General features: G+C 43.1%; 3 protein-coding genes, 1 long non-coding RNA gene and 4 other non-coding genes across 11 annotated transcripts in view; 6 read left to right on the top strand and 2 right to left on the bottom strand.

Moving 5' to 3' along the window:
• CEBPB (CCAAT enhancer binding protein beta) overlaps positions 1-2930 on the bottom strand; it is a 4135-nt gene extending 1205 nt beyond the window's left edge. The window contains exon 1 of the mRNA XM_063459692.1: positions 1-2930. This exon is cut by the window's left edge and continues 1205 nt beyond it. Coding sequence (XP_063315762.1) covers positions 1941-2801 — 861 coding nt within the window. The 5' untranslated portion in view covers positions 2802-2930 and the 3' untranslated portion in view covers positions 1-1940.
• A 66650-nt stretch (positions 2931-69580) lies between these two features.
• On the top strand, positions 69581-106453 carry STAU1 (staufen double-stranded RNA binding protein 1). 4 transcript variants are annotated; one of them, XM_063459688.1, is made up of 16 exons: positions 69581-69686; positions 80697-80972; positions 81783-81907; positions 85344-85412; positions 87566-87722; positions 89072-89210; positions 89997-90162; positions 90413-90511; positions 91055-91267; positions 96992-97135; positions 97487-97630; positions 100524-100596; positions 101021-101334; positions 102941-103063; positions 104388-104473; positions 105222-106453. In XM_063459688.1, the coding sequence occupies exons 2-16, from the start codon at positions 80771-80773 to the stop codon at positions 105307-105309; spliced, it is 2142 nt and encodes a 713-aa protein (XP_063315758.1). In that variant the 5' UTR covers positions 69581-69686; positions 80697-80770; the 3' UTR covers positions 105310-106453. The 4 variants fall into 4 exon arrangements, with proteins under 4 accessions (XP_063315758.1, XP_063315760.1, XP_063315759.1 ...); XM_063459689.1 differs by having other exon boundaries at positions 69582-69686; positions 87566-87704; XM_063459690.1 differs by lacking the exon at positions 85344-85412.
• A 696-nt stretch (positions 106454-107149) lies between these two features.
• Positions 107150-136064, bottom strand: LOC134566218 (retinol dehydrogenase 10-like). Its single transcript, XM_063425926.1, has 8 exons — positions 135849-136064; positions 134393-134890; positions 119118-119216; positions 109371-109516; positions 109044-109175; positions 108534-108585; positions 107628-107744; positions 107150-107501 (listed from the first exon to the last, which is right to left on the bottom strand). The coding sequence occupies exons 1-8, from the start codon at positions 136062-136064 to the stop codon at positions 107451-107453; spliced, it is 1311 nt and encodes a 436-aa protein (XP_063281996.1). The 3' UTR covers positions 107150-107450.
• A 3502-nt stretch (positions 136065-139566) lies between these two features.
• On the top strand, positions 139567-139659 carry LOC134566230 (small nucleolar SNORD12/SNORD106). The gene has a single exon (XR_010083989.1). It is a non-coding gene; the product is annotated as a small nucleolar SNORD12/SNORD106 (small nucleolar RNA).
• Positions 139660-139706: 47 nt separating this feature from the next.
• Positions 139707-140934, top strand: LOC134565973 (uncharacterized). The gene is made up of 3 exons (XR_010083980.1): positions 139707-139781; positions 140288-140368; positions 140647-140934. It is a non-coding gene; the product is annotated as an uncharacterized LOC134565973 (long non-coding RNA).
• On the top strand, positions 140117-140208 carry LOC134566231 (small nucleolar SNORD12/SNORD106). The gene has a single exon (XR_010083990.1). It is a non-coding gene; the product is annotated as a small nucleolar SNORD12/SNORD106 (small nucleolar RNA).
• Positions 140491-140579, top strand: LOC134566232 (small nucleolar SNORD12/SNORD106). The gene has a single exon (XR_010083991.1). It is a non-coding gene; the product is annotated as a small nucleolar SNORD12/SNORD106 (small nucleolar RNA).
• Positions 140935-141123: 189 nt separating the features above from the next.
• On the top strand, positions 141124-141214 carry LOC134566233 (small nucleolar SNORD12/SNORD106). Its single transcript, XR_010083992.1, has one exon. It is a non-coding gene; the product is annotated as a small nucleolar SNORD12/SNORD106 (small nucleolar RNA).
• The last annotated feature ends 2965 nt before the right edge of the window (positions 141215-144179 follow it).

The raw sequence follows: 144179 nt of genomic DNA, 5'->3' as shown, positions 1-144179 counted from the left end.
AGCATGATAACCCACACAGTACAGTTCATTGCATTGCCATCAGATATGATGTCACTACACACAAGGAGGGCTGTATGAGATTTCTCCTTCTCTTACAGAATTGCATCAGATTTGAGAAAACAAGGGAAATTCACCTTGGCTGGTATGGGAATAGCTTGTCATTAACAGAGCTATTTTTGCACACTTTAGTCTTTCAGCACGTGTTTCCATTTAACTTTGCGTGGTCTATTCGCTAAACAGCAAACTGGCATGCTCAATTTAGGCAAAAAAAAAAATTTAAGTTAAAAGTCAGATTTCACCAACTTCACAATTTTGGCTTTAATATGCCCAGTGGTTTCAAACTTGCTGCTTCTAGTCATTTAGTAAATAGACCTCTTTGGGGTGATAAGTCATTCGTGCCAAAGCGCAGTTAAGACAGTCCAAGGGGTTTAAAGCATTGTGTACACAGAAAGCAGATAGATTAACGGTCTCACACCAGAAAGCTTTACTACAAGTGTTCAAAACAGATGGCTATTCACTAAAAATTGCAGTAAACTGAAAACAGAATAGCAGATCTGGAAGAATTCCCCAAATCTGGTGGTTTTAACCCAAATCTTACAATTCGCTTTTCAATTCACTACAAGTTGTAGTTTATTTAATAAACCCTACAGACTTCCTCAAACCCCAATGGGTGTCCACAGACCAAGGGAGACAAAACCCAAGATAACATTGTTAAAGTCTCTGCTCTGGGTGCAATACAAACCCTATAAAATATCTGCGGTCCTGAACCTTGATGGATGGGTCGCTGCATACTATATACACAGTGCATGTTTTGCTGTTCAGCATTAAATAAAAAAAATCCACATATAGGACATACATAGCAGCTAGAAGTGATCCATGTTCACTTTCCCCACTCAATACAAATTCTGATTGCTACCTAAACGCCCAATGCACAGTTAGTGGGTGCAACACTGGATTGAAAGAGGGGTACTGACAATGACATTCCCAGAGACTCTGAAGATTAATCCCTTTTTAATATTAAGGAGCGGGACACTGTGCTTGACAAACTCTAAGTCTAAGAGGGGCTTATATTCCTGAGACCCCCTCCTAAGAGCCATATCATCTGCCCAACAGTACATAATTATACTATTACACAAGCCGTCAGCATCATTGTTACCAAAGGGGTTTATGCACCAACGATGGTGGTGAACTTAAATGCAATTCTGTTTACAATTCGCCTTTTAGTGAATACGCCCCTTGTAACAAAGTCTCAAAGTAAAATAAGGATTGCAAGTACAGCTGTACAGATCTGCCGGGCGTCACCATCATACTGAAATGGGCTTATTCCTTGAACAGCCAATTGTTCAGATATAGAAGTTCTCTCAGTAACTGCTGCGCAGGTGTTTGTTTTGCGTAGCTCATTCACCACAATTCGCAGTTTAGAGAATAAGCCCCTCTAGTTCAGAAATCTGGGTCACTGTAGAAACCTGCTTTGCCACTCACAGAGGGCTATTAGACCAACACCAACCCAAACCCTGCCAAGACACGGCAACCTACAGCAAAGAGGTTCTGCAGCAGCTTCCAGATGAGTGAACTTCAGCTGCTATTACACATACAGGCAGGTGACCCCCATTCAGTATTAACGCCTGTCCTCCCCTTACAATATTGTGCGCATTAACCTTTTCAGTACCAAATCCCACCAACAACCCCCCCAATATCAGGTCTTTTTCCCTCCAGCATAAGGAACATCACAAAATACAATAAAAAGCCACAATTTCCCCAATATCCAGCACCCCCCCATACTGTATATAAGACTACAGTACATGATGGTGGGGGGCATTACATCCTCTGCAGAGTGGGGCTCCCCATTAATAGAGGGGGCATTGCTGCTGATCCATGTGATACAGTCTGGTATAAGAAGCACAGTGGGCGTGTCCCTGATCGCCCCGCCCCCGCGGAGTCTAGCAGCGCCCGCTGGCGACCAGCAGGGGCTCCGGCAGCTGTTTGAAGAGGTTCCGTAACGTTGTCAGCTCTCGGGTGAGCTGTTCCACCTTCCTCTGAAGGCGCTCGTTCTCGGCACTGAGCTCCAGGACCTTGTGCTGGGTCTCCATGGTGCGGATTTTGGCTTTGTCCCGGCTCTTCCTGACGGCGATGTTGTTCCGCTCCCTGCGGATCTTGTACTCGTCGCTGTGCTTGTCCAGCACCTTCTTGCCTTTGTAGCCGCCGGACTTGCCCTCCTTGCGGTCGGCCGGGTTGGGGGTCCCGGGGGGGCTCCCCGAGGAGCTGCTCCCCCCGCTGGGCACAGACTGGTACCCCAAAAACGACCTGATGGTGAAGGGGGACCCCGCGCTCTGCATGGTCGGCTCCTCCTTGGGGGGCCCCCGGGGGCCCTTGTAACAGTCCAGGCTCTCCAGGAGAGCGGGGGGCTCTGCCTTGCTGTCCCCGGAGCCCCCCAATAATCCAGTGTGGGGGTGCTGCTTGGCCAGGCCGGAGTAGAGCAGCGCCCCCTTGCGGAGCCCCTTGTAATCGTCCGCGGAGAGCAGGTCTATGAGGAAGTCCCCGCAGGGCTGCTCGTACCCCCCGGATACCACCGCCGCCGGGCTGCCGCTCCCCGCCCCGGGCTCCAGGTAGGGGCTGAAGTCGATGGCTCGCTCGTGCTCCCCGATGCTGGGCTCCGGGCCCCCCCGCCGGTGAGGCTTGCCCCCCAGGCACTCCGCGATGCTGTGTGCTGGCTCGCAGTAGTAGTGTCCCGCTTCCATGGATCTAGCTGCCGGCGGGGGTGGTAGACATGCTGCCGGGTCCCAGTGCAGCAGGCGGTGCATGAAGGAGGAGGGGGGGGGAGGGGGCTGTGTGATCGGGGGGCTCCCCTGCACCTCCCGGGGACTAGGGGGGAGATCGTGCTGGCTGTGACCGGCTCTGAGTGCAGCTCGCTCCGTGCAGTCACCTCACCGTCTGACTGCCTGACTGACAGCCCGAGCCGGGGACACGCCTTTTATAGAGTCTGAGCGTGACGTCACGGCGCCATGGCAACGCGGCCTGCCGCTAAGACTCCGCCCTCACTCCCAGCCTGTTACAACAACAACAATAATACTATAATATAATATTAATATAATAAAAATAATATAATAAAGATATAGTCATGAAAAAAATATAATAATAATAATATAATAATAATAATAATATAATAATAATATAATAATAATAATATAATAATAAAGATAATATACTAATAATAATAATATAATAATAATAAAGATATAGTCCTGAAAAAATATAATAATAATATAATAAAGATGTAATAATAATATAATAGAGAAATGAAAAAAATATTAATAATAATATAATTATGACAAAAATATTAATATTACAAATAGATTAACAATAACATAGTATAATAATATGTTAATAATAATAAAATAACTCCTTACATTCAGATCTCATAATACAATCCGAATTACATTTGTTCCTTTTCGTTTAATCAACATTATTTTCGTTTTTTGTGTTTTTCACAGAGCAAACTCACCGGTGTTAATTGGCTTACCGGGTTTAGTCACTATTAATGAATTGTAATGAATTCAAACTGAAAACTTAAAATGAAATATATGATTTGGTCAGTAATAATCACCATCAGCAACTTCAGCCTAAATTATACCATTCGGATTTCATTTTGGCGCAGTTTGGAGTTTAATTAATAAATTCTCTAAGTGAATTTCAGAAATAGTCAAATGGATATAAAAAAACATATTATGTGTTTGCTTTACATACAGGAGTAAAACGCTCCATGGAGTTTATAATCTAAGAGATGATATAATTGTGCACCTGCCCCTTCCACTGTGAAGTACAAATGGGACGAGAAATATCAGCGACGGACGATGAAAGTGGCGAAAATCTGTCTCACAAATGCCACAGTGACAGCTCACGCACTCATATCAACCAATCCCATACACTCATATTAGCAGAACACTCTCATGCCCAGCAGCCCCCAGGTAAGACGTCAAACTGTCAGCACATTTGAATAGTTACAGCGGGTTATGTCGTGGTTATGGTACTTGAAGTGTTACATTAATTATACGGCCTGTGTTTCAGCTGTCCGGCAGCATTCGTACAGCCAGAAAAAAGTCTGGTTCATTAAAAACCGGAATTGCAAAACCTGGTCGTTAAAAAGCCATTTTAATTTTAGTCGTATTTTAGTCATCTGAATTGTTTTAGTTGTAGTCTAGTTTTAGCTGACTAAATCTAAAATTGTTAGTCGACAAAATGAACACTGTAGTGAAAAACCACGTTAGACAAATAAGCAAAGCTAACCAGTTACTTACCTACTAAATACACTCATTCACCATCACACATACATTCACAAACACATAGATACACGTATTCAAAACTGCGCACACACAGCCTGGGCTCCAATCTTATCCTGTACTTATTTATTGAAAACACATAGCCGTCTTTTTTTCGATATTCTGGAATAATTCAGGAATTGCTTATGTTTTAATTCCCACATAGGTGAAAGCTAGTCTACCCCACCCTGGGGCTCTTTTAGGAGCAATTTGTGTTAATTTGTATATTTTACGATACATCATTTTTTTGGGGGGGGGATCTTTTTTTGAGTTTGCTAAATCCAAAATAACACTTTAAAACTAAAATTAGTAAATAAATGAGTCCTCACCTAATAATATCACTGAGTTTAAAGTCTAGGAGGTTTACACGCAAACATCCATCACTAAGCAATCAAGGTACAGCTTTCAGAAAATGTGCTTTTGTTGTTACAAGTCCATATCGCCTTTATCTTTTTTCTGCATAAACCCATTTGCTGTTAGAAACGCACGTTGATGTAATGCAGTATTTGACACCGTCTGTCCTTACTTCCTCTGGAGGTTAAAACGTGAGATCATAACACCTTATCGTGGGATCGCTCTGAGCTTTCACATTCGGCTTTTTAACCGTTATCATTTACATTTATTCATGGGGCAACAGCCCATCGTGACGCACTGAGCAAGTATAATGCAAAACAATGTAATAAATATATATAACGTTACCTTGGCGAAAAATAGATAAAATAGCTTTAAATCTGACAGAGCGTTATGGGAGTTAGAGTTCTACTTTTCAGCTATTCCTAAAGTAAGAATACTGCTTAAAATAACATCCTAAAAGGTTTATAGGATTATTCACTAACGGGATAATCATCTGGAAATCACAGTGAATTTCAAATTTAAGGCAAATCTAGTCGAGCTGGAAACATTCTCCAGCTCCACTTTGGCTACTTAGTCCCTAAGTTTGATATTTAGTGATGTCCCGAACGGTTCGCTGGCGAATAGTTCCAGGCGAACATAGCTTGTTCCAGGTATCAGGGACTCCCAGGGTCTGCACCTGGCGCCCAGAAGGGATCGGATGAGCACAAGCAGTAAACAGCAGCCTGCCAAGCATGTCCCACTATAGCCGATCCTCCACACCATGCCTTTGATCACATGAACTGCTCTCTGCACATTAACTAATCGTAAAGTAGCAAGCGTTTAAACATGTCATTATTTCACCTCCTAAAGAGTTTATTGTCGTAGTTCCTTACATGCCTTTACCTTAACCGTTCATGTATTATGCTATTCACTAGTCTCATCTCATGGGGCGACTCACACTTGATTTATAACTAGTGGTGTAGCTGCTGATATAAATACACAGTTGATAACGTGCAAGCTACACCCTAAACATGACAGCCATCTTTCACAACAATGTACTGCTATATACTCATACCCTCAGTGGAACTAGCCATGATATACGCACGTTCAGCCTAGCATGCTCAAATATAACACACTTCTGTCTAAAAAAAAAAGAATAAAAAAAAAAAGAATGCAGCTTCAGAATTAATCTAAATTGTATGCTGTCTAGGAGGTGGGAGAGTCTGGGAGGGGGGGGGGGGTCTGCTGCTGATTGGCTGGATTGTGTCTGCTGACTGTGAGGTACAGGGTCAAAGTTTACTCAATGATGACGAATAGTGGGCGAACCGACTCATATGCAACTCATATCTGGTGTAACAGTAGTGTACATTAAAAAAAAAACTAGAAATTTGACTGTGAAATAATAGCAGTCAGTTTCCTTCACACGTGTGCGTTTCAGGGCCTGCCAGGGCACAGTGTCACACCAGTGCAACTCATATCTGGTGTAACAGTAGTGTACATTAAAAAAAAAATACAGGGGGCTTGTTGTCACCTTTCGGGGACCCTTGGTGTTGTACGTGGCTGGGTGGAGGAAGAGACCTTCAATGACATAAGTGAGGACAAGGAACGGGACATGGCTAGCTTGGTATCCAACCTTGTGCAAATGGGGAGTTTTCGGTTGTGCAAATGGACTGTTTGCGGTTGTTTGCGGTGCGTTAAACGGGGAGTTTGGTCTGTCACTGTGAAGCGGGCGTAACCCTTACACTACCTGATCGATACAACATCATACCTGATGTTTTAAAGCACGTTTTTCCAAACAATTTAGGAATGTTAGGTGATTTATGCCCTTTATGGATTAAAACCAGACTCTGCATCAACTATGTAATTTTCCATGGGAGTTTTGCCATGGATCCCCCTCCGGCATGCCACAGTCCAGGTGTTAGTCCCCTTGAAACAACTTTTCCATCACTATTGTGGCCAGAAAGAGTCCCTGTGGGTTTTAAAATTCGCCTGCCTATTGAAGTCTAGGGTGGTTCGCCCGTTCGCGAACATTTGCGGAAGTTCGCGTTCGCCATTCGCGAACAGAAAATTTTATGTTCGCGACATCACTATTGATATTTACTTTGAATTCCTGAAATTTCTAATTTTGAAGAATAACCCTGTCTATGTTGGGCATCCTGTAAAAAAATAAAAAAAATAAAAAATTTCAATCCGACTCGTGAAACATGTTTGTTAACTTTTAAAAACTCGGTGAACAATCGGACGTCGGCTTGTAAAAAACTATAGAACTATAGAAATAAAAGTTTTGTGAAGCGGTAAAGTCTAGTTATGTCGAACCTAATCTCCTGCATCTATGTTAGCCTGCTGTAGACTTCCTGCACCCAAATAATGCGTTTTCCTAAAGTCATTATCCCCTCAATACGCAATGTACCCCAATTAATGATGTCACAAAATGCTGACACACATGGATTAGAAGCCAGCTGACTCTCCAGTGCAATACTCTGCGAACAGGAGAGACATGTTCCCTGGGAGCGAGAGGTGCGGAGACAGGGAGGCATGTTGGGGGGAAGTAGAGATCAGAGCAGCTATGGGAGCCGAGGTGTTTTGGGTAGAGACCCTTGATTAATTGGTGGAGGCCACAACATTACCCTTTAGAATTCACCCCTGTTCGTGTCAGTATGATTTCAGCGGAACAGTCGTGATTTTGGGGTCTTGTCCCATCATCCCAACTTAGCTCCCTGGCCTCCATTTTTTTAATACACTGTGTGCATGGAAACAGGGGGCCTCCTTACACAATAACCTTATAGCTGCAGTTATAATACACTGTGTGCAGGGAGACAGGGGACCTCCTTACACCATAACCTTATAGCTGCAGTTATAATACACTGTGTGCGGGGAGATAGGGGATCTCCTTACACTATAACCTTATAGCTGCAGTTATAATACACTGTGTGCGGGGAGATAGGGGACCTCCTTACACCATAACCTTATAGCTGCAGTTATAATGCACTGTGTTCAGGGAGACAGGGGACCTCCTTACACTATAACCTTATAGCTGCAGTTATAATACACTGTGTGTGGGGAGATAGGGGACCTCCTTACACTATAACCTTATAGCTGCAGTTATAATACACTGTGTGCGGGGAGATAGGGGACCTCCTTACACCATAACCTTATAGCTGCAGTTATAATACACTGTGTGCAGGGAGACAGGGGACCTCCTTACACCATAACCTTATAGCAGCAGTTATAATACACTGTGTGCATGGAGACAGAGGACCTCCTTACACCATAACCTTATAGCTGCAGTTATAATACACTGTGTGCGGGGAGACAGGGGACCTCCTTACACCATAACCTTATAGCTGCAGTTATAATACACTGTGTGCGGGGAGACAGGGGACCTCCTTACACCATAACCTTATAGCTGCAGTTATAACACTCTGTGTGCGGGGAGACAGGGGACCTCCTTACACCATAACCTTATAGCTGCAGTTATAATACACTGTGTGCGGGGAGACAGGGGACCTCCTTACACCATAACCTTATAGCTGCAGTTATAATACACTGTGTGGGGGGAGACAGGGGACCTCCTTACACCATAACCTTATAGCTGCAGTTATAATACACTGTGTGCGGGGAGACAGGGGACCTCCTTACACCATAACCTTATAGCTGCAGTTATAACACTCTGTGTGCGGGGAGACAGGGGACCTCCTTACACCATAACCTTATAGCTGCAGTTATAATACACTGTGTGCATGGAGACAGAGGACCTCCTTACACCATAACCTTATAGCTGCAGTTATAATACACTGTGTGCGGGGAGACAGGGGACCTCCTTAAACCATAACCTTATAGCTGCAGTTATAATACACTGTGTGCAGGGAGACGGGGGACCTCCTTACACCATAACCTTATAGCTGCAGTTATAATACACTGTGTGCAGGGAGACAGGGGACCTCCTTACACCATAACCTTATAGCTGCAGTTATAATACACCGTGTGCGGGGAGATAGGGGACCTCCTTAAACCATAACCTTATAGCTGCAGTTATAATACACTGTGTGCAGGGAGACGGGGGACCTCCTTACACCATAACCTTATAGCTGCAGTTATAATACACTGTGTGGGGGGAGACAGGGGACCTCCTTACACCATAACCTTATAGCTGCAGTTATAATACACTGTGTGCGGGGAGACAGGGGACCTCCTTACACCATAACCTTATAGCTGCAGTTATAATACACTGTGTGCGGGGAGACAGGGGACCTCCTTACTCCATAACCTTATAGCTGCAGTTATAATACACTGTGTGCGGGGAGACAGGGGACCTCCTTACACCATAACCTTATAGCTGCAGTTATAATACACTGTGTGCTGGGAGACAGGGGATCTCCTTACACCATAACCTTATAGCTGCAGTTATAATACACTGTGTGCGGGGAGACAGGGGACCTCCTTACACCATAACCTTATAGCTGCAGTTATAATACACTGTGTGCGGGGATACAGGGGACCTCCTTACACCATAACCTTATGTGATGTAATTCCAGTAAAATACAAGTTTAGCAGGCTAAGATTGCCACAAGGCATATGTATGTATATGTGTTTGTAGTATCAGTTAGTTAATAACACGTAGCTAAGATACTGTCATCACTGTACTGACCAGGTGCAGGAATGTAAGAACTGGAATTACGCGTCCCTCTCCTTTGTATCAGATGAGCCACGTGGTTAGACCGGATGGATGAGTTTAGACTCTATTCATTAAATAGGTTAAGGGTATGTGTGGGTGTAGTTAATTGTGGGAGGAGCTACAGTGCTATATAAGGAATGTACTCTATGTATTCAGTACTCAGACTTTGCTGTATTTTGGTGACGCTAGTCCCTCTGAGTCCCGATCGGTGATCCAATAAAGAATCTCTTCCTTCCTGAAGAAACCTGTGTCCATCTCTCTGTGCTTGGCTTCCGTCAGTTTCTCCGGTATCATTTGGTGCATTGGCCGGGAAGCTCATCGTTCAACGGTAGCTGAGAGGCAGAGGCGTGAGACGGTCTATCTTTGCCCACGTTCTCTACGGCTGCACCCCTGAACTTCTGCGTGGACCTCCCTTCGTCTCGGCGCCACTGGTCTGTTGTCCAGGAGATCATCGGCCTCTACGTGAGAAGTGCTGGGGTGTCCCCGTCGATGAGTGTGAACTCAGGTTCAGGAACGAGGAGGTAAGACAACTGCTGTTTTAGACGGCAGGACCCACTAGGGGTATACCGATTGTGCGGTAGGCCCAAAGGGGTTTTGAATCTGTGTATCTGCCCCCTCTGTCGGAGGGAAGGAGCGAAGGCGCACCGCTCGATCGAACGCTCTTTAGTCAGACCGTTTGATTTGGTTAGTCAGGCGGGGTCCAGGTGTAAGATAGCCCTAGCCGGACACCGGTGTCTTGTCTAGACTAGCGTTCTAGGGTGTATATTACGTTCGCTAGGTCGGAGGGACCGGGAGACTAAGCGGCGCCTGTGTAAATTCGGTTCGCTAGTTCTCATCCTATCTGGGCTAAGTGGGAAGGCGTGTAAATTTGGAACCCACTAGACTTTTGATAGTGCGACTAAGAGGCGCCTGTGTAAATTCGGTTCTCTAGCTCGCTATATATGTGGTGATTGGGCAGTGTGGCTAACCAAAACGGGTGTATATAGTTTTAGGTAGTCCATTCAAGGTACTGGCCAATAGTTTAGTTGGGAATTGTAAATGTGTTAACGATTGTTTAGTAAAGTGTATATCTTGTTAGATAGCGCGAGCTCAGCCGTCTAGCGAGAGTGTTAATAGTGTGTTGCTGTATTATAGTGCACGGTACCATAACCCTGTATATTTACTGACACTGTATAATAAGTACTAATCATTGTCGTCCATTGCATGTTTAACACCATAACCACTAATAATTGTATTGTGACCTTAACTTGTGCTTTGACCTATGCTAACCGTACTGTAACCGCTATTTGTAAAAGACGATGTTACTGGGGTGTGTTATAGACGGGTAATTCGTATATAGAGAATTATAGCGTGGGTGACTGTGTAGTTACGCCAAAGGGCATAATATTGATTATATAGTGACTGGTGTAGCAGCTGTGTGTGTATGGGAATTCCCTGAGTGTTTATTGTTATTGTGTACGTTTCACTTGGTAACCATACCACGTGGTGCTGTTGCCAGAGGAAACGGGTGTGACTGTTGAATAGTACGCGTGTATAGTAATCGTTGTCGACGACGTTCCACTGTTAAATATGGGTGCGTCGCAGTCAACGATTCCGGATCCCTTAGGATGTATGGTTAAGAATTTTAAAAAGGGATTCAAAGTTTGTGATTTTGGGGTTAAGATGTCCCCTGTACGTTTGGTCACTTTGTGCACTAGGGAGTGGCCTACTTTGGTTGCGGCATGGCCGCCACGTGGCAGTTTGGATCCAACTCTGGTACAGCGCTTACACGTGGCTGTATCAGGTAGGCCTGAACTTTACGGCCAGTTTCCTTATATTGATTGTTGGAGACAGGCCGTAAATGACTCGCCAAAATGGCTCCGGACATGCCACGAGGAGCAGTGTCGCCTCATGGTAGCTAGGACTTGTTCGTCCACTAGGACTGGTGTTAGGCCCATTTTGGACACGCCCCCTGAGTCCGAGATCCCTTTGCCGCCCCCTTACTTTCCGGTAAGAGGAAGTGACGCAAATACAGGAAGTCCTGTAACCCTTCCCTCATTACCCTCATCCACTTCCGCTTCCTCCTCCAGTGCAGGATCCACCCCCCCTCGTACTAAATCCCCCCTTCCGGAACCAGATAGACCAACCTCCATTAAAAATGAATATCCTGATTTGGCGCCACTTCAGACTTCCGGTCAAGCTTCATCTAGCTCGGCCCGAAGTGTTCTATTCACTACCTTTTCCCAAAACCAACCTCCCACATCCCCATACCCTATCTCTCCCCGACCGGAACCCATGACTGACGCTTCCCTACGTAGCCCCATCCAAACCCGACAGTTGACTGGTGCCCAACAATTAAAGCACTATCAGATGCCTCTTCGCTTAAATCCCGGGTCAGCTTATATCGATGCCGCAGGTCAAATGGCACACGCTGACCCTGTCTTCGTATATGTCCCTTTCACCACTACCGACCTTTTAAACTGGAAGACCCATAATTCCTCGTATACTGAGAAACCACAAGCCATGACTGATCTGTTCACCTCAATAGTACAGACACATAATCCGACATGGGCTAATTGCCAGCAGTTATTAATGACTTTATTTAACAATGAGGAAAGGACAAGAATAAATCAAGCAGCCATTAAAGCATTAGAGGATAGAGCCCGTGCTTTGAACCAAGCTAATCCAGCAGCATGGGCCGCAACACATTATCCCAACACTGATCCCGATTGGAACGTAAATGGTGCTGATATGGTTCAACTCAGAGCCTATAGAGACGCTATAATTGCTGGCATGAAAGCCGGAGGAAAGAAAGCCATTAACATGTCGAAGACAGTTGAGGTGATCCAGAAAAGCGATGAAGCGCCCAGTGTCTTTTATGACCGATTATTGGAGGCGTACCGCTTGTACACCCCCTTTAATCCGGAAGATGCAGACAATTCCCGAATGGTTAACTCCGCCTTTGTCAGCCAAGCTTACGGAGATATTAAGCGCAAGCTACAAAAGTTAGAAGGGTTTGCAGGTATGTCAATCTCCCAACTAATGGAGGTAGCTAATAAGGTCTATATGAATAGGGAAACAGAAAGCAAGAAAGAGGAGGAGCGCAAGATGCGTAAAAAGGCTGATATGCTAGCGGTAGCGATCGCAGGCGTAGATAAACGGGGCCCAGATAGAGGCAATAATAGATGGAGTAGGGAGCCTTTGAGTAGGGATCAGTGTGCGTATTGCAAGGAAGAAGGGCATTGGAGGAACGAATGTCCGCAAAGAGAGCAGTACGAGAGAGACCAACCCAGGGCAGGCTACGGAAACTTTAGAGGCAGAGCGAGAGGTAGAGGAGGCCCCGGAGGGAGTAATGGTTATAGAGGGAGTAATGGGAACAGAGGAAGTGTTAGGGAAGACAGGTATATTCCAGCAGCGCAAAGGTCCCGCGATAGAGAAGGTAGGGACTTCGTAGGATTGGCTGACACGGTCATGGAGGACTATTGATACCGACCGGGCTCCATCCCCCTTGGTCGAGCGGAGCCTATGGTCGATGTATCAATAGGGGGGAAAAGGAGTGCGTTCATGATCGACACTGGTGCTGAACATTCAGTGGTGACTAATCTAGTTGCTCCTCCATCTGGAAGGACTATTACTGTGATAGGAGCAACTGGAAGAAGTGCTGAAAGACCGGTTCTTAAAAGTCGACTCTGTACATTGGGAGGCCACGTAGTAAAACACCAATTCCTTTATATGCCTGAATGTCCAGTCCAATTGCTGGGACGTGATATGCTATCCAAATTACAAGCGCAGATTACGTTCCTACCAGATGGAACAACATCTTTAAAGTTTAATGGACCTTCAGGTATTATGACTTTATCCGTACCAAAGGAAGAAGAGTGGCGACTTTATACAGTGTTGACTAGCCAAAACCCTAGGAGTGATGAGACATTGTTTAACATACCAGGAGTTTGGGCAGAGAACAACCCACCAGGACTGGCCCGCAATATTCCACCAATAAAAATTGAACTGAAACATGGGGTTTATCCAGTGAGCCTAAGACAATATCACATTCCGCAGAAGGCTAAGAAGAACATCCAATCCTATCTGGATAAGTTCATACGGTATGGTATCCTAAAATTCTGTACTTCCCCCTGGAACACCCCATTGCTGCCTGTTCAAAAGCCCGGCACAGATGAGTATCGACCTGTGCAGGACTTAAGAGCAGTCAATGATGCGGTTGTTAGCATACATCCAGTTGTACCCAATCCATATAACCTGCTTGCTTTAATTCCGGGCGGGGCTACTTACTTCACAGTTTTAGACCTCAAAGATGCCTTCTTTTGCCTCCGAATTGCCGCAGAAAGTCAATGTATTTTCGCTTTCCAATGGGAGAACGCTGTAACGGGCTCAAAACGCCAAATGACTTGGACAAGACTGCCCCAAGGGTTTAAAAATTCCCCTACCCTATTTGGTTCAGCCCTAAGTCAAGATCTATTGGATTTCGAGTCCATCCCAGGAGAGTGTGTATTGTTACAATATGTAGATGACTTGTTGATAGCAGCAGTTACAAAAGAAATCTGTCAGCAAGCAACGCACGATCTACTACACATTCTCTGGAAGGCAGGATACAAGGTGTCTAGAAAGAAGGCTCAGTTGTGTTTGCCAACTGTCAAGTATCTAGGATTCCATATCTCTGAAGGTCAAAGAATTATGGGGCCAGAGAGAAAAGAAGCTGTCTGCCAAATACCAATACCCAAGAATAGAAGACAAGTGCGAGAATTCTTGGGGGCAGCAGGCTTCTGTAGGATATGGATTCCCAGCTATGCGATACTGGCAAAACCTCTGTACGCAGCCATCAAAGGTACAGAGCACGACCCCTTCTTATGGACCCAAGAACAGCAAACGGCATTTGAAGATGTGAAGAAGGCTTTGATGAGTGCCCCAGCATTAGGTCTACCTGATCACACACGACCATTCTACTTATATGTACACGAGCAAAGAAGAATGGCTGTGGGAGTATTGACACAGTACTTGGGATCATGGCAAAGACCTGTTGCCTACATGTCTAAGCAACTGGATGCAGTGGCCAGCGGACTTCCACCTTGTCTAAGAGCCGTAGCTGCAGCCGCCCTGCTAGTAGCTGAAGCCGATAAACTCACTCTGGGTCAAGAACTTTATGTACGAGTCCCACATGCAGTACAGACGTTGTTGGATTACAAAGGAAATCATTGGTTTAGTAACAGCCGTATGACCAAGTATCAAGCAATGTTGTGTGAAAACCCAAGAGTGCATTTAGAGACTGTAAACACCTTAAATCCAGCTACCCTTTTGCCACAACCTACTGAAAGTCAACATGATTGTTTGGAAGTAATGGATGAAGTATTCTCAAGTAGACCAGATCTTCGTGATTTTCCCATCCAGAACCCCGATGTTCAATATTACACCGACGGCAGTAGTTATGTGAAAGAAGGGATCCGCTATGCAGGATATGCAGTGACAACAATAGACAAGGTGATAGAAGCTCGGCCACTGGCGAAAGGAACATCAGCACAAAAGGCAGAATTAATAGCACTAACACGAGCGTTACAATTGGCTGAAGGTTTAAGAGTAAATATCTATACGGACTCTAAGTATGCGTTTTTAACCACTCATGCCCACGGAGCTTTGTATAAAGAAAGAGGACTACTGAATTCAGAAGGCAAAGAAATCAAGTACGCAGCCGAAATCCTACAACTATTGGAAGCAGTGTGGGAGCCGAAAGAAGTCGGTATCATACATTGTCGAGCGCATCTGAGAGGAGATGGTGATGTAACCAAAGGAAATCGGATGGCAGATAGTGCAGCTAAGCGTGCTGCTGAATCAGGAAGACAGGAGTATGTGGGGCATATAGCTGCTCTTATACCAACTCCACTGTCCCAATGGACTCCAGTTTATACAGCTCAAGAAGAGGAGTGGTTAAAGACTGAACCGGGAAAGTATCTGGAGAACAAGTGGTATCAGCTAGAAGATGGAAGAATAGTTATACCAGCATCGCTAGCGGTAGAAATTGTCCAAAATTATCACAACGGGACACATTCTGGGAGAGACAGTACTGAAGAATCTCTTAGAAAACATTTCTACATACCAAGATTGTCCAACTTGACTCAGGCCATTGTACGCAGATGTGTAACGTGTGCTAAGAATAATGCAAGACAAGGACCAGTAAAGCCACCAGGAGTTCAGTTTATGGGGGGACTCCCCATGTCCGATCTACAAATAGACTTTACAGTGATGCCTAAATCGGGTGGACATCGTTACCTGCTGGTAATTGTGTGCACCTATTCAGGCTGGGTAGAAGCATGTCCTACTCGTACAGAGAAAGCAGGAGAAGTTGTGAGATTCCTGCTACGAGAAATAATACCCCGATATGGACTACCCTGTTCTATAGGATCGGACAATGGTCCAGCTTTTGTTCACCAGTGCCTACAACAACTGACTCATATGCTTGGTATAAAGTGGAGGCTTCATACTGCATATAGACCCCAGAGTTCTGGTAAGGTAGAGAGAATGAATAGAACTATAAAGAACCAGTTGGCTAAAATGTGTCAGGAAACCCAACTTAAGTGGAACGTTCTCTTACCTATAGCCTTATTGCGAATCCGCAGTACCCCTACCAGAAGGATGGGCCTCTCTCCTTTTGAAATCATGTATGGGCGACCACCTCCCGTACTTGGTAACTTAAGGGGGGACTTGAGTCAGTTGGGAGAAGGAATTACTCGGCAGCAGGTTGTAGAGTTGGGTAAGACTATGGAGGAGGTACAGAAATGGGTACAAGATAGATTACCGGTGAATATTTATCCCCCTGTTCATAGTTATCATCCAGGAGATCAAGTGTGGATTAAAGAGTGGAATAATGTACCGTTAGGGCCCAAGTGGAGAGGTCCTTATGTTGTTCTTTTGTCTACCCCTACAGCAATAAAAGTAGCAGAAGTGACTCCGTGGATACATCACTCCAGGGTTAAGCCAGCAGCAGTTGATTCTTGGCAAGTTACAGCAGATCCAGAGAATCCCTGCAAGATCCGGTTAAAACGTACTACTCAGTCGGAGTAACGAGGAATTATTGTGGATTACAAATTTTATTGTTACAGGTGTGAGTGAGAAGGCCATAATAAAGCCTGTCCGCTTACCATCACATAGTGTATAAGCCAGGAAAGTCTCGAAGGGACACCTGTGAAGATGAGCAGAACTCCATTCCCTGCAGCCCCTCACACCCTGGAAGCTGAGGCGCCATCGCACGGACGAAGACTGAGGATGACGGCGAAAGATGTGCTTTTGATAGTGTTTATTTATATGTGTTTTTATATTCAGGAAGGAAGAGGTACCGACACTCCTAGCTGTGAGGTATGCATTAAGACTACGAGAACAGGTAACCATATTTCCCAAACCCTAATTTGGCATTCACAATACGAGTGTAAAGGAGATGTATCGAGATGTAGATACTTAAATATAGACTATAGTGTGTGCCATTTAGGAGTAGGAGAACCTAAGTGCTTCAGTCCGGAGTATCAGCCTCGTACAATTTGGTTGACTCTCAGGAATGGAGATCCTCAGGGGACCCTAATTAATAAGACGGTGTTAGAATCCGTACATTCTTCGGGTGTTCTGCTATTTGATGCATGTAAGGCGATATCAAGTGGTAGAAAACCGTGGAATGTATGTGGGGATCTTAGATGGGAGAGGACGTATGGGTCTAACGATAAATATATTTGTCCCAGTAGCAAAAATAAATATGTAAGTCCTAGATGCCCAAATAGAGATTATAACTTTTGCCCATATTGGTCTTGTGTGGGGTGGGCAACTTGGGGACAGACAGTAGACAAAGACATGATAGTGACTAAGTTGCCGACTAGCCCTTATTGTAAGTCTATGGAATGCAACCCAGTCCATATACTCATTAATAACCCCGACAAGTTCTTAGATAAGTATGGAAATTTATTTGGGTTTCAAATATACGGGACGGGTTTAGATCCTGGGACATTATTGTTTATAGGAATAGAGACTGATACGGTATCCTCCCAGACTCATCAAGTATACCATTCCTTTTACGAAGAGATGAGTATAGATAATAAGATCCCCCATAATGCTAAAAACCTGTTCATCGATTTAGCTGAAAGTATTGCCGGTAGTCTTAATGTTACCAACTGCTATGTGTGTGGAGGTACTAACATGGGAGACCAATGGCCTTGGGAAGCAAAGGAGGTAATGTCCGGTTCTGAGGCAGTTGACCAATTAATATCTACACAAGCCGATTATCATATGAGTGTTAGAGGTAAATCTGAGTGGAGATTAAAGACCTCCATCATAGGTTATGTTTGCATAGCAAGGAAAGGAATAATGAATAATACTTCTGTAGGAGAATTAACTTGTCTAGGGCAAAAAGCTTATGATGATGATACAAAGAATACAACTTGGTGGTCGGCTTCAAATGTCTCAGAACCATCTAACCCGTTTGCTAGATATGCCAATTTAAAGGATGTGTGGTTTGATCTATCCATCACATCTATTTGGAGAGCCCCAGCAAATTTGTACTGGATCTGTGGTAAGAAAGCCTATTCGGAGCTGCCACAGGACTGGGAAGGGGCATGTGTGTTGGGTATGCTCAAACCATCCTTCTTCTTGTTACCGATTGAAACAGGTGAGACTTTAGGTGTTAAAGTGTATGATGTGAATCATAGGAAGAAAAGGGGACCCATAGAGATAGGCGCCTGGGAAGATGATGAATGGCCTCCCCAGCGTATTATAGATTACTATGGGCCAGCCACGTGGGCTGAGGATGGTACCTTTGGTTATAGAACCCCTATTTATATGCTCAACCGTATTATAAGATTACAGGCGGTGGTTGAGATTATCACAAATGAGACATCACAAGCGCTCAATCTTCTAGCGAAGCATAACACCAGGATGAGGACAGCAGTATACCAAAATAGATTAGCCTTGGATTACCTTTTGGCAGTAGAGGGAGGTGTATGTGGGAAGTTTAACCTGAGCAATTGCTGTCTTCAAATAGATGACGAAGGGCAAGCAATAGCTGAGCTTACTAGCCATATGGTTAAACTAGTGCATGTGCCTACTCAGGTATGGAAAGGGTACAATCCAAGTAGTTGGTTTGGTAGCTGGTATGAGTGGTTTGGAGGGCTTAAGGCAGTGGTAGGTGGAGTCCTACTGATTTTACTGTTGTGTCTACTCAGGGAGAACCAATGCAAGAAGATGAATGTTGAAGATTCACATCATAAGATAAGTCTGGTCTGGTTCATGGTAACCTGAGGTATATGCAAACCAAGGTTAAGTGATGCCTCAAGTAATTGTGAAATATCAGAGGCATCAAAGGGGGGAATGTGATGTAATTCCAGTAAAATACAAGTTTAGCAGGCTAAGATTGCCACAAGGCATATGTATGTATATGTGTTTGTAGTATCAGTTAGTTAATAACACGTAGCTAAGATACTGTCATCACTGTACTGACCAGGTGCAGGAATGTAAGAACTGGAATTACGCGTCCCTCTCCTTTGTATCAGATGAGCCACGTGGTTAGACCGGATGGATGAGTTTAGACTCTATTCATTAAATAGGTTAAGGGTATGTGTGGGTGTAGTTAATTGTGGGAGGAGCTACAGTGCTATATAAGGAATGTACTCTATGTATTCAGTACTCAGACTTTGCTGTATTTTGGTGACGCTAGTCCCTCTGAGTCCCGATCGGTGATCCAATAAAGAATCTCTTCCTTCCTGAAGAAACCTGTGTCCATCTCTCTGTGCTTGGCTTCCGTCAGTTTCTCCGGTATCATTTATAGCTGCAGTTATAACACTCTGTGTGCGGGGAGACAGGGGACCTCCTTACACCATAACCTTATAGCTGCAGTTATAATACACTGTGTGCGGGGAGACAGGGGACCTCCTTACACCATAACCTTATAGCTGCAGTTATAATACACTGTGTGCGGGGAGACAGGGGACCTCTTTACACCAAAACCTTATAGCTGCAGTTATAATACACTGTGTGCGGGGAGACAGGGGACCTCCTTACACCATAACCTTATAGCTGCAGTTATAATACACTGTGTGCGGGGAGACAGGGGACCTCCTTACACCATAACCTTATAGCCGCAGTTATAATACACTGTGTGCTGGTAGACAGGGGACCTCCTTACACCATAACCTTATAGCTGCAGTTATAATACACTGTGTGCGGGGAGACAGGGGACCTCCTTAAACCATAACCTTATAGCTGCAGTTATAATACACTGTGTGCAGGGAGACAGGGGGCCTCCTTACACCATAACCTTATAGCTGCAGTTATAATACACTGTGTGCGGGGAGACAGGGGACCTCCTTACATCATAACCTTATAGCTGCAGTTATAATACACTGTGTGCGGGGAGACAGGGGACCTCCTTACACCATAACCTTATAGCTGCAGTTATAATACACTGTGTGGGGAGACAGGGGACCTCCTTACACCATAACCTTATAGCTGCAGTTATAATACACTGTGTGCGGGGAGACAGGGGACCTCCTTACACCATAACCTTATAGCTGCAGTTATAATACACTGTGTGCGCGGAGACAGGGGACCTCCTTACACCATAACCTTATAGCTGCAGTTATAATACACTATGTGCGGGGAGACAGGGGACCTCCTTACACCAAAACCTTATAGCTGCAGTTATAATACACTGTGTGCGGGGAGACAGGGGGCCTCCTTACACCATAACCTTATAGCTGCAGTTATAATACACTGTGTGGGGAGACAGGGGACCTCCTTACACCATAACCTTATAGCTGCAGTTATAATACACTGTGTGCTGGGAGACAGGGGACCTCCTTACACCATAACCTTATAGCTGCAGTTATAATACACTGTGTGCGGGGAGACAGGGGACCTCCTTACACCATAACCTTATAGCTGCAGTTATAATACACTGTGTGCGGGGAGACAGGGGACCTCCTTACACCATAACCTTATAGCTGCAGTTATAATACACTGTGTGCGCGGAGACAGGGGACCTCCTTACACCATAACCTTATAGCTGCAGTTATAATACACTATGTGCGGGGAGACAGGGGACCTCCTTACACCAAAACCTTATAGCTGCAGTTATAATACACTGTGTGCGGGGAGACAGGGGGCCTCCTTACACCATAACCTTATAGCTGCAGTTATAATACACTGTGTGGGGAGACAGGGGACCTCCTTACACCATAACCTTATAGCTGCAGTTATAATACACTGTGTGCTGGGAGACAGGGGACCTCCTTACACCATAACCTTATAGCTGCAGTTATAATACACTGTGTGCGGGGAGACAGGGGACCTCCTTACACCATAACCTTATAGCTGCAGTTATAATACACTGTGTGCAGGGAGACAGGAGACCTCCTTACACCATAACCTTATAGCTGCAGTTATAATACACTGTGTGCGGGGAGACAGGGGACCTCCTTACACCATAACCTTATAGCTGCAGTTATAATATACTGTGTGCAGGGAGACAGGGGTGCTCCTTACACCATAACCTTATAGCTGCAGTTATAACACACAGTGTGCAGGGAGACAGGGACCTCCTTACACCATAACCTTATAGCTGCAGTTGTAATTTGCTAAATCTAGTTCTTCCGTTTGAAGGTGATTTTCAGCGTTGTAATAAATTGGTGTAACACTCAGAGAAGAGACGGTTCCCCTTTACTAACCATTCTATTAACTAACTCAGAATCCTTTCTGCATCGTTTCCTTTTGTTGCAGAAGGCATCTCTCGTGGTTTTGGTTGATGTGTACATAGAGAGTGAAGAAAGCGTCTTCATACAAACACAAGGAGTGATGACCCCAGGTGCATTACCTTCTCCCCAGAACATAGGAATGCACTGGGAGTCTATTGCGCATGCGCGTCACAACGCCGGCCCAATCATCTTCTCCTCATGCATATCTATGGGAAAATTTCATCGCCTTCATCGAGACACTAAACGTCACCAAGGGAGCACTTCTATTGGCTGTCTAAAGGGGACTGCCACTGGAGGTATCCCTTGGGAGCAATGGAGAGAATGCCTTTTCTCTGAAAATACAGTGTTTACAGCAAAAAGCCTGCAGTTAAGCTGTATCCTATACAATAAGATGTAGCTGTTCAGGTAACTATAGGTTCCCTTAAGGGAACACTCCACACACTTGAATCACTTTAATTTGCTGAAATCCAGTGGAGTGTCCCTTTAAGACTTGCCTGGAAACCATGGGATAAGTAATTCAGAAACATATGAGGTTTCAAAGCAAGTCTTCACTGTTCTTTTGCAATATTTAAATGAATAGACATCTCTGGGTTACACATCATGGAACTGGGCTACGGAATTTGCTGGCGCTGTATAAATAATAAAATAATAATAATAATAATAATAATAATAACTGCCCTTCAGTAAGGCCTAGCTTCCTCCGTCCATCTTACTTTCCTGGAATCCATCATTTAAAAAAAAAAACGCTAAGTATGAGTGTATCACAGAGCTCCACAGGAATAAAACTCACAGTAACGTGCAGTGTGTATAAGTGTATCACAGAGCTCCACAGGAATAAAACTCACAGTAATGCACAGTGTGTATGAAGGTATAACAGAGCTCCACAGCAATAAAACTCACAGTAACGTGCAGTGTGTATAAGTGTATCACAGAGCTCCACAGCAATAAAACTCACAGTAATGTTCAGTGTGTATCAGTGTATCACAGAGCTCCACAGTAATAAAACTCACAGTAATGCACATTGTGTATGAAAGTATAACAGAGCTCCACAGCAATAAAACTCACAGTAACGTGCAGTGTGTATGAGTGTATCACAGAGCTCCACAGCAATAAAACTCACAGTAATGTGCAGTGTGTATCAGTGTATAACAGAGCTCCACAGCAATAAAACTCACAATAATGTGCAGTGTGTATGAGTGTATCACAGAGCTCCACAGCAATAAACTCACAGTAATGCGCAGTGTGTATGAGTGGATCACAGAGCTCCACAGCAATAAACTCGCAGTAATGTGCATTGTGTATGAATGTATCACAGAGCTCCACAGCAATAAAACTCACAGTAATGTGGAGTGTGAATCAGTGTATAACAGAGCTCCACAGCAATAAAACTCACAGTAACGTGCAGTGTGTATGACTGTATCACAGAGCTCCACAGCAATAAACTCACAGTAATGTGCATTGTGTATGAGTGTATCACAGAGCTCCACAGCAATAAAACTCACAGTAACGTGCAGTGTGTATGACTGTATCACAGAGCTCCACAGCAATAAACTCACAGTAATGTGCATTGTGTATGAGTGTATCACAGAGCTCCACAGCAATAAAACTCACAGTAATGTGCAGTGTGTATGAAAGTATCACAGAGCTCCACAGCAATAAAACTCACAGTAACATGCAGTGTGTATGACTGTATCACAGAGCTCCACAGCAATAAAACTCACAGTAATGTGCAGTGTGTATCAGTGTATCACAGAGCTCCACAGTAATAAAACTCACAGTAATATGCAGTGTGTATGAGTGTATCACAGAGCTCCACAGCAATAAAACTCACAGTAACGTGCAGTGTGTATGACTGTATCACAGAGCTCCACAGCAATAAAACTCACAGTAATGTGCAGTGTGTATCAGTGTATCACAGAGCTCCACAGTAATAAAACTCACAGTAATATGCAGTGTGTATGAGTGTATCACAGAGCTCCACACAGGGCCGCCATCAGAGGGTGACAACCATAACGGTTGTCACGGGCCTGGCGGCCCTGGGGCACCCGGCCCCCACGTGTGGGGCCCATCAGGTGGCCCACACACTTAGGGCCACCCGATGGGTCCACTCCTTCAGGGGCCTGGTCAGCGCTGTGGCCGGTATAGCGCGACCGGGGCCCTTTAAAAAAAAAACAAAAGCAGCCGCAAGTGCTGCTGGGAGGAAGTGGTTACTTCCTCCCAGCTCACTCCGCGTGCGAGGAGCGCGATCGCAAGTGAAGAGGGAGCCGCGCCGACTCCCATCATCCCCAGCCACCCTCCTGCAAAGAAAAGGTAAGAGACAGGAGGGTGGCTGGAAAATGAGCTGTGTGTATGTCTGTGTATGTATGTATGTATGTCTGTGTATGTCTGTCTGTGTATGTCTATGTATGTCTGTATGTATGTATGTCTATGTATGTCTGTCTGTCTGACTGCATGCATGTATGTCTGTCTGTGTGTGTATGTATGTATGTATGTATGTCTGTATGCATGCATGTATGTCTATGGATGTATATATGTATGTCTGTATGTCATTATATATGTATGTCTGTATGTCAATATGAATGTATGTCTGCATATCATTATGAACGTATGTCTGTGTGAATGTGTGTATGGATGTCTGTATGCATGTATATCTGTCAGTAGGTCTGTATATATGCATGTCTGTCTGTGTAGGTCTGTCTGTGTAGGTCTGTCTGTGTAGGTCTGTCTGTGTATGCATGTCTGTGTATGTATGTCTGTATGTCTGTCTGTCTGTATGTATGAATGTATGTCTATGTATGTCTGTCTGGATGCATGCATGCATGTATGTCTGTCTGACTGCATGCATATATGTGTATGTATGTCTGTCTGTATGTATGTATGTCTGTGTGTATGTATGTATGTCTTTCTGTATGCATGCATGCATGTATGTCTATGGATGTATATATGTATGTCTGTATGTCATATATGTATGTCTGTATGTCAGTATGAATGTATGTCTGTGTGTATGTGTGTATGGATGTCTGTATGCATGTAGTATGTCTGTCAGTAGGTCTGTATATATGCATGTATGTCAGTCTGTATGTATGAATGTATGTCTGTATGCCATTATGAATGTATGTGTGTATGGATGTCAGTGTCTGTATGTCTGTATGTATGAATGTGTGTATGTGTGTGTGTGTATGTATGTATGTCGGTGTCTGTATGTATGTATGTGTCTTTATGTCCTCATGCATGTGTGTCTGTATGTATGTTAGTATGTGTCTGTCTTTTACTATGTATGCCTGTGTGTATGTCTCAGTATGTGTGTGTCAGTATGTATGCCTGTATGCCTGTATGTCTGTTTCAGTATGTGTGTCTGTTAGTATGTATCTGTGTCCTTTTGTATCAGTGTGTGTGTTTGTGTCTGTGTGTGTATTCCTGTGGGCGGTATTTGGAGGCGGACCCAGTGGGCGGTATTTGGAGGCGGACCCCTGGGGGCCCAGACCCTGAGCTGAGTTAGGGGCCCCAAAATGTCTGGTTGCGGCACTGGCTCCACAGCAATAAAACTCACAGTAACATGCAGTGTGTATGAGTGTATTACAGAGCTCCACAGCTTTAAAACTCACAGTAATGCACAGTGTGTATGAGTGTATCACAGAGCTCCACAGCAATAAAACTCACAGTAATGTGCAGTGTGTATGTGTATCACAGAGCTCCACAGTAATAAAACTCACAGTATTGGGCGGTGTGTATGAGTGTATCACAGAGCTCCACAGTGATAAAACTCACAGCAATGGGCAGTGTGTATGAGTGTATCACAGAGCTCCACTGGAATTAAGCTCACAGCAATGGGCGGTGTGTATGAGTGTATCACAGAGCTCCACAGCAATAAAACTCACAGTAAAGTGCAGTGTGTATGACTGTATCACAGTGCTCCACAGCAATAAAACTCACAGTAACGTGCAGTGTGTATGACTGTATCACAGAGCTCCACAGCAATAAAACTCACAGTAACGTGCAGTGTGTATGAGTGTATCACAGAGCTCCACAGGAATAAAAATCCCAGTAATGTGCAGTGTGTATGTGTATCACAGAGCTCCACAGTAATAAAACTCACAGTAATAGGCGGTGTGTATGAGTGTATCACAGAGCTCCACAGTGATAAAACTCACAGCAATGGGCAGTGTGTATGAGTGTATCACAGAGCTCCACTGGAATTAAGCTCACAGCAATGGGCGGTGTGTATGAGTGTATCACAGAGCTCCACAGCAATAAAACTCACAGTAAAGTGCAGTGTGTATGACTGTATCACAGAGCTCCACAGCAATAAAACTCACAGTAACGTGCAGTGTGTATGACTGTATCACAGAGCTCCACAGCAATAAAACTCACAGTAACGTGCAGTGTGTATGAGTGTATCACAGAGCTCCACAGGAATAAAACTCGCAGTAATGTGCAGTGTGTATGTGTATCACAGAGCTCCACAGTAATAAAACTCGCAGTAATAGGCGGTGTGTATGAGTGTATCACAGAGCTCCACAGCGATAAAACTCACAGCAATGGGCGGTGTGTATGACTGTATCACAGAGCTCCACAGCAATAAAACTCACAGTAACGTGCAGTGTGTATGAGTGTATCACAGAGCTCCACAGGAATAAAACTCGCAGTAATGTGCAGTGTGTATGTGTATCACAGAGCTCCACAGTAATAAAACTCGCAGTAATAGGCGGTGTGTATGAGTGTATCACAGAGCTCCACAGCGATAAAACTCACAGCAATGGGCGGTGTGTATGACTGTATCACAGAGCTCCACAGCAATAAAACTCACAGTAACGTGCAGTGTGTATGATTGTATCACAGAGCTCCACAGCAATAAAACTCACAGTAACGTGCAGTGTGTATGTGTATCACAGAGCTCCACAGCAATAAAACTCACAGTAACGTGCAGTGTGTATGTGTATCACAGAGCTCCACAGCAATAAAACTCACAGTAACGGGCAGTGTGTATGAGTGTATAACAGAGCTCCACAGCAATAAAACTCACAGCAATGGGCGGTGTGTATGTGTATCACAGAGCTCCACAGCAATAACACTCACAATTGCTCACTTTAGGCCAATACAGCATATTTATTGAATTCATTCTCCGCCTTATTTCCCGTTTGTAAAATAATCCGATCAAAATTCACACGGCATTCTGCATCATTTCTTTTTTCTTTTTTATTTCTCAGAATAATAAACTCTCCATTGTGCAGGGTCAGCACTTCCTTGTAGTAAATTCTTCCCTGCTGTTGCAACAAAGCATTCAATCATTAATATGTGGTATAGTAATAGCAATGAAGAAACAATTAGCCGAATGATCAGGACTTTTATTAAACCATAATTTGCAGCCTGCATACGTTTCCCATTTTCCCCATGATAGCGGTAGTCTTTAAAGGAGTGGAGATCGTACAGTACACGGCCTGTGCTACAAATGGTTTAACCCCTAAGTCTTCAATCCAGCATCTTTCAGCCTGGCACCCAGTCTGAGACTTTCTTAATCAACCCTCAGACTGCAATGGAGGTTCAGGGGAGACCTGATGGGTGCTGGATTGAAGACCTAGAGTAAGTGGACCTATTATAACAACTTTATTTTAATGAAAGTGTTCCTTTAAATGCTAGCTCAAGTTGGTAGCTGTCAAATCTGGAGAGAGATTTTCCTGTTGGCGCTAGTAATGACAGATTCCTGCTGTTCAAGGGAACGGTTTCTTCTCGTAACAGTCGCATTGCCTTCTTACCAGTGTGATTGTCCCTGGCACCGGTGGCCCATCTGGAATTGTGTCAGTTTCCTGTATTTCACAATTCGTAAAGCAACTGGACATGTCCCAAGATATTTGCATTCTGCAAGTGATTGTAGGTTCTTTTATATGACGGAAGAATCTTTCTCTAATGTTCCTACTTGAAGAAAAATTTAAAGTGTACTTAGTTCATGGAACTGACAACCAGATGAGGTGTTTCAACCAAAGAGAGAGTATCATGATGTTACAAACCCTCCTTCTCACAGGAGTTTGCCACAAGCTCCTGGAGGAGCCTGCTTGCCAGCCTCCTGCCCACAGACTACGGAGCCTGTAATATTTGATGTAAAAGTCTCTGTTTGTGTGTTTGGACTGTATGGCTCGCGAACCAAACAGCCGCACGAACCGGAGACCACCCTGGGGCTTGTTAAACCTAATTGCTACTTTGTAGCAATTTCCACGGCAGTGTTCTAAGTGTTTGTCTGGGTGGCCGCATTTCCTATGGACGACCACGAGGGGGCAGCCATCTTGTTCACATGAACACAGGCAGCAGTGTTTGGTCGTCGAGTTCATGGAACTATTTTTGGACACAAACTCCCGAACACCGCTGGACTTCCATGATCGCCTGTGTTCGGTTTTATAACACTTAGGAAGAGACTGTTCGGTGGAAACGTTCCCACGAACAAGGTGAACAAGCTCCAGGGTAAGAACATCGACTATGTTCAGTAGTTTGTTTGGTTTTTAAACTACCGAACTAGAACGACCGCAAGCCCTGATTTTCTGGAACTGTTTTGGGGTGTTTGTGAAATGTGTGTTTTTTTGTTCCTGGAGATAATTGAGTTTTGTAGAGTTCCTGACTTAATGATCTCCCAGGCATAGGGGAAGGATTATCCTGTTTTCTGTGGGTGTGCTTGTCTGTGTTCAGAAATGTATAAAAGCAGGCCATCTGGCCAGATTAAACTTATCCCAGCTTGTACTCTCAGAACTTGTAAGGACTAGAGTTCCCAGGACTGAGTGTCGTCCAGTACCTGGGGGTGGCTAGAGCGAGTTCCTCATTCGGCTCCAGGAGAGAGCGGTTCCAGGACTCCAGTCAAGCCACGGCGACTGAGGGCAAGAGTGCGGAGGTTTGTCCTCTGTTCCAGCTAGGAAGCGGTCCTTGCCGGAGGTACCCAGCCAGGGGTACAGGGAGCTCTGTTACACATGAAAAACACAACAACTTTCCATGTGTTCTAGCCTGCATTAATAGATGTTATGTTGTAGAAGTGTAATGGCCATAACGGTTTACCTGAATCTTCCTCCACGGCAATGTGTATGCTCAGTGGCGTAGCTAAAAAACTACCATCTAAATATTATTTAGTAGATTTACTAGCAATAAAAACATGCATGCATTTAGTTATGCATTTTTTCACAGGACGTATATATAAAAATAGTTTGTAAAAGCTGCAGATCTCTCATCTGAAGCCTTTGCAATCCTTCCAACGTCTAACCCCGCCCAGACTTTCTGTGGCTGTCCAATCACAGACTCCCCAATGCAGCTCAATGAGAAGTCTTTGCGCAGCAGGTGCTCTGGACAATTGCTGCCTCTTGAGTTTATCTATACTGAGCTCAACAAACCAGGAAGTAACAGGACCGGGCGTCTGATTGACAGGTAGGGGGGTGTAACAAGTATCATTCATAAAAGATACAATTTCTATTGAAATCTGCACTTTTTGTAATATGAACACGTAAAGCGCTTCAGCAAGATAAACTGCTTTAGGGGTGCAGAGTGTATTCAAATGCTGTCAGTGGAACTCAATTAATCAAACTGTAATCCAGCAATACATTAATTCTACATACTGCGGGGCAGAACCTTTCATGTCATTTCCATCTGTATGATATGTGACAACCATGACAGATAAGGCAGCTCTGCCTAACAGATCTTGTCTTAGAAATCTCAGAATTTTTTCTTTGCCAACGGCTTGCCAGGAATTCTGGGAAAAGCCGTCCGACAACAGCTGTAGGTAGGATCCCTGGATTCACCGCATTTTCCTGAACACGTAACCCTTTTTCTGGTGGTGCTCAGGGCGGCCGTGGAGGAATCATTTATCTAATCATATACTAAGATATCTTTGCGAATCCCATAAAAGCATGCAGCGTTCTTGAGGTCATGACGGAAAGAAATGCTCTAACTGCAACAGATTTCACCGATTTGAACTCCCTAATTCACATCAGTCGGGAAATCAAAGTTATTTTGCAAATTCAGGCCAAAATCGGCAAACTAAAAAATAACTACCTTGGAGAAGTTCTGCAATTCCGGGCCAGAATTTTCAAATGCAAATAAATTCCTGGCAAAGAGTAACACGGAGCATTACTGAACCAGCACCGCCCCCTAGGGGACAAAAGGATAATAAACTTAATAGAAGTAAATTGTGAAATTATTCCAGTAAATGTATACTGTATTGATGAGAAACCGTGATCAGGTTTCCTTCTGCTAGAGTTCGAGTAAATTCCTTTGTCATGTTCTAAGAACAGGTTCATTTTCAGTTTTGCTTCTTGCGAAAGTTTATTTCATTTTTTTTTTTTTTAAAGGAAGTGTTTAAATACAATCATTTAACCCCATACCGCTCAATGTCTATAATAATTATCTTTCTGAATTAATCATACAGAATCATATGAACAATTCTCATGATATGCAACAGTTTTGGTTTCTGTTTACTTTCTTTATTAATAAAAAAATAGCTGTAATGGTCATAATGGCAGCCGTATCCTGCACTGTCCCTCGATCATTTTACAATGGTCTGTCCAATTACCTGGGTCCCCGTCGGGCGCTGGGTCTCTACTCCTGCTGGCTTACAACATCTGGATTCATCAGCTGAGAGAACAGAATTGACATTGTTCCAGGCTGGCTAATGACCACCCAGTAATGATGCCAAGGTTGGAGTTACACCACCGGCACGAAAATGTGCCTTTGCTAGCTTTGAATTTAATGGAGTTTTGTCTGAGCTGGTGAGTGGAGTTCTTAATGTTCTTCAGACCTGGGCTGACCCACTAGGATATTTCCTGGAATTCAGTATGTTTTTCAAGAGACGCAGAAGGCATTCATAACACATGTTGGTTGACTTTGGTAGTAATGACGTTGTGGAAACACAACATCCCCAGCTCTCCGTCACACTGTACAGGTCATACGGATGGAGGTTGCTGAGATATTTGAAGTAACACCTTGTAACTACGGCCGATACGACCTTTCACTGGGTGTGATGCCAACATCTGCTCAAGCCCACCCATTATAGATGTCCCGTTGAAGGCCATCCAGACTTCACACCAATGTCGGGAGTTAAGCATTAGTGATGTACCGAACTGTTCGCTGGCGAATAGTTCCTGGCGAACATAGCGTGTTCACGTTCGCCGCCACGGGCGAACACATGGGTGGTTCGATCCGCCCCCTATTCGTCATCATTGAGCAAACTTTGACCCTGTGCCTCACGGTCAGCAGACACATTCCAGCAAATCAGCAGCAGACCCTCCCTTCCACACCCTCCCACCTCCCTCCCAGCATCCATTTTAGATTCATTCTGAAGCTGCATGCTTACTGAGAGGAGGGAAAGTGTAGCTGCTGTTCATTAGATAGGGAAATTGATAGCTAGGCTAGGGTATTCAGTGTCCACTACAATCCTGAAGGACTCATCTGATCTCTGCTGTAAGAACAGCACCCCAAAAAGCCCTTTTTAGGGCTAGAACATCAGGCTGCTTTTTTTTTTTTTCTTTTCTGTGTAATGTAATTGCAGTTGCCTGCCTGCCAGCTTCTGTGTCAGGCTCAGTGGATACTGTGCCCATTTGCCCAGTGCCACCACTCATATCTGGTGTCACAATAGCTTAAGCTTGCATTTAAAACCAAAAAAAGTTTTTCACTGTAATAGATTGAAGAAGAGCAGTTAGTTGCCTGCCAGTTTCTGTGTCAGGCTCAGTGGATACTGTGCCCATTTGCCCAGTGCCACCACTCATATCTGTTTTCACAATAGCTTATGCTTGACATTTAAAAAGAAAACTTTTTTTTCACTGTAATAGATTGAATAGCAGTTAGTTGCCTGCCAGCCTCTGTGTCAGGCTCAGTGGATACTGTGCCCATTTGCCCAGTGCCACCACTCATATCTGGTGTGACTATAGCGTGCCTTTAAAAACAAAAAAAGGGTTTCACTGTAAGCTAATAGCAGTTAGTTGTCTGCAAGCGTCTGGGTGTCAGGCCTTCAGCGTGTGCTCTGCCAACCTCCGCAAGTGTAATTTGCCACTCATATCTGGTGTCTCTATAGCGTGCATTTAAAACAAAAAAACTTTTTTCACTGTAATAGATTGAAGAGCAGTTAGTTGCCTGCCAGCTTCTGTGTCAGGCTCCGTGGATACTGTGCCCATTTGCCCAGTGCCACCACTCATATCTGGTGTGACTATAGCGTGCCTTTAAAAACAAAAAAAGGGTTTCACTGTAAGCTAATAGCAGTTAGTTGTCTGCAAGCGTCTGGGTGTCAGGCCTTCAGCGTGTGCTCTGCCAACCTCCGCAAGTGTAATTTGCCACTCATATCTGGTGTCTCTATAGCGTGCATTTAAAACCCAAAAACTTTTTTCACTGTAATAGATTGAAGAGCAGTTAGTTGCCTGCCAGCTTCTGTGTCAGGCTCAGTGGATACTGTGCCCATCTGCCCAGTGCCACCACTCATATCTGGTGTGACTATAGCGTGCCTTTAAAAACAAAAAAAGGGTTTCACTGTAAGCTAATAGCAGTTAGTTGTCTGCAAGCGTCTGGGTGTCAGGCCTTCAGCGTGTGCTCTGCCAACCTCCGCAAGTGTAATTTGCCATATCTGGTGTCACAATAGCGTGCATTTAAAACCCAAAAACTTTTTTCACTGTTATAGATTGAATAGCAGTTACTTGTCTTCAAGCGGGTGTGTCAGGCCTACAGCCTGTGCTCTGCAGACCTGTGCCAGTGCACATTGCCACTCATATCTGGTGTCTCTATAGCGTGCTTTTACAAAGAAAAAAAGGTTTCCAGTGTAAGCTAATAGCAGTCAGTGTCCTTAAAGCGGGTGTGTCAGGCCTACAGCGTGTGCTCTGCAGAACTGTGCCAGTGCACATTGCCACTCATATCTGGTGTCACAATAGCGTGTATTTAAAACCAAAAAACTTTTTTCACTGTTATAGATTGAATAGCAGTTACTTGTCTTTAGGCGGGTGTGTCAGGCCTACAGCCTGTGCTCTGCAGACCTGTGTGTCAGGGTACCTGTGGTCTCTACCTCCAAAAGAGGTAGAGACTTAGCTGTTCCACCATCCAGACGGTCTGATGACTCCCTTCCCCGCGGTCTATCCGGTCATGCAAGGCCAGCCGCGAGGGAGTGACTGCCTTTTACACCATCTAGGCAGGAAGTCATCATCAGGACACTCCCCCGGATCGACCTGTCAGTCAATTGCTGCAGGACCAATCAGGACGTCTCGGAGGTGTGGTTACTGCTCTGAACAGGGTATTTAACAGAGCTTCTTTCATTAGCTCATTGCCCTGTCGTGGTTCTAGCTTGTTCTAGTCACTCAGTGCTTGTGTATTCTATTATCCCTTTTGGTTTTGACCCGGCTTGTTTACCTTACTCTGCTTATCTCTGTTACCCTTGATTCGGCTTGTCTCTCGCTTACCTGTCTTCTCTTACCCTCGACCTCGGCTTGTCTTTGACCATTCTATACTGTTCTACTTACGTTAGTCCGGCCATTCTAAGGTCCGGTATAAGTATCTGGCTACTGTTTGTACTCTGCGTGTTGGATCCCTGTCCCGATCCTGACATTACGACAGGGCCAATGGATCCTGCAAGTACAAACAGTCAGCTGGCTTCTCCTGATCCTAGGTTTGAAGCCATGGATCACAGAATGGATCAGATGGCGCTTGCGCTACAAGCTCTATTATCTCATGCCAATAACCCACCAGAGGAGATACGTAATACCCCTGTTTCTCCTGTCAGTTTAGGTCTAGAGGTAGCCACAGTGGGTGCTACTTCTCGCATTACCCCCCCAGTACGCTATGGTGGGGCTCCTGAGAAGTGTCGTGGTTTTTTAAACCAAATTAGTATCCACTTTGAATTGCAACCCCGCTCTTATCCTACAGATAGGGCAAAGGTAGGATTTATTATCACCCTATTTATTGAGAAAGCTCTGAGATGGGCCAACCCACTATGGGAGAACGATAACCCATTAGTGTATAACTATAACGCATTTGTAGCTGCTTTTAGAAGAACATTTGATCCTCCAGGTAGAAAGGTTAATGCAGCCAGATTACTGTTGCGCCTGAGACAGGAGAACCGAACACTGGTGGATTATGCACTAGAGTTCAGGTCTCTGGCGTCAGAAGTCAAGTGGAATGAGCAGGCGTATATGGATGTATTTTTGAATGGCCTATCTGAAGTAATCCTTGATGAGGTTGCTACCAGAGAACTCCCTGAGAATTTAGAAGATTTAATTTCGTTCATCTCTCGTATAGATGAACGTTTAAGAGAGAGACAGAACACTCGAGAGAGGAACCGGAGACCTTCCTTTAGGTTAGCCCCCGCTTTTCCAAGTCCTGACTTCACGGTATCTTTGCTTCCTGAACCTATGCAGATAGGTTATACCCGCCTCTCTGAGGAGGAAAGACAGTACAGGAGAAGAGAGGGTTTGTGTATGTATTGTGGAGCCAAGGGTCATTTACTCTCGAACTGTCCTAACCGTCCGGGAAACGCTCGCACCTAAGTCTCTCTAGAGGACAAGCCTTGGGTGTTTCTATTTTGTCCTCTACTCCTAATTATAAAGATCACAGGCTTCTGCTACCAGTTTCCTTAACTTGGGAGAAGGAAGTAGTAAGGGCTATGGCATTGATAGATTCCGGTGCTGCTGAGAATTTTATCGACCAAGCCTTTGCTATTAAGAACAATTTCCCATCCCAGCTAAGGGAGACACCCTTGGCCGTTGAGGCCATAGATGGTAGACCACTACTAGACCCTGTTATCTTTCGTGAAACCATACCCATTAGTTTAAATGTTGGTATCCTACACGTGGAGAACTTATCTCTTTTGCTCATTTCATCCCCTTCCGTTCCCATAGTTCTGGGGTACCCATGGTTGAAGAAACATAACCCTATTATCGATTGGGAGTTAGGGGAGATACTCTCGTGGGGCCAGGGTTGCCAGGATAGGTGTTTATGCAAGGTTTCTCCATTAGCTAATGTTAACATACCTGAGACTCCTATTCAGTCCACAGAAAGACAGATACCAGACCTTTACCTAGACTTAAAGGCAGTATTTGACAAGAAGAATGCTGATTCTTTGCCGCCACACAGGCCATTTGATTGTAAAATTAAGCTTCTACCTGGGACTATGTCTCCGAGGGGCCATGTATATCCTTTGTCTGTTCAGGAAAACTTGGTTCTAGAGGAGTATATTCGGGAGAATTTAGAAAAGGGATTCATTAGGAGGTCTTCTTCCCCGGCCGGGGCGGGGTTCTTTTTCGTTAAGAAAAAGGATGGCACGCTGAGACCTTGTATCGATTACCGAGGCTTGAATAAAATAACTGTCAGAAATGCCTATCCTATCCCACTGATTACCGAGTTATTTGATCGTCTTAAGGGCTCCAAAATCTTCACCAAGTTAGATCTCAGAGGGGCATATAAGTTGGTGAGAGTCCAGCAGGGACATGAGTGGATGACGGCGTTCAATACTCGGTACAGTCACTATGAATACACAGTTATGCCGTTTGGACTTTGCAATGCTCCTGCAGTATTTCAGGATCTGATTAATGAGGTACTTAGGGAGTTTCAACATGATTGTGTCATTGTCTACCTAGACGACATACTGATACACTCTAGGGAGATTGAAACTCACCATAGACAGGTCAGAGCGGTATTACAGAAACTTCTGCAACATGGTCTATACTGTAAATTGGAAAAATGCAGCTTTGATCAGTCTCAGATAGATTTTCTTGGTTACGTGATTTCTGGGGAAGGTTTTAAGATGGACCCTGACAAACTCCAGTCTATTTTAGATTGGCCATTACCTAAGGGACTCAAGGCTATTCAGAGGTTTATTGGTTTCTCCAATTATTATAGGCGCTTCATTAAGGGTTACTCGTCTATTATTGCGCCCATTACCAATATGACCAAACAGGGGGCAGAAACTAAGACGTGGTCTCCTGAAGCTCTCGCTGCTTTCAAGAGGCTCAAAGAACTTTTTGCTTCTGCTCCAATATTAGTCCATCCTGATACGACTTTGCCGTTTCTACTCGAGGTCGATGCCTCTGAGACAGGAGTAGGTGCGGTTCTGTCACAAAGATTAGCGGTAGATAAACCATTACACCCGTGTGGTTTTTTTTCCAGGAAACTTTCTGGGGCTGAGAGCAGATATGACATCGGAGACAGGGAACTGTTAGCAGTCATTAAAGCCTTAACCCCTTAAGGACACATGACATGTGTGACATGTCATGATTCCCTTTTATTCCAGAAGTTTGGTCCTTAAGGGGTTAAAGGAGTGGAGACATTTGTTGGAGGGGACCCTACACCCTATTACGATTTTGACAGACCACAAAAACTTGTCATATATTGGGGAGGCTAAGCGTTTATCCTCTAGACAAGCTCGTTGGTCCTTATTCCTGACTCACTTCAATTATGTACTGACTTACAGACCTGGTTCTAAAAACTCTAAAGCCGATGCATTATATGAACCTTCTACTGTACCTGAACCAGTTCTTTCTTCTATAGTTCCGAAGTGCAATATCATTGCTAATACGAATCTCAGGATTCATTCTCCATTACTGGCCGAGATCATTAAGTTGCAACATCTCGCACCTAAACAGACCCCTGCGGGTCGTCATTTCGTTCCTCCTGCTTTTAAACTGGAACTTTTACAGTGTTTACATAATAGCAAGATGGCGGGACATCCTGGTATTCGCAAAACTTACGCCTTGATCTCTAAGGACTTCTGGTGGTCTACTTTACGGAGGGATGTTGAGGAGTTCATCGCTGCATGTGAAGTTTGTACTAAAACCAAACAACCCCATACGCTTCCATGTGGACTCCTGCAACCCTTGGAGGTTCCAGAGAAACCATGGTCCTGTTTGGCCATGGACTTTATTGTCGATCTACCTATCTCTAAAAGACAGACTGTTATCCTCACCGTGGTTGACAGGTTTACTAGGATGGCACACTTCATTCCCCTGCCTAAACTTCCGTCTTCTCCCGAATTGGCAGAGATATTCGCCAAGGAGATTTTTCGCCTACATGGGATACCCTCTCAAATTGTATCGGACAGAGGCTCCCAATTTGTTTCCCGCTTTTGGAGGTCCTTCTGCTCTCAACTTGGTATTAAATTAAACTTTTCTTCTGCCTATCATCCTCAGTCTAACGGAGCTGCTGAACGTACCAACCAGAAAATTGAACAATATTTACGATGCTTTGTTTCTGAACACCAGGATGATTGGGTCGGTTTGATTCCTTGGGCGGAGTTTGCACACAACAATCTCGTTTGCGATTCTACTCATTCAAGCCCCTTCTTCATGAATTATGGTTTTCATCCGTCTATTCTTCCTTCGGATTCTCCTTCCCAGGGGGTGCCGTCGGTTGATGTTCATGTTGCCAATTTGAGGAAGTTGTGGGATCAAACTCGACAAATCCTTGTGCACAACTCTATGTTGGTCAAGAAACACGCTGATAAACGTAGAAGGGCGGCTCCGGTCTTTGTTCCAGGTGATAGGGTATGGCTGAGCACGAGGAACATCCGTTTAAAAGTGCCCTCCATGAAGTTCGCTCCTCGTTATATTGGACCCTACAGGGTGCTGACCCGTATCAATCCGGTTGCGTATCGTTTAGCTCTTCCTAATACCTTACGCATTCCGAACTCGTTTCACGTTTCATTACTGAAACCACTCATATGTAACAGATTTTCCTCCACAATAGCCCCTCCTCGCTCCGTTCAGGTGGAGGGTCAGGAGGAGTATGAGGTCAACTCTATTATTGATTCTCGAATCTCCCGGGGGAGAGTACAATATCTGGTTGATTGGAAGGGATATGGTCCTGAGGAGAGGAGTTGGGTACCTCAGGAGGATGTTCATGCTCCCCGTCTCCGCAGGGCGTATCACTCTCGCTTCCCATCTCGTCCCGGTTCATTCCGCCCGCTGGGCGTATCTGAGAGGGGGGGTACTGTCAGGGTACCTGTGGTCTCTACCTCCAAAAGAGGTAGAGACTTAGCTGTTCCACCATCCAGACGGTCTGATGACTCCCTTCCCCGCGGTCTATCCGGTCATGCAAGGCCGGCCGCGAGGAAGTGACTGCCTTTTACACCATCTAGGCAGGAAGTCATCATCAGGACACTCCCCCGGATCGACCTGTCAGTCAATTGCTGCAGGACCAACCAGGACGTCTCGGAGGTGTGGTTACTGCTCTGAACAGGGTATTTAACAGAGCTTCTTTCATTAGCTCATTGCCCTCTCGTGGTTCTAGCTTGTTCTAGTCACTCAGTGCTTGTGTATTCTATTATCCCTTTTGGTTTTGACCCGGCTTGTTTACCTTACTCTGCTTATCTCTGTTACCCTTGATTCGGCTTGTCTCTCGCTTACCTGTCTTCTGTTACCCTCGACCTCGGCTTGTCTTTGACCATTCTATACTGTTCTACTTACGTTAGTCCGGCCATTCTAAGGTCCGGTATACGTATCTGGCTACTGTTTGTACTCTGCGTGTTGGATCCCTGTCCCGATCCTGACACTGTGCCAGTGCACATTGCCACTCATATCTGGTGTCTCTATAGCGTGCTTTTACAAAGAAAAAAAGGTTTCCAGTGTAAGCTAATAGCAGTCAGTGTCCTTAAAGCGGGTGTGTCAGGCCTACAGCGTGTGCTCTGCAGAACTGTGCCAGTGCACATTGCCACTCATATCTGGTGTCACAATAGCGTGCATTTAAAACCCAAAAACTTTTTTCACTGTTATAGATTGAATAGCAGTTACTTGTCTTCAAGCGGGTGTGTCAGGCCTACAGCCTGTGCTCTGCAGACCTGTGCCAGTGCACATTGCCACTCATATCTGGTGTCTCTATAGCGTGCTTTTACAAAGAAAAAAAGTTTCCAGTGTAAGCTAATAGCAGTCAGTGTCCTTAAAGCGGGTGTGTCAGGCCTACAGCGTGTGCTCTGCAGAACTGTGCCAGTGCACATTGCCACTCATATCTGGTGATCGTCCCCCGTCCCCCTCCGGAGCGATCACTTCCCATGCTCTGCCTGTGCTGAGGGCCTCGAGGGCTCGTCCTTCAGACAGTCCCCAAGGCTGCTAAAAAGTAAAAATAAATATATAGCTATATTATACATATATATACAGGGAGTGCAGAATTATTAGGCAAATGAGTATTTTGACCACATCATCCTCTTTATGCATGTTGTCTTACTCCAAGCTGTATAGGCTCGAAAGCCTACTACCAATTAAGCATATTAGGTGATGTGCATCTCTGTAATGAGAAGGGGTGTGGTCTAATGACATCAACACCCTATATCAGGTGTGCATAATTATTAGGCAACTTCCTTTCCTTTGGCAAAATGGGTCAAAAGAAGGACTTGACAGGCTCAGAAAAGTCAAAAATAGTGAGATATCTTGCAGAGGGATGCAGCACTCTTAAAATTGCAAAGCTTCTGAAGCGTGATCATCGAACAATCAAGCGTTTCATTCAAAATAGTCAACAGGGTCGCAAGAAGCGTGTGGAGAAACCAAGGCGCAAAATAACTGCCCATGAACTGAGAAAAGTCAAGCGTGCAGCTGCCTAGATGCCACTTGCCACCAGTTTGACCATATTTCAGAGCTGCAACATCACTGGAGTGCCCAAAAACACAAGGTGTGCAATACTCAGAGATATGGCCAAGGTAAGAAAGGCTGAAAGACGACCACCACTGAACAAGACACACAAGCTGAAACGTCAAGACTGGGCCAAGAAATATCTCAAGACTGATTTTTCTAAGGTTTTATGGACTGATGAAATGAGAGTGAGTCTTGATGGGCCAGATGGATGGGCCCGTGGCTGGATTGGTAAAGGGCAGAGAGCTCCAGTCCGACTCAGACGCCAGCAAGGTGGAGGTGGAGTACTGGTTTGGGCTGGTATCATCAAAGATGAGCTTGTGGGGCCTTTTCGGGTTGAGGATGGAGTCAAGCTCAACTCCCAGTCCTACTGCCAGTTTCTGGAAGACACCTTCTTCAAGCAGTGGTACAGGAAGAAGTCTGCATCCTTCAAGAAAAACATGATTTTCATGCAGGACAATGCTCCATCACACGCGTCCAAGTACTCCACAGCGTGGCTGGCAAGAAAGGGTATAAAAGAAGAAAATCTAATGACATGGCCTCCTTGTTCACCTGATCTGAACCCCATTGAGAACCTGTGGTCCATCATCAAATGTGAGATTTACAAGGAGGGAAAACAGTACACCTCTCTGAACAGTGTCTGGGAGGCTGTGGTTGCTGCTGCATGCAATGTTGATGGTGAACAGATCAAAACACTGACAGAATCTATGATTTCATTATACGTGTACTTTGAGATATATACATACATATGTATAATATACACACTTATTATATACACAGTTATTATAGGTATATGTGTGTGGGTGTGTGTATATATACAGGGCCGGCGCTACCTGTTAGGTGGACTAGGCAGCCACCTAGGGCGCCCCTTGGGAAGGAGTGCCGCCAGGAGTGCCGCCCCCCTTCATGCTGCAGCCGCCCGAGCGCTCTGCAGAGAGCCTCAGGCAGCTGCAGCTTTGCCCGGGCTGGTGCGTCCATGAGGGCGCACCACTCGGGCGCAGCATGAGGAGAGGGGCTGACAGGAGGGAAGCGCTCACCGCTCCCTCCTGTCACTCCCTCACTGTAGCGTGGCCGAGCCCTGTATGGTCCACGGCGGGTACAGGGAGCATCTGTCTCCTGTACCCGGCCAGACTAATAGGAAGTGCACACTGAGTGTGCACTTCCTTTTAGTCCGGCCAGGTACAGGAAACAAAAGCTCCCTGTACCCACGGACCATACAGGGCTCGACCACGCTACAACAGAGGTAGGGGAGGGGGGAGAAAGAAATTGACAGGGGGGGGAGAGAAAGAAATTGACAAGGGGGGAAGAGAAAGATATTGACGGGGGGACGAAGACATTGACAGGGAGGGGGGGAGGAAGACATTGACAGGGAGGGGGGAGGAAGACATTGACAGGGGGAGGGGAGGAAGACATTGACAGGGAGGGGGGAGAAATAAATTGACAGGGAGGGGGAGAGAAAGACATTGACAGGGTGGGGGGTAGTAAGAAATTGACAGGGAGGGGGGAGAGAAAGAAATTGACAGGGAGGGGGAGAGAAAGAAATTGACGGGGGGAGAAATTGACAGGGGGGGAGAAAGAAATTGACAGGGAGGGGAATTGGCGGGGGAGAGAAAGAAATTGACAGGGGGTGAGAGTGACAGGGGAAGGGGAATAAGAGTGGGGAGGGGAGAAGAGAGTGACAAGGGGGGAGAAGAGAGTTACAAGGGAGGGGGAGAAGAGAGTGACACGGGAGGGGGGAGAAGAGAGGGACAAGGGGGAGAAGAGAGTGACAAGGGGGGGGGGGGGAGAAGAGAGTGACAAGGGAGGGGGGAGAGATTGACATCCATCACACACACACACACACACTCACACACAATGCACCCCTTACACACAAAGACAATGCACCCCTTGCACACAGAAAAACACACAATGCATTACATACACAATGCATTACACACACAGACACACACACACAAGCAATGCAACCCTTACACACAATGCATCCCTTACACACACAGAAACACACAATGCACCCCTTACACACACTCAATGCACCCCTTACAGATGCACACACTGCATCCCGTACATACACAGAAACACACCTTGCAGCCCTTACACATACAAACACAGACCCTGGGACCCAGACCTTGAGCTGTGTAAAGGGCCTCAAAAAAATGGAGCTGCTTCCCATTCTCCCAGAACATTGATTTTTGTGACCACAGTTGCAAACAGCCTCCAGAGAGCCTGTTCTACGCCAGACCAGTGGAGCCAGACGGCAGCTAGAGCCCATCACCATCCTCATCTGGATGTAAGTAGGCAATCTAGTATATTATTAGTGACACTAATCTCTAATTTACCTCACATTAAAGGGACACTATAGTCCCCAGAACCACTGCAGCTTAATGTAGTGGTTTTGGTGTCTATAGCCTGTCCCTGCAGATATTAATCTTTATTTAGGCCAGGCAAGTGTAATAAAGAACATTTACAGAAAAAGCCGTAAAAAGATGCAATGTCTGTTTTCCAGTTTTATCATATCGCCAGTAACACAATACCTGACATTACACACGGCATGATACAGTAAAGCAAGAATATATTTTAATTCATTAATTTCCTTTTAATGTGACCCCCAGATCATATTGGGTAAGTTGATTAACCCCTTAAGGACACATGTCATGATTCCCTTTTATTCCAGAAGTTTGGTCCATTGGTGGATGGTGCACAGCTCGGAACCTCAGACACCACAATAGCTCAGGATAATTCCATATGTAAAACAATCAAGACATGATTCCTTCAAAGAACGTTTCCCTCCACCAATATGCGTTCTCTTCAGCCTGGGAGAGGATTGGCCCCCCACGGACAGCTAATGCAGAGAGGTTTGTGGGCTGGTGCCTTCCAACACAATGCTAAATAAAATACGAAAATATATTCCATTATCATTGTATTCCACTTATCGCAGGGTTAGTATTATATTATTATATATAACATTTAATATAAAATTAAGATCATCTAGAGTGTGATGTGCTGGTTTGGTCTCAAATTGGGCAATTTGTTTGTAGTTGCCCCCCCAGCACCACGGGTAGCCAGCTCTGCTCTGATTTGTGTCACACGGTTTGTCAGTGACACACACCTGGGCTCGCTCTCGTAATTTACCCATAATTGCACAGATATCATAAAAGCCACCAATACATTCTCTGTATATGTTTGATCTGAAGTACCAAATGATTACCACATGGGGGCGATCTACAAGTGAAAACAGACACTACTCACAACAAGCCACAGGGTGGCAGTCAGGGTAAAAACAATATAAAAATGTACAATATTAATTTAATTAACCACTAAAATGATGACAAATCAACCACAAAATTATACGAATTCTAAACCTGAATGATTGACATGTCTCAGTGCCATTTTTATATTCTTTATTTTTGGTAGTGACACAAGCTTACTTTGACATTTCCACGAGTATAGAGGACAATGCACAGTTACAAGGGGAATATGAAATGTCAGCATACCGCACTTTTTATAATAAAGGCAAGCTCAAAACAGAAAGATGTCAGTAAGAGAGAAAACAGAGAACTTGGGAAATGGTTGCATTATAATAAAAATAAACTATATTTGCTGGCAATAGTATCTGAAATGAGAGAGGTTGACTGGAACGGACCGTTTCAGCAGACAAGGGGTTAAAATCCGTTTAGGCGATAATCCCCTTTTTCAAAGACAGGCACAGCTACTGTAGAATCACCAAAACTCATGAATTGGATATAAGTGAATGCACCAAACTCCCGAACTGCATACAAGGGAATAAGGTAGCACTCCAAACTCCCGAACTGGAACCTCACGAATAGCTGCTAGCAGACGAACAGGAAAAGCTCCCAAGCGGCTTACACTCCTGGCAGTCAGTCTCTATCAGCTTACAGTGAATCCCCCCAAGAACGAGACAAGGCTCCGTGTTGAGGGTCAAGCAGTGGTCTGTTTATTGAGGGCTACCTGCCCCTGTATTTATGCAGGTCTCCCACCTGATGGACACTCCCCTAGGGGACCAGATGGAAGACTGTAACAAAAGACAGACATGTAGCATTTCAGGACATACAGAAGTAAAACATCCCCACAATGCATCCTGGCTTCCTCCCCTCTGCCCTGGAGAAGTAATTCAATTATCTCCCAGGACAAAGGCAAAACTCCATTACACACGTGGGGACACAAAGACAGACTATCACTTTAAAATACAGAATGGGACAAATGGTACAGTAAATATATACATTTAACATATCCCCAGATAGCTCAGGTCTGAGTGCACATTATTAGGTGAATGGCACTCAGACCACACGAATACAGTTTAATTGCCATGGAGTTAGAGTCTTTAATTACACGAATTGGCTCCATGGCATAGCTATCTGGGTTAAAACATTCCTCCAACACAAAATACCGAATTTACATGCATTCGTTAAATTAGAAACAGGGGCTGGAGGTTCAGCGGTGCCTGCACGTAAAAGTGTCCGGGTTTGGTGCAGGAAAGCCGGGCAGAAAAGCGCTGGCTGCCCGGGGAGCTCCAGAACACCGCCATTGTGTGGCGGCTAAGTGTAACCGCGACCACCCAGTAACAATTAATCAGGCTGCAGTTAACCGCAGCTACTGGGTGGTCAATTGCCGGCACACGCTCGTTAAGCCGCGGTTAACCGCGGCTTCAGGGAGGTAAATGGAGGGCGCACTCCAGCTTCTGGGTGGCCCATTAACAGCGCCGGCCGGCTTCCCATGGCTCTGGGGAGGCTGAAAAGAAGCTGTTTGTTTGGTAGATAGAATCTACCGAACGGCTGTGCAGAAATGGAGAAATAAATCCTTCTGCACAGTAAAATTAACCCTTTAGCTGCCGGTCCATAATCCAAAGGCAGCAGGCGGGCAACCAGGCTCCTCCAATGCAATGTGGCGAGATAGGTCTTGTCACAGGCAGCATCTTATTAGATCTGTAGCCTGCTCAACCGATGCCCTCTGAGGAGAAGACACTGCCACTAGGCAGCTGTATCCCAGCAATATTGAAAGGGAGCGCCACACCTGGCCCACGATTCAGAATCAGAACTCTTCAACGTGAGGCCCCCCGGCATCCAAGAGCTTCTGATGGCTGTGGCCTGTTCTTGTGTACCACCCGCCATCTGCATCCAGCATCGCTCATCAAGGAACCTCCACCCGGTTGTCCCGTTTTTACCTCACTGTCCAAGAGAGCGGGAACAGGCGTTGGAGTCAGACCCTTGGCATGTATACACCAGCCGCTTGCCTCTCCTCCTCTGCTTCGGTGATGCCGTGCGGGGATGCCTTTACAGCGTCGGTCATCAGACCGCATCAGGAAGGCTTTGGCTCGGCGTTTAGGAGTAGCAGGTAAGATTGGAGCTCGGGCGGATAGCTTCCCCCAAAATTGGGCAAACAGGCAGTCCAAAGCTCGAAGAAGCAGGTCCACTTGAGCAGGTGGCTGTGGGAAGGCCTGTGGATCAGCAGGCCCTAGTACTGCAGCCATCTTATAGAGTAGGTCTTTACTCTCCCACAATATCGATGTCTCACAGATTAGGCTACAAGAGTGTACCAGTGGGTACTGGGATATCCCCCACGGGTCCAAGGGGGTGAGGGGAACAGGGCTTCAGAACAAGCAATCCGTAAATCAAGGCAGAGGCTCAGCCGCCTCCCACGCCTGTTTAAGGCCTCCGAGAAGCTTAACATGGGCTACATCCTCTGGATTCATGCAGTAGCAGGTTAGAAATTCAGCAGAGTATTCCTCAAAAAATATAGCAGGATTATTGCCCAAAATATAATTGTAGCGGAGCTGCAATATGAAATCCCAATATCTCCGCTGGTTAAGAAAGTAATCCAAAGTAAAGCGCTGGAAAGTAAGGCAATATGCCAAATCCCCCAGTAACCGGACGAAACACAGTTCTGGGAGTCAATTGAGGTCTTTATTCACAAGCTCCAGTATTTATGCAATTCCCCATGCAAGGGGTTTCCTGAGTCACATCACAGGGGTATTACAGGAGTGGACTACATGGGAAACTTAAATTACAGAACATTTCTCCCACCATGCACTGCTGGACGAGAGGGATACTCCCACTAGAATATCCTGTTAAGTGGATTATGCCTCCGTACAGCAGAACCGGCTTTTAACATAAAAATATATAACTTTTGCTTTATTCGTGTGATTAATATGAATGACCGTTCGGTAGATAGCTGGGGTCTGAGCGCATACTTCGTGCGAGTACCGCTCAGATCCCAGCTTAAATAACCGAATGGCACACGAAAACATATTTTATATTGCATTCACCTAGAAGTACCGAACACCGATTGGGGCACCCAACACTAAAAGACCGGAGCTCCCGAATGGCCTGGAAGCCCAGCGGTGTTCGTGCCGTCGAGTAGCCGATTTTAGTTCCAGGCGCTCGACGACCAAACACCGCTGGGCTAACAAAGGATCCAAGATGGCCGCCCGCCGCGTGGTCGGTAGTTGAACGACGGCCAAACCAGGAAAGCACTTAACTACCGATTGCAACAATGTTGCAATCCGTTAATTGGAGCCACACGACCCTCTGTGTGTGGGCTCTGGTTCGGTACTTGGTTCGTTTCACGAACAGCCGGTAAAGTTGCTGTTCGTGAAACAACCATGTGAATGCTAGCGGCTTTCGGCTGCTAGCATACGAATGCTATATGTTATACAGACAAGCATACATTTCCACAGAGTAAGCAGAATACTTGTAAACATAGTAGTGCAGCAGTGTTCCGGACAACCTTTAAAGTCACAGTCATATAATCTGAAGTGGCTAGGTTTGCCACAATAATGTTAATGTCCAGTTTGTGGCTTAGAAAGGTTTTTTTCTGAGGAGCTGTAGCCACATGCGGCTATCTCAGTTGGCTGTCAGTCCAACCCCGGCTCAGTGTCTTAAGGACAGGTATCCCCTTATTCTAAATCCTTTATGTATCAAATCACTCCAAACCCTAAGTCATCCTTAAAGAGACGCTCCACGCCCAAACACAAACATTTTTTACAAAGTCACTGTTTAGTAGATATGCCTCAAATCAAAACATGCATGCATTTAATTAGGATTTTTTTTTTCATTTGGGTTATATCTAAAAAAAACAGCTTGCAAAACCTGCAGATCTCTTCTCTGCAGCCTTTGGAAGCCCTCCCCTTCTAACCCCCGTTCAGACTTCCCAATGCAGCTCAATCAGAAGTCTTTGCAAGGCAGGTGCTCTGAGCAGTTTCTGCCTTTTAAGTTTAGTTCCACTGAGCTAACCAAACCAGGAAGTAACAGGACCTGTTATCTGATTGACAGCTAAGGGTGGTGTTACCAGGTTAATTTATTTCTATAGAAATATGCACCTTTCGTAGGATTTAGAAAAAAGAGGACAAACTTCACACACAAACCTTTTCGGCAAGCTAAAGTGTTTCAGTCTGGAGAGTCCTTTTCATATACTGCCGGGTATATTAACTTGCTGTAAGAACTCTTTTCTTTATAAACAATGTTATAATGCAATTTTAAATTAATTTCCATCCTTGCTGTAGAATATCGGCTTACCTTTGAAAGTTACTGGCACTTTATAGCCACCAGAACACCTACAGCTTATTGCATTTGCTCTGGTGAGTAGAATTATTCCCTTCAGGATTTTTGCTGTAAACACAGTTTTTTCAGAGAAAATGCAGTGTTTACATTACAGCCTACGGACACCTCCACTGGCCACTGCTCAGAGTTACTAGAGGTGCTTCCTGGGGACAGTGCTGCACAGTGTGACTGACATTCAGTGTCTCCACCCTCTGCATGCAGACACTGAACTTTCCTCATAGAGGTGCACTGATTCAATGTATCTCTATGAGGAGATGCTGATTGGCCAGGGCTGTGTTTGGCTTGTGCTGGCTCTGCCCCTGATCTTCCTCCTTGACAGTTTCAGCCTTCAGCCAATCCTATAGAAGGCATGGTGATTGGCTCAGAGAATCATTTCTGATGATGTCAGCCAAGCAGGCAGATCAGGGGCAGAGGCAGCAGCTGCAGACTTGAATACAAATCAGGTGGGGTCAGGTGGGTTAGATGGTGGTTTTAATACTATAGGGTCGGGAATACATGTTTGTGTTCCTAACCCTATAGTGTTCCTTTAACATTTTAAAAATCAATCCATATTTACAAATAGTAGTGACCCAGGGATGTTATTGTAGATGTAGTTGTCAGGGTACCTGCTGTCTCTACCTCTGTGGAGGTGAGACACTTGGACGTTCTTCCTCGCAAAAGGGTTGAATCACTCGTTCCTCGCGGTTCCCTCGGTCATTTACACGCCGGCCGCGAGGGATCCACTTCCTTTTATGACGCGGTGTTCAGTAGCCGACGTCATGACGACAACCCAACCCGATCTGTCAATCAAGCCCCAAGTACGAATGAGGATTCGTCGGGGGCGTGATTACCTGTTTAGAATCAGGGTATAAAAGAGGGCTTTCTACGTTTGTTCATTGCCCTGTCGTGGTTCTAGCTTGTCTAGTCACTCAGTGCTCTTGTATTCTGTTAGTTTCTTTGGTTTTGACCCGGCTTGTCTGTTCTACCTCGTTTACCTCTATTACCCTTTGACTCGGCTTGTCTCTCGTTTACCTGCTCTCTCGTTCCCTCGACCTCGGCTTGTCTCTAGACCATTCTTTACTACTACTTACGTTAGTCCGGCCATTCTAAGGTCCGGTATACGTACCCTGTACCTGTTTGTACTCTGCGTGTTGGATCCCTGTCCCGATCCTGACAGTAGTATATACAGTTGTGCTCAAAAGTTTGCATTTCCCAGCAGAAATTGTGAAATTTTAGCATTGTTTTTGAAAATATGACTGATTATGCAAAATAATTTATATATTTTATTGAAGGATAGTGATCATATGAAGCCATTTATTATCACATAGTTGATTGGCTCCTTTTTAAACCATAATGATAATAGAAATCACCCAAATGGCCCTGATCAAAAGTTTACATACCCTTGAATGTCTGGCCTTGTTACAGACACACAAGGTGACACACACAGGTTAAAATGGCAATTAAAGGTTAATTTCCCACACCTGTGGCTTTTTTAATTGGAATTACTGTCTGCCTATAAATAATCAATGAGTTTGTTAGCTTTCACGTGGATGCACTGAGCAGGCTAGATACTGAGCCATGGGGAGCAGAAAAGACCTGCGTAACAAGGTAATGGAACTTTATAAAGATGGAAAAGGATATAAAAATATATCCAAAGCCTTGAAAATGCCAGTCAGTACTCAATCACTTATTAAGAAATGTATATATTATATACAGTGACATAACATATTATATACAGTGACATTATATGTTATATATTATATACAGTGTTATTATATTATATTATATACAGTGTGTGACGAGACCAATGTCGCCACATTGGTGGTTGCCCGCCTGCTACCCCTGGACTATGGCCCCATGTCAAAAAGCCTTCTTTTCCCCTGCAGAAAAGGCTTGTTCGTGCCTTTCTGCCCAGCGGTCGGTAGATTATATCTAACGAACAAATAACCGAATGACTGGACCACCTGTATTGGGAGTGTGTCGGCAATTTACCTCCCAGAAGCTGCGGTTAACCGCAGCTTAATTGACAAATGCTGGGTGGCCTTTGTTCGTTTGCCGAACACGTGGCGGTGGCCATTTTAGAGTCCCGAACGGCCAGCGGTGTTCAGAGCCCAAACTATGGAACTTGAAACGGACACTTATTTGCGCGAACAGTGTTATTATATAGTGTTATTATATTATATACAGTGTTATTATATACAGTGTTATTATATTATATTATATACAGTGTTATTATATTATATACAGTGTTATTATATACAGTGTCATTATATTATATACAGTGTTATTATATTATATACAGTGTTATTATATACAGTGTTATTATATTATATACAGTGTTATTATATACAGTGTTATTATATTATATACAGTGTTAGTATATTATATTATATACAGTGTTTTCTATTATATACAGTGTTATTATATTATATACAGTGTTATTATATACAATGTTATTATATTATATACAGTGTTATTATATTATATTACATACTTGAAACCCAGGACATACTTGAATACCCAGGACATACTTGAAAACGAGAGAAATCTCAATGTATCTTTCCTGGTAAAATATTTTATAAATAAAAAATATACAGTGTTATTATATTATATACAGAGTTATTATATACAGTGTTATTGTATTATATACAGTGTTATTATATACAGTGTTATTATATTATATTATATTATATACAGTGTTATTATATTATATACAGTGTTATTATACACAGTGTTATTATATACAGTGTTATTATATTATATACAGTGTTATTATACACAGTGTTAGTATATACAGTGTTATATTATATTATATACAGTGTTATTATATACAGAGTTATTATATACAGTGTCATTATATTATATACAGTGTTATTATATAGTGTTATTATATTATATTATATACAGTGTTATTATATTATATACAGTGTTATTATATACAGTGTCATTATATTATATACAGTGTTATTATATTATATACAGTGTTATTATATTATATACAGTGTTATTATATTATATTATATACAGTGTTTTCTATTATATACAGTGTTATTATATTATATACAGTGTTATTATATACAGTGTTATTATATTATACAGTGTTATTATATTATATTATATTATATACAGTGTTATTATATTATATACAGTGTTATTATATTATATACAGTGTTATTATATTATATTATATACAGTGTTATTATATTATATACAGTGTTATTATATTATATTATATACAGTGTTATTATATACAGTGTTATTATATTATATACAGTGTTATTATGTACAGAGTTATTATATACAGTGTCATTATATTATATACAGTGTTATTATATAGTATTATTATATTATATTATATTATATACAGTGTTATTATATTATATTATATACAGTGTTATTATATACAGTGTCATTATATTATATACAGTGTTATTATAATATATACAGTGTTATTATATACAGTGTTATTATATTATATACAGTGTTATTATATTATATTATATACAGTGTTTTATATTATATACAGTGTTATTATATTATATACAGTGTTATTATATACAGTGTTATTATATTATATACAGTGTTATTATATTATATACAGTGTTATTATATACAGTGTTATTATATTATATACAGTGTTATTATATACAGGGTTATTATATTATATACAGTGTTATTATATGCAGTGTTATTATATTATATACAGTGTTATTATATTATATTATATACAGTGTTATTATATACAGTGTTATTATATTATATACAGTGTTATTATATACAGTGTTATTATATACAGTGTTATTATATTATATACAGTGTTATTATATACAGTGTTATTATATTATATTATATACAGTGTTATTATATTATATTATATACAGTGCTATTATATACAGTGTTATTATATTATATACAGTGTTATTATATTATATTATATACAGTGTTATTATATTATATACAGTGTTATTATATGATATTATATACAGTGTTATTATATACAGTGTTATTATATTATATACAGTGTTATTATATACAGTGTTATTATATTATATACAGTGTTATTATATACAGTGTTATTATATACAGGGTTATTATATTATATACAGTGTTATTATATACAGGGTTATTATATTATATACAGTGTTATTATATACAGTGTTATTATATTATATACAGTGTTATTATATTATATTATATACAGTGTTATTATATACAGTGTTATTATATTATATACAGTGTTATTATATACAGTGTTATTATATACAGTGTTATTATATTATATACAGTGTTATTATATACAGTGTTATTATATTATATACAGTGTTATTATATTATATTATATACAGTGTTATTATATACAGTGTTATTATATACAGTGTTATTATATACAGTGTTATTATATTATATTATATACAGTGTTATTATATTATATTATATACAGTGTTATTATATACAGTGTTATTATATTATATACAGTGTTATTATATTATATTATATACAGTGCTATTATATACAGTGTTATTATATTATATACAGTGTTATTATATTATATTATATACAGTGCTATTATATACAGTGTTATTATATTATATACAGTGTTATTATATTATATTATATACAGGGTTATTATATTATATTATATACAGTGTTATTATATACAGTGAAAAAACGGGTCGCAAGAGTATTCTGAGAACGGACAGCAACTGAAATAGCCTGCCCTTCGGTAGGTCCCCGCTCAGAACTCAAGCTGGTTTTAGCTCATCTTGTGCCATTACAAAGAGAACATATCTGAAGCATATCAGACTGGTCCCACCCATACGGGTAGTCCAGATCCGAAATGCCAGCAAGTTCTCTCTGCACGAGAGATACAGCAACCCCAGACGATCGTTTCAGCCTTGTTAGGCATCATCAGTGAGGCATAGCTAATATCTCTCTAGGCACCGTGAGCAAGGGGTCCACGTCTGGATTACCCTTTAAACTTATGGAGAGAAAAAACGGGTCGCAAGAGTATTCTGAGAACGGACAGCAACTGAAATAGCCTGCCCTTCGGTAGGTCCCCGCTCAGAACTCAAGCTGGTTTTAGCTCATCTTGTGCCATTACAAAGAGAACATATCTGAAGCATATCAGACTGGTCCCACCCATACGGGTAGTCCAGATCCGAAATGCCAGCAAGTTCTCTCTGCACGAGAGATACAGCAACCCCAGACGATCGTTTCAGCCTTGTTAGGCATCATCAGTGAGGCATAGCTAATATCTCTCTAGGCACCGTGAGCAAGGGGTCCACGTCTGGATTACCCTTTAAACTTATGGAGAGAAAAAACGGGTCGCAAGAGTATTCTGAGAACGGACAGCAACTGAAATAGCCTGCCCTTCGGTAGGTCCCCGCTCAGAACTCAAGCTGGTTTTAGCTCATCTTGTGCCATTACAAAGAGAACATATCTGAAGCATATCAGACTGGTCCCACCCATACGGGTAGTCCAGATCCGAAATGCCAGCAAGTTCTCTCTGCACGAGAGATACAGCAACCCCAGACGATCGTTTCAGCCTTGTTAGGCATCATCAGTGAGGCATAGCTAATATCTCTCTAGGCACCGTGAGCAAGGGGTCCACGTCTGGATTACCCTTTAAACTTATGGAGAGAAAAAACGGGTCGCAAGAGTATTCTGAGAACGGACAGCAACTGAAATAGCCTGCCCTTCGGTAGGTCCCCGCTCAGAACTCAAGCTGGTTTTAGCTCATCTTGTGCCATTACAAAGAGAACATATCTGAAGCATATCAGACTGGTCCCACCCATACGGGTAGTCCAGATCCGAAATGCCAGCAAGTTCTCTCTGCACGAGAGATACAGCAACCCCAGACGATCGTTTCAGCCTTGTTAGGCATCATCAGTGAGGCATAGCTAATATCTCTCTAGGCACCGTGAGCAAGGGGTCCACGTCTGGATTACCCTTTAAACTTATGGAGAGAAAAAACGGGTCGCAAGAGTATTCTGAGAACGGACAGCAACTGAAATAGCCTGCCCTTCGGTAGGTCCCCGCTCAGAACTCAAGCTGGTTTTAGCTCATCTTGTGCCATTACAAAGAGAACATATCTGAAGCATATCAGACTGGTCCCACCCATACGGGTAGTCCAGATCCGAAATGCCAGCAAGTTCTCTCTGCACGAGAGATACAGCAACCCCAGACGATCGTTTCAGCCTTGTTAGGCATCATCAGTGAGGCATAGCTAATATCTCTCTAGGCACCGTGAGCAAGGGGTCCACGTCTGGATTACCCTTTAAACTTATGGAGAGAAAAAACGGGTCGCAAGAGTATTCTGAGAACGGACAGCAACTGAAATAGCCTGCCCTTCGGTAGGTCCCCGCTCAGAACTCAAGCTGGTTTTAGCTCATCTTGTGCCATTACAAAGAGAACATATCTGAAGCATATCAGACTGGTCCCACCCATACGGGTAGTCCAGATCCGAAATGCCAGCAAGTTCTCTCTGCACGAGAGATACAGCAACCCCAGACGATCGTTTCAGCCTTGTTAGGCATCATCAGTGAGGCATAGCTAATATCTCTCTAGGCACCGTGAGCAAGGGGTCCACGTCTGGATTACCCTTTAAACTTATGGAGAGAAAAAACGGGTCGCAAGAGTATTCTGAGAACGGACAGCAACTGAAATAGCCTGCCCTTCGGTAGGTCCCCGCTCAGAACTCAAGCTGGTTTTAGCTCATCTTGTGCCATTACAAAGAGAACATATCTGAAGCATATCAGACTGGTCCCACCCATACGGGTAGTCCAGATCCGAAATGCCAGCAAGTTCTCTCTGCACGAGAGATACAGCAACCCCAGACGATCGTTTCAGCCTTGTTAGGCATCATCAGTGAGGCATAGCTAATATCTCTCTAGGCACCGTGAGCAAGGGGTCCACGTCTGGATTACCCTTTAAACTTATGGAGAGAAAAAACGGGTCGCAAGAGTATTCTGAGAACGGACAGCAACTGAAATAGCCTGCCCTTCGGTAGGTCCCCGCTCAGAACTCAAGCTGGTTTTAGCTCATCTTGTGCCATTACAAAGAGAACATATCTGAAGCATATCAGACTGGTCCCACCCATACGGGTAGTCCAGATCCGAAATGCCAGCAAGTTCTCTCTGCACGAGAGATACAGCAACCCCAGACGATCGTTTCAGCCTTGTTAGGCATCATCAGTGAGGCATAGCTAATATCTCTCTAGGCACCGTGAGCAAGGGGTCCACGTCTGGATTACCCTTTAAACTTATGGAGAGAAAAAACGGGTCGCAAGAGTATTCTGAGAACGGACAGCAACTGAAATAGCCTGCCCTTCGGTAGGTCCCCGCTCAGAACTCAAGCTGGTTTTAGCTCATCTTGTGCCATTACAAAGAGAACATATCTGAAGCATATCAGACTGGTCCCACCCATACGGGTAGTCCAGATCCGAAATGCCAGCAAGTTCTCTCTGCACGAGAGATACAGCAACCCCAGACGATCGTTTCAGCCTTGTTAGGCATCATCAGTGAGGCATAGCTAATATCTCTCTAGGCACCGTGAGCAAGGGGTCCACGTCTGGATTACCCTTTAAACTTATGGAGAGAAAAAACGGGTCGCAAGAGTATTCTGAGAACGGACAGCAACTGAAATAGCCTGCCCTTCGGTAGGTCCCCGCTCAGAACTCAAGCTGGTTTTAGCTCATCTTGTGCCATTACAAAGAGAACATATCTGAAGCATATCAGACTGGTCCCACCCATACGGGTAGTCCAGATCCGAAATGCCAGCAAGTTCTCTCTGCACGAGAGATACAGCAACCCCAGACGATCGTTTCAGCCTTGTTAGGCATCATCAGTGAGGCATAGCTAATATCTCTCTAGGCACCGTGAGCAAGGGGTCCACGTCTGGATTACCCTTTAAACTTATGGAGAGAAAAAACGGGTCGCAAGAGTATTCTGAGAACGGACAGCAACTGAAATAGCCTGCCCTTCGGTAGGTCCCCGCTCAGAACTCAAGCTGGTTTTAGCTCATCTTGTGCCATTACAAAGAGAACATATCTGAAGCATATCAGACTGGTCCCACCCATACGGGTAGTCCAGATCCGAAATGCCAGCAAGTTCTCTCTGCACGAGAGATACAGCAACCCCAGACGATCGTTTCAGCCTTGTTAGGCATCATCAGTGAGGCATAGCTAATATCTCTCTAGGCACCGTGAGCAAGGGGTCCACGTCTGGATTACCCTTTAAACTTATGGAGAGAAAAAACGGGTCGCAAGAGTATTCTGAGAACGGACAGCAACTGAAATAGCCTGCCCTTCGGTAGGTCCCCGCTCAGAACTCAAGCTGGTTTTAGCTCATCTTGTGCCATTACAAAGAGAACATATCTGAAGCATATCAGACTGGTCCCACCCATACGGGTAGTCCAGATCCGAAATGCCAGCAAGTTCTCTCTGCACGAGAGATACAGCAACCCCAGACGATCGTTTCAGCCTTGTTAGGCATCATCAGTGAGGCATAGCTAATATCTCTCTAGGCACCGTGAGCAAGGGGTCCACGTCTGGATTACCCTTTAAACTTATGGAGAGAAAAAACGGGTCGCAAGAGTATTCTGAGAACGGACAGCAACTGAAATAGCCTGCCCTTCGGTAGGTCCCCGCTCAGAACTCAAGCTGGTTTTAGCTCATCTTGTGCCATTACAAAGAGAACATATCTGAAGCATATCAGACTGGTCCCACCCATACGGGTAGTCCAGATCCGAAATGCCAGCAAGTTCTCTCTGCACGAGAGATACAGCAACCCCAGACGATCGTTTCAGCCTTGTTAGGCATCATCAGTGAGGCATAGCTAATATCTCTCTAGGCACCGTGAGCAAGGGGTCCACGTCTGGATTACCCTTTAAACTTATGGAGAGAAAAAACGGGTCGCAAGAGTATTCTGAGAACGGACAGCAACTGAAATAGCCTGCCCTTCGGTAGGTCCCCGCTCAGAACTCAAGCTGGTTTTAGCTCATCTTGTGCCATTACAAAGAGAACATATCTGAAGCATATCAGACTGGTCCCACCCATACGGGTAGTCCAGATCCGAAATGCCAGCAAGTTCTCTCTGCACGAGAGATACAGCAACCCCAGACGATCGTTTCAGCCTTGTTAGGCATCATCAGTGAGGCATAGCTAATATCTCTCTAGGCACCGTGAGCAAGGGGTCCACGTCTGGATTACCCTTTAAACTTATGGAGAGAAAAAACGGGTCGCAAGAGTATTCTGAGAACGGACAGCAACTGAAATAGCCTGCCCTTCGGTAGGTCCCCGCTCAGAACTCAAGCTGGTTTTAGCTCATCTTGTGCCATTACAAAGAGAACATATCTGAAGCATATCAGACTGGTCCCACCCATACGGGTAGTCCAGATCCGAAATGCCAGCAAGTTCTCTCTGCACGAGAGATACAGCAACCCCAGACGATCGTTTCAGCCTTGTTAGGCATCATCAGTGAGGCATAGCTAATATCTCTCTAGGCACCGTGAGCAAGGGGTCCACGTCTGGATTACCCTTTAAACTTATGGAGAGAAAAAACGGGTCGCAAGAGTATTCTGAGAACGGACAGCAACTGAAATAGCCTGCCCTTCGGTAGGTCCCCGCTCAGAACTCAAGCTGGTTTTAGCTCATCTTGTGCCATTACAAAGAGAACATATCTGAAGCATATCAGACTGGTCCCACCCATACGGGTAGTCCAGATCCGAAATGCCAGCAAGTTCTCTCTGCACGAGAGATACAGCAACCCCAGACGATCGTTTCAGCCTTGTTAGGCATCATCAGTGAGGCATAGCTAATATCTCTCTAGGCACCGTGAGCAAGGGGTCCACGTCTGGATTACCCTTTAAACTTATGGAGAGAAAAAACGGGTCGCAAGAGTATTCTGAGAACGGACAGCAACTGAAATAGCCTGCCCTTCGGTAGGTCCCCGCTCAGAACTCAAGCTGGTTTTAGCTCATCTTGTGCCATTACAAAGAGAACATATCTGAAGCATATCAGACTGGTCCCACCCATACGGGTAGTCCAGATCCGAAATGCCAGCAAGTTCTCTCTGCACGAGAGATACAGCAACCCCAGACGATCGTTTCAGCCTTGTTAGGCATCATCAGTGAGGCATAGCTAATATCTCTCTAGGCACCGTGAGCAAGGGGTCCACGTCTGGATTACCCTTTAAACTTATGGAGAGAAAAAACGGGTCGCAAGAGTATTCTGAGAACGGACAGCAACTGAAATAGCCTGCCCTTCGGTAGGTCCCCGCTCAGAACTCAAGCTGGTTTTAGCTCATCTTGTGCCATTACAAAGAGAACATATCTGAAGCATATCAGACTGGTCCCACCCATACGGGTAGTCCAGATCCGAAATGCCAGCAAGTTCTCTCTGCACGAGAGATACAGCAACCCCAGACGATCGTTTCAGCCTTGTTAGGCATCATCAGTGAGGCATAGCTAATATCTCTCTAGGCACCGTGAGCAAGGGGTCCACGTCTGGATTACCCTTTAAACTTATGGAGAGAAAAAACGGGTCGCAAGAGTATTCTGAGAACGGACAGCAACTGAAATAGCCTGCCCTTCGGTAGGTCCCCGCTCAGAACTCAAGCTGGTTTTAGCTCATCTTGTGCCATTACAAAGAGAACATATCTGAAGCATATCAGACTGGTCCCACCCATACGGGTAGTCCAGATCCGAAATGCCAGCAAGTTCTCTCTGCACGAGAGATACAGCAACCCCAGACGATCGTTTCAGCCTTGTTAGGCATCATCAGTGAGGCATAGCTAATATCTCTCTAGGCACCGTGAGCAAGGGGTCCACGTCTGGATTACCCTTTAAACTTATGGAGAGAAAAAACGGGTCGCAAGAGTATTCTGAGAACGGACAGCAACTGAAATAGCCTGCCCTTCGGTAGGTCCCCGCTCAGAACTCTCCATAAGTTTAAAGGGTAATCCAGACGTGGACCCCTTGCTCACGGTGCCTAGAGAGATATTAGCTATGCCTCACTGATGATGCCTAACAAGGCTGAAACGATCGTCTGGGGTTGCTGTATCTCTCGTGCAGAGAGAACTTGCTGGCATTTCGGATCTGGACTACCCGTATGGGTGGGACCAGTCTGATATGCTTCAGATATGTTCTCTCTGTAATGGCACAAGATGAGCTAAAACCAGCTTGAGTTCTGAGCGGGGACCTACCGAAGGGCAGGCTATTTCAGTTGCTGTCCGTTCTCAGAATACTCTTGCGTCCCGTTTTTTCTCTCCATAAGTTTAAAGGGTAATCCAGACGTGGACCCCTTGCTCACGGTGCCTAGAGAGATATTAGCTATGCCTCACTGATGATGCCTAACAAGGCTGAAACGATCGTCTGGGGTTGCTGTATCTCTCGTGCAGAGAGAACTTGCTGGCATTTCGGATCTGGACTACCCGTATGGGTGGGACCAGTCTGATATGCTTCAGATATGTTCTCTCTGTAATGGCACAAGATGAGCTAAAACCAGCTTGAGTTCTGAGCGGGGACCTACCGAAGGGCAGGCTATTTCAGTTGCTGTCCGTTCTCAGAATACTCTTGCGTCCCGTTTTTTCTCTCCATAAGTTTAAAGGGTAATCCAGACGTGGACCCCTTGCTCACGGTGCCTAGAGAGATATTAGCTATGCCTCACTGATGATGCCTAACAAGGCTGAAACGATCGTCTGGGGTTGCTGTATCTCTCGTGCAGAGAGAACTTGCTGGCATTTCGGATCTGGACTACCCGTATGGGTGGGACCAGTCTGATATGCTTCAGATATGTTCTCTCTGTAATGGCACAAGATGAGCTAAAACCAGCTTGAGTTCTGAGCGGGGACCTACCGAAGGGCAGGCTATTTCAGTTGCTGTCCGTTCTCAGAATACTCTTGCGTCCCGTTTTTTCTCTCCATAAGTTTAAAGGGTAATCCAGACGTGGACCCCTTGCTCACGGTGCCTAGAGAGATATTAGCTATGCCTCACTGATGATGCCTAACAAGGCTGAAACGATCGTCTGGGGTTGCTGTATCTCTCGTGCAGAGAGAACTTGCTGGCATTTCGGATCTGGACTACCCGTATGGGTGGGACCAGTCTGATATGCTTCAGATATGTTCTCTCTGTAATGGCACAAGATGAGCTAAAACCAGCTTGAGTTCTGAGCGGGGACCTACCGAAGGGCAGGCTATTTCAGTTGCTGTCCGTTCTCAGAATACTCTTGCGTCCCGTTTTTTCTCTCCATAAGTTTAAAGGGTAATCCAGACGTGGACCCCTTGCTCACGGTGCCTAGAGAGATATTAGCTATGCCTCACTGATGATGCCTAACAAGGCTGAAACGATCGTCTGGGGTTGCTGTATCTCTCGTGCAGAGAGAACTTGCTGGCATTTCGGATCTGGACTACCCGTATGGGTGGGACCAGTCTGATATGCTTCAGATATGTTCTCTCTGTAATGGCACAAGATGAGCTAAAACCAGCTTGAGTTCTGAGCGGGGACCTACCGAAGGGCAGGCTATTTCAGTTGCTGTCCGTTCTCAGAATACTCTTGCGTCCCGTTTTTTCTCTCCATAAGTTTAAAGGGTAATCCAGACGTGGACCCCTTGCTCACGGTGCCTAGAGAGATATTAGCTATGCCTCACTGATGATGCCTAACAAGGCTGAAACGATCGTCTGGGGTTGCTGTATCTCTCGTGCAGAGAGAACTTGCTGGCATTTCGGATCTGGACTACCCGTATGGGTGGGACCAGTCTGATATGCTTCAGATATGTTCTCTCTGTAATGGCACAAGATGAGCTAAAACCAGCTTGAGTTCTGAGCGGGGACCTACCGAAGGGCAGGCTATTTCAGTTGCTGTCCGTTCTCAGAATACTCTTGCGTCCCGTTTTTTCTCTCCATAAGTTTAAAGGGTAATCCAGACGTGGACCCCTTGCTCACGGTGCCTAGAGAGATATTAGCTATGCCTCACTGATGATGCCTAACAAGGCTGAAACGATCGTCTGGGGTTGCTGTATCTCTCGTGCAGAGAGAACTTGCTGGCATTTCGGATCTGGACCACCCGTATGGGTGGGACCAGTCTGATATGCTTCAGATATGTTCTCTCTGTAATGGCACAAGATGAGCTAAAACCAGCTTGAGTTCTGAGCGGGGACCTACCGAAGGGCAGGCTATTTCAGTTGCTGTCCGTTCTCAGAATACTCTTGCGTCCCGTTTTTTCTCTCCATAAGTTTAAAGGGTAATCCAGACGTGGACCCCTTGCTCACGGTGCCTAGAGAGATATTAGCTATGCCTCACTGATGATGCCTAACAAGGCTGAAACGATCGTCTGGGGTTGCTGTATCTCTCGTGCAGAGAGAACTTGCTGGCATTTCGGATCTGGACTACCCGTATGGGTGGGACCAGTCTGATATGCTTCAGATATGTTCTCTCTGTAATGGCACAAGATGAGCTAAAACCAGCTTGAGTTCTGAGCGGGGACCTACCGAAGGGCAGGCTATTTCAGTTGCTGTCCGTTCTCAGAATACTCTTGCGTCCCGTTTTTTCTCTTATTATATACAGTGTTATTATATTATATACAGTGTTATTATATACAGAGTTATTATATTATATACAGTGTTATTATATACAGTGTTATTATATACAGGGTTATTATATTATATACAGTGTTATTATATACAGTGTTATTATATACAGGGTTATTATATTATATACAGTGTTATTATATACAGTGTTATTATATTATATACAGTGTTATTATATTATATTATATACAGTGTTATTATATACAGTGTTATTATATTATATACAGTGTTATTATATACAGTGTTATTATATTATATACAGTGTTATTATATTATATTATATACAGTGTTATTATATACAGTGTTATTATATTATATACAGTGTTATTATATTATATTATATACAGTGTTATTATATTATATACAGTTTTATTATATACAGTGTTATTATATACAGTGTTATATTATATACAGTGTTATTATATACAGTGTTATTATATACAGTGTTATTATATTATATTATATACAGTGTTATTATATACAGTGTTATTATATACAGTGTTATTATATTATATTATATACAGTGTTATTATATACAGTGTTATTATATACAGTGTTATTATATACAGTGTTATTATATTATATACAGTGTTATTATATACAGTGTTATTATATTATATACAGTGTTATTATATACAGTGTTATTATATACAGTGTTATTATATACAGGGTTATTATATTATATACAGGGTTATTATATACAGTGTTATTATATTATATACAGTGTTATTATATACAGGGTTATTATATTATATACAGGGTTATTATATACAGTGTTATTATATTATATACAGTGTTATTATATACAGGGTTATTATATTATATACAGGGTTATTATATACAGTGTTATTATATTGTACACAGTGTTATTATATAAAGGGTTATTATATTATATACAAGGTTATTATATACAGTGTTATTATATTATATACAGTGTTATTATATACAGGGTTATTATATTATATACAGTGTTATTATATACAGGGTTATTATATTATATACAGGGTTATTATATACAGTGTTACATTATATACAGTGTTATTATATACAGGGTTATTATATTATATACAGGGTTATTATATACAGTGTTATTATATTATATACAGTGTTATTATATTATATACAGGGTTATTATATACAGTGTTATTATATTATATACAGTGTTATTATATTATATACAGGGTTATTATATACAGTGTTATTATATTATATACAGTGTTATTATATTATATACAGGGTTATTATATACAGTGTTATTATATTATATACAGTGTTATTATATTATATACAGGGTTATTATATACAGTGTTATTATATTATATACAGTGTTATTATATTATATACAGGGTTATTATATACAGTGTTATTATATTATATACAGGGTTATTATATTATATACAGTGTTATTATATTATATACAGGGTTATTATATACAGGGTTATTATATTATATACAGGGTTATTATATACAGTGTTATTATATTATATACAGGGTTATTATATACAGTGTTATTATATACAGTGTTATTATATTATATACAGGGTTATTATATACAGTGTTATTATATACAGTGTTATTATATTATATACAGTGTTATTATATTATATACAGGGTTATTATATACAGTGTTATTATATTATATACAGTGTTATTATATTAAATACAGGGTTATTATATACAGTGTTATTATATTATATACAGTGTTATTATATTATATACAGGGTTATTATATACAGTGTTATTATATTATATACAGGGTTATTATATTATATACAGGGTTATTATATTATATACAGTGTTATTATATACAGGGTTATTATATTATATACAGTGTTATTATATTATATACAGGGTTATTATATTATATACAGGGTTATTATATACAGGGTTATTATATTATATACAGTGTTATTATATATAGTGTTATTATATTATATTATATACAGGGTTATTATATTATATACAGGGTTATTATATTATATACAGTGTTATTATATACAGGGTTATTATATTATATACAGTGTTATTATATTATATACAGGGTTATTATATTATATACAGGGTTATTATATACAGGGTTATTATATTATTTACAGTGTTATTATATATAGTGTTATTATATTATATTATATACAGGGTTATTATATTATATACAGGGTTATTATATACAGGGTTATTATATTATATACAGTGTTATTATATACAGGGTTATTATATTATATACAGGGTTATTATATTATATACAGTGTTATTATATTATATACAGGGTTATTATATTATATACAGTGTTATTATATTATATACAGGGTTATTATATTATATACAGGGTTATTATATTATATAGAGTGTTATTATATACAGTGTTATTATATTATATACAGTGTTATTATATACAGGGTTATTATATTATATACAGTGTTATTATATACAGTGTTATTATATTATATTATATACAGTGTTATTATATTATATACAGTGTTATTATATACAGTGTTATTATATTATATTATATACAGTGTTATTATATTATATACAGTGTTATTATATTATATTATATACAGTGTTATTATATTATACACAGTGTTATTATATACAGTGTTATTATATACAGTGTTATTATATACAGTGTTATTATATTATACACAGTGTTATTATATACAGTGTTATTATATACAGTGTTATTATATACAGTGTTATTATATTATATACAGTGTTATTATATTATATTATATACAGTGTTATTATATTATATACAGTGTTATTATATTATATTATATACAGTGTTATTATATTATACACAGTGTTATTATATACAGTGTTATTATATACAGTGTTATTATATACAGTGTTATTATATTATATACAGTGTTATTATATTATACACAGTGTTATTATATACAGGGTTATTATATTATATTATATACAGTGTTATTATATTATATACAGTGTTATTATATACAGTGTTATTATATACAGTGTTATTATATTATATACAGTGTTATTATATACAGTGTTATTATATTATATTATATACAGTGTTATTATATTATATACAGTGTTATTATATTATATACAGTGTTATTATATACAGTGTTATTATATTATATTATATACAGTGTTATTATATTATATACAGTGTTATTATATACAGTGTTATTATATACAGTGTTATTATATTATATACAGTGTTATTATATTATATTATATACAGTGTTATTATATACAGTGTTATTATATTATATTATATACAGTGTTATTATATTATATACAGTGTTATTATATTATATTATATACAGTGTTATTATATTATACACAGTGTTATTATATACAGTGTTATTATATACAGTGTTATTATATTATACACAGTGTTATTATATACAGTGTTATTATATACAGTGTTATTATATACAGTGTTATTATATACAGTGTTATTATATTATATACAGTGTTATTATATTATATTATATACAGTGTTATTATATTATATACAGTGTTATTATATTATATACAGTGTTATTATATTATATTATATACAGTGTTATTATATTATACACAGTGTTATTATATACAGTGTTATTATATACAGTGTTATTATATACAGTGTTATTATATTATATACAGTGTTATTATATTATATTATATACAGTGTTATTATATACAGTGTTATTATATTATATTATATACAGTGTTATTATATTATATACAGTGTTATTATATTATATACAGTGTTATTATATTATATTATATACAGTGTTATTATATTATACACAGTGTTATTATATACAGTGTTATTATATACAGTGTTATTATATACAGTGTTATTATATTATACACAGTGTTATTATATACAGTGTTATTATATACAGTGTTATTATATTATATACAGTGTTATTATATTATATTATATACAGTGTTATTATATTATATACAGTGTTATTATATTATATTATATACAGTGTTATTATATTATACACAGTGTTATTATATACAGTGTTATTATATACAGTGTTATTATATACAGTGTTATTATATTATACACAGTGTTATTATATACAGTGTTATTATATTATATACAGTGTTATTATATACAGAGTTATTATATTATATACAGTGTTATTATATACAGTGTTATTATATACAGGGTTATTATATTATATACAGTGTTATTATATACAGGGTTATTATATTATATACAGTGTTATTATATACAGTGTTATTATATACAGGGTTATTATATTATATACAGTGTTATTATATACAGTGTTATTATATTATATACAGTGTTATTATATTATATTATATACAGTGTTATTATATACAGTGTTATTATATTATATACAGTGTTATTATATACAGTGTTATTATATACAGTGTTATTATATTATATACAGTGTTATTATATACAGTGTTATTATATTATATACAGTGTTATTATATTATATTATATACAGTGTTATTATATACAGTGTTATTATATTATATACAGTGTTATTATATTATATTATATACAGTGTTATTATATTATATACAGTTTTATTATATACAGTGTTATTATATACAGTGTTATATTATATACAGTGTTATTATATACAGTGTTATTATATACAGTGTTATTATATTATATTATATACAGTGTTATTATATACAGTGTTATTATATACAGTGTTATTATATTATATTATATACAGTGTTATTATATACAGTGTTATTATATACAGTGTTATTATATACAGTGTTATTATATTATATACAGTGTTATTATATACAGTGTTATTATATTATATACAGTGTTATTATATACAGTGTTATTATATACAGTGTTATTATATACAGGGTTATTATATTATATACAGGGTTATTATATACAGTGTTATTATATTATATACAGTGTTATTATATACAGGGTTATTATATTATATACAGGGTTATTATATACAGTGTTATTATATTATATACAGTGTTATTATATACAGGGTTATTATATTATATACAGGGTTATTATATACAGTGTTATTATATTGTACACAGTGTTATTATATAAAGGGTTATTATATTATATACAAGGTTATTATATACAGTGTTATTATATTATATACAGTGTTATTATATACAGGGTTATTATATTATATACAGTGTTATTATATACAGGGTTATTATATTATATACAGGGTTATTATATACAGTGTTACATTATATACAGTGTTATTATATACAGGGTTATTATATTATATACAGGGTTATTATATACAGTGTTATTATATTATATACAGTGTTATTATATTATATACAGGGTTATTATATACAGTGTTATTATATTATATACAGTGTTATTATATTATATACAGGGTTATTATATACAGTGTTATTATATTATATACAGTGTTATTATATTATATACAGGGTTATTATATACAGTGTTATTATATTATATACAGTGTTATTATATTATATACAGGGTTATTATATACAGTGTTATTATATTATATACAGTGTTATTATATTATATACAGGGTTATTATATACAGTGTTATTATATTATATACAGGGTTATTATATTATATACAGTGTTATTATATTATATACAGGGTTATTATATACAGGGTTATTATATTATATACAGGGTTATTATATACAGTGTTATTATATTATATACAGGGTTATTATATACAGTGTTATTATATACAGTGTTATTATATTATATACAGGGTTATTATATACAGTGTTATTATATACAGTGTTATTATATTATATACAGTGTTATTATATTATATACAGGGTTATTATATACAGTGTTATTATATTATATACAGTGTTATTATATTATATACAGGGTTATTATATACAGTGTTATTATATTATATACAGTGTTATTATATTATATACAGGGTTATTATATACAGTGTTATTATATTATATACAGGGTTATTATATTATATACAGGGTTATTATATTATATACAGTGTTATTATATACAGGGTTATTATATTATATACAGTGTTATTATATTATATACAGGGTTATTATATTATATACAGGGTTATTATATACAGGGTTATTATATTATATACAGTGTTATTATATATAGTGTTATTATATTATATTATATACAGGGTTATTATATTATATACAGGGTTATTATATTATATACAGTGTTATTATATACAGGGTTATTATATTATATACAGTGTTATTATATTATATACAGGGTTATTATATTATATACAGGGTTATTATATACAGGGTTATTATATTATTTACAGTGTTATTATATATAGTGTTATTATATTATATTATATACAGGGTTATTATATTATATACAGGGTTATTATATACAGGGTTATTATATTATATACAGTGTTATTATATACAGGGTTATTATATTATATACAGTGTTATTATATTATATACAGTGTTATTATATTATATACAGGGTTATTATATTATATACAGTGTTATTATATTATATACAGTGTTATTATATTATATACAGTGTTATTATATTATATACAGGGTTATTATATTATATACAGGGTTATTATATACAGGGTTATTATATTATATAGAGTGTTATTATATACAGTGTTATTATATTATATACAGTGTTATTATATACAGGGTTATTATATTATATACAGTGTTATTATATACAGTGTTATTATATTATATTATATACAGTGTTATTATATTATATACAGTGTTATTATATACAGTGTTATTATATTATATTATATACAGTGTTATTATATTATATACAGTGTTATTATATTATATTATATACAGTGTTATTATATTATACACAGTGTTATTATATACAGTGTTATTATATACAGTGTTATTATATACAGTGTTATTATATTATACACAGTGTTATTATATACAGTGTTATTATATACAGTGTTATTATATACAGTGTTATTATATTATATACAGTGTTATTATATTATATTATATACAGTGTTATTATATTATATACAGTGTTATTATATTATATTATATACAGTGTTATTATATTATACACAGTGTTATTATATACAGTGTTATTATATACAGTGTTATTATATACAGTGTTATTATATTATATACAGTGTTATTATATTATATTATATACAGTGTTATTATATACAGTGTTATTATATTATATTATATACAGTGTTATTATATTATATACAGTGTTATTATATACAGTGTTATTATATACAGTGTTATTATATTATATACAGTGTTATTATATACAGTGTTATTATATTATATTATATACAGTGTTATTATATTATATACAGTGTTATTATATTATATACAGTGTTATTATATACAGTGTTATTATATTATATTATATACAGTGTTATTATATTATATACAGTGTTATTATATACAGTGTTATTATATACAGTGTTATTATATTATATACAGTGTTATTATATTATATTATATACAGTGTTATTATATTATATACAGTGTTATTATATTATATTATATACAGTGTTATTATATTATATACAGTGTTATTATATTATATTATATACAGTGTTATTATATTATAACAGTGTTATTATATACAGTGTTATTATATACAGTGTTATTATATACAGTGTTATTATATTATATACAGTGTTATTATATACAGTGTTATTATATACAGTGTTATTATATACAGTGTTATTATATACAGTGTTATTATATTATATACAGTGTTATTATATTATATTATATACAGTGTTATTATATTATATACAGTGTTATTATATTATATACAGTGTTATTATATTATATTATATACAGTGTTATTATATTATACACAGTGTTATTATATACAGTGTTATTATATACAGTGTTATTATATACAGTGTTATTATATTATATACAGTGTTATTATATTATATTATATACAGTGTTATTATATACAGTGTTATTATATTATATTATATACAGTGTTATTATATTATATACAGTGTTATTATATTATATACAGTGTTATTATATTATATTATATACAGTGTTATTATATTATACACAGTGTTATTATATACAGTGTTATTATATACAGTGTTATTATATACAGTGTTATTATATTATACACAGTGTTATTATATACAGTGTTATTATATACAGTGTTATTATATTATATACAGTGTTATTATATTATATTATATACAGTGTTATTATATTATATACAGTGTTATTATATATATTATATACAGTGTTATTATATTATACACAGTGTTATTATATACAGTGTTATTATATACAGTGTTATTATATACAGTGTTATTATATTATACACAGTGTTATTATATACAGTGTTATTATATACAGTGTTATTATATTATATACAGTGTTATTATATTATATTATATACAGTGTTATTATATTTATACAGTGTTATTATATTATATACAGTGTTATTATATTATATTATATACAGTGTTATTATATTATACACAGTGTTATTATATACAGTGTTATTATATTATATACAGTGTTATTATATACAGTGTTATTATATTATATACAGTGTTATTATATTATATTATATACAGTGTTATTATATTATACACAGTGTTATTATATACAGTGTTATTATATACAGTGTTATTATATACAGTGTTATTATATTATATACAGTGTTATTATATTATATTATATACAGTGTTATTATATACAGTGTTATTATATTATATTATAATACAGTGTTATTATATTATATCAGTGTTATTATATTATATACAGTGTTATTATATTATATTATATACAGTGTTATTATATTATACACAGTGTTATTATATACAGTGTTATTATATACAGTGTTATTATATACAGTGTTATTATATACAGTGTTATTATATTATACACAGTGTTATTATATACAGTGTTATTATATACAGTGTTATTATATTATATACAGTGTTATTATATTATATTATATACAGTGTTATTATATTATATACAGTGTTATTATATTATATTATATACAGTGTTATTATATTATACACAGTGTTATTATATACAGTGTTATTATATTATACACAGTGTTATTATATACAGTGTTATTATATTATATACAGTGTTATTATATACAGGGTTATTATATTATATACAGGGTTATTATATACAGTGTTATTATATTATATACAGTGTTATTATATTATATACAGTGTTATTATATACAGTGTTATTATATTATATACAGTGTTATTATATTATATTATATACAGTGTTATTATATTATATACCGTGTTATTATATTATATACAGTGTTATTATATTATATTATATACAGTGTTATTATATACAGTGTTATTATATTATATACAGTGTTATTATATACAGTGTTATTATATTATATACAGTGTTATTATATTATATACCGTGTTATTATATTATATACAGTGTTATTATATTATATTATATACAGTGTTATTATATACAGTGTTATTATATTATATACAGTGTTATTATATACAGTGTTATTATATTATATACCGTGTTATTATATTATATACAGTGTTATTATATTATATTATACACAGTGTTATTATATACAGGGTTATTATATTATATACAGTGTTATTATATTATATTATATACAGTGTTATTATATTATATACAGTGTTATTATATTATATTATATACAGTGTTATTATATTATACACAGTGTTATTATATACAGGGTTATTATACACGGTGTTTTTATATACAGGGTTATTATATTATATTATACACAGGGTTATTATACACAGGGTTATTATACACGGTGTTTGTTATTATATCTCAGGGCTGAGGGTCACGTGACGTCACCCTCCCCCCCCCCCGCGGTGGTGACGTCACTTCCGGCCGCTCCGGCTCCCATTCTCTTTAGTGTTTGCCGTGTCCGTGTGTCCCTCCCTCCCCCCGGTCTCCCGGTACCGGCCCCCGCCCTACATGGACCAGTGAGCCCCCCCTACCGGCCGGACACAGACATAAGGTGAGCGGGGACACCGCCAGGAAACACCCCGGCTCCACCGGGGGACTAGGCCGCAACCCTGAGAGAGACAGGGAGAGAGAGAGACAGGGAGAGAGAGAGAGAGACAGGGAGAGAGAGAGAGAGACAGGGAGAGAGAGAGAGACAGGGAGAGAGAGAGAGACAGGGAGAGAGAGAGAGACAGGGAGAGAGAGAGAGAGAGAGACAGGGAGAGAGAGAGAGACAGGGAGAGAGAGACAGGGAGAGAGAGAGAGGGAGAGAGAGAGGGAGAGAGAGAGGGAGAGAGAGAGAGAGAGACAGGGAGAGAGAGAGAGAGACAGGGAGAGAGAGAGAGAGACAGGGAGAGAGAGAGAGAGAGAGACAGGGAGAGAGGGGCGGGGGGGAGAGAGACAGGGGCCTGGGGGGGGGAGAGAGAGAGACAGGGGCCTGGGGGGGGGAGAGAGAGAGAGACAGGGGCCTGGGGGGGAGAGAGAGAGGGGCGGGGGGAGAGAGACAGGGGCCTGGGGGGGAGAGAGAGAGACAGGGGCCCGGGGGGGGGGGGGAGAGAGACAGGGGCCTGGGGGGGGAGAGAGAGACAGGGAGAGAGAGACAGGGAGAGAGACAGGGGCCTGGGGGGGGGGAGAGAGAGAGACAGGGGCCTGGGGGGGGGAGAGAGAGAGACAGGGGCCTGGGGGGGGAGAGAGAGAGACAGGGGCCTGGGGGGGGAGAGAGAGAGAGAGACAGGGGCCTGGGGGGGAGAGAGAGAGAGAGGGGAGAGAGAGAGACAGGGGCCTGGGGGGAGAGAGAGAGACAGGGGCCCGGGGGTGGGGGGGGAGAGAGAGACCTGGGGGTGGGGGGGGAGAGAGAGACCTGGGGGTGGGGGGGGAGAGAGAGACCTGGGGGTGGGGGGGGAGAGAGAGACAGGGGGGTGGGGGGGGAGAGAGAGACAGGGGCCTGGGGGGGAGAGAGAGAGACAGGGGCCTGGGGGGGGGAGAGAGACAGGGGCCTGGGGGGGAGAGAGAGAGAGAGACAGGGGCCTGGGGGGGGAGAGAGAGACAGGGGCCTGGGGGGGGGAGAGAGACAGGGGCCTGGGGGGGAGAGAGAGAGAGAGACAGGGGCCTGGGGGGGAGAGAGAGAGAGAGACAGGGGCCTGGGGGGGAGAGAGAGAGACAGGGGCCTGGGGGGGAGAGAGAGAGACAGGGGCCTGGGGGGGAGAGAGAGAGAGAGACAGGGGCCTGGGGGGGAGAGAGAGAGAGAGACAGGGGCCTGGGGGGGAGAGAGAGAGAGAGACAGGGGCCTGGGGGGAGAGAGAGAGAGAGAGACAGGGGCCTGGGGGGAGAGAGAGAGAGAGACAGGGGCCTGGGGGGGAGAGAGAGAGAGAGACAGGGGCCTGGGGGGGAGAGAGAGAGAGAGACAGGGGCCTGGGGGAGAGAGAGAGAGAGAGAGAGACAGGGGCCTGGGGGAGAGAGAGAGAGAGAGAGACAGGGGCCTGGGGGAGAGAGAGAGAGAGAGAGACAGGGGCCTGGGGGGAGAGAGAGAGAGAGACAGGGGCCTGGGGGGGAGAGAGAGAGAGAGAGAGACAGGGGCCTGGGGGGGAGAGAGAGAGAGAGAGAGACAGGGGCCTGGGGGGGAGAGAGAGAGAGAGAGAGACAGGGGCCTGGGGGGGAGAGAGAGAGAGAGAGAGACAGGGGCCTGGGGGGGAGAGAGAGAGAGAGAGACAGGGGCCTGGGGGGGAGAGAGAGAGAGAGAGAGACAGGGGCCTGGGGGGGGGAGAGAGAGAGAGAGACAGGGGCCTGGGGGGGGAGAGAGAGAGAGAGAGACAGGGGCCTGGGGGGGAGAGAGAGAGAGAGAGACAGGGGCCTGGGGGGGGGAGAGAGAGAGAGAGACAGGGGCCTGGGGGGGGGAGAGAGAGAGAGAGAGACAGGGGCCTGGGGGGGGAGAGAGAGAGAGAGACAGGGGCCTGGGGGGGGAGAGAGAGAGAGAGAGACAGGGGCCTGGGGGGGAGAGAGAGAGAGAGAGACAGGGGCCTGGGGGGGAGAGAGAGAGACAGGGGCCTGGGGGGGAGAGAGAGAGAGAGAGACAGGGGCCTGGGGGGGGGAGAGAGAGACAGGGGCCTGGGGGGGGGAGAGAGAGACAGGGGCCTGGGGGGAGAGAGAGAGAGACAGGGGCCTGGGGGGGGAGAGAGAGAGAGACAGGGGCCTGGGGGGGAGAGAGAGAGAGAGACAGGGGCCTGGGGGGGAGAGAGAGAGAGAGACAGGGGCCTGGGGGGAGAGAGAGAGACAGGGGCCTGGGGGGGAGAGAGAGAGAGAGACAGGGGCCTGGGGGGGAGAGAGAGAGAGAGACAGGGGCCTGGGGGGGAGAGAGAGAGAGAGACAGGGGCCTGGGGGGGAGAGAGAGAGAGAGACAGGGGCCTGGGGGGGAGAGAGAGAGAGACAGGGGCCTGGGGGGGAGAGAGAGAGAGACAGGGGCCTGGGGGGGAGAGAGAGAGAGACAGGGGCCTGGGGGGGAGAGAGAGAGAGACAGGGGCCTGGGGGGGGGAGAGAGAGAGAGACAGGGGCCTGGGGGGGGAGAGAGAGAGAGACAGGGGCCTGGGGGGGGGAGAGAGAGAGAGACAGTGGCCGTGGCGGAGAGATTGAGACAGGGGCCCGGGGGGGGGGGGGGAGATTGAGACAGGGGCCCTGAGAGGTGGGGGGGGGGGAGATTGAGACAGGGGCCCTGAGAGGTGGGGGGGGGGTGATTGAGACAGGGGCCCGGGGGGGGGGGGGGGAGATTGAGACAGGGGCCCGGGGGGGGGGGGGGGGAGATTGAGACAGGGGCCCGGGGGGGGAGATTGAGACAGGGGCCCGGGGGGGGGGGGGGGAGATTGAGACAGGGGCCCGGGGGGGGGGGGGGGGGGAGATTGAGACAGGGGCCCGGGGGGGGGGGGGGGAGATTGAGACAGGGGCCCGGGGGGGGGGGGGGGGGGAGATTGAGACAGGGGCCCGGGGGGGGGGGGGGAGATTGAGACAGGGGCCCGGGGGGGGGGGGGGGAGATTGAGACAGGGGCCCGGGGGGGGGGGGGAGATTGAGACAGGGGCCCGGGGGGGGGGGGGAGATTGAGACAGGGGCCCGGGGGGGGGGGGGGAGATTGAGACAGGGGCCCGGGAGGGGGGGGGGGAGATTGAGACAGGGGCCCGGGAGGGGGGGGGGGGAGATTGAGACAGGGGCCCGGGGGGGGGGGGGGGGAGATTGAGACAGGGGCCCGGGAGGGGGGGGGGGGAGATTGAGACAGGGGCCCGGGGGGGGGGGGAGATTGAGACAGGGGCCCGGGAGGGGGGGGGGGGAGATTGAGACAGGGGCCCGGGAGGGGGGGGGGGGAGATTGAGACAGGGGCCCGGGAGGGGGGGGGGGGGAGATTGAGACAGGGGCCCGGGGGGGGGGGGGAGATTGAGACAGGGGCCCGGGGGGGGGGGAGATTGAGACAGGGGCCCGGGGGGGGGGGGAGATTGAGACAGGGGCCCGGGGGGGGGGGGGGGAGATTGAGACAGGGGCCCTGAGAGGTGAGGGGGGGGGGAGATTGAGACAGGGGCCCTGAGAGGTGAGGGGGGGGGAGATTGAGACAGGGGCCCTGAGAGGTGGGGGGGGGGGAGATTGAGACAGGGGCCCTGAGAGGTGGGGGGGGGGGGGGAGATTGAGACAGGGGCCCTGAGAGGTGGGGGGGGGGGGGGGGGAGATTGAGACAGGGGCCCTGAGAGGTGGGGGGGGAGATTGAGACAGGGGCCCTGAGAGGTGGGGGGTAGGGAAAAAGACGGGGACCCTGAGAGGTGGGGGGGGGGAGAGACAGGGGCCCTGAGAGGTGGGGGGGGAGAGACAGGGGCCCTGAGAGGTGGGGGGGGGAGGGACAGGGGCCCTGAGAGGTGGGGGGGGGAGACAGGGGGGGAGAGATTGAGACAGGGGCCCGGGGGGGGGGGAGAGACAGGGGCCCTGAGAGGTGTGTGGGGGGGAGAGACAGGGGCCCTGAGAGGTGGGGGGGGAGAGACAGGGTCCCTGAGAGGTGGGGGGGGAGAGAGACAGGGTCCCTGAGAGGTGGGGGGGGGGAGAGACAGGGGCCCTGAGAGGTGGGGGGGGGGAGAGAGACAGGGGCCCTGAGAGGTGGGATGGAGACAGGGGCCCTGAGAGGTGGGATGGAGACAGGGGCCCTGAGAGGTGGGATGGAGACAGGGGCCATGAGAGGGGGGGGTGAAGAGACAGGGACCCTGAGAGGAGTGGAGTGGAGGGGGGGGGGGGAGAGAGAGACAGGGGTTCTATATATACATTCAGCACTGAATGGGATTATATCGATAGATACAGCACTGAATGGGATTATATAGATAGATGCATTCAGCACTGAATGGGATTATATAGATAGATGCATTCAGCACTGAATGGGATTATATAGATAGATGCATTCAGCACTGTATGGGATTATATAGATAGATGCATTCAGCACTGTATGGGATTATATAGATAGATGCATTCAGCACTGTATGGGATTATAAAGATAGATGCATTCAGCACTGTATGGGATTATATAGATAGATGCATTCAGCACTGTATGGGATTATATAGATAGATGCATACAGCACTGAATGGGATTATATCGATAGATGCATACAGCGCTGAATGGGATTAGATAGATGCATACAGCGCTGAATGGGATTAGATAGTTGCATACAGTGCTGAATGGGATTAGATAGATGCATACAGCGCTGAATGGGATTAGATAGATGCATACAGCGCTGAATGGGATTAGATAGATGCATACAGCGCTGAATGGGATTGGATAGATGCATACAGCGCTGAATGGGATTGGATAGATGCATACAGCGCTGAATGGGATTGGATAGATGCATACAGCGCTGAATGGGATTGGATAGATGCATACAGCGCTGAATGGGATTGGATAGATGCATACAGCGCTGAATGGGATTGGATAGATGCATACAGCGCTGAATGGGATTGGATAGATGCATACAGCGCTGAATGGGATTGGATAGATGCATACAGCGCTGAATGGGATTGGATAGATGCATACAGCGCTGAATGGGATTGGATAGATGCATACAGCGCTGAATGGGATTGGATAGATGCATACAGCGCTGAATGGGATTGGATAGATGCATACAGCGCTGAATGGGATTGGATAGATGCATACAGCGCTGAATGGGATTGGATAGATGCATACAGCGCTGAATGGGATTGGATAGATGCATACAGCGCTGAATGGGATTGGATAGATGCATACAGCGCTGAATGGGATTGGATAGATGCATACAGCGCTGAATGGGATTGGATAGATGCATACAGCGCTGAATGGGATTGGATAGATGCATACAGCGCTGAATGGGATTGGATAGATGCATACAGCGCTGAATGGGATTGGATAGATGCATACAGCGCTGAATGGGATTGGATAGATGCATACAGCGCTGAATGGGATTGGATAGATGCATACAGCGCTGAATGGGATTGGATAGATGCATACAGCGCTGAATGGGATTGGATAGATGCATACAGCGCTGAATGGGATTGGATAGATGCATACAGCGCTGAATGGGATTAGATAGATGCATACAGCGCTGAATGGGATTAGATAGATGCATACAGCGCTGAATGGGATTAGATAGATGCATACAGCGCTGAATGGGATTAGATAGATGCATACAGCGCTGAATGGGATTAGATAGATGCATACAGCGCTGAATGGGATTAGATAGATGCATACAGCGCTGAATGGGATTAGATAGATGCATACAGCGCTGAATGGGATTAGATAGATGCATACAGCGCTGAATGGGATTATAGAGATGCATACAGCACTAAATGGGGTTATATAGAGATATGTAGCACTATATGAGGTTGGATATATTGAAGCAATGCTTTCCTATGGGGATTTTAAAGACGCTGGACGTCCTCGTGCAAGGCGTGAAGACTTCCAGCGTCCTTTCATGTTCTCAGACTTTTAAAACATAGAAACATAGAATGTGACGACAGATGAGAACCATTCGGCCCATCTAGTCTGCCCAATTTTCTAAAAATACTGCAATGTATTCGATAGCAGGGTAAGGGGACAGGGACACTGCACCAAGACCACTTTAGTGCGATGTAGTCTGGGGGCCTATAGTGTCCCTTTAATACTTTACTCTAAACAAAAACAGAGTTTTATGAAAACACTGGTTCTTGAGTGGAGTTGTGAGCGTTGAGTCCAGTTCCTTTTCCAAAGAGCTTGCACTCATTTTTATTTTTCCTGTAAACACTTTGCATTTTTTTGGAAGGCTGAATGGTTTACTCATGGGAATCGAAATTTTACTTTGAATAACATTTTGCCATCTATAAACTTGGCCTCAGGCTCTGTGCGTACTACTCACTTGTCCATATACTTTCTTAAATTGTGTGGACAGTCGGTAAAAGCTTCAGATCTGCACCTTTTTACCAGTGCCGAAGAGTCATCTTAAAGGGACACTATAGTCACCTGAACAACTTTAGCTTAATGAAGCAGTTTTGGTGTATAGAACATGCCCCTGCAGCCTCACTGCTCAATCCTCTGCCATTTAGGAGTTAAATCCCTTTGTTTATGAACCCTAGTCACACCTCCCTGCATTTGACTTGCACAGCCTTCCATAAACACTTCCTGTAAAGAGAGCCCTATTTAGGCTTTCTTTATTGCAAGTTCTGTTTAATTAAGATTTTCTTATCCCCTGCTATGTTAATAGCTTGCTAGACCCTGCAAGAGCCTCCTGTATGTGATTAAAGTTCAATTTAGAGATTGAGATACAATTATTTAAGGTAAATTACATCTGTTTGAAAGTGAAACCAGTTTTTTTTTCATGCAGGCTCTGTCAATCATAGCCAGGGGAGGTGTGGCTAGGGCTGCATAAACAGAAACAAAGTGATTTAACTCCTAAATGGCAGTGAATTGAGCAGTGAAATTGCAGGGGAATGATCTATACACTAAAACTGCTTTATTTAGCTAAAGTAATTTAGGTGACTATAGTGTTCCTTTAACATTTCCTCAGACAAGCTGTAGCTGTCACATTTGTTTTTTAAAATAATGCCAACATTCTTTTTATTTTTTATATATATATTTTCTAGCAGACACAGAGTTGGCTGTTATACAAGACAAGTTCTCATAAATTGCATTTTTTTGTTGTTTTGTTATTTATTTAGTATTATTAAATTTCTCACTGATAACTATTCCATGCAGTGTTCAATGTCAGTATGTCAGACTTTAATAAAGCAATATATAATGTATAGAAGACATGCTTACATTTCTAAATATGTTCCGAGCCTCTTTAATAGTGTATATACGTTATGTTTACATTTTCTGCTTGTGATGATAAATCTCTTTCTGAGTGGTAATGGTTAGTGCAATCTTTAACCTTTTAGTTCAGCTCAGATTTTATCCCTTTCCCACATTTGTTAATTTATTTTTAACAATAATTCTGCAAACTTTTACTTAAAAAAAAGGGGGCCAAATTGTGCGTCTTTGTGTTACTTGTCCCATTGTCACTGTTTGACAATGATATTAGATATTAGAAATTACATTATTTCAGTGCATCTCCTGGATTGCACCCTACATCTTTTACTGTTTGGTCGATTGCAAAATCTTATCCTACCAAATTTGCAATTTGATATTCTCAAAGTGGCCTAATGGCATGGCCAGTGTTTGCATGCTAATCCTGTTGCCTGCTTGGTTAGACAGGAGATGTTTTAGACTTAAGAGAGTGTAAAGGGACACTTCAGTTTATTGAAGTGGTTATGGTGCCAGGATGCCGCACCCACTCCCTGTAGGGTGATAGACTTGTCAAATTTACAGAATAGGGAATGGAAGAAGACCCCACATGCCCCGTCGGTCACAGAGCTAGGAATTACACTGTTGGCATTAACCTAGAGGGCCTTGCAGGCGTTACTCCTCGGGGAACGAGGTTGCTGACAGTGAAGGTCCTTTGTACTTGCAAGCTCTACCTCCCTAGAGCAAGTCCCTTAAAACCTGCTAACAGGGGGATGCAACTCTCGACTCTTTGATTGACAGGGCTTGAAAACGAATGTATAGACAATCCGTTAAAACCTTATTTTGTCAGTTTGACAAATCTGCTAGACGTATGTGTGCAGGGTGGTACACTGGCACCACAACCACTTCCTTTAATGGTGGTAGCTAATACGAGAAGCAGTGAAAATGGGGATTTAATGATATTGTGTATGCAATACAAAATGACAATCTGGGCATATAGTAAGAAAGTTATAACCACAAGACCGTTCTTTAAAGGAAACCGGTCTGCTCCAGTCGTGTTATTTTAGGCACTGCCTTTTAATTAGATTCTTGGTCAGGAGCAGCGCTAACCCACCTGCACATCATCGAGCTTGGGTGGGAGGGGGTTAATCAATAAACTCATAATATACTCATAGCTGAACATATCTTCTCTGTTCGATTATATCGCCCTCTTTGGAGAAAATTATTCTAAATTCAATAGACGTTGTGACAGTGCAATAATGCAGTAAAACAATCAATATCACAGAATAAAAACATCCAGTTTGGCTATTTACTAAAAGTAAATGCAATTTTGAATTTGTTCTGCTGTTATATAAACCAAACTTAGTTGAAAACATTCTAATTCATTCGTTAGACAGGTTTCCTCTTCCAAGTTTAGCATGTATTGAATAGAAAACCGTGTTTGTAGTTTTATGTTTTTGTTTGGGATCTTCAGACACTATTTCCACTTCCATAGAATTCCATAATTTTATTTTTATTCATTTATTTATTTTTACTTTAGAGTAAAAATAAATCTTATTTTAATTCGGATGCAGCTGTCACCATGGTTGAAAACCTGCAACATGTCCTTAAGGTGACAGAAAGCGTTAAGGAAATCTATTTTGACCTTCTCGTGTTGAAAAACAAACTAGAGCCTTAATTCCTTTGTATTGTTGCTGGGTGATGGTTGCCTGGTGCCCAGCGGTCCGAAGCCCTCTAGATCCGACAAGGTCTCTTTGTCCAATTCTCTGACTTGTTTCGTAGTCTGGTCCTCATTAAATCATAAGGAGCAGAGCTATGGGCTGCCTCAGAATCCTACTTAGTGATTTCATTCTGCACTAGCGCAATCTATGACAGAGTTAAAGTTTACAGTTTTTTAATTTCTGGAAGTAAAATCTAAACGGGGTTAATTTGTTCTGTGTATGGATGTCTTTATAAAGGAAACCTCACTGCCTTCCAGCCTTTGTGAGAAAGGAGTTTAGCATCTTCTGAGTCCTTTGTAAGATGCTAAAGAGCTGTGTTCTATAACTGATAAATAGAATGGGGAATAACACTGATGGTCGGCTGACAACTGTCTACAGGACAAAAAAAGTACTTTTGTTTTTTCCCCCTTTCCTTCCTTCCTTCCTTCCTTCCCCGTCTTTTTATTTAGCAATCCACAAATAAATGTATAAATAAAAGATAAATGTGGGATGGAGCGCTAGTTTACATTTTTACACCTTGGAGATCCAGATGCGAGGACCAATTATTCATTTATACATTCCACGTGTACTAAATAACACATTGTAAGATGTAGATATACATATAGAATGTCAAGTGTCAAGTTAGCATTAGAAAAGGGACCAGCCTTGTTTTAAAAAATAAATCGCTCAATGCTTAGCATGAACAAATGGATTCAATGGCGGTATTCCGTTTTGGCATTTTAGACCTGATACTGGGTATTATAACGTGTCTTCAGGAACTCTGCAGAGTTGGTACATGCAGGATATACCCCGATAATTGTGCCTGGCAGGGTTATTTTCTGAAATGTGAATTATGGGGAATTCAAAATGCATTTCCAATTTTAGGTAAAATAGAGAGTCTTCAAGTCAGCCATGTTTTTGGTTTGGCTATTTTAGCCCAGAGCACATTATGAAATGGGGGCAGCACATGGCCCCGTTACCCCTATGTTTTTAACACACACTTGGGATTTTTAAAGACTGAATTGTTAAGTCTGTTCGAGAGATCAGATCATAATAAAATGCTTTCGGTTGTTAATTTGATTAAACATTCTGCATTAATATTTCTGATGATTCCCCGTGAAGATTAGTGTTCAGTGTGTGTTCTGGTAGTTTGTGTTGCCTGGAGACTTGTTGACTTGCTTGTATATGTTGGAAGCTGGCTTTCTGTACCCAGTGTCAAATAAACTCCCATTCATCTAATCCCTCTGGTATTTCTATGTAGGAGTAATGCGGCTGCACTTGAGGAAGGGCAGGCTGTGTAGCATTATTTAATAAGTCCTCCATTTACTTTGGTCTGTGTGTTTTTTGTCTTAGTCCTTGTGAATAGAGGGGGGTGTATTTTATTGGCTGCAGAATGACTTTGTCCATATTTCATTTATTACTGTGGGGAAAAAATATATTTTTGTAAATGTTTTTAGAATTTTAACTCCAAGTCTTCCTGGTTGACACTCGTTATCAAGGTTAATCCTTTATACACGTCCAGTGATGAAGAAATGTCTACTGCACAGATTATTTTATACTGATTAGTTAAAAAATACGTCCTGCAAGAATGTCAAATTAGTCTGTAAAGTTACAGGACTTGCCGTTTCTATTTGCATCTGCTTTAAATCCATTTTGCAGAAAGTCTAATAATCTTGCTTGAAAAGTGAAAGCTAAACTGCGATTCTTTGACATTCAAAGTTAGAAGTTAAAGGGATTTCCAGTGCATCTTCTAGATTAGAATAATACTGGTTTGTTAAAACTGCACAAAACTAAATTGTATTGTAGCATCTTCTCCTAATCTTCCTCTTCAAACAAAGGAGACAGACTCGCACTCGGAATGATCGTTTCATGCATGGATAGGACGTTCTCAAGCAGTCCCGGTTGTGTAGATTTTCTTTCTTTTTTTTTTTTTCTTTTTTTTTTAGTTTTCGGAATAAAAAGCCACTTTAATTTTAAGTCATGTGAAAAGTGCATCATTTTAAAGATGCCAGGTGTTGTTGATAACATTTGGTAGGAGACATGTCTGCCAGATTGCTGACGTTCTTTCTGTTTATTCTCTCGTAGGTTGTCCTTTCAAGCTTTGCCGCACTGACTCTTACCTGCACTGAACGCTGTCTTATCTGCAGTCGCTGCCACTGATGGACGGGAACATGACTCAAGTTCAGAATACGCCTGCCACCCTCTCAGGAAACCAGATCCCGAACAAGAATCAGCCTTCTCTCTCACAACCTCTGAGTGTCCCTTCAACTGCCACTCCGCTGCCGTCTGAAAACGCAGGTCGGCCTCTTCAAAACTCTGCTTTACCCCCATCATCGGTCACATCAATTAGCGCAGCTACAGGTTTGTGTCAGAGCTTTAGACTCCCGATGTTCTGTTCTGGTGATCTGCAAACCCACAGATAATTATAACCACTTTCTATGCACAATATTTATTATATTGACAGTAATCCAGTCAGCGTTTTAAGGGGGTTACGTACACCGGCATGGTACACCCCTAAACTAAATATTGTCTATATGTGTACTATATATCCATTTATTTGTTATAACTGATTGTATTATATAGTGTCTTGTGCTAGTCATTTTATAGGAACACTCCGGGCACCATAATAACTTAATTTGAAGGAAGTTATCGTGCCATAAGATTCCTGCACCGGCTTACCTTTTAAGGATTAAACTGTTTAACCCCACAGTCCAGTCCAGCCCCCTGTCATTCCACTGCTCAGACCCTTGAGCCTCGGCCAGGGGTACGGCTGATAGGCTGAGAGCATCAGCTGATGCTATAAGACAATCAGTAGCTCCCCGTTCACAAAACAGCAGGAGAGAAATGCGTTTGTGAATGCGCAGCAACTGATGGGCTTTGAGCCTCAGCTGAAATTCCCACCAAAAAAGCTGTTCCCCTGGCAGAGGCTTCCTTTTTTAAGGGTCTGGGCAATGGAAGGACAAGGCTAGAACAATTAGGGGATGGATACTGGACTTTGTGGTTAAACTATTCATGAACAGTTTAATTGTTTAAAGGTAACTGGCGCGGCAGACCTTGTGGCACCATAACTCCATTCCAATGAAGTTATTATAGTGCCAAGAGTGCCACTTAAAGGGAGGGAACTGTAATTGTATTGGTTTCTAACAGGTTGCCATATCCTCTTTCTTTCAGTTTCTTCTAACATGGCAAACCCCAAAGAGAAAACTCCAATGTGTCTTGTGAATGAGTTAGCCCGTTTCAATAAAGTCCAACCCGAATATAAACTACTGAGTGAGCAGGGGCCCGCTCATTCAAAGGTAATCCCCACACTAAGTTTATAGTGGGTGGGCTGGGGAGGGGACTGTAAGGTTTCTCTATGGTCACCGTAATTTTAACCTTCTATATGTTGCCTTATGCCGTTCTCAGTCTTTGAAAGATCTATTTACTTTATAATGAAGTGTAGGAGCGGCCGGGACAAGTCCTGCATAGCAGTTCCTGCAGCAATCATGGTGCTTGTATGTTCTGTCTTAAATATAACCTTGTAACAGCATGTTTGCACCCTCAGAGACAGACTAATGCTTATCTGAGGGAATAAGTCTCTCTTGCTTTACTCTGGGTTCACGAATGAGCGTAGGATGGCTAGAGTGGGAATTTATTTCGCAGTTATAATTTCTTTCGTGGCTGTGAGCGTGTAATAGGCTCTTGTGATGCTAGCGATGGGAAGATTGTTAAATAGTCTCAATCAGTGGTTCATGTTTATTTAAATAATTTCTCCATGTTATAACAGTTTCCCTTAGCTTAAAATTCTCTTTTCAGTGTGGTATCCTTTTTAATTTATTTGTGTGTGTGTGTGTGTGTGTGTCTGTGTGTATGGCGTATTCTAGGAACTTACCTTACAAATAAATTTACATTTAATTTCTGAATTCTTGTGATGGAATTTTTTTTAAAAAGAACCATTTGTACACAGAGAATAAATCCAGAGACTGAAACCAGTGCCTTCACCTTCTCATTTCTAGTAACAGGATCCATAGCCATACAAACGGGTTGTTTGTGTACTGGGCAGGGATAGACAGATTATCGGTTCCGCCAATTATTAGAGCCGATATTCATTCCGTATCGGTAATTTATTGATATCTTAGTCACCTCTCAAGTCATCGCACACCACCTAATCCATGCGGAAACTCTAGCTGCCATCCAATGAGGCGCCACGTCACAACCTCACATCACTGTGAGTCCCAACATACTGAGCTCAGCTGAAGGCCGGGTGAGACATTGAAAATTCTGCTGTGCTGTGCTGGCTGACGGTGATAGGAGTGTGCTGTCTGCACTCACATTCCTATCCGTAACAGCAGTGTACATTCTAGCTTCTCACTGATCCAAGCATGTACTGGCTGCCTGAGATTTATAGGAGTTTGTTCAGTTAATGCCATTGTGTTGCTTTTTCAAAACTTAAAATTTCTGGTTATCAGCAATCTCCCCTGAAGGTTACATTTAATCTGTATCCGCATCAGCTCCACAAAACTAGCGGTCGATCCGGAGTACTGGAATCTTCAGACTTCACAATAAGGCGTGGATGACCCGATCAGCCATTGTGCTGCACTGGGATATATTGTTATGGAGAAAAATAAACAATATGTGACAGAAAAGCAACAGCGTGTTAAACCTACACCTCTATATATAACTGTACACAATGAATGACTTATTGTAAGAGTGTAACCGATTCCTCTCGGGATGTTCCAGACTTTATCCCGTACTAATAGAATGTATATATAAATGGCAGAGGAGTATAGCTGATAGTCTACAGAAAAAAAACCCACAATGCAATAGTGTAATGCTGTAAATGAACAATAAAACTGTGCAAATAAAGTTAAAATTCTAAGATGTAGATAATAAGATCGCCTTAGGGTGCCTCCCCTTAGATGATTGGGGGGTATATCCAGAACTCCCTCCCAGCTGGTTGGTGGTGTCACCACAATATGGAATTCCGGACTCAGGAAATGGTAAAAATAATCTGCTTTATATCATAAGTGTAAAAGGTAAAAAGCAAATATAGTCCAACATGTTTCGTCTAACAGAAGACTTCCTCAGGGACCCAATAATAAAAACAAATTGTAAATATAAAATATCCTAAATAAAGGGACAAAATAGCAGCACAGCCCCCCCAGTCCTTCCTTATATGTGGCTGTCATTTCTTCTTATTGGTGGTCCAGGGGGTGTTGTCCACACTGTCCAGCTGTTTCAGAGGATTCCTTTAGTTGATTTTCGCGGGTGTCAGATCCGTATGACGTCACTTCAGCTTTGTCGCTTCCGGGTGATGGAAATCAACTGAGGAAACAGCTGGACAGTGTGGACAACACCCCCTGGACCACCAATAGGAAGAAATGACAGCCACATATAAGGAAGGACTGGGGGGGCTGTCCTGCTATTTTGTCCCTTTATTTAGGATATTTTATATTTACAATTTGTTTTTATTATTGGGTCCCTGAGGAAGTCTTCTGTTAGACTAAACATGTTGGACCGTATTTGCTTTTTACCTTTTACACTTATGATATAAAGCAGATTATTTTTACCATTTCCTGAGTCCGGAATTCCATATTGTGGTGACACCACCAACCAGCTGGGAGAGAGTTCTAAGCATCCAAGGGGAGGCACCCTAAGACGATCTTATTATCTACATCTTGTAACTTTAACTTTATTGGCACAGTTTTATTGTTCATTTACAGCATTACACTACCGTATTGTTTTTTTCTGTAGACTATCAGCTATACACCTCTGCCATTTATATATACATTCTATGGAGAAAAAGAACATTCCTGAATGTAATCTGTATGGGGATACATCTCCTACTGTGATAGTTGTTTCCTGAAAATAGTGACGGGAGGATTTGGAGGCGCTGCCACAATCTCTGGATGACCTGAAAATCCAGTCGTTCTTTGCAAAAGTTTTTTGCCGCGAGTACAGGATATTATCTTTTGTGTTTGTTCATAACAAACATCGAGCTGTATATATAACAGTAACTCTCTGTTCATATAGACTCCTTCAGGGTGCACTAAGCCGTTTTAAAATTAGCAGAAGTAATTTGCCATACTTCCAATTCTAGGCATTCTAGGTTCTGCCAAGTGACACCTCCCATCACTGTGTGCTGACATCCGTGCTCTGACTGGCAGTGGGTTATGGGAGCTGTAGTAGCTGTGGTGCATTCTGTTATGGCTAGTGGTAGCTTTCTCAGTGATTTTAGGGATTTGACAGAACATTGTGAAATTGAGCTAGATCTCTGGATTAATTGGATATGATTTATATGTACATTATCTGGGAAGCAATTCTTTAAAAGGCAAGGCTAGGTTTGTTTTTGCAAGTTTCATTCCTGATTATTGGCTAATTTCTACCCTAGGCCGTCTGAAATCTCAGATCATACATCGCAATAATTGACAAACTGCTGCTGATTGATAAAAACCAGCACAGCACTTTGTGTGTTCAGTAAACTCCCAGGGCCATGGTGGCATGATTTGTGTTATGAGAATTCACAACGATAGCCGATAACAGTGTTGCACTCAGTGATGCCCAACGTCTACCCTTGGGCTGAAATTAGCCAATGACACATTGGCAGCAAATTGCTTGATGTGCGACTCTGTCCAGTTATTCCAGCGTAAACATTCCTCATTTGCTCTGAGTGCTGGTGCAGATCACTTTGCCCCAATTCATAAAGTTGCATTTTTAAGGAGAGCGTTTGACTCCTTGTCTCCCCCTTCCCAGGTCATTCCGCTGGGACGCTGGCAGGATTACAGCCTTCTTGAGAGAGTGGGAGAAGATCGCCCAAGACAAGTGGGTATTATTTCTGCTCTTTGGTGTCCTTCTATACTTTATAACTTATGGCCTTTGAGTGCCAGGTAGGTGAGCCACTGCACGTTTTGGAATGCACAATACACCCCTCTGGCACTTAAACATTTCATGTCTTTTGGGCTTTTAGTCCCCTCCCCTCTTTTCAAGAATCTGCAGATGGGCCAGTGGTTCTTTCCCCTATGATGCTATGCATAAGCCTATTATTTATGAAGATAGTGTTTATTTAAATGGCATTTTCTCATGAATTGTTTATTTTTGAAAGTGCAATATGTTCATGCTCTAACTCTGTCATGGTATAAGCGACTATGTTAGGGCCAGGACCAATCTCTGTAAACAGAGGGCAGTCTCTGTTCAGGAAGTGTAAACGGTTTGTGTGAACCTCGGGAGGGAGGGGGCAGGGGGCATGTTGCAGCAATTCAATTAATCCCCCCTAAACTGCTGTCCGTGCTCACTTCAGATGCTGGCATTCAGGGGGTGTTGCAATCACTGCATGTTTTCATTGAGAAGTTCAGCTTGTGTTACTGACAGCAATGACATTGCTTATGAACAAGCACCTTTTAAGGTGGAAAACGGGTGAAGCTTTTGTGCTTCCAGACAACCAGCTCATGCCCAACCATTTCTTAAAGGTAACAAATAAAGAAATGGAATTATTTGAGGGATTTCTACCCACATTTGTGTTTAGTGGTGTCGGGAATGTTAATATAGCCATGATACTTTCTCTGCATGCTAGCAAGCCGTTTTAGATTTATAGGTCATGTTACATTAATGTAATTCATGTATGGAAATCTGAACATCACATTCACAATCCCCCCCCAAATAACACGACATGCAAGATCACACCTGAAAGACACCTCTTATCACGTTGCGTGGTACAAAAACTACAAGAGAGGAAGGAGTAAATAAATATGAGAGAAGTGGTATCTGCAAGTCCTGGGTGATGTCTTACCTGATGGGATTAAACTGCTTTTGAACAGTTTAACCTCGTGCTTCTCTCCGTTACGTATGACTGTATCTGCTGAAAAACGCCATAGCAGCGCAGTTAGACTACCGTGTATTCTGACAGACACACAATGCTTCATAATGGTTTGCTTAGTGACTCCTTAAGAATGGTAGATGTGGCATCAACACATTATAAACCTATTTGTTCTTTACCAATCTGAATTGGTACCAATCAGTCTGTACTGAAATAACAAAGTTACTGCTCTGTGTCTGTGCCAGTCTCGAAAGACACAGTTTCATAGTTGATCTGTGATTGGTAGGGGATTGTGGGAGTTGTGAGTAAGCAAAGATGGAGGACTGTAGGCGGTCTATTCCAGCTGTATCTCCATATATTTAATTTAGCTTGCCGAGGATGTGTGTGGTGTGAGCGATACCGAGCAATACAGCCCAGCAGGGGTATGGGTAGCAAATATTTATAAATAGACTGCATTTCTGATTTCTGTCTCTTGAAATGTTCTTTGCATAAATCTATTTAAACGGTCGTATCAGATACATTAATAACCGCTTGGTTAGATAGTAGTATTACATTCGGCTGTAATTACAGCTCAAAGCATTGATAGTTTTTCCGCAGGTGGTTCGCAATCCAGGCATTGGGTCGCTTTGTAACGTACAGTGACCATTATTGATAAAATAAAATCCTGGGCGCATACACTGTCAGTAGCCAATCAGAAGCTAAGATTAAAAGAGGTGTGCCCATTATCTCCTAGCACTCCAGTGTGCATTGAAGAGCAAATGTACATCTTTTGAAAAGCTCCATTTCTAATTAAAATGAACGGAACAACATAATCTGTAAAATGAAAGAATAGACATCAACCGATGATGTGATGTCTACACAGCGTGAATAGTTTTAAGCCCTTTTGCTGAGCTTTTGGAAAAACCTGCTATATAGTTGCACGTTTGGTCCTCTTTAGTCACATTTTGTTGCATCCTTCGTATCTGTCCCTTCAGGAGCCAGGCTGGGATCACTTGCCTACATTAAGCCTTGTGTTTTGAATCAAATAATATTATCTTTCTCACTATTTGTAGGATTAGCAGTGCCTTGAGACATTTGAGAGATCCTGTAGTGGGTCCTACATCTAGTAGTGTGCAAGCGTAGTTTAAGCCAATATTCTTTTTGTGTCTTGTTTTTTCTGCAGATGTTCACCGTTCAGCTCACTTTAGGGGACCAGAACTGGGAGGCCGAAGGGACAAGTATAAAAAAAGCTCAACATGCTGCTGCTGCCAAGGCCCTGGAGGGGACAAAATACCCCAAACCTACAGCCCGCCCATCTCGCGGTGAGATAAAAAACCCAGGTACAGGTTTACAACCCTCCACGGCATGTAAACATGTACTGCTTTATTTTTTTACCTTATTGTTCTGTCCCTTTGTTTCCAATTTGAAGTAACACTCCAAGCACCACAACTACTAACGTTCACTTTAGTAGCTTTTATGCCAGGAGTGCCCCTGCCCAACTCCCCAATTGTAAGTAGTCAAACCGTTTTTGAAATGGTTTGATTTCTTAGCTCCCACTACCTGCCTTCACTACTGCCTACAGCTAGGGACAGAGTCGTACTACAGTGTAATAATACAGTTTTGTGTTAAAGTAAAAGTTAGACTGGTGAATTCTCATCAGAGGCCGTGGTAAAAAATCTGTTTCTATAGTTTATCTGTTGTAAATTTAGTGTTTAATTTGTCAGACTTGGTCCATATTTTAAAAGTTCTCTTTTATTACTACTGAAGGATTTGTTTTTAAGTTAAAACGTTTACTTTCCTCTTTTCTAAGTTTTTTGTTTTCTCAAACATGTTTCCTATTCACTGACTGAGAGATATGTAGCATATAAGCTGAGCAAGCAATATGTATTGCTTCCTTCATAGAGAGCTAAAGACTTTCTGTTTAGTTTTGACATGCACCCAGGGGTCGTTGTTTAACCCCTTAAGGACACATGACATGTGTGACATGGCATGATTCCCTTTTATTCCAGAAGTTTGGTCCTTAAGGGGTTAAAGGACCACTATAGTGCCAGGAAAACATACTCGTTTTCCTGGCACTATAGTGCCCTGAGGGTGCCCCCACCCTCAGGGTCCCCCTCCCGCTGGGCTCTGGAGAGAGGAAGGGGTTAAAATCTTACCTTTCTCCAGTGCCGGGCGGGGAACTTTCCTCCTCCTTCCTCGCGACGTCATCGGCTGGTCGCACAATGCTTTCCTATGGACACTGGCGTCTTCTCACTGTGATTTTCACAGTGAGAAGCAAGCAAGCGCCTCTAGCGGCTGGCAATGAGACAGCCACTAGAGGCTCTGGAGGCTGGATTAACCCTCAGTATAAACATAGCAGTTTCTCTAAACTGCTATGTTTATAAAAAAAAAGGGTTAATCCTAGAGGGACCAGGCACCCAGACCACTTCATTAAGCTGAAGTGGTCTTGGTGCCTAGAGTGTTCCTTTAACTTCCTAATTGCATGTGTTCACCCAGCCAACCTGCTAAAGCATTTACAGTAAGAACCATTATTTGACCCATTTACTATGTCATTTTAGTTGGTTAGAATCTGTTTGCAGATCAGGGGTTCATTGGTTTGATGTGAGGTGGTTTATCCAGTTCTGAAAGATGAAACCAGTCTTCTGAATGCCCGATTGATTTGTGTTCCTATCTTTTCTGCAATTTACAGATAGCATAACACCTACCGTGGAGCTGAATGCATTGTGTATGAAACTTGGCCGGAAGCCTATATACAAGCCCCTGGACTCATACACAGGCATCCGCTCGGCTTACAGCTACAACATGAGAGGAGGCGGCTACCCCCCACGGTATGTTACTGAAGGTAACCCATTGGGGGTTTAATGCTTGCTAGGCCCAGCAGGTGTTCGAATTGATTCATAAAAATAAATAAAGATTTAGAATTCTCATGGTACCTTGCCATAAGCTTGTTAGCTGAATCGCTTACAAGGTGTCATTCATCTGGACTTGGCCTTCCTGGTTCAGCTCAGCCTTGCAAATCAAACCCAACATGTACCTGTCTCCAGCTATGTTGAGCACAAAATAAGTGACTCTAGGGTTTTTCACATTAGTACTGAGTCCGTTTAATGAATGAATTTACTCTGACCACCAGGCCCTGAATGTTACGTTACTGCTTGATAATGAGATGGAAAAACATGGATTGTACAGGCGTGTGATTAGTGTTTTTTTTCTTAGTTTTTTGGTTTCTTTCATGTTGGTTATTGCATCTGTTGGTAAAACAGATTAGAATAAAGCTCTGATATATCCATTGTAATACATCTCTCCAGTGACCCTTTGTAATGTTAATGAGATGTAACTCTGAAGAGGCAAACTGTGCATGATTCTGTGCCGCTAATGGGAATTCTGGATTTCGGAATCCTGTGCAGGTTTGGATTATAAATAAAATCCGAAACAAATCATTTATCCCTTAAACTGGGAATTGTGGAAAATTGAAAAAGTAATTGCAAAATATTCTATCTCAGCTATATTTAAGTGTATAAATCCTGAATAATGTATACTTCTTAATGTAGTTAGGTGAAAACAAACACATTATTATAGTGCATTCTCTCTGAAATGTATATTTCCTAAACTTAAAGGTACTTTTACCCGTTTCCGGTCCCACCCATGCTTTATCAAGTTGAGCTCTCTATTGGTGGTCAATTGTTTCACGGCAAAGGAAGGACACGGCAGGCAGCTAAACACGACGCAGCTGCCAGGGCGCTAAAGAGCTTAAAGCACGAGCCGCTTCTTGGCAAACCAGAGGTACGGATTTTATTCAACAGGTAATGAGTTACTAAACCACAGTAATGCAATATTTGGGTTTTATTAAAACGTGGGTCATTTCTACTGATAAAGGTAGATTGTTAGCGTTTAAGTTTAATAAAAATTACCGGTTTCTGCTCCAATAATACCTGAGTTTTATATGTGGTAATAGATTTGCCTTATCTCCATTTTTACAGAGGAATTATTCTTGTCTAACGGTTGAGTTCTATTTTTTTTGTATACCCTTTAGCTTAATGGCAGAGTGCCTGATGAGGAGAATCTTAATAAATCTGAAATAAGCCAAGTGTTTGAAATTGCCCTTAAAAGGAATTTACCTGTGAACTTTGAGGTGAGACATTTAGCTTTCTTTCAGTGTGAGAAGTTGTGAGTGTCCTAATCACATACTCATTATATAAGCTTACTGTTTGTTTTTGAAATCTACAAAATACTTTATTGCATTACAAAGTTTTAATGTCATCAATGACCGACCAGTAAAAATGCTTCCTAGAAAATATTGTCTGTGAGAAAATGACAGTGTCTCAGAAAATGTGTTTTCATTTAATTTAACCACAATTAGTGCAAATTTTGTTTTTAGGTTCCGGTTACTCTTGAGATGAAAACGTATTTAACTCTTCCTCGAGAATTCCGCAAAGATTGAAACTTTATGGCAGATTCATCTGAGTTGCAACCCTGTGATTGCTAACCTTTGCACCTCATTCTTTTTTGAACTACATGTCCCATGATGTCCAGCCAGTGTTTGGACTGGAAGTGTAGTTTACAAACGTGCATGGGGTTTAAAGGTTCGCCATTGCTGATATTTTGGAATGTCCTCATTTTGTCAGAGGCCAATTTTTAAAAAGTTACAGCTGTCATTCTGCGCTGCCTTCCTCAGGTCACCAAGGAGTGTGGCCCTCCGCACATGAAGAGCTTTGTAACGAAAGTCTCAGTTGGTGAATTTTATGGGGAAGGGGAAGGGAAAAGCAAGAAAATATCCAAGAAAAATGCTGCTATGGCGGTGCTGGAAGAACTGAAGAAACTTCCGCCGCTACCAACGGTTGAGAAAATGAAGCCAAGAATTAAAAAGAAAACAAAATCAATTGTAAAGGTGAGTAACCCCAGGATAGAATGACTGTATGGGGTGCATTCCACAGTCTAGAAAACCTGCTTTTAATGCATATTTTAAAAAGTGAACAATTTACAATCAGCTTTAGATGCATAAAATTGGCATATCATGGCAGTTTTAGAGGCATAATTTGGCATATCATGGCAGTTTTAGAGGCAGAAACTTTGCACATCATGGCAATCAGTTTTAGAGGCATACAACTGCTTACTCACAGACTCAGTCAGAATCAGACGTTGTGTCCTGCTCATCCAGGCACCTCACATTGATTATCCCAGTGGTGGAACTAATGTAGAGAGGGCCCTGGTGCAAGTATGCTTTCTGGGGCCCCCTCTAGTGCAAGTGTGGCCAAAAGGTAGATCTCCATCTGTCGGAGAACTTCAACAATGCTATGCCAGCTGGGAATCTACCATTTGCTCATCGTTGCAGGGTTATATTTGTGAGCAGTGTTTGAGCGTTTAAATGTAAGCATGTTTGTGTATTAAAGGACCACTATAGTGCAAGGAAAACAAACTCGTTTACCTGGCACTAAAGTGCCCCGAGGGTGCCCCCACCCTCAGGGTCCCTTTCCCGCCGGGCTGAAGGCAGAGGAAGGGGCTTAAAAACTCACCTTTCTCCAGCGCCGGGCTCCCTCGGCCCTGGGGACTCTCCTTCTCCTTTGGCCGTCATCGGCTGAATGCGCATGCGCGGCAAGAGCCGTGCGCGCATTCAGACAGTCCATAGGAAAGCATTCTCAATGCTTTCCTATGGACGCTGGCGTCTTCTCACTGTGAAAATCACAGTAAGAAGCGCTGAAGCGCCTCTAGCAGCTGTCAATGAGACAGCCACTAGAGGCTGGATTAACCCATTTGTAAATATAGCAATTTATCTGAAACTTCTATGTTTAGAGCAGGCAGGGTTAATCCTAGATGGACCTGGCACCCAGACCACTTCATTAAGATGAAGTGGTCTGGGTGCCTATAGTGGTCCTTTAAGTATGTGTGTGCATGTATGGGAGTATTTGTATGTACTGTTGCCATTGGAATGTAGTGGTGTACTTGTTTGTAATGTTTGCATCTGAATGCAGGGGTTTTTGAATGTAGTGCTGGACTTTAAATGCAGGTGTGCTTTTTGTGTGTAGTGTTGGTGTTTGAATGAAGGGGTGTTTGTAGATCATTTTAGTGTTTTAATACATGGGTGTGTTTGTATGTAATGTTTGCGTTTGATTGCAGTGTGTGTAGTGGATGCAGTGTGTATATTGTGTATATAAAATATACATCTACACAATGTGTGTTTGGATGTAAGCATGTTTTTTGCATGGAGTATGTGTGCAGTGTATACACATACAGAGACACACACATACACATACTGACACAGCGATACACACACAATGACACTTATTTTCCTACACACAGATACACATACACTAATGTAAACAGATGCACACTGACACACAAAGGGGTTGAAGGGGTTAGTGTGGGGAGGGGGCAGGGAGTGAAGGGGTTACAGGGTGGGGAGGGGACAGGGAGTGAAGGGGTTACAGTGTGGGGAGGGGGCAGGGAGTGAAGGGGTTACAGGGTGGGGAGGGGACAGGGAGTGAAGGGGTTACAGTGTGGGGAGGGGGCAGGGAGTGAAGGGGTTACAGGGTGGGGGGGGAGGGGGCAGGGAGTGAAGGGGTTACAGGGTGGGGAGGGGACAGGGAGTGAAGGGGTTACAGGGTGGGGAGGGGACAGGGAGTGGAGGGGTTACAGTGTGGGGAGGGGGCAGGGAGTGAAGGGGTTACAGTGTGGGGAGGGGGGCAGGGAGTGAAGGGGTTAGTGTGGGGAGGGGGGCAGGGAGTGAAGGGGTTAGTGTGGGGAGGGGGGCAGGTAGTGAAGGGGTTAGTGTGGGGAGGGGGCAGGGAATGAAGGCGTAAGTGTGGGGAGGGGGCAGGGAGTGAAGGGGTTACAGTGTGGGGAGGGGACAGGGAGTGAAGGGGTTACAGTGTGGGGAGGGGACAGGGAGTGAAGGGGTTACAGTGTGGGGAGGGGACAGGGAGTGAAGGGGTTACAGTGTGGGGAGGGGGCAGGGAGTGAAGGGGTTACAGTGTGGGGAGGGGGGCAGGGAGTGAAGGGGTTACAGTGTGGGGAGGGGGGCAGGGAGTGAAGGGGTTACATGGGGTTAGGGCAGGGAGTGAAGGGTTACATTGTGGGGAGGGGGGGCAGGCAGTGAAGGAGTTACATGGGGGGCGGGTGTCTGGGGGCTGTGTCCTACCTTCCTTGAATTCCCTGGTGGTCCAGTGGGTCTCCGGTCTGAGCTCCGCCGGGTGCTGAGCTGCAGACCATGTAATAAGTCTTGCGAGCTCCCAGAATGTTGCCATGGTGACGCTCTGGGAGCTCGCGAGACTTCTATCACACGGTCTCCAGCTCTGCACCTGGCGGAGCTGCAGACCGGAGCTGCTGGGCAGACTGATTGGAGGGCTCCCTTCTGGTGTCAGTCTGCCTGCCTGACTCCCCGGCAGCCCTGCATGTGTGGGTCAGCGCGACCCACTGGGAATCGCCCTGCGACACACACTTTGGGAACCGCTGCTCTAGAGACCTTGTCATTCTCACATTACTGTCTAGAGTATTTTGTTAATCCCTTTAAAGCGATATTGAACACAGAAAGTTCTAATGTGCATGCAGATGTTTTGTGACATGACTTTTAAAGGGACACTATAGTCATTAGAGTGACTGTATGGTGTACGGCTTATTGTACGGTATGCAGCTTATTGTATTTGAAGGGAAGTATTCTACTCACCAGAACAGACATTTTGCCGTAAACCGTATCTTTTCAGAGAAAATGCAGTGTTTACATTACAGCTTAGGGTTACCTCCACTGGCCACTCCTCAGATGGCTACTAGATGTGCTTCCTGGGGCAGTGCTGCACAGTGTGACTGACATTCAGTATCTCCACCCTCTGCATGGAGACACTGAACTTTGCTCATAGAGATGCATTAATTCAATATATCTCCATGAGGAGATGCTGATTGGCCAGGGCTGTGTTTGACTTGTGCTGGCTCTGCCCCTGATCTGCCTCCGTGACCGTCTCAGCCAATCCTATAGGAAAGCATTGTGAATGGCTCACAGAATTACTTCTGATGATGTTAGCCAAGCAGGCAGATCAGGGGCACAGCCAGCAGCTGCAGACTTGAATACAATGACGATTTTATTATATTTAGGGAGGCATGGTGGGGGGGGGGGGGATAAATGGCAGTTTTAACACTATAGGGTCAGGAATACATGTTTGTGTTCCTTTAATGGTGAAATATGCTGTGTTTAAAGGAAGCAGTAAGATTAAAGGAATGACAGGGCTTAAAATTTGTAGTCTTAAGGCCTTAAACATTCTCCACCGCAAGCCACAGGATACCCTAAATCAGGGCTTGACACATTTTGTTTGGAATCTAGGAGCCAGCTAGAAAAGTTAGGAGACAGGTTTTTTTTGTTTTTTTTAAGGGACACTATAGTAACCAGAACCACTACAGATTAATGTAGTTGTTCTGGTGTCTACAGCCTGTCCCTGTAGCCTTTTTAATGTAAATGGTGCATTTTCAGCGATAAGTCAGTGATTACATTACTGCCTAGTAACACCTCTAGTGACAGTCACTCAGAAGGCCACTGGAGAGTCCTGTGTCCGTGCTCTGCATGGAGGCGCTGAATGTTACCCATCGATAACATGCGTAATATCCTCCCATTGCTTTTCTATGGGAACCTATTGGCTTAGCTGAGATCATAAAGATTGATTAACTTGGCTATGGAGGCAGGACAAGCCACGGCAAAACCAGCACGGCATGCGGAAAAGGTGAGTAAAAACACCAGTCATGTGATCGTAGGTACCTAAACATACACACACTCTCTGACAGACACTGGCAAACATACACAAACAAAAGCACACACTGACAGAGACATACATACACACATTTTCTCACACACTCACAAATTTGTGAGAGCTGAGTGGACTTTCCCTGGGGTCCAGTGCGAGATCGAGCAGTAATCTATCTGCAGCTCCTCTCTGCTCCCTGTAGTGATGCTGGGGCCTGAATGACATCATCATTAAACAGCACGAGGGAGCATAGAAGATAATTGCTCCCTCGCGCACTGCATCAGCCGGCCGTCTCCATGAAGCCCTGGGCATCCGGCTACAACTCTCCTTGAGCCGGCCATCTCCATAAAGCCCAGGGCTCCATTATTTGCCCAGCCGGCCGCTATAGGAAAAAGGCTGACAAATCCCAGGCACCAGGGCAAAATTTCTAGTCGGCATGGCGACCTGTCGCCTGGGATTTGTCGAGCCCTGTCCTCTCCAATGGCTGCAGAATGGAAATCCAAGCTTAATGAAGTTTTGGTATATAGACCATGTGCCCCTCCAGTCTCGCTGCACAATTCTCTGCCATTTTATGAGTTAGAATACAGTTTTTGTTTATACAGCACTAGACACACCTCCCCTGATTGGGACTGACACAATGTACATGAAAGTTTTCGTCTCGAGCCGTTTTACTTGACCTTTTAATCACACACAGGAAATAAGAAATTCTAAATTAAACAGACTGCAATAAAGGAAGTTTTAAATCTCTTTAACCCCTTAAGGACCAAACTTCTGGAATAAAAGGGAATCATGACATGTCACACATGTCATGTGTCCGTAAGGGGTTAAACAGGAAGTTTGTTGGGAGACTGGAGTTAATGTGCAGGGGAGGAGTTACTAGGGCCGCATGAACAAAATGACTGGAGCAGTTAGACTGCAGGGGTATGATCTGTACACCCAAACCTATTAAGCTAAAGTTGTTTTGTTGCTTATAGGGTCCCTTTAAAAGAGGACGCTATAGGGTCAGGGACACAAACATGTATTCCTAACCCTCTAATGTTAAAAACTCTATTTAGTGTAGTTGTTGTGGTGACTATAGTGTCCCTTTAAGGTGTAACTTGATTTCTCAACTGTAGTCTAACTGGCTTCATAACATTCAAAGTCAGTCAGATAGAATTGTGTAGAAATTTAGATTCCAATAAAGCAGATCCTTCCTGTTGTAAAATGCAGTGATAATTTGTCAGAGTTTGACTAGCAGAAAATAGGTGCATTCATAGCATTTGTATTTAAAAAAAAAAATAAAAAAAATAATTTTTTGTTTCCTTAAAAGTAACATTTCATGCACTGTAACTGTTTAATCATCATTGCAGTGGTTATAGTGACTGTAACTGTTTAATCATCATTGCAGTGGTTATAGTGACTGGAGTCCCCTAGCTCCGTCCATCCATTCAGTATTAAATATTGTAAACAAGGGTCCCTAGACGGCATCCCCTGTGTGCTGCTTGTACTAGTGAGGAGCATTACTCTGACCAGCAATCCACGACTGTGATTGACTGAGAGTGTCATCTGATAGCATTCATCCTATGACAGTCCTGGCATGAATCGGTATGGCTGGAATGGGGGAAAAAAAGGAGCGCACCAGAGGACTCCGTGTTAGAACCAATTTAACCCCTTAAGGACACATGACATGTGTGACATGTCATGATTCCCTTTTATTCCAGAAGTTTGGTCCTTAAGGGGTTAAAGAGAGGAAATGCTTATAGAGCCTACAGTGTGTCTATAATGTCCTGAATAACATACATGTGGCTTGCAATTCAGAATCATCTTGTTTTGTGGTTTCTGTGAAATCTCATTTGGGCTGCTTTCCAGGGTACGAAGATGTAACGGTTATTTTGTTTTTAATCTTGCAGCCCCCAACAAGCCCGGAGTATGGTCAAGGAATGAATCCCATCAGTAGACTAGCTCAAATACAACAAGCAAAAAAAGATAAAGAACCAGAATATGTGCTTATCACAGAGAAGGGACTCCCGAGGCGCCGGGAGTTTGTCATGCAGGTGTGTTCTTGTCCACAAGCTTTTTCGTGGCTTTTTACTGTCTTACACCATCGCTCCACACTCCCTTCTTCTGTTTCTGGAGCGAATTAATGCGAATACACTTGTGGCTCGGTTTTTCCGTTTGCTTGGCAGAGTCTGTACCGAGCATAGGCATGTGTGTGACATCTTGCATGCAGACCTGTTTCAATAATTATATTCTCCTAAACAAAGTAACTTGAGGACCAGAATGTGCTGCAAAATCTCAAGAACATCCTGAATAAGGTTGAGATGACTTGGTGGAAGATCAGAGCCCATAGATTTTTATATTTAATCTGTTTACCATCCAATTGTTTTCTTTCTTTCTATCAACAGGTTAAAGTTGGATCTCAAACTGCAGAAGGATCAGGCACCAATAAGAAAGTAGCTAAACGTAATGCTGCGGAAAATATGTTGGAGAAGTTAGGCTTTAAAGTCCCACCTCCTCCCCCAAAATCTGCCATTAAAACAGATGAAAAGGTTAGTTGGGCATTCTGTTTGTATGGCATAGTTTTCACTGCCCCAAGTGTACTTAAATGGTAATATCATCCAGATGCTGACATTACTAGTGAGACGTGTATAACCTATTCTGTGAGCAAAGGAAAATCTCCAGGACGTTAAAAAGTAAAATCTTTATTCAGTTTACGTGAAATCAGTAACAAATAAATCCAACACACTGCAGTCATGGATGCTATAGAGCGCCATTTACTGTGCGCCGTGTCTTACTAACGCGGCCCTAGTCTCGCTGTGCGCCGTGTCTTACTAACGCGGCCCTAGTCTCGCTGTGCGCCGTGTCTTACTAACGCGGCCCTAGTCTCGCTGTGCGCCGTGTCTTACTAACGCGGCCCTAGTCTCGCTGTGCGCCGTGTCTTACGAACGCGGCCGTGGTCTCACTGTACGCCGTGTCTTACTAACGCGGCCCTAGTCTCGCTGTACGCCGTGTCTTACTAACGCAGCCATGGTCTCACTGTACGCCGTGACTTACTAACGTGGCCGTGGTCTCACTGTACGCTGTGTCTTACTAATGCGCCCGTGGTCTCGCTGTACGCCGTGTCTTACTAATGCGACCGTGGTCTCGCTGTACGCCGTGTCTTACTAACGGGGCCCTAGTCTCGCTGTACGCCGTGTCTTACTAACGCAGCCATGGTCTCACTGTACGCCGTGTCTTACTAACGCGGCCCTAGTCTCGCTGTGCGCCGTGTCTTACTAACGCGGCCCTAGTCTCGCTGTGCGCCGTGTCTTACTAACGCGGCCCTAGTCTCGCTGTGCGCCGTGTCTTACTAACGCGGCCCTAGTCTCGCTGTGCGCCGTGTCTTACTAACGCGGCCGTGGTCTCACTGTACGCCGTGTCTTACTAACGCGGCCCTAGTCTCGCTGTACGCCGTGTCTTACTAACGCAGCAATGGTCTCACTGTACGCCGTGACTTACTAACGTGGCCGTGGTCTCACTGTACGCTGTGTCTTACTAATGCGCCCGTGGTCTCGCTGTACGCCGTGTCTTACTAATGCGACCGTGGTCTCGCTGTACGCCGTGTCTTACTAATGCGGCCGTGGTCTCGCTGTACGCCGTGTCTTACTAATGCGGCCGTGGTCTCGCTGTACGCCGTGTCTTACTAATGCGGCCGTGGTCTCGCTGTACGCCGTGTCTTACTAATGCGGCCGTGGTCTCGCTGTACGCCGTGTCTTACTAATGCGGCCGTGGTCGCGCTGTACGCCGTGTCTTACTAATGCGGCCGTGGTCTCGCTGTATGCCGTGTCTTACTAGTGCGGCTGTGGTCTCGCTGTACGCCATGTCTTCCTAGTGCAGCCATGGTCTCGCTATATGTCGTGTCTTACTAATGCAGCCATGGTCTCGCTGTACGCCATGTCTTCCTAGTGCGCCCATGGTCTCGCTGTATGCAGTGTCTTCCTAGTGCGGCCAGGGCCGGATTAACATAGGGGCTGATGGAGCTGCAGCTCCAGGCCCATGGAATAGGCACATTTAAAATAAAAAAAATTAAAAACAATTTTTTTTAATTTTTTTATTTATTTATTTTACACACTACTCTTAGGTTTTCCTCCTGACTGGTATTTTAAGGCACAGCCTGTATTTGAGGCTGCCTGGCCGTGCTGGTAATGCAGTATTAACGGCAATACAAATGCAAATATTTTTCTCAGTATAAACAAAGATTACTCTGCAATACCAGCACCGGCCAGTAGGGGTCACTGTGTATGGCGAGAGGCAGGGATAAGTTACAGCATATCCCTCCCTGCCTCTCTCTACTCACTGTTACACAGGGGAGCAGCTACACAGTACAGAGAGTTCAGACAGCCGCTCCCAGCCTGCAGAGACAGACTACAGCTTAGGAAAGTGAGAGATGAGGGGAAAGGCATCAGGGAGACACTAGGGAACACTGTGAGACATGGGGACACAGACACATGGGGACGCTTTGAGACATAGGTAGACACATTGGTACACGTCTCCCAGTGTCCCCATGCCTCCCAGCCAGTGTCCCAATGGCTCCCATTGTCCCCATATCTGTGTCCCCATGTCTCCCAGTGTCTGCGTCCCCATGTCTGTGTCCCTAGTGTCTGTGACCCCATTTCTGTGTCCCCATGTCTGTATCCACAAGTGCCCCCATGTCTCCCAATGTCCCCAAGTGTCTGTGTCCTTCTGTCTCTATGTCCCCATGTATCCTACTGACACTGGACATGGGGACACTGGGAGAAATGGGGACACAGACACTGGGAGACTAGGGAACTGGGCGACATGGGGACACTGACACTGTAATGCATAGGGACACTGACGCCAGGCTGGCCTTCCAATTCTTTGGACAGACATACCCCCTTTTTGGGCATGTTCGCCCCTTCTGGCAGTTCTGGTCATGTGATTCGCATCAGTGGCCTACTCTTTTACCCCGCCCATTGGCTTCAAGCTTCACTGGACACTGCTGTTGGTATGGATTTACTTGAAAGATGAAAGCATAAATTAGATAAAGAGATTAGCATAGAGTATGTGTTTTCTTATAGCTGCATCGTTTGAGTTTCCCTCCAACACCAACTCCATCAGATACATGACGCTTGGGAGGTAGGACTGTTTTAGTGTTTTTCGTCGATAAGATTCTGTAATTAGGCCCATCATAATTGTCAGCACCAGGCCCACTGGGCTCTTAATCCGGCCGTGAGTGCGGCCATGGTCTCGCTGTACGCTGTGTTTTACTAGTGTGGCCGTGGTCTTGCTGTATGCCGTGTCTTGCTAATCTAAAGCAGTGTGACTGTCCGCTCCAGCCAGGGCTCTGTTCAGACAACAATGATTTAAAAAGGGGGGGGGGGGAGTGGGTTTTTGGGGGGGTTAGAAACTGTACAAAGGGTTTATTTGAAGCTTTTGTTGCAGGCACCCATGAAGAAACCTGGAGATGTAAGGAAAGTAACCTTTTATGAGCCGGGATCTGGAGAAGAAGTCAATCGTAAGTTTTGCGGTTTTATCATTCATTGTTTTTTTGTTTCGTTTTAAAATCTTTTATTTCTCACAGGGTCTAAAGAATAAGCTTCTAAGTTGCAATTATTTCTACAATCTTGTTTTTTTGTTTATTTTAATGCAAAACTCTGATATACATTTTCTATAGCTAAAGGCATTGTGTCCTAGCGCAAACTGTGAGTTGCCATTAGTTGTCATGTTATGTCAGTTTAAGATTCATGGGTCGAATTCCAGCTGCATTCTGATTGGCTGAATGCTTCGAGCAGCAAATCGGAATACAGCTGTTATTTCAAACTGCTCATTTTTTGCTTAAACTTCGTCTCTACGGCTTCTTTCTGCACATATGACTTTTTGCCGCAGTAATAAACAAACATTATAACGTGATTTTGTTTTTTGATTTTGTTTTTCTGAAGATAACAAGGATGAAGAGTTCCGGATGTCCTATCACAGCCATCAGCAGCTCCCCGCTGGGATACTACCCATGGTTCCAGAAGTTGCCCAAGCTGTTGGGGTTAATAAAGTACTTCACACCAAAGATTTCAATAGGGTGGCCCCCAACCCAGTGAATGCAACAGTGACTGCCATGATTGCAAGAGAGCTCCTGTACGCCCGCACCTCCCCCACCGCAGAAACCATCTTAAAGAATAAAAACTCACCCTTACCCCATAGTCCACTGACCAGGCCCTCTGAGCAGCTAGCATTTCTATCCAATGTCCAAGAAATACAGGTAAATCACAAATGTGACATCACTGCTTTCTGAGTTTGGCTGAGCATCTTGGGAAATGCTACCAAATCGTGTATTGCCAAGAATTTCAGTCGTCGTATTCGAGCCCCAAGCTTACATTTTATGTTGACCTTTTAAGTATCTGGTATTTACAGATTACCTAAATAAGCTGATTATTTGTATCTAGAAAGTACTATGCAAATGGCATTGCTTAATGTCAGCACATTAATAATTATGCTGATCTTCGTTTAATAGACAGTCTAAAATGAGTTTTGTAATCATTTAGCAGAAACAGCAGAATGCAATAATTATTTTATTTGGCACTTTAGAAACTTGTACAGGAGGGCTTGGGTCATGATTGTGTACCTCTGCCTTCCTTATATATACATCACTGGGTGGGAACGGTATACGGGTGAAGACCGTAGTTTGTCCTGAGTATCAACACGTTTGCTGTGAAGTTGAGTCAACAGTTTTCGACCCTTAAAGGATACAAGCATGTACTCCCTGCCCCCTGAGATTGGTATTTAAACTCCCCTTTTCTCCCTCGCAGAGCCGGTTTTGCCATGGCTATCCCCGTCTCCATGGCTGAGTTCATCAGTCTTGATGATTTCAGCAAGTCCAATGCTTTCCCATAGGAAACCATTGAGAGGCTATTCCGCATACGAGCAGCAAAACACTGCTTTGAACCAATCTGCATCTCTGTGGGGAACGTTTAGCGTCTCCATGAACTGTGCAGCACTGAGAAGGGAAGCATATCTAGTGGCTATCTGAGTGACTGCATCTAGAGGTGTTCCTAAGCCAGCAATATAAAAAGGCAATGTTTACATTGAAAAGTCTGCAGGGACAGGATATAGACACCAGAACCAGTACATCAAGCTGTATACTGTACATTAAGCTGTAGTGGTTCTGGTGACTATAGTGTCCCTTTAATCGTTCCCCCTCCTCCTGCAGCGTCTCCTTCCCCAACCAGGCAGTCAGCCCAATTGGGGCACTTTGTAGGTTTGGAAAAATCTGCCTTGAGCCCTCTTACCCAACAATGTAGGTTACAGACTTCATCTCTGATCCAACATATAGATATACTGTGGGTAAACACTGGGAGAGATGTTTTGCCAACTTACGGTCCGGTAAGTGGCCTTCACAATGAGATTGAGTTATACATGAAATGTACTGGTTTTCTGTGTTTACTGTTACCCAGCAGTTAGCTCTGTCACTACTAGTGTGTACTACTATAAAATCTCCCATGTGACTTAATGTACATAATTATTGGAGATTGCTGTTAATGACAGTCGCACCGGTGAGGTAGACTGCTAGTGATAATTACAAAAGGCTCAGTATCACACTTTCAATGCTGTAACTACTAGTGGAATCTTCACATGGGGCTAGAGGCTTAGAACTTCACATTTGGAGCCCTGTGTAATTATTTCAAGTAAAATCTTGTGCTCACATAGGATAGGCTTGCTAAGCATCCTGGGAGCTCTAATTCTGGGATGCTGAGGATAGCTGTGTGGAAACACATCACTTTTCCTTGTAAGGATATGGTTTTGCTGATGGTAGATTTCCTCTGTTTCTCTGCGTGTCGATTCCTCCTAATTGTGTGCTTTATTCCTAGGTCGAGTATAAAGATTTCCCCAAGAACAATAAAAACGAGTTTGTGTCACTAATAAACTGTTCCTCTCAACCTCCACTAATCAGTCACGGGATTGGGAAAGACGTGGAATGCTGTCATGATATGGTAACGTTCCCCTGATTGTGTCATATAATAACGCTTTGATCATTATGTCTAAGGTGCTGACACTGGCCACAATCTCTGAAGCCATTCTGCTGCTGTGGTTTTATGTATCTTCTGTACAAGATAGAATTTCAAAGAAATTCAAGTGAAACCAATTATCTTCTGGGAGACAAATCGAGGCAGATGTAGATAAATGTTCTTTATAGTATGAACAAAGCCCAGTTAAGATGGGATGGACTTGACTGGCTTAAAGTTCTGCATTTTTTGTCACATCTGACTTAATGGTTTGACTGTAACTCCCAGTTAGCATTCGGTATTCGTCATGTTTTATGGTTTGGCTTGCTTTCATAGTACCCCGCTGCCATCCAGGATGATTTAATAAGGAATGCCTATGGCTGTTATTTCGATTGAATGATCTGACCTTTTATAGAAACGAGAGTCCCACAAAACCGGCAGAATTACCTTTAGATAAATGTGCAGCGTCTCCAGGTTATGACGCACGCAGTTAAATGTTCTCATGTAGATCATTAAATTGGCGTTTGTAGGAGAATATCCCCGAAACACATGGTAATACATTTTATTATGACGGATTTTGTGTAAACAAGGATCTGTTGGTATATTAAAAATGTGTTTGTGTCTGCATGTATATGTATGTATTCTTTATTCATTATTTGTGCAGTTTGCCCAGAAAGTGTTTAAAATCCCATCAGTGCTCAGTTAAAGATGATTTATGGGCTGTAATTTTTCATCTAACACGTGGCCTTTGGAGAAATCTGTCATGTGCTGCCATTTTGACCGATCTTCAGTCACAATCGTTTTTTTTATCCTACCCAAGATCTCTCTCGCTGGCTGCTGCACATTTTACAGATGTCACCTCCGAGCTCGCGGCTTTTGCTGTGGAATTGTCTGTTCTTGGTCAACCCGACCGGCAATTGCGCAGTCCTTTTGTTTTTTTGTAAGGATGAAAGAAAGTTGCCTGGCTTTACACCACTAGATATGTGATGACAAGTGGCATTATTGCTCTGTAAATGCAAGGGACCGCAATCTTGGGTCAGATAACAGACCGTTCAAAACCAAGATGTATTTAATTAAAGCATCCTGTGCCGGTTTAGTCTGGTCAAACTGGACTTAGTCATCGGTCAGATAATTGACACTTCTGGCCAAAGAGGGCTTAAAGATGGCTGCTTCCAGTGCACAGAGAATGTCCTTAAATGCAATAAAAAGAGCTGTTTACTAAAATGTATGCATTAAAAATGATACATACAGAGAATATTTTATGTAAGGTAAAATGAGTAGCTGTATAATAATGTTTATTATGTTTATGAAGGCTGCGTTGAACATCTTGAAGTTGCTGTCTGAGTTGGACCAACAATCTACAGATATGCCAAGGACAGGAAATGGACCAATGTCTGTGTGAGTTCCTCTCCTTTTTTACACTGTGCAATAGAAAGATGGGAATTTGAAAGCTGTGTCTGCTTTGTGTGAATGAAGACCACGGTAACATGTCATACAGGGTGCCTTACATCTTTCACTCGCTAGGGGGCACTCACATTGAAAGAAACCCAGAACAGCCCATGTGATAGCTCAGCTGGTTAATACCCTTACTGTGTTTAGCACTGGAACTACACCATTGCAGTGACCTGAAGGTAAACACATTTCCACAGTTAAGAGGAAGAAACTATATGTAGGAAAGTGTCTCTAATAATCTCATGTGTTGAGCAGAGAGGGAACCTGCCCTTCCTCTGGTATAGTTCTACCATGGGAATTCTGAAAAGTGTGTTCGTGTGTGTGTGTTTGTTCGTGTTCAGAATCCATACACCGCCAGGGCGCATACTAACTGCATTTTGAAAAGGGCCTCAAATAATTTCTTTGCTTTTTGTATATAGATAGTATTTGATATTTATATAGTGCCAGCATATTCTGTTTTACAATAGAAAAATAATTTGCCTACATCCGGTGTTTTGAATAAATGTTGTTTAAACATTTTTTTTTAAATAAAGTGTTTGGTAGTGAAAGAATTAATAGAGGAATTAAAGGGGGAAATAAAGATCAAAACAAACTCTAGGCAAGATATTTTAATAATATGGCACACCTTGCATCTAAATGATTTGAAATGTAAGTAAATATCTGCCTCGGTTTAACGTGAGGATCTCTCCTGCAGATGTGTGAAGGCAGAAATTGAAAGTGACACTCTCCTCAAAACGGCTAACTCAAACATGTTGGGACAAACACTGGACAGTACTGCCTGAAACCCAAACGAAGATCTCCAACAGCCTGAAAGCACCATAGAAAATCAAACTCTCCTTCGTAGTCTGACCGTTTTATTGCCGAATGCTACCACTGAGCACAAGTCATGGGTGACCCCTGGCTCCCTAACTCTTGTTTGACAACACCCCCCACCACTCATTTCACTCACTGAAGGATGTTCTTGTCCTACAGGTAGGGCACGGGTGTCCAATTGTGGCCCTATAGCTCCCATAATTTTTAGCCAATCTAAGATTGTAATATAGTTGGAGCGTCGCAGTTAGTCTTGCAAGAGTTAGAAGAGCTGCAGACTTGTCATCCATAATCAATTATAGCAGTGGTTAAATTATGAAATTATTTTTTACTTGTGTATACTTGATAATTTTAGTTTTTGAGTTTCTTAATTGTACCCACATTGTTCAATTTAGAAACTTTTGATACATTTCATTCTTTGAAAGATCATATCCTGATGTAGTCATATATACAATACGTATGTAATTTTTATTTATTTTTACTTTACTTTTTTTTTTTTGACAATTCGTGAATAATGTTAGTTCACTTATGTAATGTGTGCCCTCCATTAAAAAAATATATATAATAAAATTCTGTCTGACAAATAGAGGATTAAATATCCAATAAAATATTAAAATTACTTTTTTTTTTTTCCCCTTTAGTAATTGTAGACAGTATTAAATAATTTGTTTTTTATTTTATTTTATTTTTTGATTTTTTTTATATATATATATATTTTGTGTGTGCATTGAAATGTAACATTTGTGAGGCACACAAGCTATATCACTGCAATTTGGGGTATGATCTCAAAAGTATTTATCAACTGCAGATTTGATTTTCCTTGAGTGCTTTTAAGATGTTTAATTACATATCCATGTAGGGCTGAAAAAAATGCCTCTGTTTATATATAAACTGTATTGCTATAGATGTTGTGTTATTGTGCGTAGAAATGCGCGCAGTAAATATTCGCATATGGTCCGTTCAAGCACGATCGCTTTGCAAGTTAAGTACTGCTTCAGTTCATTGTTTACGCTGGAATTTTTTCTCCCCATGGAATGTAAGTCAAACGTAGTGTTTGTCACAATAACGTAAAAGGAAAAAAAATACATTAAAAAAAAAAATATATAAATCAAACTACTCCTTGAGAGCCTGCGTCTGTTTTTCAGATGTACAAAAAAAGTGTAGAGTTTGGTAAATAAAACCGCCAGGGCTTGGCAGGTAATGTATCTCTACACTGTTGGTGCATTGTTCTGCTTCAGCAAAGTGCTGTGTTGGTGTCTGAATGTCACATCTGGCTATAGTGAACTGGATGAATGAAAGGAGAGCTTAAAATCTGGTTAGTTTCTACACAAATCTTAAAGGGGCTTTACATACATGTTGCTTTTAGACCATAATTAACCATAGTTACAATGTATTAGGATTAAACTTAGATTTTGGGATTTGCCGTATATGCTATATGCTTGTAACATGTACTGGGTACAAATCACTTTAATGTCATAATACATTTATATGAATAAATGTATGTACTGGTTACTGCCTCTCTGATATGTTAGTGGCACTGTTTTAAGACGTACAGGATTCCTTAAAAGGCACTCTATGCACCATAATGGGATGCTTATATCAGTTCTGGCTGTAAAGTAATACGGCGGGCACACACCACATACGCACAACTTGGACTTATCTCTCTTCTTCCTGGGGAGACAGAGAAAAGGAGCTGTACATGCGCGGTGTGGGCCCTGTAACTGGATTCATTGGCAAGTGACGTGTACGTATACTAACTGCTTACATTCCAAATAACCGTCTGAACATATAATGAAAGGGGACACTTCAGACTACTTTCAAAACACTTTAATATATAGGGTGAATTAATTTAATGAAATGTCCTGAATTAGCTGTTATTTGAAAGGATCTTGATAGATTTGAGTGTCATCTCTGCAGTGTTAAAATACTGCTACATTTTTTTATTTATGTTTTATACACAAGAAATCTGTGTATTAAGATAAAACGGTGTGTCTCTGTGTGGTCTTGCTTTGGTGAGGTTGCTTCAGAGACCTGCCTGAGATGACGTTATCAAGGTTAATTGTTTCTTGGGTCTGGTACACTGAATTTGAGTCTTGAGAGGCATTTGTTGGTTTCAGTTGGAGGGACGCATCCTTGATCCGGCTTCCATCTTATCCGAAGTTCTGTCACTCTGCAAACAAAACGGTTCTGAGAGGTTGATGGTTTTAAATTAACGGCAAGGTCACGTATTCCACCAACCAATAAGGAATATCCGTTTCTCCTTTACTTGTAATTGAAAGTAATAAAACAGACTCTCTGAACACATATGAAGGATTGAGGGTAAACCATAGCTGAACACCTTATTGTCCTCCTTTACCAAAGCCAGATCCCGACGTGGGATGGTACAGGTTGCTGGAACAGCAAACACCTAAAGTCTGACAATATATTTCCCTTTCAATTTTGTTGTGACCACAGAGGTTGACTAGAATATAGCACACCAATTCTAATCTCTGCTTTCTCTCTGTGCTTTATCATCTAACTGAGAGGTATATAAAGGTTTGCCAGTCACAGGCCTCTCAAGCTCCCACTCCTCTTTAACACGCTTGCACAATTTGACCAAGCATCCACTGGCTGAGAGCATCACAGCGCTGCTAACGTACAATAAGAACAACTCGAAGACTGGGGGGCCCAGGTAAGTATCACAATGTGACATGATGCAAGGGGACTTCTGGTACTATTATCACTACTGTGGGCTGTTCTGATGCTTCCAATGCCCATTTAAGTTCCTTTGCCCCGTTATAGAATCTGCTCACTCTTAACATACACAATCCAAGCCTTTCTTAGTGGTGAAAATCTAAAATTGTTTTGCAAATCTAAATGTGAAAATGAAAGTAGAATTCTTATTTCACTTCATGGAAGTAATTACACAGAAATGTAGGTAGAGGGGGAATGTCACCCGTATTACCAAAGACTTGTACATGGTGGCAGTGTAAATATGAGCTGATCACTAATGTATTACTAAACCTGACAAATCCAGAATTAGAAAATAAAACTGGCTGGAATTGTGTTTATTATAAGAAAACCTCTAAATCTGTAGGCTTTTTTGTTTTATCATTAGACCTATGAAAGAACAGTTTTTTTTGTATTTATCCCGTAGTTTTTTTAATTCACTAATATGATTTGCTTTGGGTTTTTTTCCCCATGAACAAATACATACGTTTGTAACCAGAAACTTGTGAAACAGTAGCTGGACTTCCCACGGCACAACACTGAAAAAAGAAAAAAAAAAAAATCCCTTTAAGTTTCCTTAAATGCTGTAATGTAGATGACCGTACAGTGCTGGCGCCTGCGTTTCCAGCTGAACCTACCTCGATCACTTACATCTACTCATTATACATTGATTTGTAGTGAATCGAATTGCAATCACACATTATCACAGCTGGGCTTTTTTTTATCCTGAATGTTGCAATGTATATTCTAACTCCTGCAGTTGGTGTGTACCGAATGCACCTCTAGTGCTGGAGCAGGCGACCTATGACACTCCATAATGCTCTAACATATATACTGCTGGCAAAGCAGCAGAGCATATGGAGTACCCAAGGTAGCCCTGTCCTAGTGTCCAGAATGTGTTTGGTCTCCTGCAATGGTATGAAGGCATCAACTGTGTATTCTGCAGAGATCTGCACAAACTATTGTATCATTAAACTTAAAGAAATATATACTTAACTGCTTGAGGATGGCCACGATGTAAAGCAGTCTGGGCATGAATACTGTGTGCTGATCAGTCACGACGCCGGTAACCACTTTATTCACACCATGTTCTGTGCACATTGATGAAACTAGGAGTTCGATATCTTGTCTAGTAAGAAATGAGCATACTGTGTACAAAGTGTTAGATTTACAGCGTACAAAGTAATATCACTTTGCGTTACATGTTTTGGAAAACAAAGACGTCTGGGAGAAATACATTTTTTTTTTTAACTGGCTTTAACTGGAACCATTCTTGACATCTCCAATCCCCCATTATAAAATAAGTAAAAATTGGTACACTTACCGAATTCTGATCCCAGTAAATGATGCGGAGTTGCTTTTATACGGGCATACAAGAGTTGTCTTTATATTGTCTATGCTTCTGGACTTCAACATATGGCTGAGAGCTTCATGAAACCCGACAGAGGCAAATTGGCTAGCACAGTACCCCTTTAAAAGGACAAAAAAAGTCTTAGAAGACATACCTTGTCTGTTTAACCCCTTAAGGACACGTGACATGTCATGATTCCCTTTTATTCCAGACGTTTGGTCCTTAAGGGGTTAAATAGCACTACTTCCATTCACTGAGGGAGACTTGAGTTGGTGATAAAGATCTGGCAAATGCATGCCAACATTCAGGATTTGGGCATTCCCTTGTTCTGATGGGCATACTACGTGAGTTGGTCTGAATGGAGAATTGGCTTAGTGATCCTTGACTGAGGTCGTTGCTAGTGATGGTTGGTTTTACCCAGGTTAGTACAGCCTGGGCAAGGAACAGATTGTGTGTATCAAATAGTAACTGCCCTTTAGAATAGTACATAGAATAGTACTGTTTAAAATGTTGTACATTTATTGCACTGATTGCACTTACGTTCAGGTCGCAATCAGCAAGCATATCTCCACTAACAAGTGGACCAAGATGACAGGATGAATCTATGCTGAAGATGGAACACTGGCTGATCGCACCATATAAAGTGCTAAAGATATATATAAATAAAAAATACAAATACAATAATAAAACAAAATAGTAAATAAAGGTCCTCATAAATACTCAATTCAATGCGTTTCGTCAATATAGACTTCTTCAGGGATATGAATAAAGGTCCTTATAAATACTCAATCCAATGCGTTTCGTCAATATAGACCTCTTCAGGGATATGAATATCCCTGAAGAAGTCTATATTGACGAAACGCATTGGATTTAGTATTTATAAGGACCTTTATTTACTATTTTGTTTTATTATTGTATTTGTATTTTTTATTTATATATATCTTTAGCACTTTATATGGTGCGATCAGCCAGTGTTCCATCATCAGCATAGATCCATCCTGTCATCTTGGTCCACTTGTTAGTGGAGATATGCTTGCTGATTGCGACCTGAATGTAAGTGCAATCAGTGCAATAAATTAATAACATTGTAAACAGTACTATTCTATGTGTATTTCTCTTTTTATCCATTTGAGCATTTCATATTTGAAGAGAGTTTCCGTTCCTACGAACAGATACCCTTAAAGGGAGATAAGCGCAGACCATCAATACTTATTGTAAGTTCTCTACCTCCTGGATATTAGCCTTCTTTCCATACATACTTCACCATATATTATTATATCCTTTAGATCTGTTCAAGATCACGTCCTGTTATGAAGGTTGTATCCTCTATTTTGTACAGTGCTATTACATGTGCTATCCCATCTTTTTAGCTTATGTTGCTTGTTAAGCCATATTAGCTAATTCACTTTATTATTAAAAGTTACTTTGCATGTTTTTCTTTTCCTTAAGGAATACAAAATTAGTGTGCATGATGATAACGATATACAATCCTAATTACTCGTTTGGCACACTTTGGGCGAAAGACAGGTGTATAGAGTGCAATGTGCTAAGGATTTTATAACCAATCCACCCAACCTATTAGAGGCAGCCAAATACTGGAGAGATTTATCAGTGTTCTGTTAAATCCATTAGTATCCATGACAATTTATCCACTTATAAAACTATGCTTTACTTTTCAGATCACTGCACTTTGTCAAATCTCTTTGGAAAAAATAAGTGCAAGTTAACTGCTGTTTGTAAGACCTTGGGTTTATTTAAAGGGACACTGTAGGCAACCAGACCACTTCTGCTCATTGGAGTGGTCTGGGTGCCAACTCCCACTACTCCTAACCCTGTAAGTGTAATTATTGCAGTTTTCTATAAACTGCAATAATTACCTTGCAGGGTTAGCTCCACCTCTAGTGGCTGTCTACTGGACAGCCACTAGAGGTCTCTGCCTGGTCCATAGCACAGGAAACCTGTGCTAGAGCGTCGCTGGACGTCCTCACGCTGTGTGAGGACCTCCAGCGTCGCTCAAATCCCCATAGGAAAGCAATGAAATTCACCCCTTCAGTAACTGGGGATTGGTGGGTGGGAGGGAGAGGGACCCTCCAGTGCCAGGAAAACGGATCGTTTTCCTGGCACTGGAGTTTCCCTTTAATAAATTGTGGTTTCTGGTGAAATGGCAACAGAATTGCAGATATGAAACCAAAATATACAATATTTAAAAAGTGATAATATATATTATTTCCAGTATTTTATTTGTGACCTAAGTTTAGTGATGTCCCGAACGGTTCGCTGGCGAATAGTTCCTGGCGAACATAGCGATGTTCGGTCTGCCCCCTATTCTTTATCATTGAGTAAACTTTGACCCTGTACCTCACAGTCAGCAGACACATTCCAGCCAATCAGCAGCACACCCTCCCTAGCAGACCCTCCCACCTACTGGACAGCATCCATTTTAGATTCATTCGGAAGCTGCAACTATTTTTTTAATTTTTTTCAATTTATTATTTATTTTTATTATTTTTTTGTGCATATAAATGTTACAAGCAGATACTCCCCCCAGACACTCTGTATTACTGCAGATACTACCCCCAGACACTCTGTGTTAGCAGATACTCCATCCAGACACCCTGTTTTACTGCAGATACTCCCTCCAGACACCCTGTGTTACTGCAGATACTCCCTCCAGACACTCTGTGTTACTGCAGATACTCCCTCCAGACACTCTGTGTTACTGCAGATACTCCCTCCAGACACTCTGTGTTACTGCAGATACTCCCTCCAGACACTCTGTGTTACTGCAGATACTCCCTCCAGACACTCTGTGTAACTGCAGATGCTCCCTCCAGACACCCTGTGTAACTGCAGATACTCCCCCCGACACTCCGTGTTACTGAAGATACTCCCTCCAGACACCCTGTGTTACTGCAGATACTCCCCCCAGACACTCTGTGTTACTGCAGATACTCCCCCCAGACACTGTGTTACTGCAGATACTCCCTCCAGACACCCTGTGTTACTGCAGATACTCCCTCCAGACACCCTGTGTTACTGCAGATACTCCCTCCAGACACTCTGTATTACTGCAGATACTCCCCCCAGACACCGACACAGAGCAGAATAGGGACTGTTCCCCCTACATAGGGTCACTTGGCAGATATGGATTGACACCTATCCTAAGGATCCCTGATACACACTGACACAGAGCAGAATAGGGACTGTTCCCCCTACATAGGGTCACTTGGCAGATATGGATTGACACCTGTCCTCAGGGACCCTGATACACACTGGGGGGACGACACCTACTGTCCTTCCCCCCGCCCCCACCCCTGCGCGGTGGGTTGGGGCCATAAATCACAATGGGGGGGACCTACTGTCCTTCCCCCGCCCCCACCCCTGCGCGGTGGGTGGGGGCCATAAAAATAATGAGGGGGGGACCTACTGTCCTCCCCCCGCCCCCACCCCTGCGCGGTGGGTGGGGGGTCATAAAAAAAATGAGGGGGGGACCTACTGTCCTCCCACCCGTGCGCGGTGGGTGGGGGCCATAAATCACAATGGGGGGAGGACCTACTGTCCTCCCCCCGCCCCCACCCCTGCGCGGTGGGTGGGGTCATAAAAAAAATGAGGGGGGGACCTACTGTCCTCCCACCCCTGCGCGGTGGTTGGGGGCCATAAATCACAATGGGGGGAGGACCTACTGTCCCCCCCTAGCCCCCACCCCTGAGTGGTGGGTGGGGGCCCTAAATAACCCCCCCCCCTAATCAAAGGTGACTAGTGACTAGCCCCTAGTCACCCACCCCAAAAGAAGTTACCCCCTACCTACCCCCCTCACCCTAAAAAATCGTGAGAGGGGAATAAAATAACTAACCTGTAAAGAAAAATTCAACTTACCATTTGACGTCTTTTTTTCTAAAATCTTCTTTTTTCAGCCCCCAAAAAAGGGCAAATAAAAAGCCATAAGAACCGACGCAATTTAAAAAAAAAAAAATTTTTTTAAAAAAACGAGCGCAAAAAAAATAATCCATCTTCACCCATGGAGGGCTCCGCGCAGACTGAGCTCTGCAGGGCGGGGAAGGCTTATAAAGCCTTGCCACGCCCTGCAATTAGGCTAAGAACACTCTGATTGGCTGGTTTAAGCCAATCAGAGTGCTCTTTGTCATTTTACACAGCGTGGGAAAATTCCAAAGAACTTTCCCACGCTGTGTAAAATGACACAGAGCACTGTGATTGGTTAGATTCCAAGCAGGGCCGGTGCAAGAATTCTTGCCGCCCTAGGCAAGAATACATTTTGACGCCCCCTTATGAATGCAACTACATTCCCTCAGAGGTTTATTCACTAAACTCTGAATTACACTAAAGAGACATTTAGGGAAATAGGCGCACTGAGTAGATATTAAAGGGAAACTATAGTGCCAGGAAAACAAACTTGTTATCCTGGCACTATAGCTTCCCCCTCCGTCAAGTTCATCCCCCCTCGTGGTGCAGCAGGGGTTAAAACACCGTCTGTCACTTACCTGGGTCCAGCTCCAATGTCTTTTGTGCTGGCTTGGGTCCGCCTTCGCTTCAATGTAAAATGACAAAGAGCACTCTGATTGGCTTAAACCAGCCAATCAGAGTGTTCTTAGCCTAATTGCAGGGCGTGGCAAGGCTTTATAAGCCTTCTCCGCCCTGCAGAGCTCAGTCTGCGCGGAGCCCTCCATGGGTGAAGATGGATTATAATTTTTTCTTTTTTTATTTTTTAAATTGCGTCGGTTCTTATGGCTTTTTATTTGGCCTTTTTTGGTAAAATGGTAAGTTGAATTTTTCTTTACAGGTTAGTTATTTTATTCTCCCTTCACTATTTTTTAGGGTGAGGGGGGTAGGTAGGGGGTATCTTTTTTGGGGTGGGGGGGTGGGTGACTAGGGGCTTGGGAACCCCTAGTCACCTTTGATTGGGGGGGGGGGATTTTTATTTAGGGCCCCCACCCACCGCTCAGGGGTGGGGGCTGGTTGGGGACAGTAGGTCCCCCCCTTATTGTTTTTTTAGGGCCCCCACCCACCGCTCAGGGGTGGGGGCCAGGGGGGAGGACAGTAGGTCCTCCCCCCATTGTGATTTATGGCCCCCACCCACCGCGCAGGGGTGGGGGCCGGGGGGAGGACAGTAGGACCCCCCCTCATTATTTTTATGGCCCCCACCCACCACGCAGGGGTGGGGGCGGGTGGAGGACAGTAGGTCCTCCCCCCATTGTGATTTATGGCCCCCACCCACCGCCGAGGGGTGGGGGCCGGGGGGGAGGACAGTAGGTCCCCCCCTCATTATTTTTATGGCCCCCACCCACCGCGCAGGGGTGGGGATGAGGGGAGGACAGTAGGTCCTCCCCCCATTGTGATTTATGGCCCCCACCCACCGCGCAGGTGTGGGGGCGGGGGGAGGACAGTAGGTCCTCCCCCCATTGTGATTTATGGCCCCCACCCACCGCGCAGGGGTGGGGGCCGGGGGGAGGACAGTAGGTCCCCCCCTCATTATTTTTATGACCCCCACCCACCGCGCAGGGGTGGGGGCGGGAGAAGGTCAGTAGGTCCCCCCCCCAGTGTGTATCAGGGTCCCTGAGGACAGGTGTCAATCCATATCTGCCAAGTGACCGTATGTAGGGGGAACAGTCCCTATTCTGCTCTGTGTCAGTGTGTATCAGGGATCCTTAGGATAGGTGTCAATCCATATCTGCCAAGTGACCCTATGTAGGGGGAACAGTCCCTATTCTGCTCTGTGTCAGTGTGTATCAGGGATCCTTAGGATAGGTGTCAATCCATATCTGCCAAGTGACCCTATGTAGGAGGAACAGTCCATATTCTGCTCTGTGTCAGTGTGTACCAGGGATCCTTAGGATAGGTGTCAATCCATATCTGCCAAGTGACCCTATGTAGGGGGAACAGTCCCTATTCTGCTCTGTGTCAGTGTGTGTCAGGGATCCTTAGGATAGGTGTCAATCCATATCTGCCAAGTGACCCTATGTAATGGGAACAGTCCCTATTCTGCTCTGTGTCAGTGTGTATCAGGGTCTCTGAGGACAGGTGTCAATCCATATGTCAAGGTGTCAATATGTCATATGTCAGGTGTCAATCCATATCCATTGTGATTTAGGGATGTTAGGTGATTTATGCCCTTTATGGATTAAAACCAGACTCTGCATCAACTGTGTAATTTTCCATGGGAGTTTTGCCATGGATCCCCCTCCGGCATGCCACTGTCCAGGTGTTAGTCCCCTTGAAACAACTTTTCCATCACTATTGTGGCCAGAAAGAGTCCCTGTGGGTTTTAAATTATGAAGTCAATGGCGGTTCGCCCAGTTCGCCGGTTCGCGAACATTTGCGGAAGTTCGCGCTCGCCATTCTTGAACCTAAATTTTTATGTTCGCTACATCACTACCTAAGTTATGTTTGTGGTTTTTTATTTTTTGGTCTCGGAATATGTTATCAAATACAAATTGTAAAACCTGCCAGTGATATTCATTGTTCAGCATCGTGACATAAAGGACACGTTTTCTTGTATTTTGATCGAACTGGGTCAGTCAACAAAACAAACAGAAACATTCTCTAAACCATGGGTCGTCAACCTGGTCCCTACCGCCCACTAGTGGGCGTTTCAGGATTCCAGGTGGGCGGTAGGGATTTTCAAATTTTTTTTACAGATTGGGTGATTGATTGATTGGGCAGGCGGACGGGCGCGAGTCGGCGGTACCCCTGTGACTGGGTACCGCCATCACCACTTACGGCTCCGGCGGCAAACCGCCGGGGCCGCATATGGAGGGGTCCATCGGGTGGCCCATGCTGTCAGGGCCACCCGATGGATGTGGATTGTGAGGGGGCCTGGTCAGCGCTGGGCGCTTTAACAGCGCGACCGGGCCCCCTGTGATGACATCATCTCTGCTGGGAGAAAGTGATTCCCCGGTCACTCCTCCCAGCATACTGAGAGCCGCGCGGGAGGAAGGAGGAGGAGGGAGTCAGAGTGGGAACTCTGACTCCCATCCACCTGAGCCACCACTGGACCCCAGGGAAAGTCACCCTCCTGCACTTTAAAGGTAGGAAACAGGAGGGTGACTTAAATATAATGTGTGTTTGTTTGTGTATGTGTCTTTGTATGTATGTCTTGTGTGTGTCTGTATGTGTGTCTTATGTATGTGTTTTGTGTGTGTGTATATCTGTATATATGTGTGTCTTGTCTTTGTATGTATGTCGTGTGTGTCTGTATGTGTGTCTTGTGTGTGTATATGTCTGTATATATGTGTGTCTTGTGTGTGTATATGTCTGTATATATGTGTGTCTTGTCTTTGTATGTATGTCTTGTGTGTGTCTTATGTATGTGTCTTTTGTGTGTGTATATCTGTATATATGTGTGTCTTGTCTTTGTATGTATGTCGTGTGTCTGTATGTGTGTCTTGTGTGTGTATATGTCTGTATATATGTGTGTCTTGTCTTTGTATGTATGGCTTGTGTGTGTCTTATGTATGTGTGTGTGTATGTCTGTATATATGTGTGTCTTGTCTTTGTATGTATGTCTTGTTTGTGTCTGTATGTGTGTCTTATGTATGTGTATGTCTGTATATATGTGTCTTTGTATGCATGTCTTGTGTGTGTCTTTGTATGTATGTCTTGTGTGTGTGTGTCTTTGTATGTATGTCTTGTGTGTGTGTGTCTTTGTATGTATTGTGTGTGTGTCTTTGTATGTATTGTGTGTGTGTGTCTTTGTATGTATGTATTGTGTGTGTGTGTGTGTCTTTGTATGTATGTCTTGTGTGTGTGTGTGTGCCTGTCTGTCTGTATGTATGTATGTATGTGTGTCTTGTGTGTCTGTATGTATGTATGTGTGCCAGTCTGTTATAGTGGGATACCTAGCTCAGCCTTCCTACTGGGCATTGCTATAAGGAAGGTTAAAAAAGGGGGGGAAAAGGTGGGGAGGGGAATTGAGGAGGGAGAAGAGGGGAGCAGACGCACAGATGAGAAATCATATCATGCGCAAACAGAGAAGTCGTCTGAATATCACCGAAAGAGGAGACCTTTGTTTGTTCCTTAAGAAAATCGAACCAGATATCAAATATTTAGCCTTGCAGCATCAACCTCAAGGATCTCATTAATCACTAGTAAAGGTAATTTCAATTTACTTTATTGTTTTCTCATTAAACTTTATAAAATTAAAAACATTATAAACATGCATTAATTGGAAATAAGATAAATGTACGTACATTTATTTTTTTTAAAACACCCTCCTTTCGAAAAAAATATTCTGCACTTGCGCGAAAACTGGTGGGCGGTAAGGACATTTTTTCAACCAAAAAGATGCATTAGTGGGCGGTAGTTAGAAAAAGGTTGACTACCACTGCTCTAAACAATGGTGCTCGGCCGCTGGATGCAGCGGGCCTGCCTGACAATGTTTCCATACAATAGTTTTTGGACAGAGAGTGTATACAATGGTGTCAACTCAAAGTAAGACCAGAATGCCAAATCTGCACTCAACGAAGTCACAGGCCAGGCTGACCAATCAGATGATACGTGGTCAGATAAAAGTGAACTTTTATTCCCTGTGCAACAGCGCCGTCTTCTGCTGAATCTGGAAAGTCCGTGATGTGCATTATGTGCGCCACGACTAGTTGAGACGGTCTCTAAGGTGTACCTATCATTATTTTGAGAAATAAAATGATCAGCAACACATGCCCTCTGTATATTCTGCCATTAAGGCAACGTCTTTAGTACAAAATCCAAGACAACGTGACCGTAGAATCTGTCTAACATGCATGAACTTGCACGTTAGTTAACCTATCCTGTAGGACTGGCCTGGACGTATCCCACCACTCCGGGACTAATAAAGGCAAAGTTATTACTGCAAATTTTTTTGGTTTTTTTCCCTCTTCCTGACTCCTCCTGTAGTACTAGTTGCTAGTGACGACTCGGGAATAAGGCATTATCGCGCTCACTGCAAGATAATATCTATAGCTGTTCCTGCAGGATTCTCCACAGACATCATTGTTGCGCATGAGCGAAATTACAGCAGCGATGTGGGCTCCTGGTGGACGTAGCACCAGGACTTTGGTTTTTACTGTATGTATTGGAGCTGATGTGTACTGTGACCGTTGCTGCCGCCCAGGAGTAATGGGAGTGAGCGCAGGACTTATCTTTTTGTATTTGTATTCACTTTTTGTGTCACACAGCTTTGTTACAATGCTGCCGCCCATCCCATGTGTTCACTATTAAGGGTTAATAAGTTATATTGGGGTGTATATAAAAAATACCCCTTTCTGTCTTATTAGAGATATCTTTGCCAGAAGCTCAAGGAAGCAAGGTGAAAGGTTACTGTAGGGCCAGTGTAGGGGTAGGGGAGCTGCCTTGATGTTGGCAGGCGGGTATTCCCTCCGGTGGCCATTGGAGTAACTAAATGACTTCCATTTGTTTAAATACACATAGGGATTTAGGAGAGAGTGCAGGTAACTTTTTTTTTGGTTTTTACTGTAGCACCAGGAGCTGAAGTAGGAAGATGGCGGTGCCCGCAGGGACAACATCAGGTAAGAATAACTCATAGCTACACCTTAGGGTGTGTAAAACACAGAAGGACCCCCGAAGGTGACAGAGCTGCTTTAAGTAATTTCTTGACAAACCTGGTATTGAAGGGGGCTATTTGTCAATGGATTAAAAACCACAGCATCTAACCCTTCACTCTCAGGAAATCAGGCGATAACACTCCGATAATGATATAATTATACTAACCTCCATGTTCGCTGCTGCCACAAGACCCAGGTAACTGGCTACTGTAACAATGTGCCCCTTGTTCACGGTGATCATCCTAGGGAGGAAAGCCTTTACAGTCTGCAGGGAAATCAGTGTCTTAGTGAATAGCACTATATCATGCACGAATTATACTATACCATACACGTATTATACTATACCATACACATATTATACTATACCATACACATATTATACTATACCATGCATGAATTTTACTATACCAAGAACAAATTATACTATACCATACACATATTATACTATACCATACACATATTATACTATACCATACACATAATATACTATACCATACACATATTATACTATACCATGCATGAATTTTACTATACCAAGAACAAATTATACTATATCATGCACAAAATATACTATACCATGAACGTTTGTCATGCACAAACTATAATATACCATGAATGAATTATACTATACCACGAACAAATTATACTATACCATGCACGAATTATACTATACCAAGAACGTGTGTCATGCACAAATTATAATATACCATGAACTAATTATACTATAAAATAAAGAGAGAGAGTAAGCGCCTCATAACAAAATGGGGCAGCGACCCTCAAGAACCCTTAGAGTACAACAGGAATAAAAACAAAGATAAGGGCTGCGCCAAATAGACCAATAAAATATATAACTGATATATGGAGGTAATTCAAAATAAAAAGTCTTAGCTGAACAGATCTTCCTTAGATCGAAAATAGTCTATAAAGTGCTTGGTCAGGAACAATGTCCTCGCTGTCTTCCTCAGGTGGATCCAATAATATGAAAAAGATAAAACAAATAGAAAACCAAATAGTGTGGTATGTCTAATAAAATGCAACAAGTGATAGAAGAAGATGGTATTGCACTCACATGTATTAGAGCTATAGCTAGCTCTAGTATGAAAAGCGTACAGCGGTACAATCCCCGCTTATAGGATATAGTGCAGGCTTCTTCCTTCAAAGGTATGTTCAACACTCAAAGAGAATAAAAAGAGATGACCAATAGTGCTCTCTGGATAAAACAGTAATAAATAAAATATATAAAATGGTACTCTCGGGGGCGTGGCTCGGCTGAGCATGAAGTAGGACGCAGACACACTGAGCTCCTAGGCCCCGATCCGCCGAAGCACCGTATCTAAGCCTTATATCCCCCTATATTGATGGGGAGAACCAAACGTGGGGCCACCCCCGGTCCGGCAAATCCTTCCACGGGACCTCCCGCGGGTCCGATGGACGAGTATCTGTCCTCACCGATTCCGCGGGCCGTGCCATGCGGCACCGGCAAAATGGCGCCCACATCCCCGGGCTCGAGTAGCTACGCGGGCTCTCCACGAGGATCCCCTACCCGTGGACCCCCTGAAGAAGCCATGGCTAGGCTCTCCGCTGACCTGGCCGAGATAGCAGCTAATATGCTGACACGCAGGGACAAGTCAGAACTCGTGGCCGAACTCCGAACCGCCATCCGGGAAGAAGTTGCAGCGGTCAGGCAGGACCTCACTCTTCTGGAACAAAGAGTAGACAACCTGGAGGTGCAACAGTTGCAAGCCTCGCTTAGAGCTCCGCGCCCCGACGGCCAGCCTAGAGACCTAATTTGCTGCCTCCGGTCATTCCAACTGAAAGAGGCTATCATGAGAGCGGCTCGGACCCAACGATCACTTCGCTACCAAGAATCACAGATAACGCTGTTCCACGACCTATCCACTCTCACCTTAGATGCCAGGCGAGCCCTGAAGCCAATCACCTCTATTCTGCAGGAGAAGAGGATCCCATACAAATGGGGATTCCCGTTCAGTCTTCAGGCCCGGGCGGGAAACCGCTGGCATACCTTGAGGTGGCCGAACGAGATCCCTCGCTTCCTACGGGCCCTAGATCTGCCTGACGTACACGTGGCAAACTGGATCTTGAACTTCCCTCCGGCCAGACCCACTGGCCCGAATGCTCCGGCTGACATCCTACGTGAAGGGGCAACTTCAAGGCCGAACCAACGCAGAGGAGGCCCAGTGGCCCCTGAGGAGTAAAAGTAACGAGACCCCCCCCCGGAGGCGCAGAAACCCCGCTAAGCTGAACACCCAAGCGGTATTCTATCTCCCCCCCCTTTTTTATCTTTGTTTCTACTCCTGACACTCCACGGATGATCACTGAGAAGGTCCCAGGTGATCCACACTCCCCCAGGAACCCGCAGGACATATGGCGGCCGAGGGACACTGAGACAATCCCGCCAGGGTATGTACCACCCCCCTCACCACACCAAACCACTGCTACCCCGTAGGCCCGTGGGTTCCACTAGATGATTTGGGAGGGGGTACAGTGGGGGTATTAGCAACACAAGCCAGACATCCCTGGAATCACCCACCACAGATCGTATCTCCACCCCCGGGAAGATAGAGAGGTTTGGGCGGGGGACGGGGTGATGGGCTGGGATACCCCTGAGGACTGCTGTTTATGAGACGGTTCCCGGACAATTTCCCGTGTATATAAAGTGCTGTTGATCACAAGACCTTAGGTATCCCCTGAGAGTGGACGACAGGTCCACAGGCCCACATAGAGGTTTGAATATCCTACCTGTCGTTTTATAAGGAATAGACACCATAGGGACCACATAGGGTCCGGGAGGAGAGAGTGGCAGACGGGGAGGGAGGTCGGTGGGGGAAAGACACGCACCCACCCCGCCCCGAAGGCCCAAAACCCAGGCCATGTCGCCTACCAACAGCATACGGTGGCCTGTCTGGACGAGGAGCGGGGTGACTGCGTCTCTGGGGGACTTATGGAATGATTATGTATAATGTATGCCTGTTGTGTTCATGTGGCACCTGAACGGTGCGGTTCATCTGTTAAGCCATCATCTTACCTAGCACGGTGACTACCATGTTCCCAATCTGCTAACATTACACCGAACAAGAGCGGTTTATTTCCCCCTGATATAATTTTACCTAGCAATATGCATACTTTGTCCGTACGTTGTTTCTGTTACACGGTATAGGAATTGTATATTTCTCATGCTATCACCTTACTTACCGATATCCAAAATCGGTACATATATTGTTTTTGTTGCGCAGAATAGGAATAGTAAATTCTCATGTTACCGTCTTATCTAGCAATATGCATAATCTGTATATAAATTGTCTCTAATGCACAGGATAGGAGGTGTTTATTTCTCAGGCAATCACTTTACCTTGCAATGTTTATCATATGTACATATATTGTTTCTGCGGCTCACTATAGGAGTTGTTTATCTGCCGAACGATCAGTCTCCTCGGCCATATACGTTAAGGGCCCCCCATACAACACACCACATAGAGGGAAGCAGAGAGAGTTAGGGCCTCAACTGGCCGTGTCCCTGCACGGGCCCGAGGGGGAGGGAGTGGGACAGAGAACTGACACACTATCAGCTGACGGTAGGCCTAGACGGACGTCAAGACTGACTTGAACTGTACCAGTTGAGCCGGGAGACCCCACAGAGGTGAGGGCCGCAGAACTCCGCGCTTTAGGCGGACTGAGACCGGGGGGGGGGCGACTGCTCCCCGTACGGCCCGAGACGGGAGGGCCCACTCGACAGACAAACATTACCCCGCAGCTGACACTACCGGCGGGGAGGGAGCCGACGGAGACGGCGGACTACACAACCTACACAGAGGGACGACATACCCTGCAGGGAGCCTTCCGCGCACCCCACGCAACTGACCTACTTTGTAAATACCGGCCAGAGTTCAGAGGGACGACCCACAGACGGCCCCAGAACAAACCCAACTGACCGAGGTTCGACGTTGCTCTGACTACGCCCACGGACTACCCAACCCCAGACGTGCACATTTCCCCGACAACCCCCCTTCTTCCCCCCCCTCTCCCCCAAGCCGGGCCACCCCTGAGTGAGGACCCTGTACCCACCGGGCATGGCACAGTTTCGACCGGCGCAGCTTACACTGTGGTCGCACAATGTTCGTGGGCTCAACATACCCGAGAAGCGTGCGCAACTCCTCCGTAGGCTCTGGGCAGAGAGAGTGTCCGTTGCGTTCCTGCAGGAGACGCACTTCAGAGAGAGAGATGCGCCGACTCTGTCAAATAGGCGCTTTCCGCAAGGCTACTTCGCAAATCACCCGGACGCACGGAAGACAGGGGTGGCGATACTATTCGCGCACACGATACCGTTCAATCTCACGGACACATGCAGGGACACGGATGGTCGATATATCTTCCTTAAGGGTACCATTGCTGACACCCCTTATACTTTCGCATGTGTATACAGCCCTAACCGCAAGCAGCACGTCTTCCTGGCTAAAACCCTGGCCAAACTTGAGAGATTCCGGGAGGGCCTGCTGGTCATGGCTGGGGATCTCAACGCCCCGCTGGATCCAAACGTGGATTCTTCAACCGGCACAAGCGCGATCCCAGATCACTGCCTGCGCTCCATGCGACACTCCTTAGCCAAAGCAGGGCTCCAAGACTGCTGGAGGGTCGCACACCCAGAAGACAAAGACTTCTCGTACTACTCGGCGGTCCACAAGCGCTACAGCAGAATTGATTACGTATTTTTGCCCCAAGAACGGCTGACCCACCTCCAGGATGCGAAAATTGGAATCATGCAGCAATCCGACCATGCTCCCATCCTAATCCGGATGAAATCCCCGCTGTTTAGACCCGCGGAGCGTCACTGGAAACTTAATGAGACCTTATTGGATGACTTGGAAGCTCGGACCTCAACCTGCCGGGCCCTCACCGACTACTTCGACACAAACGCCACGGAGGACATGTCCCCCCTGACGCTATGGGAAGCTCATAAGTGTGTCATCAGAGGACACTTCATAGCCCTGGGCTCACAACGACAGAAAAGCAGAAACAAAATCATCTCCGATCTCACCAAAAAAATAGCCGGCCTAGAAGACTCCCACAAAACATCTGCGGATGACAATGTGTACCTACAACTCACGGATGCCCGCAGGGCACTGGCCGATCACCTGTCTCAAGGCCTGTTACACACCCTGCGGAAGTCCGCGAGATTCTTCTACGAGCATTCCAATAAGAGCGGCAGGCTTTTGGCGAAAATGCTCCGAGAAAAGAGGAGAACTCAGCACATACTCAAAATCCACAACCCGCAGGGACGATCCACAAGGTTGCCTGAGGGGATTATGGAAGCCTTTAGGGAATACTATAAGGACCTCTACCATCAGTCGCAGGCCCGAACAGGAGATGCGGCGAGACTACATAGCCGGAGGGTGTCGGACTACCTATCACAAACCGTCACACGCAAGCTCACACCGGACCTTGCGGAGGAGTTGGATGGACCCTTGACCTTAATGGAACTCACAGCAGCCTTGAAACATTCAAAACCGCACCGGGCCCAGACGGCCTCCCATTGACGTACCTGCGGACATTCCAAGAGGTTCTCCTGCCCAGGCTCCTTACGAGCCTCAATGCCTTATGTGATGGCGGAGCCTTTCCATCAGACACCTTAGCGGCAACGATCACGGTGATCCCTAAAGATGGGAAAGATCCCACACTCTGTTCCAGCTACAGGCCGATCTCATTGCTCAATGCAGATTTGAAGTTGTTCACGAAGGCGCTCTACCTGAGAATATCCAGGATCCTACCGGACCTAATACACCCAGATCAGGTCGGCTTCATCCCGGGGCGGGAAGCCAGAGATGACACCATCCGCGCATTAAACGTTATACACTACACGAGATCCAAAGACCGAGATACAGTACTGCTCTCGACGGACGCCGAAAAGGCGTTTGATCGAGTAGACTGGATATACCTGAATGAAACACTAAGGCACTTCGGCTTTGGGACACATATGCGCACCTGGATCTCCGCCCTGTACTCGACGCCGACTGCTAGGATCCGAGTGAACGGAGGCCTGTCGCAACCGTTCCCCATATGTAACGGGACTCGCCAGGGATGTCCCCTGTCCCCCCTTCTGTTTGCCCTCTCCCTGGAGCCATTCCTGGAGGCGGTCAGACGGGATGGGGGCATTACGGGGGTCCGCATAGGTAAGGTGGAACATAGAGTAGCGGCATATGCAGATGATATGCTGTTCTTCCTTGAACAGCCCCTGATCTCTGTCCCCAACCTCCTACAGGCATTCCGCAGCTTCGGACTAGTATCCAACCTGAAGCTCAACCTGGACAAGTCGGAAGCGATGCCGATAATGCAGGAGGAAGAAGGCGCCCGCAGACTTAGCACCAATTCTCCTTCTCCTGGTGCACGGAGAAACTGCGTTACTAGGTACCTGGCTGCCCAAAAACCTATCACTGGTCTACCAGCTGAACTTCCTTCCCCTCCTAAAGTGCATAAAGCAGGACCTGCAGCGATGGACGACGAGCTACATCACCTGGTTTGGCCGTATTAACGCGGTCAAAATGAACGTGCTGCCACGGCTGCTATATCTCTTCGCCACCTTACCTATCTCTATACCACACACATTCTTCAAGGATGCGGACTCGACCATTCGCGGATTTGTATGGAATCACAGACCCTCACGCATCCGTAGGACTGTCATGGAACGTCCTAAGACGGCCGGCGGGCTGGGACTACCGTCGGTTCAGTCTTATTACCAAGCCACACATCTGCATAGGATCGTGGACTGGCACGTTAGTAACAGCCCGAAGCAATGGGTGGCAATGGAACTCCAGCAAACACAAGGCCAGTTTCCATCTAAACTATGGTTGGGCCGGGCCACCTTCCCGGAGCTACGCGTAGACAACCCCATGATTGACGCGACCCTCAAGACCTGGTGCAAAACCCGCCACACTCAGCAACTAACCACGTCACCGAACCCCCTGACCCCTATCACCCACAACCCGGAGCTGGCAGGAGGTTTACCCCCAGCAGCTTTCCAGGGCTTTCCGCAACCCGATTGGATTTATGTGAGTCGGTGGTGCGCAGGAGCAACGCTCAGACCATTACCCGACTTACTGGGAGATACACGACCCACACAATTGGACGAATTCCGCTACCATCAGGTGAGGACGTATGTTGGCAGAATCGCGGGTCAGAACCATCTCCACAGACAACTAACTAGCTTCGAGCGGCTGTGCACAAACCGAGCTCACTTGGACCACGGAGTGTCACTCCTGTACAAAACTCTACGAGAGACCATGGACAATACCCCCTTGGGCTACAGAAGCAAATGGGAACGGGAAACGGGCACGCAACTCACGGATTAAGAGTGGGACAAGATCGTACTACTCACCCATAAATGCTCCATTAGTTCTAAGGTCCAGGAGACCGGTTATAAACTGTTGTCCCACTGGTACCGCACGCCTGATATCTTGAGACACTTCGCCAACAACGCAGGCTCATGCTGGAGATGCAACTCAGCTGTGGGAACGACCGTGCACATATGGTGGTCATGCCCCCGACTGGTACCATTCTGGCGACAGATTAATTCGAAAATAAAAGAAATAACTGGATGCGATCTCCCCCTACTGCCTATGACGATGCTCCTACACCACACCTCAGTCCCCACCAGGAAATATAAACACTCACTGACCATCCATATGCTGAATGCCGCAAAAGCCCTGATCCCCGTGCACTGGAATAGGGCTTCGGTGCCCACTTTCAGCCAATGGGTTGATAAGGTGGAATCTATTAATGAGATGGAAATACTGACTGCGTCCCTGCAGGGACGTTCGGACAAGTGCGCCCTACAATGGTACCCGTGGAGGCACTACATTTCCACGGGAAGAGCATAAAGACACAGGGGCATGCCGGGCTCCGGGAGTTGGGCCCAGTACGAAAGGACGTATGACCTAGACCGTGCGCTGTCCGAACATGGAACTAGAGCACGCCCGGGGGGACCTCACCCGGGTTGTTGGCCAGAAGCTTCATTGACCCATGCCCTTCCCCTCCAACCCCTTACCCCGACACAAACACCCCATACTGTACACCCCCCCCTTCCTGACATACCAGACGAGAGACGGAACAACCCAACGGGTTGGATTTTGACTAGAGAGTTAGACGAGACCGAAATAGGGCGAACCCTGGCTACCACACCACACCGACAGGGATGCCCATTGCATTTACAGTACAGACAGGTTCGATAGACCAACTGGAAGAGGGTGGTCGGGAAACGATAATGAGAGAGGTCGGACTACCCATCGTTAAGTCAGAACACAACTAAGACAAGAGACAAAACACCCGGACAGATACAGGAACTGAGCAACATCCTACAGAGACGGAGACTGGGCTGACCGCAAGATGGCTAACGCAGGCAGTTACTCACGTACATGACCTAATCAATACCAGCACTTAGCTGGAAGCTGCCCTAAGAGAATCCTACCCTAAAACTTCGCCAAACGCACACACTAGAACGTTAGCTCAGGATAGCATTCGCCCTAAAGGGTTTTCTAACCTTTGCGCTCACACACAAACCCTGACGTATATGGAGAAGGGATGACACCTGTTCTGGAGGGTAGCCCCTCCACAAAATCGTGTTCTTGTATACCAGAAACTGACCTCATTTCAAGGCTGAATGACTACGTTAACCTGAATACCACTTAACATACCCCACTAATGTGTACAGATTACTAACCTCATGTTTCCCTGTTTAACTATGTCACCACTGTAAAGATCAAAAATTGTTTTTACTATGCCTATTATTGTTACCTTTGACAACTGAATAAAAACTGATTGACACAAAAATGGTACTCTCAAGAATGGAGCAGGCAAACTTCTCCTTGATGATAGCGTTGGTGGTTTGATCCCCACCTAGCATTACTTGGAGTCCAGGATAGTAAAAATGCCAGGTAAAAAATATAAAGTGTCACAGGGGCGGAGCCTAACCATCGAACTGGCAAGACGTGTGCAGCAGGAGCTCCTGCCACACGGGCGCTGATAATGCCTACCTTCCGAGTTACTGAGCTAAATTCCTCCTACCAATGTGCCCACGACACAGGGGACACCTGCCGGAACCCAATCGACACCAAACCCGACACCCAGGATGATCAAGCTCAACAGCGGCAGAGTGAGGCCTAACTCAGGAGGAGGCGAGGAAAGACGGACGCTTTCCCGCCACAGGCAAACAGCCGCAAGCGTGTATAATATATTTTCACCCCCCCATGGACTGAGCCCCACACTCTGCACCACATGAGTATGCCTGCAACCCCTTCAAGCAAGGTGGGAGCTGGGGCACCCAAGATGGCGGACCCAAGCACAACCAGCATGCGAGACTAGCAACGGCCTGCCAGACAAGGCATCGACGCCCAGGCAAGAGACTCAATCAGTGAAATATTTGACTGTTTTTGGGCCAAGCTACAGGCACACATGCTGTCAGCAGGGCCAAACAGCGTGAAGCCGGCGAGACACACAGTCCAAGAGGAGGGGAGACCTGGGAAACCTCCTCGGGGCGCCAAGGAGCACCAAGCGACAAACCCTCGAGATAGGGGCCCTCCCGGGCTGGGAGCAATAGGGGCAACACCCCATAGGTGCCAGCCACACCGGCGGAAAGGGACAAGAGTTAACCGACCGAAAACTGAGAAAAACACCCACCGCAACATCCCGTCAGGGAAGACCCTGGGCCACTACGGAACCCAGGCTCGTGGCACAAGAGCACCAGCTCCCATACAGCGCCGGGGCAGAAGGGCACAAACAACACACCACAGATCCAGACGCTCCTCTGTAGGACTGAACTTGGGCCCATTACGGAAGCCCCAGGGCCGGAGTGCACAGACTGCACTACCCATCGGAAGACAGACTCCGAAAGCAGGCAAGCGCAAACAATGCCCGGCAGGGCCGCAAGACCATGTCCAGACAGACCCCAGCACCCAGGACCCCCACGGCCACACTCGATGACCACCCTAAACAAGCAACCACACCGTCCAGACAGGGCATCGGCTGATTCATACAACCAGAGACTCACAGGGACTTTCAGGCTGTGCCAAGCTGAGACATTGGCTGACAGTGCCAGGTGATCCCGAGCAAGGTAACAGTGCCTTATCCTACCCAGGAATTGAAGCTACGCAAAAGCATGGCCGTACCCAGTTAATTTTGAGCTAGTCCAATTGGCTTGTAACACCACATTGATCAGAATCAGAAAGTCGGGCTCTGTTTGCATGATAGACAATATACCTGCTGATGTGTACATAGCCTGTTATAGCACACCTCGCTAGCATGTAACACGACCTACACACTCTCAATTAATATGCTACACCACTTCAGTCATAATCATAAACCCAACATACATGGGCAGACTAGCCTAAATAATTGTTAAAACTATTCAAGCTCCTCTGGCAAGCCCACTGCTCACAAGCCGTGTTAACATGATTCATTTACTTAACGAGATAATGCCATCATTGCACACTCCCTTTTAATGCTGATGCTTAATGATATTATTGACCTAGCATGTTCATAATATAAAACTGTGCCTGTTACCTAAATGTCCCACGAGGAGATATGCCTGAGGACTGCTATCGGACTGCTATCGGGGCACTTCAAGCCTGTTTATACTATTCCTATGCACAAAAAAAATAAAACATTTCAAAAAATAAAGTGTACTAAAAGATGATTGGCACAATAAAAGGTGACCAAAAAATCTTTACTGAATAAAATACACAGTATAAAATATCCACAAACGCGTTTCGCCTGCAAGGCTTCTTCAATATGGAATAGAGAGAGCACTTTATAGACTATTTTCGATCTAAGGAAGATCTGTTCAGCTAAGACAAATTATACTATATCATGAACGAATTATACTATATCCTGCACGAATTATACTATATCATGCACAAATTATACTATACCATGCACACAATCAGAGTGTGTGCATGGTATAGTATAATCACTAACACACTGATTGTGTACATGGTATAGTATAATCACTAACAATCAGCGTGTTAGTGATTATACTATACCATGCATACAATCAGAGTGTTAGTGATTATACTATACCATGCACACAATCAGAGTGTTAGTGATTATACTATACCATATACAATCAGAGTGTTAGTGATTATACTATACCATGCACGCAATCAGAGTGTTAGTGATTATACTATACCATGCACACAATCAGTGTGTTAGTGATTATACTATACCATGCACACAAGCAGTGTGTTAGTGATTATACTATACCATGCACACAATCAGAGTGTTAGTGATTATACTATACCATGCATACAATCAGAGTGTTAGTGATTATACTATACCATGCACACAATCAGTGTGTTAGTGATTATACTATACCATGCACACAATCAGTGTGTTAGTGATTATACTATACCATGCACACAATCAGAGTGTTAGTGATTATACTATACCATGCATACAATCAGTGTGTTAGTGATTATACTATACCATGCACACAATCAGAGTGTTAGTGATTATACTATACCATGCATACAATCAGTGTGTTAGTGATTATACTATACCATGCACACAATCAGAGTGTTAGTGATTATACTATACCATGCACACAATCAGTGTGTTAGTGATTATACTATACCATGCACACAATCAGTGTGTTAGTGATTATAATATACCATGCACACAATCAGAGTGTTAGTGATTATACTATACCATGCGCACAATCAGTGTGTTAGTGATTATACTATACCATGCACGCAATCAGAGTGTTAGTGATTATACTATACCATGCACACAATCAGAGTGTTAGTGATTATACTACACCATGCACACAATCAGTGTGTTAGTGATTATACTATACCATGCACACAATCAGAGTGTTAGTGATTATACTATACCATGCGCACAATCAGAGTGTTAGTGATTATACTATACCATGCATACAATCAGTGTGTTAGTGATTATACTATACCATGCACACAATCAGAGTGTTAGTGATTATACTATACCATGCATACAATCAGTGTGTTAGTGATTATACTATACCATGCACACAATCAGAGTGTTAGTGATTATACTATACCATGCACACAATCAGTGTGTTAGTGATTATACTATACCATGCACGCAATCAGTGTGTTAGTGATTATACTATACCATGCACGCAATCAGTGTGTTAGTGATTATACTATACCATGCACGCAATCAGAGTGTTAGTGATTATACTATACCATGCACACAATCAGAGTGTTAGTGATTATACTATACCATGCACACAATCAGTGTGTTAGTGATTATACTATACCATGCACACAATCAGAGTGTTAGTGATTATACTATACCATGCGCACAATCAGTGTGTTAGTGATTATAATATACCATGCACACAATCAGTGTGTTAGTGATTATACTATACCATGCACACAATCAGTGTGTTAGTGATTATACTATACCATGCACACAAGCAGTGTGTTAGTGATTATACTATACCATGCACACAATCAGAGTGTTAGTGATTATACTATACCATGCATACAATCAGAGTGTTAGTGATTATACTATACCATGCACACAATCAGTGTGTTAGTGATTATACTATACCATGCACACAATCAGTGTGTTAGTGATTATACTATACCATGCACACAATCAGAGTGTTAGTGATTATACTATACCATGCATACAATCAGTGTGTTAGTGATTATACTATACCATGCACACAATCAGAGTGTTAGTGATTATACTATACCATGCATACAATCAGTGTGTTAGTGATTATACTATACCATGCACACAATCAGAGTGTTAGTGATTATACTATACCATGCACACAATCAGTGTGTTAGTGATTATACTATACCATGCACACAATCAGTGTGTTAGTGATTATAATATACCATGCACACAATCAGAGTGTTAGTGATTATACTATACCATGCGCACAATCAGTGTGTTAGTGATTATACTATACCATGCACGCAATCAGAGTGTTAGTGATTATACTATACCATGCACACAATCAGAGTGTTAGTGATTATACTACACCATGCACACAATCAGTGTGTTAGTGATTATACTATACCATGCACACAATCAGAGTGTTAGTGATTATACTATACCATGCGCACAATCAGAGTGTTAGTGATTATACTATACCATGCATACAATCAGTGTGTTAGTGATTATACTATACCATGCACACAATCAGAGTGTTAGTGATTATACTATACCATGCATACAATCAGTGTGTTAGTGATTATACTATACCATGCACACAATCAGAGTGTTAGTGATTATACTATACCATGCACACAATCAGTGTGTTAGTGATTATACTATACCATGCACGCAATCAGTGTGTTAGTGATTATACTATACCATGCACGCAATCAGTGTGTTAGTGATTATACTATACCATGCACGCAATCAGAGTGTTAGTGATTATACTATACCATGCACACAATCAGAGTGTTAGTGATTATACTATACCATGCACACAATCAGTGTGTTAGTGATTATACTATACCATGCACACAATCAGAGTGTTAGTGATTATACTATACCATGCGCACAATCAGTGTGTTAGTGATTATAATATACCATGCACACAATCAGTGTGTTAGTGATTATACTATACCATGCACACAATCAGAGTGTTAGTGATTATACTATACCATGCGCACAATCAGTGTGTTAGTGATTATAATATACCATGCACACAATCAGTGTGTTAGTGATTATACTATACCATGCACACAATCAGTGTGTTAGTGATTATAATATACCATGCACACAGTGTGTTAGTGATTATACTATACCATGCATACAATCAGAGTGTTAGTGATTATACTATACCATGCACACAATCAGTGTGTTAGTGATTATACTATACCATGCACACAATCAGTGTGTTAGTGATTATACTATACCATGCACGCAATCAGAGTGTTAGTGATTATACTATACCATGCACACAGTATGTTAGTGATTATACTATACCATGCACACAATCAGTGTGTTAGTGATTATGCTATACCATGCACGCAATCAGTGTGTTAGTGATTATACTATACCATGCACACAATCAGTGTGTTAGTGATTATACTATACCATGCACACAATCAGTGTGTTAGTGATTATATTATACCATGCACACAATCAGAGTGTTAGTGATTATACTATACCATGCACACAGTATGTTAGTGATTATACTATACCATGCACACAATCAGTGTGTTAGTGATTATGCTATACCATGCACGCAATCAGTGTGTTAGTGATTATACTATACCATGCACACAATCAGTGTGTTAGTGATTATACTATACCATGCACACAATCAGTGTGTTAGTGATTATATTATACCATGCACACAATCAGAGTGTTAGTGATTATACTATACCATGCACACAGTATGTTAGTGATTATACTATACCATGCATACAATCAGAGTGTTAGTGATTATACTATACCATGCACACAATCAGAGTGTTAGTGATTATACTATACCATGCATACAATCAGCGTGTTAGTGATTATACTATACCATGCATACAATCAGAGTGTTAGTGATTATACTATACCATGCACGCAATCAGTGTGTTAGTGATTATATTATACCATGCACACAATCAGTGTGTTAGTGATTATACTATACCATGCACACAATCAGAGTGTTAGTGATTATACTATACCATGCACACAATCAGAGTGTTAGTGATTATACTATACCATGCACACAATCAGTGTGTTAGTGATTATAATATACCATGCACACAATCAGTGTGTTAGTGATTATAATATACCATGCACACAGTGTGTTAGTGATTATATTATACCATGCACACAGTGTGTTAGTGATTATACTATACCATGCACACAGTGTGTTAGTGATTATACTATACCATGCATACAAGTACTTTGCTGACTGTTTATCGTGTCTAACACATTAATATTGATCCCTTTCCAAGCAGGCGCTGAGACTCTCAAACAGTTTTGGTCTGATTGGAGAGAGTCAGTTTTATAGATTGTGGGTCGGTGCAATATTCCTCAGTTATGTAACTAAACAACAAATTGAGCAATACGGAACAGAAACTGGAGATATACGATCAACAAATGGGGATTATTCCCTAAATTGTAATCTACATCTTTGGTAAAAAAAAAAATATATATAATTGCAATTTGGCTTCAAATTGTAATTCCCTTTTATACACAATTGCCTGTTTGGTGAATAAAACCTCAAAAATAAAAATATAAGGTGAAATTTCAGATTTTAGGCCAAATTAGCCGAGGTAAAAGCAGAGGTGACTTGGAGCATTTTTGCCGTTTGGTTATTTGACCTGAAATTGAAGTCCACTTTGAATTTCTCCCAATTTGCACATTAGTGAAGTAAGGTTAGCTCTCTGGATGTTCTCCCTCCGATCCTAATAATAAAACTTCTCCTACCCAGAAATTGCTGTGACAATTTGTCGTCATAGCTTTCTCCAGACCTTCATCATCACATCTCAGGAACGATCCCCCTGTCACCACCCTGGCGTTGTTAATCAAGATCGTCACGTCGCCCACCTCTTGTTTAACTCTTTCAGCCACTTGGTAGACTTGCTGTCTCTGGCTAACGTCGCAAATATACGCATGCACACGCACCCCCAATTTTCTCGCTGCTCGGGCGGTATTTTCATTCCCTTCTACATCAACGTCCCATAATACAAGAGTCGCTCCTTTTTTCGCAAACCCAAGTGCAAAATGTTTCCCTTTCCGACCAGCTGCGCCAGTAATCAGACAAATCTCGTTTTGCACATTTTTTTCAGCCGGTTTCACGATCAGTCTCAGTACCGATGGTACGATGCACCCCCAAACCTCCCAAAGCAAGGACAATATATCTCTTACAATGATCATGGCTGCAGAAATGTTCAATACAATGGTGTACTTCACGCAGTCTATATACTCGGGATCACCGGATTAAGAGATTACATGGTGCAAAACAGTGCTAAATGGGAACTTCACATAACACAATAGCACCATTGATTGGCAGTGAGGGTATTAGTCCAATTTGTATTAATGCTTCTTTTTAGATTAAGGTTGTACAGAAGGAACATATTTATAATTGCTGTGCAGTCTGATCACACAGGGCTCTGTAAATGAATAAGGTTTTTATGGACTATGAAGAACATTGGAACGAGACACTAGCAAAGAAAGAATGGGTAAGAGTGAAGATTGAGGAGAGACAAAGGTTCGGAGAAGACTGTGGATAGTGGGACTGTGAGCAGGCCTACCAGCCATCCTGATTTCAGGGGGACAGTCCTGGTTTTCGAGTCCTGTCTTGCCGTGCTGATTTATTTCCCTAGTGTCCACCGCTCACGCCCTCAGTGAGTGGCCTACCTGATTGGCAGGCAGTCTGGTGTGCATTTATACTAGAATGGCCAGTGAATTCCACTCATCTTTCGGTTGAGTCAATGACACAAATCTGTCCTGCCCATCCCAACAGAGAGGTATGCTCAACAAAGAAGGGAGACTGGTAGAGGGAGAACCATACTGCAAGAGTTAGGCTGATTGGAAAAGAACTCACCACCTTTTATTTTTTTATTATTAATAAAGCACCAACATTTTCCACAGCGCTGTACAATAGGTTCACGATACATAGTAATTTGGCTCGCAAGTTTGACTTACAGGAACGAGATGTAGCGAGAGTCCTGCTCGAACAGGCTAACAATGTAAAGGAGATGGGATATAATTGACTGTAGAAGAAAATTCTAAAAAATGCACAGCCCTACTACAGAACTCTTGGAAATGGGAGTTGGAAATGCGAACCAAGGAGAGGCAGGAGTTAGAGAGGAATGGTCAGGAATGGACACGTTTATCAGGGGCGGATAAACAGCCTGGGCGCTGTCATATGGACACTGACCTGGATTTCAAACTGAATCCAGGAATGTATAGGGAACCAGTACGAGGATTGACGGAGACATTCTGTGTTTGAGAGATTGAGTTTTAGAACGTGAGCAGCCATCCAGTTGCAGTTGGACGAGAGGCAGCTGGTGACATGATTAAGGAGAGAAGGCGAGAGGTCAAGTAAAGAGACGTCGATCTTGGTGTCATCGGAAAACACAGTATTGAGCCTCATGTTTTTTTGGGGGGGTAGTTTAGGAATAAAAACAGCTGCAGACCTGTTATCTGCAGCCTTGGTAATGCATCCCCTCTTATCCAGGAAATACACTAATCAGAAGCCTCTCACTGAGCTAGAGCATGTGCACACGGTCGCGGTTTTCCTGCGCCTCTCACTGACCTGGAGCTGCGAGTAAGTGCACACGGTCGTGGTTTTCCTATGCCTCTCACTGAGCTGGAGCTACGAGTATGCGCACACGGTCGCGGTTTTCCTATGCCTCTCACTGAGGTGGAGCTACAAGTATGCGCACACGGTCGTGGTTTTCCTATGCCTCTCACTGAGCTGGAACTGCGAGCATGCGCACACGGTCGCGGTATTACTACGATTCCCAATAAGCTGGAGCTGCGAGTATGCGCACACGGTCGCGGTTTTCCTACGATTCTCAATGAGCTGGAGCTGCGAGTATGCGCACATGGGCGAGGTGTTCCTACGATTCTCAATGAACTGGAGCTGCGAGTATAGTGTATCACAGAGTGTATCACACCAGCCGGATGCCCCTGACGAAGTCGTAGGACGAAACGCGTAGGGCGGCAAAGAACACTTTATTTACGGACTTTTGACTTTATTTGAATTCTTATTTATTTTGTTCGTGTTTTCTTCAATTTGGTTTCCTGCATTTCCGACTGGGAGATCTACCAAGAAGTTCACAACATTATCTGATGGGCTTTTAACCTTCTTGCATGTTGTAAGTGCAGACAATAAAGTGTTTTACTATATTTTAAAGTGGTACACTATGTTCTTTTATCTTCTTTCCCTTAAAGTCAATATGCTGGGATAAAGAAGACCACACTGATCCTCCTGTCTACATCCAACGTATATATATGGGGAGATTTTTCTATTATATTTTGTGTTTATCCTGAAGATACAGAGGAATCTTCATACTCCCACATATTTTTGGGTATTTATTTTTATTCATTTGTTTATATATACCCACTCAAGTTTTATCCACTGGTTTTTGTGTAAAAGGTGTATATTTTGTCTTTATATGCGCACACGGTCGAAGTTTTCCTACGATTCTCAATGAGCTGGAGCTGCGAGTATGTGCACACGGTCGCGGTTTTCCTACGATTCTCACTGAGCTGGAGCTGCGAGTATGCGCACACGGTCGCGGTTTTCCTACGATTCTCAAAGAGCTGGAGCTGCGAGTATGCGCACATGGGCGAGGTGTTCCTACGATTCTCAATGAACTGGAGCTGCGAGTATGCGCACACGGTCGCGGTTTTCCTACGCTTCTCACTGAGCTGGAGCTGGGAGTATGCGCACACGCGGTCACGGTTTTCCTACGATTCCCAATGAGCTGGAGCTGCGAGTATGCGCACACGGTCGCAGTTTTCCTACGCCTCTCACTGAGCTGGAGGCCTGGAGCTGGGAGTATGCGCACACGGTCGCGGTTTTCCTACAATTCTCAATGAGCTGGAGCTGGGAGTATGCGCACACGCGGTCACGGTTTTCCTACGATTCCCAATGAGCTGGAGCTGCGAGTATGCGCACACGGTCGCAGTTTTCCTACGCCTCTCACTGAGCTGGAGGCCTGGAGCTGGGAGTATGCGCACACGGTCGCGGTTTTCCTACAATTCTCAATGAGCTGGAGCTGGGAGTATGCGCACACGGTCGCGGTTTTCCTACAATTCTCAATGAGCTGGAGCTGGGAGTATGCGCACACGGTCGCGGTTTTCCTACAATTCTCAATGAGCTGGAGCTGGGAGTATGCGCACACGGTCGCGGTTTTCCTACAATTCTCAATGAGCTGGAGCTGGGAGTATGCGCACACGGTCGCGGTTTTCCTACAATTCTCAATGAGCTGGGAAAGGCAGGCTAGCTTAGCAGTGCTGACAATTCCAATAACTGAAGTAGAAGAAAACCTCCGGCTGTTCCTGCCCCTGATTGTAAAAGCGCAGATTTCTCTTGCACGGTGGGCAGTGCAGTGACCCCCCAATATCGCTGTCCGTCCCGCTGAGGGCAGACCCTACAGGGAGCACGGCCCCGTTACCGTAGCACAGACATGTCTAATGATGCGATCGCGCTACGCTTTTTGCGGATAGTTCCGCGGTGACCCCAATTCACAGCTCAGCAAATAACCACATAAATAGGAGTCTATCACCCGGACTAGGAGGGTTTGACCTCAGCCACGCTCACAGCCCACAATTTGCTATTAATTGTTAAACTGCAAACATTGGAGATTTTACCAGGATCACATTTTAACCCAAACTAGAAGATCTGGAGCCATTATCCATCACTAGGATTCTGTGAGGAATCAGTATTATCTGCTTTTAGTGATAATATTTTTATTTTGTGTTATCTGTAATGATAGAATTTAGTTTATTTTCACATTGTTGTTCTGTCCAGCACTGAAGGGGTTAAAACAATCTAGCCTTGCCTCTAGAGGTCATTGAGCATGCGCAGTGCCCATTAATGGTCCAAGCCCACTGCGCATGTACGTAGAGCGGCCGAACGCTGCGCCGCCGTGCTGGAACGCACCGTATCCACGCTGTGATTGGCTGGCCAGATGCAGGCAGCGCAGTGCGCGTGCGCTGCGTCACGCTGGGTATAAAATGCGCTGACCTGCAGGCTCTCATTCTCTCTGCTGCCTGCACGCCTGATGGTAAGTGTGGATCTCAATCCGGCTCCATCCGGCCTCACCGTGTGTTTATATCCACTGTCACTGTGCCACAGCAGCGTTTATAGGGATATTATAGTCAGTGTGTCATTAACCCTTTCATAGCTTGCTTTATACTGCCTTCATTATTCAGGTTGGCCTATCAGCCCACACTGTGACTGGCCTTTTAATGGGGTGATCTGTAATACTGGCCTTTTAATGGGGTGATCTGTAATACTGGCCTTTTAATGGGGTGATCTGTAATACTGGCCTTTTAATGGGGTGATCTGTAATACTGGCCTTTTAATGGGGTGATCTGTAATACTGGCCTTTTAATGGGGTGATCTGTAATACTGGCCTTTTAATGGGGTGATCTGTAATACTGGCCTTTTAATGGGGTGATCTGTAATACTGGCCTTTTAATGGGGTGATCTGTAATACTGGCCTTTTAATGGGGTGATCTGTAATACTGGCCTTTTAATGGGGTGATCTGTAATACTGGCCTTTTAATGGGGGGATCTGTAATACTGGCCCTTTATTGGGGGGGGGGGGGGATCTGTAATACTGGCCCTTTATTGGGGGGGGGATCTGTAATACTGGCCCTTTATTGGGGGGGGGGGGATCTGTAATACTGGCCCTTTATTGGGGGGGGGGGATCTGTAATACTGGCCCTTTATTGGGGGGGGGGGATCTGTAATACTGGCCCTTTATTGGGGGGGGGGATCTGTAATACTGGCCCTTTATTGGGGGGGGGGGGGGGATCTGTAATACTGGCCCTTTATTGGGGGCATCCTGTGTTTAAAGATTTAAAATTCTTGTCTATTGATATGCTGTGCATTAAAGGGAGAGCAGTGCAGTTGTTTTGCTGATGTGTGTGATGACTGACCTTTTTTCCCCATCAGATCGACAATGTTGATTTGTGATGCTTTTAAAGCCAGTTTTGTCTGACCCATCAGCAGCTCTTCATCTCATTCTCTCATCCTTTTTGTTTTGGTTTTATTAAAATTACCTTCTTTCTCTCTAGGATAAACTGAAGAACTGTGCGAATAATTTTAACTACTCGGACAATGGATGAGATGGTTAGTAGATACTTTTATTATTGAATAAAACTCGTTCAGCATTCAGGAAAATGCACTTAAATTCTGTTAACTTTCTGCAAATGGCCAGATTGACTATTTAGTGGCATTTGTGGAAAGCTGACTTGGTGTATTTAAATGAAATTCCACAGCTGGGCTCAGAACATGTGCTGCCTTGTGTCTTGTAGTAATACTGCCCGAAGGAAATCCATTATCGGTCATGTTTTTATTAAATTCAAGTTACGAACGCCATGTTAAGGCATCTCAAAGCATGTCCGGCCAGTATGAAGACAATAACTGTAGGCAGACGGTCTGAGCCAGAGCTGGTTGGAGAATATTGCTGACTGTGTGATGACCACACTTTTTTCCCCATCAGATCGATAATGTTGATTTGTGATGCTTTTAAGCCAGTTTTGTCTGATCGTCAGCATGAATCACTTTGTATCTTGCACACAGAATGGATGCAGTTTATAAAAGTCGTGTTTTTTTTTTTTTTTTTTTTGTTTCAGTTATCTTGTAGCAATGGAAAAAGCAGTTGACTGATCTAAAAATCCAGATGTGACCTATTGAACAGAATTCTCCCTGATGAGGTGAGTTGAAGGTTGTGATTAATATACTGGGTATTTGTTTCTGGGAGAAATAAGCTTGCTGTTCTATGGTACCTCCAAGCGATCTCCAAACTGTGGGCACATGGCTGATTAATTTGAGTAATGCTGACTGTATGATGACTAAACTTTTTTCCCCATCAGATCGATAATGTTGATTTTGATGCTTTTTAAGCCAGTCTTGTCTGACATCAGCAGACATGCTAATACTGGACCCTGCAGGAAGACTTGGTTTGTGCTAACACTTTTATTTTGTTACACAGGGACCCATGGAGAAAGTGGCTTGTGCCACTCCAATCTCTCGAAAGGAAATGTGAACCTGTAGGATCCAGAGACTTGCAACAAAGTGAGTGTAAATTCTGGATAAGGTTTTTGTTCTGTGTAGTAGCTGTAAGATCTTTATAGATTGTATTGGAAAATACTTTGCCAATGAACACATTGTTACCATGATGAAGCTGCATGGCCAAACAGTGACTAACCTGGCAGCTCCTAACCAATGAATAGCGTCCAGACCTGTTATAACGTAGTACGTGGAAATGTTAAACCAACTCTGAACACTGGGCAGCACCCTGGACTCCTGGCACAATAACTGTAGGTCACTATCATAGTTTGCGGTGCCATGTCTACCTAGTTATCAATACTGAGACATAATTGGAATAAAAGTCCAAATTCTCACTGGATGCTGCTTGATGCTAATGTAAATATTAATCTTTAGTCCAATCTGGGCTCCCTGATCTCATGCTGCTGTATATGATGACTGAAACTTTTTTCCCCAGCAGATCGACTGTGGTGACTTAAACTTGAATTAAGCCAAACTGTCTGATACGCAGATGAGATGTCCTTAGTCTTTTGGTTTACACTTGATATCTAGATTACTTTTCTCTTTTTTCTTTTGAGACACTAACACTTTCATTTACATTCTCTTAGGATCCAATGAAGCAATGGCCTGTATTGCAAGATCACAGGATGCTGTCTCAGACGTCTCCCCAGCTGGAGCTGTCCTGTGTAAAGACTGAAGTCTTGAGCGCATGAACATGTTGCCACACTCGCTGCAGAATGATGGGCAGTCTTGGGACGAAACGCTGCATCAGGAGTTGGGAAATGTCTTGGTGGCAGTACAGTCACTCAAACCTAATAACGCCACATTAAATACAAGCTTGTATTGTTTGCAGCCTGCCTGACTGCATAGTGCAAATTAATGTTTGGAGGATTTATCTGCATTCATTTTCTGCTTTGTGAATTAATAAAAGTCTTTTTAGCAATTGATCTCATGAATTACTTTTGCGCAGTATTGTGATTCTAAGCATTAAAGGAACACTATAGTCACCTAAATTACTTTAGCTAAATAAAGCAGTTTTAGTGTATAGCTCATTCCCCTGCAATTTCACTGCTCAATTCACTGTCATTTAGGAGTTAAATCACTTTGTTTCTGTTTATGCAGCCCTAGCCACACCTCCCCTGGCTATGATTGACAGAGCCTGCATGAAAAAAAAACTGGTTTCACTTTTGCCGTTACTAGGCATAAAATGTTTCCATGCTGCACACTAAGGAAGCATTTTACGGATAGTAGACCCTACATGATTAAGGGAACACCAAAATGTTAAATGATCCAATGTTTCCTTGTCCACCTAAAAATGGCTGGTAACCTTGATAGAGAACTTGTCTAAAAATGACCTATGTTGATTACTGGGTCTCGTGGTGAGATTAAATAAGATGAACTCATTGAAGTGGTCTGGGTGCAGTGATCCTTATTCTGTAACCCTGAGATTGTATTTATTGCAGTTTAATTACCTGCCAGGGTTAACTTACCTAGTGACTTCCAAACAGCCACTAGAGGACTTGCAGGCTGTTGGCAACTTTTAGTCACCTGACACTGGATGTCCTCGGACAATGCATGAGGACAACCAGCATTGCCTGAAAACCAATAGCAAAGCTAATGGTTATTGGTGGAGGTGGAGCCTGAACCAGGGACATGGGCACTGGAATTGGGTAAGTGAAACACCTACATCATGGGGTGCTGTAGTGTTGACAATCGTTTCCCTTTTAAGAGATGAGTTTGCATGACTGACTCTTCAATATGTTAGAACCAAGGATAGTTGCTAAAATTATTCAGGAATAGAATGTTTTACCTCTGAGTGATGGGTGCTTATAGCTGGCTGGGATCTTAAAGGGACACTCCAGGCACCCAGACCACTTCTGCCCATTGGAGTGGTCTGGGTGCCAACTTCCACTACCCTTAACCCTAAAGTGTAATTATTGCAGTTTTCATAAACTGCAATCTATACATTGCAGGGTTATAAGTCCTCTAGTGGCTGTCTACTAGAACAAAGTGTTTTAAACGGCGCTTGATGTCCTCACGCGATGTGAGTACCTCCAGCGTTGCCCAAATGCCAATAGACGCAGCCATTGCAGAGCATAGGCGAAGCCTGACCAGCGCTGAAGGACATTGGTGCGGGACTCCGGTAAGTCACTGTTGGGATTTTAACCCCTTCAGCAACTTGGGATGGTGGGTGGGAGGGACACAAGAGGGGTCCTGCAGTGCCAGGAAAACAAGAGTCAACTGGTCACCTGACTGGTCCAGACTTATTTGTGGAACATTCCAGAACTTCTCGATAACCAACAGACAGTCAGTTATCGTATCACACATTACCTGTTGGAGATGTGCAGCAGCTGGGAATGCTGTCTGATCACTGGCTTAAACTAGTGTTTTAAAGCTATCGAAGTATTTCCAGCTGCTTTTAAGGCAATGGACACTATTCTACCAGTTTAATTAGTGTCTGGAGTCCTTAATCCTGCCAGTGTTAAACTGTAACGGTCCCTGGCTCGTACTGGGGGAGTGACTAAGGCGGATCACACTTTGTTATACCAGCGATGGGCACTACGATGGCCTTAAAGCATTAAGCTGAAGCTGTTAAGTTGTCTATTGCAGCTCAGGTTAACGCTTCCTCGTTAGATCAAGCGGCACAGAGAGGATGGTTTGCTGGGGAATCGTTTAGCGTTGGAACGCGGAATGAAAGGACTGCGCCAGGAGACTATTCCAACTTGTATATGAGCTACAAATTCTGTGATTCTTTCTTTATCATTGGCAAAACATTGTGGCTCGTCCTACTAACGGGTCCAGTGCAGTATACATTAAGGTATTGTCTAAATCTGGCAATTAACCCCATACTTCCCAACATATTAAATGGACAAAGAGGGACACTTTCATTTGGGGTGGGTGTAGCTAGGGGCGGGCTGTTTTGAGAAATATTAGATTTACTAATTGCAATTTATAAGAAGAACAATGTATCTTATTTACAGACTAATTTCCAAACACATTTATTGTAACAATATGGAGCTCCTAGAAAATGATAGAGGAATTTGGTCTCAAAATAGGGACTGTCCCTCCTAAATTGGGACACTTGGGAGGTATGGTTAGCCCTGCTTTATTTACATATATTTTATGACTACAAGATGTAAGGTGGTTGATTGAGAGTTCAGTTGTATAGTATAGCATAGAAAATTCAGTGAGCATTGGCTGAGTTGATTGCTAGTCTGTGCAATGCACTGTTCAAGCAATATTAAGAACATACTGTCTTTATATTTGCATATTTTTACTGCATTTTCTAGGACATTTTACTGTAATGATTTAACATGTTTGTAGTACTGGCCGTTTTACTTTGTTCTAACTTTTAGAAAAGATAAAACGCGTGTGGTGGGGGGGGACAAAAAAAAAACTTGACTACTGTAATCTGCTTCTCAGGGGTCTTGCATGCTTCCAACTTGCCCCATTACAGTCTATAATGAATGCGGCGGC

The sequence above is a fragment of the Pelobates fuscus genome, chromosome 6 (genome assembly GCF_036172605.1).
Source record: "Pelobates fuscus isolate aPelFus1 chromosome 6, aPelFus1.pri, whole genome shotgun sequence".
NCBI classification, from domain to species: Eukaryota; Metazoa; Chordata; class Amphibia; order Anura; family Pelobatidae; genus Pelobates; species Pelobates fuscus.
Note: the sequence above shows the minus strand (reverse complement) of the source record. Positions and strands in the feature narration are given on the sequence as shown.

Bases quoted from the DNA above. Each gene is read 5' to 3' on its own strand.
- STAU1 (XM_063459688.1), top strand. From the start codon at position 80,771: ATGGACGGGAACATGACTCAAGTTCAGAATACGCCTGCCACCCTCTCA. The intron at 91,268-96,991 runs GTGAGTAACCCC...TTAATCTTGCAG, and splicing joins AAACAAAATCAATTGTAAAG to CCCCCAACAAGCCCGGAGTA. The intron at 101,335-102,940 runs GTAAATCACAAA...CTTTATTCCTAG, and splicing joins CCAATGTCCAAGAAATACAG to GTCGAGTATAAAGATTTCCC.
- LOC134566218 (XM_063425926.1), bottom strand. From the start codon at position 136,064: ATGAGGCTCAATACTGTGTTTTCCGATGACACCAAGATCGACGTCTCT. The intron at 134,891-135,848 runs GTCAGTGTCCAT...GGTGATCCCGAG, and splicing joins GGATTCAGTTTGAAATCCAG to TATATAGACTGCGTGAAGTA. The intron at 107,502-107,627 runs CTGTTTTATTAC...TTGCAGAGTGAC, and splicing joins TTCATATGTGTTCAGAGAGT to AGAACTTCGGATAAGATGGA.